The sequence below is a fragment of the Canis lupus genome, chromosome 3 (assembly GCF_003254725.2).
Source record: "Canis lupus dingo isolate Sandy chromosome 3, ASM325472v2, whole genome shotgun sequence".
In the NCBI taxonomy this organism is placed as follows: domain Eukaryota; kingdom Metazoa; phylum Chordata; class Mammalia; order Carnivora; family Canidae; genus Canis; species Canis lupus.
The window spans coordinates 62426148-62563184 of NC_064245.1; the positions used below are offsets into that span (position 1 = coordinate 62426148).

General features: G+C 56.6%; 4 protein-coding genes, 1 long non-coding RNA gene and 1 pseudogene across 20 annotated transcripts; 5 read left to right on the top strand and 1 right to left on the bottom strand.

The window, feature by feature from the left end:
• The first annotated feature begins 6712 nt into the window (after positions 1-6712).
• LOC112654226 (U2 spliceosomal RNA) lies at positions 6713-6878 on the top strand (annotated as a pseudogene).
• A 24038-nt stretch (positions 6879-30916) lies between these two features.
• TACC3 (transforming acidic coiled-coil containing protein 3) lies at positions 30917-43176 on the bottom strand. 3 transcript variants are annotated; one of them, XM_025437008.3, is made up of 16 exons: positions 43018-43176; positions 41133-41295; positions 40840-40982; positions 38382-39314; positions 37568-37634; positions 37245-37362; positions 35203-35255; positions 34809-34912; positions 34355-34454; positions 34155-34259; positions 33420-33496; positions 33299-33342; positions 32656-32816; positions 31538-31644; positions 31303-31423; positions 30917-31120 (listed from the first exon to the last, which is right to left on the bottom strand). In XM_025437008.3, the coding sequence occupies exons 2-16, from the start codon at positions 41292-41294 to the stop codon at positions 31055-31057; spliced, it is 2361 nt and encodes a 786-aa protein (XP_025292793.1). In that variant the 5' UTR covers position 41295; positions 43018-43176; the 3' UTR covers positions 30917-31054. The 3 variants fall into 3 exon arrangements, with proteins under 3 accessions (XP_025292793.1, XP_025292791.1, XP_025292792.1); XM_025437006.3 differs by having other exon boundaries at positions 37559-37634; XM_025437007.3 differs by lacking the exon at positions 43018-43176 and adding an exon at positions 42838-42993 and having other exon boundaries at positions 37559-37634.
• A 313-nt stretch (positions 43177-43489) lies between these two features.
• TMEM129 (transmembrane protein 129, E3 ubiquitin ligase) lies at positions 43490-48649 on the top strand. Of its 4 annotated transcripts, none has more exons than XM_025437009.3 (4): positions 43494-43889; positions 45869-46343; positions 46831-47104; positions 47216-48649. In XM_025437009.3, exons 1-4 carry the CDS (start codon positions 43685-43687, stop codon positions 47462-47464), a joined length of 1203 nt encoding a protein of 400 aa, XP_025292794.1. In that variant the 5' UTR covers positions 43494-43684; the 3' UTR covers positions 47465-48649. The 4 variants fall into 4 exon arrangements, with proteins under 4 accessions (XP_048964544.1, XP_025292798.1, XP_025292794.1 ...); XM_025437010.3 differs by having other exon boundaries at positions 43509-43889; positions 46945-47104; XM_049108587.1 differs by lacking the exon at positions 46831-47104 and having other exon boundaries at positions 43490-43889.
• Positions 48650-49219: 570 nt separating this feature from the next.
• LOC112653130 (stem-loop binding protein) lies at positions 49220-63367 on the top strand. Of its 2 annotated transcripts, XM_025437014.3 has the most exons (8): positions 49223-49424; positions 49524-49640; positions 53413-53517; positions 56133-56192; positions 56671-56808; positions 57434-57583; positions 58988-59069; positions 62416-63367. In XM_025437014.3, exons 1-8 carry the CDS (start codon positions 49366-49368, stop codon positions 62530-62532), a joined length of 828 nt encoding a protein of 275 aa, XP_025292799.1. In that variant the 5' UTR covers positions 49223-49365; the 3' UTR covers positions 62533-63367. The 2 variants fall into 2 exon arrangements, with proteins under 2 accessions (XP_025292800.1, XP_025292799.1); XM_025437015.3 differs by lacking the exon at positions 53413-53517 and having other exon boundaries at positions 49220-49424.
• A 771-nt stretch (positions 63368-64138) lies between these two features.
• On the top strand, positions 64139-71410 carry LOC118354187 (uncharacterized). Of its 2 annotated transcripts, XR_004814208.2 has the most exons (3): positions 64963-67948; positions 68268-68658; positions 69129-71410. It is a non-coding gene; the product is annotated as an uncharacterized LOC118354187 (long non-coding RNA). The 2 variants fall into 2 exon arrangements; XR_007409906.1 differs by lacking the exon at positions 69129-71410 and having other exon boundaries at positions 64139-67948; positions 68268-69074.
• A 4623-nt stretch (positions 71411-76033) lies between these two features.
• Positions 76034-109659, top strand: FAM53A (family with sequence similarity 53 member A). 9 transcript variants are annotated; one of them, XM_035714220.2, is made up of 6 exons: positions 77534-82056; positions 82159-82346; positions 86478-86717; positions 93491-93545; positions 95239-95912; positions 102358-103214. In XM_035714220.2, the coding sequence occupies exons 3-6, from the start codon at positions 86640-86642 to the stop codon at positions 102661-102663; spliced, it is 1113 nt and encodes a 370-aa protein (XP_035570113.1). In that variant the 5' UTR covers positions 77534-82056; positions 82159-82346; positions 86478-86639; the 3' UTR covers positions 102664-103214. The 9 variants fall into 9 exon arrangements, with proteins under 9 accessions (XP_025293499.2, XP_025293503.2, XP_025293502.2 ...); XM_025437714.3 differs by lacking the exons at positions 77534-82056; positions 82159-82346 and adding an exon at positions 76034-76165; XM_025437718.3 differs by lacking the exons at positions 77534-82056; positions 82159-82346 and adding an exon at positions 76508-76853.
• The last annotated feature ends 27378 nt before the right edge of the window (positions 109660-137037 follow it).

Here is a 137037-nt window from a genome sequence, read left to right on the forward strand (position 1 = left end):
TGTCGTGAAGCCACACAGACAGAATCCTGCCCTCTCAGGCCCATCCCTGGAGGCTCCCATTGAGCCCAGCCCCAGCCCTCAGCACATTGCATCTCACTTGTCTGGACTTCCTTGGCACCTGTGTGGGGGAGGTGGGCCCCATGCCAGGCTGGCAGGCTGTTCACCCTGGCCAAGGACGCCCCCCTTGCTCTCTCTTACCCTCTCAGCCAGCCCCCAATGCACCCAGGAGACAGGTGGATGAGCTCGTCTTCCCAAGCGGGAAGGAAGGAGGCATCCTCCTGGGGACACCTCACAGCCCGTGGGCACTGAGCCAGCCTCCCTCCAGGCTCCGCGTTCTCTCGCTGGTGGGGGCTGCCCTCCCTGGGCTCAGGTTCCCTGGCATCCTGTCTGACATCCTCCCAACCTGGCCTGACACAGGGCCGCTGACATGGCCTGAGGGGAGGAGGGGCTGTGCCCAGGCACAGAGGACAGCGAAGCCTGGGGTCCTGTCCTGGTGATCTGCCGGGGTGACTATAGACACCAATGAGAACTGTTGGGTCTAGACGCCAGCCTGTGGCTGGCTCCTCGGGCAGAGGAGAGCGCCAAGGAAGGGGTCAAGTTCTTGAGCCTTGGCTGCTTCATGGAATGGGCCTCTGCCTTTGGGGCCCACGTGGGTGCAGGACAAGGGGCTGACACCCTACCAGCTTCATCCTTCCAACAGGCCTGCCATGAAGGCAGCGTGCTCTCTCTGGAGTACTGGGGACAGGTCCTGGCCATGCTTGGTAGCATTAAAACCCTGATTCGTTGCGAGCATGTGGGGTCCTGTAGGCCAGGGATAGGCCAGAGGCTGAACCCCAAGCGGGGAGTGAGGTTCTGCCTCCTGGGGCTGATACTGTGGATGACAGGAACACACGGGAGGAGGCGGGGAGGTAAGCGCATGAGAGCAGGTGATGGGGCAGGGGCCGCGGCCGGGGGAGGGGTTAGAGGCCAGGGGTGGGCAGGGGGCAGCCGGGTCAGCAGGCCCTGCAGCTGGAGGAGGAGCGCGCCCTCAGTTCCCGGGGGCACCGGGTGGTAGCAAGGCTCTGGGCAGGAGCATGACATGATCCGATTACAATCCAGCAGTGGCGGGGAGGGGTGAGGGGTGACAGAACAGAGGCCAGTGGTCGCTTGGTCAGTGGGGAGGACCCAGGCCCCAGGGCTGCTCGAGCCCAGGAAGGCATGAGCAGGGACCCCTAGCAGCTGACGTTGGGAACACCGGGGGGTGGGGGGGGGGCGGGAGGGACAGAGGAGGGGGACCCTGAGTGGAGGGGCACTGACGGCTCAATCCTGCCCGTCACCGCTCAATGGGCCCTTGTCTCTGGCCATTGAGTGCTGCATTCCCGGCCCCCTGGCGACGGCCCGGCCATGGCCATCTCCGGGGAGGCAGGAATGTGGCGGGCGGGGCTCAGGCTGGGGGTGGGGGCTCCCGTTCTCACGCCCGAGGCCACTCAGGCCGACTCAATTGGAATTTAAATGCCAGCCATTGTTGTTTCCAGAATAGCCAGGAGTCAGCACTGCCCTAGGGGCTGGACTAGGCTGGGACAACAGCAGCAGGCCGAAGGAGCAGGCCAGCCCCCTCCTCCAGGCAGCCCTCCTGGACCCCTCCATCCCTCTCTACTGGCTGCCCAGCTCCAGTTCTGTCTGTCCTGGAGGGCCAGACAGCAGGGCAGGGACCTGACTGGAATCCACTCTCTCCCCAAATGGCTGGGCCAGGCCTCCCTGTGAATTACAGCCTTAACCCTTCCTGGATCTCCACTCCAGGGGCATCAGAAGGCCAGGACAGCACAGCCAAGGGGCTTGGGGCCATGCTTTTGGGGTTTGCTGTAGGTTTCTATGCACCCTTGAGTCTGGTGGTGGTGATGGGGAGCTGGGGCAGGGCCTGAGCAGAGGAATTGTGAGCTGTGCACAGGTCCCTCTGGATTCTGGAGCTGGGAGGGTCTCAGGACCAGGGATGCACACAGGGTTGCCCCCAGTCCCCCTTGCCTTTCAAGGAGCTCAGGTTTGCCAGAAGGCTCACTGTTCTGGATCTAAGCTGGAACCTCAGGAAGGAGCACGGTCAAGGAGGCCCCTGGCTTGCAGGAGCACGGGAGACCCATGCAGGTCTGCCAGGGCCCATCGCCCAGGCTGGGGCCTCTGATCCCATCCTCTCTGGAGGGCCTGTGACCTGTGATGGGACAAACCAAACTAAAGAGCGAGCCAGCCCCAGGCCTCTGTGGGAGCCCTTGCTGTGACACTTCTGATTCCTGGGCCTCCTTCCCGACACTCGCCAGTGCAGCTCAAGCCCCTCTGCTGCCCTCCTGGGCAGGCATGTCCCCTGGCCTCCCGCCCATGCTCCATGCCATCCTCTCTGTCCCTAGCCCATATGCCCTCCGAGGGCCAGGACAGCTGACCGGAGGATGCCAGTCTGCCGCACGCCCCCCCCCCCCCCCCAGGCCGGCCCCTTCCCACCACCTCTTCCTCTCGGAGACTTCATTCATTTATTTATTTGCTGAACCTCTGACGTCCCTGAAAGGGGCCTTTGTCTGCACAGACAATCAGTGGCACAAATGGAAATGGAGTTGTGTTTGAGGAAAGTCTAGTGTGTGTGTCTGTGGGGGTGGGGGCTGTGGCCAGGCTGCCAGAGGTGGGGGGAATGGCCAGCCAGGGGGACCCTGAGCATTGTCCCCTCAGGCCCAGCCATGAGCCCTCTGATAGCCAGACTTCCAGCCCTAGAAGGCCCTATGGGGGAATGAAGAGCAAAATCCTAGATCCCCTGGTCACTGTGTTCACCACGTTCAGTCTGGCTCCCTGATGTCATCTTCACAGAGGCAGAGCTGAGGGTGGGGAGAGGGAGCCATGGACTAAGCATCACCCCTGACCAGGAGACCTCATGACCCTGCTGTGCAGGGAGCAGCGCCTCAGGCCCAGGGAACAGCCCCTGCAGGAACCATGCTGGCAAGTCTGAGGAAGTGAGGGCACCTGGTGGGGGAAGAGGCCGGCCAGGGGGCTGCTGTAAAGCCTAACTAGGGTGACCTCTAGGGGGCTGGCCAAGGGGGTGAGGACCTGATCAAGGTTTTCCAAAGGCTGCGTGGGAGGAGGGTGAGCTCTTGGTCCTTGTGGGAGGGGACGCGGCCTGGGTCCAGGGCTGGTTGGGGAGGCTGACAGTGGTCAGTTCTGGGAGGTCTCGAAAACAGAGGTGTAGATCTGTGGGTGGCTTGTGGCAGGCTGTGGATTTGGGGGTAGGATAGCTGATTCCTCATGGGAGGAGGCCCCTCAAGGTCGGGACTCCGTCCTGCCCTGTGCTGCTTACACTTGGGGCTGATACAGGACAGACTCGGAGGCCACCAGACAGAGCTGTATCATGGAGGCAGTCTTTTTCCCAGAAGCCTTCCTGGCGGAGGTGTTTGTGGCTGGACGGAGAAATGGGCAGAGCAGCACAACTCCTAGGCTGGGGCAGGCGCATGTTCCCTCCTGAGCATGGCCTGGGCAGGGGTGGAGAAGGGGTAGGAGAGGCTCCTAGGCTCTGAGGTGAGCAACCCTGACCCAGCACCTGACACCTCATCTCAGGTGCTGCTCTAACCGCCACCTGCCTTGGACCAGACATGGCCCATTTATGGGCAGAAGAGGCTAAGAGGAGGTAGGCATCGGTGCCGGCAGGCTGGCCTGGCAGAGCGTGAGGGCTCTGACCAGCAGTCACTTGTCCATCTTGTCCACTTCGGGCTGGCTGTGCTCATCTGGTTTAGGGTGGCTGGACTCTCGGCTGCAGCCTCAGCCCTGGTGACTGCTGTCTTCAGAGCTGGGGCAGGAGGGCCGGGCAGGAAGCTGGGGGGGGAAGAACCTGTCTGCCCAGGGCTGAGCACGCAGGGTGCAGGATCCCCAGGTCCCCAATTGGACTTGCCCCTGAGGAGGGGGCCGTCCTGCTAAGGCCTGGGCACAGCTCGGGATTCAGGCCCCCTTGGGCTGGCCTGTGGGTAGCAGTTAAATCCCAAATGTCTGCTCCCTCTGGGGACATCCTGAGGCCCATGGGCCTCTCCAAGGCCCTCAGGGGATAAGCTCTGGGACTGTGGGCATCTTCCCCAGCCCCTCACTTAGCAGCGTCCCTGGGCCTGAGGGCCCGGCAGTCTATCCTCTTGGGGAATGTCTGCTTTACTCCAACACATTGACATGTGGGGCTGTTTGCTGCGGTGACAGTCAGTCCTCACCTGCCAGCTCCTGCCTGCCTGCCGCATAGCTGAGGACCCCATCTCAGACTTCAATCTATAGAGGCCATGGGGGGAAGTGGGCATCGTCCCTTGGGCCCCTGGGGTCCTGCCGCGAGCTTTACCCTTCCCAGCCCCACAGCTCCCCCACCCCGACAGCACCTGCCACAGCCTCAGCCCATCCATCCTAAAAGCAAAGCTGTGTGGTTTTGATATGCTCAGGCCAGCACCTGGGGGCAGAGTCTAAATGGGATGGGCTTCTGGGGGATGTTGGGGCTGGCCTGAGGGCCATATTTTGGGGCCCAGGTGTTGCCAGGGCCTGGAAATGACTGACAGTAGCCAAAGGGACCCATAGTCCAGAGTCAATGGCCATGGGAGCAGCCCTGAGCTCAGGGGGACGGGTCTGGGAAACCTAGCTGAGTCCAGGAATGGCCTGGCCCAGGTAAGAGGACAGAAGGGTCACAGGTGAGTGAATGGCCCAGGTCTTGCAGGCAAATCCCCAAGATGTGGGGATGAAGAGGAAGCAAGGGAGAGGCTCCCCAAAGACCCACAGTGAAAGGCCCAGCCTGCATGAAGGGTAACGGCTGAGACTCAGATCCAGAGGCTTCTGCAGATGTGCGATGCAGAAAAGTAGTCCAGGCAGCAGAAGAGTAGGGACGCAGGACAGCAGGAAGGTGCTGATGAGGTCACTAGCAAGGTGGCTGGACCTGGTGTCCTCTCTAAGGGCTGTGGATGCAGCGTGAATGAAAAGCTGTTCTAGAGGAGGAGCAGAGAGCTTCAGGCTGCCTGGCCCAGGGAGGGTTGAGCCTAGGGACAGAGAATAGGCTGAACCCCTGGTGGGGGGGGGGGGTTGAGGCTGCAGAAAGATGAGTCCCTCCATATTCACCTTGTCCCATTCCTCCGGCCACCACCCCATTGCCTACACTCAGCTGTGGGGGATCAGGACAGATGGGCACTCTAGGCAGGGATGAAAGCTTCTATGCCCCACAGAATGCCCAGAAAGAGCCACTGTCCCTGGGAGCTCCCATCACAAGCAATGAGGGCCAGGAGGGGCAGGGCCTGGGGTCAGGGGCTTCCCAGAGCAGGCACTGCTGGGCCTCGGCGAGGCTGTGGGTGGGGAAAGGCTTGGCAGGCAGCTGGAGGCTGGCCCATAGTGGTCACCCCCTGGGGACCGGGCGGGCACAGGGTGCCCCAGGGAGGGTGCTGTGAGAGCACCACTGTTCCCGGCCCCCATCCTGACCCAGATCTTGCCACCACCTGAGCAGGAAGGGAGTTGGGATCTGAGATTAAGCCTCCCCCAACTTGGGTACTGAGACACCAAGCCAGGAGAGCCCCTGCCCTTTCCCGTGTGTCCTGCCTCCATTCCCCTCCCCCCCCCCCGCCCCCATCCCGGTCTCGCTCTGGAACCTGCCTTATCTGGGGCAGATCAACCTGGGAGAGGCTGGGACAAGGGTCCTGCTAATCTCTAGTCTCAGGGGAACGCCTGCCAGGTTTGCAGCGGGTGGGGGTGGGGGTGGGGGGTGGGGTTGGATTTCCAGCTGGCCCCTTCCCAGGCGCCGACACCTGCCCTGGGTGCGACTGGCCCATTCTGCTGCTGTCACAGATAGCACCTTCGGCGCTCACCGGCTGTCCGGGGAACAAGGGCTGGCACCAAGCTCCAGCCGGGCAGGGAGGCGGGCACGAAGGGGCAGGCCCTGAGGGAGAGCTGCTTGGAAGTGAGAAGGCTGCCCCTCTTCCGTCAGCTTCTCTCAAGGGCTCAGACTGCCCCCGGGCTCAGGTGTGGATGCCATCTACCTTAGTGTCCCCGGAACACGGAAACTCGGTGCCCCAAGCCGACTGCAGGGAGGGCAGGCTTTTTGGAGGGGCGAGGGGCATGGATGAAAGGGATTTGGGGGTCCTCTCCCTCTGGAAACACGGACTGCCCCTGCACCCAGTTGGCCTCAAATCCCAGGTCAAATGAAGCAGCCAGGGAAGAAGAGGTGGAAGGAAGCCAACGGCGGCTGGCCCATCTACAGCACCACCACAGGATCGGCCCCTGCCCACAGCCCAGGCCCGCCCAGCTCCCCAGGCTGGTTCCCGCGAGCCCCTCCCTGCCTGGTCCTGTGCGCAGGGGGGCCACGGGCATCGTTAAGTGGCTGTGACCCCCTCCTACAGCCTGTTTGCCATCCTGGCTGCTGGGTTGGGCTGTCTCAGGGTCCCTTGCCTTCACTGGATCTCTGGGAACATGTGTCTGTGCCTGCACCTCTGTATAATCGGAGCTGGCTCTGGCCAAACCCTGTGCCGGGTTCTGGCTTTTCCAGGGTACCGGGTCACCAAAAGGCCTCCATATCTTTCTGCACTGACCATCGGCCTCTCCCACAACGATGCACCACATATTCACTGAGCCCTGACTGTGTGGCGGGCTAGGCCTGAGACTTACGCTTGTCCAGGGGCCACATGCTCACACCTGTGCCCCGTGTGCACACACAGGTACACAAGGGTGTGCTGCATATCTGTGTACTCAGAAGGTCAGGCTAATTGCTTCTCAGTCTTTTGGCTAAGATCAACTGTAGTATCTGTTCTTATCAGTTTATTTATTTATTTTTTAAAAGATTTTATTTATATATTCATGAGATTTTATTTATTCACGAGAGACACAGAGAGAGGCAGAGGGAGAAGCAGGCTCCCTGCGAGGAACCCAATAGGGGACTTGATCCCAGGACCCCCAGATCATTACTGGAGCCAAAGGCATTAGCTCAACCACTGAGCCACACAGGTGCCCTGTTCTTATCAGTTTCATGGAGGGTCAGGAGCCTAGAGTCCTTGGTGGGGTCTGCTGATCAAGCCCTGGGCCCCTGGGGTTCCCCTCGGGTCAGGTCAGAGGGTGAGGGGCTCATGCTCCCAGCCTAGCCCCCTGCACCCTGTCAGTTGCTCCTTTGTGGGCCTCTGCCTGCCAGGCCCCATTCCCCCCTTCAAAGTCTGGGCCCCACAGGTGTAGTCCATAACTAGAGTGGGGTATGGGAGTGGGAGTTGCACCGCAAGGTAGACCTAGACTCCAGCGACACTGTGAGGCCCCAGCACTGAGAGCCCCCATCTGGTGGCCTGCAGCCCCAGCCCCCCCAGGGACTCCAAAGAGGGAAAGGACAGCCTTTCCAAGGTGGCACAGGGTGGGCAGAGTGGGGTCACTCCTGGCAACCCCAACCCCAACACCTCCCAGCCAGCCATCACAGCCTGCCAGCACCCGGTCTCCCTCCACTGAGTCCTGTGTGCCCCATGTGGGCCATAACTCCCAAGTGACTGGAAGCCCTGGGTTGGGGGAGGTTTATAAAACCTTCAGAGCCCCTCAGAGCCCTCCTAGGGCTGCCCTATCCAGTCTGACCTACCTGGGTACCCCAGGTCAGCCTCAGAAGTTTCTGGCAAGTTCTCTTGGTCCTGACACCCGCCCCCTAGAGCTCCCCATGGCTGCAGAGCCTGGAGCGCCAGGGCCTCCCCTCTTTAGACCCTCAGGGCTCACCGCAGGGCCAGATTGCTCCTCTGAGTGAGAAGTGCTGAGAGGGAGCCCCCTGTGTCTAAACTCCAGCCAGCCGTTTTGCCAGCCCCCCCACCCCCCCCACCCCCGTCTGCTACCTGGTACCAGCCCCACCACATACCCCTGTGGCCCCTGCCTGGCTCCTGCCCGGTGTGAGGATGTCTTGACTTCTGAGCTCTGGCTGTCAGGGGGCTTTGCGCTGGGAGGGGGCCTTCCTGCACTCAGGTGCTTCTCCTTCATGGAAGGCAGGTAGGCACAGATAGGGGATGTCCCTTGGGTCTCCCCTCTGGAATGGTCCCAAGACTCCCCTCCCCCCTCCCGCCGCTCCTGCGCCCCCCTGGCGTGGAGCCCAGCAGCCCGCGGAGCTCATTAGTGCAGCGGCAGCCCTGCCGAGCTCGCTTTAATTGGGGCCGGCAGGACGTGAGAACCTGGGGACCCTGTGCCCGGGCCGTGGGGGAGGGGGCACCTTCCAGAGCCGCCCGCAGCGGGCCCAGATTATCTCGGCTCAGTGGGCCCAGCGAGTGGTAATTAAAGCTGCCCGCCTGGACTGCGGTGACAGAGGGAGGCTCCGGTGCCCACCCTGGCCAGAACTGCTGTGTGTACCCTGTGCCCATGAGTCCCAGGTGGCCACCTGGTACGCCCTAGCCTACCTCCCATCTTGCCTGCTGCAGTACCCAGGGCAGTCACTGAATGCCAGGGTCTGAATGCTAGGTGACATGGTCCTGGAGGACCGTGGTGGGAGGGTGGTATGTGAAGGAAGGCTCACGAGTAGGGGTATGGGTATGCCAGCCATTCTAGGACCTTGTGGGGACCCCACAGGCCTGCTGCTACTCGGGAGCTGCCTAAAGCCCTGGCTAGGTGGTAGGACACTGGACCCTAACAGAGGGGCAGCCCCCTTCAGCAGGCATGGGCTGAGCCCATGGGCGCATCCACTGGGTCAGGCCACTGGACACTTGAGGCCCTTTATGGCTCCTGACTTCATCTGGTTTCCCGGAGGCTTCACCTTGGGGTCTTGCAGCCGGGAGGGCTGGATCATGGGGGCCACACTGGACCACAGAAGGGTGCAGGTGACAATGCAGGGGGCATTGCCTTGCTTCCAGAAGCTGCAAAGGGCCTTGGGGCAGGGGTCATGGTGTGGCCTGGCCAAGGGGGTTAGGTGGACAGGCTGAGTGAGAGGCTGGGGCCCAACCAGGGCAAGCACACAGTGGAGGGTGGTGCAGGAGGCCTCGAGGCCTGGCTCCTGGCATCTGCTGTTGATGGGACGTGGAGGGAGAAGGGGTCCTCTGCTGCTCATAGGCCTGTGGTGGGGCCCTCAGCCGGTCACCCCCATGCCAACCCTGTCATTAGTTGATCGGGTTTCCCGATGCAAACCCCAGGCTCCATGCGGTTTCTCCAGAGTCATAGGATCTGGCCTGGCCTGTCCTTGTCCCGACCAGGCGGGTGGAGGCCCCTGGGCAGGGGAGGGTCTAGATCTGCCCCGCTTCTGCCTTTCCAGAGGCAAAGGGGTGAGGGGCAGTCATGACCTCCTGAAACCAGCAACAGCAGGACTCCTGGCCTTATGATCCCAGTGGGGCCCAGGACCCAGGGAGCCTCTGTTCTGGGGCCCTACAGCCAGGGGCTCTCCAATAAGGCCTGGAGGCCCCACGCTGTATGTGGTGGGCCTTGAGTTTGAGGTGGGGGATGGGGTGGGGGGTAGGGGGTAGGGGGAAGTGGTGTACAAGGAGACTGAGGCAGCAGAGCTGTGGACCCACAGGCAAGGCAGCCTGTCTTTCTTTCAGGCAAGATCCCAGGAGCAGATGGGTCAGCCCTGGGGGCCTACAGGCCCTGAGTCCCTCCTGGGGGCTGGGGGCAGGGTTGGCCACAAGGGTGCCTGTCCACCGGATACTATGGCCCCCCCCACAACACCCGCCCCGTGTGGGAAGCAGGCCTGTGGAGGAGGGGAGCTGTCAATGTTTTACCACCAAACTTGAGAGGCCATCGTGACTCCAGGGTGGTAGTAAGAGTGAGGCCCACAGGTCTCCTGGGTCTGGTTTGGCCACATTTTTTCTCTCAGGAGACAGGCCTGTTGCTTCCTCTGGAGAAGATATTTACTCTTCCCAGGGTGGGGGCGCTGCTGTGGTGCACATGCATGTATGTGCATGTATGTGCGTGTGTGCACATGTGGGGCCTGGTGCACTGTCTGGGTGGCAGGTGGGTTTGTGCAGGAAAGGAGGCCCAGTCCAGGACCTGCTCTCGCTGGGCAGATGTTGAGCCCCACCCCCCCAAGAAGGATGTGGCTGCTGAGAGTGAGAAAGGGGACCCTGGGTGTAGAATTTGGCAGTATGACCTTCCCCACCCAGGACTTCAGTCTCCCTGTTCCATCTGTGTAAGGTGTCTGGGACACTGTGGACCAACCACTGTGTCATCCCCAAGTCTAGCTGGGGACAGTCTTCTAACATCTGTAGTCTCCTCTCTGGCCCCCCTGGGAGTTACTGGCCCCACAGCCCCAGAATTACTTTGAGAGAAAAGGGTGAGCCTCTCGCAGGGTGCTGGGGGAGGGATGCTAAACCACTGAGGTAATCTTAGAGCCCAGGGCTCCAGGAGAAGAAGGTTTTGGAGACCTAGAAGTCTGGAGCTCAGTTTAGGAGAATTCAGGCAGGCTGCCGGGAGGAAGAGATGCTCAGTTTAGTGAGAAGGTTAGAAGCAAGGGCATGAGGGGGTTTTGGAGCAGCCGGGCCCTATAGTTCTAGGGGCGCTGCTTGGAGGTTGAGGGACCGAGCACCAGGCCACCCCGGAAGCTCTGGGGACAGGGGTCCCGGGGGCAGGGCCTGCCCGCAGGTTGGGCGTCCAGGCCCACGCTGCCCCGGCCTGGCACGCGGGCCTCCCGAGCTTCCCCTTGGCTGGGCTGCAAGCTCGGCTGACGCCCGGTCCGAGCCCGACGCCCTCGGGGGAGGGGGGTCCCCCCCACCCCACCCCACCCCGCCCGCGGTCCGGCCTGTGCGGGGCGGGACCGGCGGAAGGGGCGCCCCGGGCGCCGCTCAAAGGGCCGCTAATGTGCGCTAATCCCGGCCTTTCAGGCGGCCGGCCGGGCTGTTGGCCCAACAACCCGCGTCTGAAAGGGGAGCGCGGGGCGCGGGGGGCCACTGCCCCCGGCCGCCACGCCCCCGACCCCGGCGGCCCCCCGCCCCCGGGACCCGGAGCCCGCGCGACCCGGCGCAGGTGCGCGGGCGCAGGCCGGCCCGGCTGGGGAGACTGAGGCCCGGGGGCGGAGCCGGGGGGATGGGGTGGGGGTCCAGCTCCCCCTCCCGGGCGGAGTCGGGGCCGGCGGGGCGGGGAGGGCTGGCTGGGCCGCCCCCTCCGGCTGCGCGGCGGTTCCCAGGCCTGGGAGGGGCGCGGGGGCCCTCACGTCGCAGACGGGCTGGGCCCCTCCGGAGCGTGACCCCGGCTTTCAGCGCGCCTCTGGCCCGGCCCCAGCGCCTCGTTAGGGATTTAATTAAGGAGCCGCCAGGGATTTGCATAATCTCCGAGCGGGGCTGGGAAGCCCCGGGCCGGGCCGGAGGGTGGGCAGGGGAGGAGCTGGCGGCCGGGCTTTGGGCTGGGGTCTCCCGGGGCGGGTACAGAGGGTCCCTAAGGAGGCCAGGGGGCAGGCTGGAGGCAGGAAGGACCCCTTTGTGTCAAAACCGGCCCTGGAATTCCCCATCGGATCCGAGGGTCCCTCCCCCACCCCAGCTGACTGAGCCCGTGGACTCAGCTGGCCTGGGGCCCTAGGAACCGGGAAGGGCTCCCCAGGAGGGCCCCCCTGCCCCTGTCCCTGGGCACCACCCCCCGCAGGCAAACAGTGAACGCAAACATTCCAGCCCGGGTGGCCCCGGGGAGCAACAGGCCCCGCCTGGCCAGCAGGTCCCTGGTGGCAGCTGGGGTCAGGCCCGTAGGGGTTCCCAGCCCGGGGAGTGATGTCCAGGGCTGCCCACTCTCCCAGGGCAGCCATGTCCTTCCCAGGAGGTCCTGGCCTGAAGAACACAGGGACCCAGGTCTGCACCCCAGTTCTGGCTGGAGCTTCCCTGTGGCCCCGGGAGCTGTGATGGTGGCCCCAAGATAGAAGTTAAAAAGAGGCCTTTTTCTTGGGGACTTGGCCTCCATGAGGCCATCCATGAGGCCCATACTGCAGGCAGCCTGGCTTCACATTCTCAGTCTCTGTCCCTACTGGCAGTACAGATGGGGACACTGAGGCACTGGTGCATCCTGCCCCCACTGCCCGCTGGCATCTCTGACAGGGCAAGGACATGACCATGTGGCCTTGGGAAGGTGGCCAGGGCTCAGCCAGGAGGTCCTTTCGGCCACTGCCGCAACACCAGCAGCCCCCCTCCGGTGCCTGGCACCCGTCTGCCCTGCGGGCATTCCCACAGCCTTCAAAGGGCACTGTGGGGGCCCAAACAGGGCAGGGCCGAGGCAGGGCCTTTCATCTCCAGGGTGGCAGGCTGGGAGCGGGATGATTCCAGGGGGCACAGCCACCTCCCAGGCCCTTCCCCCTGGCACCCCCTGGCAGGACCTGGCACCATCACCCAGCCTGGGTGCTGCTCCAGGCATCAAGAAGGAGCCTCAGGGAAGGCTGCGGGGGAGACAGGAGGTTTGGGGCTGGTAGCACCCCACTCAGGCTGAGTCCAAGGGTCTAGAATCACCCTTCCCCATGATTGACCCAGCCTCTGCCCCTGCCTGTGCCCTGCCACCTGCACCCATGTGCCACTCTGCATCTGGAGAGGCAAAGCCAAAGTGCCTGCTCTACCCCTGAGGCGAGAGTCCCTGGTGCCCCTTGCCTGGTAGCCCTCGTTTCCTGCCTCCCCCGCAGGTCCATGTTCTCCAGCCACTGGGCCACCAGGTGCCCCATGCTTGAGGCCACTAAGGCCTGGCTCCTTCTTATTATTCAGGTCTCAATGCAAGAGGGCCTTCCTCCCTGTGCCGGCCCTGCCTGGGTCCTTGAACTCCCGTTGCTGGATCCCAGTATCAGGTCTTTAACATATACTGTGATCTGTCTCAGTGGGAGGCCAGCCCCACCCCATGCAGGTCATGTTCTCAGGACCTTGCACCTGAATTGGAGGGGATGGTATCAGCCATCTGTGACCCCTGTTGCAAACAGGGAGTATAGAGTGCGGGCACCTAGCCAAAGCCAGAGCATGGGGGCGTGCAGGCAGAGGGGCTCTGAAGCCCGGAGGGAATCTCCACCCTGGCCGCTGGCCCCATTTTCAGGGGAGGTGTCTGGAAAGTCCACAGGCCAAAGCCCATTGCGCCTTCAGCAGAGCAGCCAGATGACCCTGTGCCCCAAACAAGCCCTTGCTTGTCTGATTTGGTGCGTGAGGTCTTACTACTAGGTTCCTACCCTGCTAGGGATCCAGATGCAGGAGGTCACCTCAGCCCAGTCCTCTGGGCTCTGCAGTGGTATAGAGAGGAGGGAGAGAGGACCTCAGGCTGCACCTCCACTGTGGTTCAGGGGCTGGGATGCTTTGGGGAGGCCCTGGAGGAGGCCGTGTGCACAGAGGTGCTGGGCAGAGGGTGTCGGTCAGGGGGGTCCCTACTGGGGCGAGGCTCGGGGGCTGGGCTGGGGGCCACCAGGGCTTCCTTTGAGAGTCGATGTGTGGCAAGAAAGTACACTCACAGCCCCCTGAATTTCTGCCCACTGTCCTTGCCAAGGCCAGTGTGTGGTACCCTCCAGCCTTCCAGCCATGGGAGGGATACAGATAAGGCCCCTGGTTTCACATTCATTTCCACTTGATTTGTCTCAATACTGTCCTGGGCATTTCTGAAGCCTCCAGTCCCCTCCCCTCCCGCCGCACAGCCTTTGGGGTGGGGGCGCTGTGCCTGAGGGCTGGCCAGGGGCTCCGGCCTCCACTGCAGGGTGCCACTGTTCTGAGAAGCCCTGACCCCCTTCCCTTCCTCCGGCCCACCCCTCCCCCAAACCCCCAGCCCAGAACAGGCCTGGGTCTTCATACCAACCCCTCTGTTCCTCACACCCACCCCTCTGTTCCCCAGGCGGCCCGTCGCCAGGCCCAGACAGGGACGGAGGTGGTGCACCCGGGAGCCGGCTAGGGGGTGCATAGGGGCCCCAGCGTTGTGTTGGGGGGACCCGGGTGGGGCCACCCAGAAAGCCCGTGGCTCTGGCCATTGGGTCCCCAAAGCTGGAGCTGGGCCCTCCCGACGGTGAGGGCGGGGGGTCTCTTCTGAGGTCCCGGGGTGCGGCTAGAGTCCTGCGCCTGCCCGGTGCCCAGCCTTGCCATTGGCGCCTCCCAGCCGGGCGGCCGCAACCCCGATGTTGCTTTAATAAAACAAAGTTTTTCTTTCGTGCACAGCCTCCAGCGGTGAAAGGGCCGATTTACGGACGCCCGCGCCCCCTCCCGCCGCCCCGCCTGCGCTGCGGTGGCGCTGGCCTCACCGGGTAATTTATAGCTTCAACTTCGCGCACTCGCGCTGGGCCAGGCAGCAGCATGACTGGGGCCATTTATCCCGGGGCCCCCCCCCAGGCCGCGGAGGACGGCCTCTCCCCGCCACTCACAGGCGCCATTCACGCCCGGCCGCCCGTTCCCGCCCAGGCCACGTTCCTTATTAAGACTTTTGGAAACTCTGTAGAAGCCATGGGTGAAAACAAGCTGGGCTGTTTGCGCGGTGGCCACCGCCCCCAGGTCGCCGGCCCGGTCTGCAGGTGAGCAGCGGGGGAGGCCGCTGCTTGCAGCTCCCTGTCTCCCTCTCTGCTTGGCAGATGTGGTGTCCTCCGGGAAGCACAGCTCACAGGGCCCTGGAGGCAGGCGAGTCACAGTAACATCATCCCGTTTGGAGGTTCCCGGGTTGGTGGCCTGCTTGCCCGAGGCCAGGAAATGGCTTCCTTTGGGGGGTGCTCACTGGTGGCCCTCCCAGGATTCCCACCCCAAGAAGGAAGGCATCCATCACAGGGGTCGGGGGTCTCAAGCCCATCTGAAGCTCAGAGTCCCAAGGGCAAGTGTGGTATGTGGACAGAGCTCAGGGCTCCCCAGGGAGGATCTGCACTGTGACCCCTCGGGGCGGGTGGCGGGTAGAGGGGTACTGCTGTGATCATGAACACACAGTGCGTGCCTCAGCATCAGCGCCTGCCTCACACCCCACCCTGGTGATGCTCCTGGGCCCAGGCCGGGATCTGGACTGGCACACATAGGCCCATGGGCACACACTCATGGCACATGCACCGAGGGACAACCATGAACATATGAATATGCCACCTACTCAGGGTCTGCACGTGGACCCAGCCCATGGGCATCTTGACTGGGGGTCCTGAACTCAACAGGGTCGTGCCTTGCTCCTGACCCTCAGTCACTGCCCAGCTTGAGCACTGGCAGCTCTGCACCGGACTGGCTCCCAGGCCAGATCCCTGAGTCCTTCTTGAGTCTATCCACCTTCCACCCACCTGGGCACCCCACTGGATCTTGGCCTCCCCCCTGGCTGGCCTCCCCCACATTCTCTGGACCACCCCAGGAGCCCCTCCCTGGTTTCCCTGTGCCTGCCTGGCCTCACAGTATGTTCAGTGGAGCGGTCCTGGGGAGGTGTGGGTGGTGAGTTGTCTGCCAGGACTGAGGTCCAGGAGCAGGGGTGACCCTGTGGAGGATCCTGTAGAGGCACCCTATCCTGAGCTGCCTATCCCCCCGCCTGCCCAGCCCAGTGCATGCTGCTGATGCAGGATGGGCTGGCTGGATGCTGAAGGCAGTGCCTGGTGGTGGGCTCGTGCCGCGGAAGCTGGTCCTCCTCCACAGGCACCTGGCACTGGGGCGAGGTGAGCCCTGTCTGTTGCTCCCGGGATGCCTCCTCCCACTGCTGAAGCCCAGGAACAGCCCAGGCCTGCTGGCCTCCCTGGGGGCTGCTCACTCCTGCCCCTGCCCTTGGAGCTCCTTGGAGATTGTCCAGTTTGGCCTGGACAGCAATCTTCTATGTGTCGCTCTACTTCTGCACCAGGTCCCTGGACACCTGGCCCTCCAGAAGAAGGAGGCTCCGGACACCCGGGGGCTCGCCAAGGCCACAGTGGATGATGGGCCTTGCCATGCTGAGCCCAGAGGCTGTGTGGGAGGCACTTTGGGGGGTACTTTGGGTGTGAGGGCATGGCCGTGGGCAGCGGGGCAGTGGGCAATGGGCTGGGGGCATCCTTCTGCTCAGGGCCTGGACGAGGACATGAGCAGGTGGCTGTCACCTCCACCATCTCTGCCCCAGCTCTGTGGCCCACAGGGGCTCCACCTTCCTTCCTTGTGTGAGTGGGAGCTCTGCAAAGGTGACACCCCACCGGAGTGCAGCTCCTAGTCCCAGGTCAGGATGCAGGAAACTTGCGAGCCCAGAGGGGAAGTGATGATAACCCAAGCCCTGGGTTGTGTCCTGCTGCTGCGCAGGGCCTCATCCCACCCAGTGCCTCTGGCAGGGGACCGGGGCACAGGTTGCCTGGGTGGGGGCACTGGCAACCCAGGTCTCAGGCCCTGTATCTTCGGAGATGAGATTTTTGGTTTGTTCCCCATCTTAAGGGGTCAGTGATGGGGGCCTGGCTGGGGGTGGGTGGCCCCAGGGCAAGGGCCCGACAGGGTTAACGAGCTGCCTCCACTCCCACCGAGCTGCCTCCACTCCCACCGTCATAGTCGGGTCATTAAAACCCCATCTCCTGCCTGTGTCCCGGCCCTCCCGGGGCCTCCCGGGCCTTTGTCTCACTTTCTAAGGCTCTGACAGGATCGGCCGGGTGGGGGCCCAGGAAGAGAAAGGGGCCCGCAGCATACAAAGCCCCCGGCCCCCCGGCCCTGGCGCCTCCTCTGCCAGGATGCCAACCCAGAGCCACTCCCAGGATGCCCTCCTCCGGGGGCTGGCACGGGCCGGGCTGGGCAGGCGTCCCCCAAGCCCAGCCTGGGATGGATCCGCCCCAGCCGCACCCCACGGCCACCCCTGCGCTGTTCCCAGGCCCTGTGGCAAGGAGCCCCCAGCCCTCCTCACATTTGCCCACGCTCGGCTGCAGGTTGCTAGGAGCTGGCTGGGGGGTGGGGGTGTGCGGCCTGCGGCCGGCCCGGGTGGAGGATCCGGGCAGGGAGGCAAGCGCCCAGGGACAAAGCCTGCCTCTGATTAAGTCATCTGCCTGATGGCACCACACATGCCCCTCCAGCCAGCTGAGGGCCACTCCTGCCCATGCTTCATGGTCACTGCAGCCCCAGGAGCCCCTGTGCTGGGGCTAGGTTTGAGGACCCCCCTGCCACAATCAGAGGTGTCTGTTTCCACCCACCTGATCCTCTATGTAGCATCAGCTGCCCATGAGACCCTCTCAGGTCTGCCACTGACCGGCAGGTGGCCACAGCCAAGGCCCCTTGGCCTCAGTGTACTGTTTTGTTCTGCAGGCTGGCTGAGCATCTCAAGGCCCTAGTGCCAGGGCTGCACTGTCTCCATATACCTCTGTCTGCCCCCCATGCCCCATAACCTCTCCCACCCCGAGTGCCCATGGGAGCTGGAGGTGCTGCCAGGGGGCACCAGGAAATGGCCAGGGTGGGAAGATGGGCCCCTTAGTTTCGGGAAAGGAAGTAGGGAGGTCCTTGTGCCACAGCCACCTTTCCTGCTGCCCCCTCACAGGTCCTCCAGGGACCTCTGTCCTCCTTGGGGGCCTCCTCGGTGTGCCCACCTCCATGAGAAACTCTATGTTAGCTTTCCTCGAAGACCCCTCACCTGGGGACCTGCTGCCCCACTAGGCATGTAGGAGGCCCCGGCCCAGCAACAGCAGTCAGGTGGGGAGGCCCTGGGGGCAGGGCAGCTTCAGGACCCTCAGGCACCTGACCCCTAAGGTCAGCGGAGAAGGCTGGGGCCTCAGGGAGGGGCCACGGGTGCGTGCCAGGGGTGGTGGCCTCCCAGCCTGGCCTGCCCCGGATGGGCGGGATCAATGCCCAGGCTGAGCCAGGCTGCAGATGGGGTTTCAGGATGGGGCGGGGACTTCCTGGGATTTGCCGTTAATCAGGTCCTGGGGCGGGCAAGTTTATCTGTATCTCAGTCACACACTATATCTGCTGCATGGGGAAAGGGGCACTCTGACTGCCGCAGGGGGCCCCAGGGTCAAGCACGGCTGAGGCTTGGGGTGGGTGCCAAGAGCCTTGCTGTGGAACCTGGACCTGCCCTTCTTTCTCAGGCCTTGCCCTCTCCAGGGGTGAGAAGACTGATGTGCTCCAGAGCCAAGAGGGTGGTGGTCAGCTCTCTGGGGAGCCCACCTAGGGTCCCAGGGCCCTGCTCCCCAGGGAGCTGCTCTGTGAGCATGAGATGCCCAGAGAGCATGGGAGTGAGGGAGGGGCTTTCTGCCCTCTTCCCCCTGCTCATGAAGGGGTGGGCTTCGGCTGGGTGCCAGGATTTGCCAGGACCTCACTTCCTATCTTTTTTTTTTTTTTTTTTTCTCACTTCCTATCCTATGGGCTATGGCTCACTCTGCTTTCCTGGGGACCTTGGCTGAGTCTCAGTGTGGGCACAGGATGGAGCTCTGGAATCATCCTTTGGTTTATTTTTATTTTATTTTATTTTTATTTATTTAATGATTTTATTGATTTATTTATGAGAGACACAGAGAGTGAGGCAGAGACACAGAGAGAGAAGCAGGCTCCATGCAGGGAGCCTGATGCGGGGCTCGATCCCGGGACTCCATCCCGGGACTCCAGGATCATGCTCTGAGCTGAAGGCAGATGCTCAACTGCTGAGCCATGCAGGTATCCCTCATCCTTGTTTTTTTTTTTTTTTTTTCCTCCCCCCCCTCATCCTTGGTTTAAACCCCAATATTTCCAGCTCCATCTTGGCTGGGCCCGGGACCTGGGCTTACACACAGATAGCCTTGAATCCACCAAGTATCCATTGAGCAGCCATCAGTGTACCCATGGTTCAGCCCAGGGGCAGCGGAGGGAGCCCCCAGATGTCCACCCTCTACCTGACACAGCTTCGAGTGTGGCTCTCGAGGCCAAGGCCATTGACTCCTGTGGACTGAGAGCCTGGTCTTTGTGTTCCCGGGTATGAAAGAGGTTCTGACCTCGGGCCAGGTACCATGCCAGCCCAGGGGACATGGTGATGAGGCAGAGCCACTCTCCCCTGCCCTGGTGGCAGGGAGAAGGCCTGTTATGACTCCTGAGCCCTGTGGCTACCTCCCACTGCCCTCAGACCCCCAGTTAAGGGAAGGCATGTCCCTGTCCTCACAGCCTCACTGAGCTGGTTCCCCTAGCCTTGGAGACCCAGAGCAGCAGGGGCTGACACCCCAGGGGAGGGAGCTTTCTTGAGCCAGTGCCCTTGAGGTCCATGGTAGGGGCACCTTCAGCAGAGCCTTTCCTTCACTGGCAGGAGTGCAAAGCAGCTCTGGGGGTGGGTTCCACCTTGGGGCTGGTGGGGACCATCCAGTGTCTCCCCCTAGCCAGGATCCAGCCAGGAAGCTGGGGTAGGGCTGGAGAAGGGCCTGAGGCAGGGAGGTCGTGAGAACGATGCCAGTGCTGGTCCACCCTCTGCTGGGGCGGCTGGAACAGGATGGGAGGGAGGGGTGCCTCCATCGTGCCTGCTCAGGCCTGTTCAGGCTGAGCTTTCCCAGAACCCTAGGCTACAGCCCTGGAGGGATGAGGGGTGGGGGTGTCTGTGCCACCCCTCCCCCAGTCTAGCCCCACCTTTGGTGCAGCCCCTACCCCTTGTGGCAGAGGCAGACCCAGACTGCAGGGGCTCTGGATGGAGGGAGAGGCAGATCCTTTCCAAACCCCCAGACCCGGCTGTCCCAAGGTAGCTCTTGGCTTCTTCCTTGGGGTCCCAGACTCCTGGTATACAGCAGGCACTTATCAGGTCTGTTGTGGGACTGTCTCTTGCACCATTTCCCTCTCATTCCTTCTGCCCTGCTCGTGGCCTCCTGCCCCACCCCACTCAGGACCTGCCACTTGCCATCTGCCCTGCTAAAGACCCTGTACCCCTACTGACCTCCCCACACACCACACTCACTTTCACAGACTGACTGCTCCCCCACTCAGCTGATTCACTGGCAGTCTTCTTGCCGTCAGCCAGGAAGCTCCTGAGAGCACGACCTTGCCCCACAGTGCCTGGGACCGTGTGACTGGGCAGTTGATGTTTGTTGGGCAGATGGATGGCTCAGTGACTGGTCCAGTGGCAGGGTGGGACAGGCAGAGTGATGGAATGGTAGCCAGGGGCATGCACACAGTTGACTGGTGAGCCAATAGGTCTGTGGGCGGCATGTAGCATGCAGAGGCTGCACACCACAGGGTGAAGAGATGGGGAAGGCTGATGGGCATATGGGACTCTGGTATCTGGGAGACAGGTGGGTGGTGAGGGTGTGGAGGGGCTATATATGGTGGAGGGGTGTGTATCTGGAGGGTGAGGGGGTAGTGGAGGGGTGTGTGTGCAGTGGGTGGAAGGGTGGAGAGGTGAGTATATGGAGGTGGAGGGGTGATGCAGGGGTGAGTATGTGGAGGGTGGTGGGATGGTGCAGGGGTGAGTGTGTGCAGGCTGGGTATATGGGGGACAGAGGGTGGAAATGGAAGTTGGTGTCAGCCCGAATCCTGGGAGTTGGCACCCTGAGCGTGTGGAGGTTTGAGCTGCTGGGAGTTGGTGATGGTCCCAAGGGGAGGCGGCTGGGGGGCTCCATCTGGAGTGTGGAGAACATGCCTGGAGGCCTGGAGGCCTCGGGTTGGGAGCTGGCTGCTGGTATTAGCGGTGTGGGGGCCCGAGCAGCCAGGAAGCCGGACTCCCATCAGCACTGGCCAGGGGCCGGGAGGCATGCCTCTGCCTCCCCCTTCTTGAAGCAGAGCTGAGGGCTGCTCATGGGTGGGGAGGGGTGAGTCATCAGCCTCGGGAAGTCCGGGTGAGGGAGTCCCACACCTGCCTCGGTGGGCCCTGGAGCACCTCGCTGTTCCCAGTGGAGGTGAGGCCGCAGGATGACATCACGTCTGCCACAGGTGCCCCGGGGCCTGGCAGCGGACACCGGAGGTTGGGGTGCTCTGCCCAGCACTAGGCCAGGTCCTCACCTTGACCCTGCCAGCTGCAGTTCACTCAGGGTCACTCCAGGGTCACCCGGGGGGCGGGGCACTAGGAGGGAAAAGCCACCCGCCACCGTCCTCTGGCGGCCTCACCGGGTCTTGGCTGTGGCTGCCTGGCTCAGGGCCCAGCCCTTCTCTCCCCACCCTGCCCCAGGCCCCTGGTAGGGACTTTCAAGGACTCAGGCTGAGCTGGGTCACCTCTGGTGTGCTGGCTGTGACAGCAAATAGGGTCTTGGTAGAGCTTCCCCAGAGAACAGGGCCAGGAGAGGCAAGGGCAGTCCCACAGGACGAAGCCACCCTCCACACCTTCCCAGACACACTGGGAGGCATTCTGCTCCGTGGGGTGCTGAGGCCAGGTAGTGGAGTCGGGCTAGGGACAGCCAGTGGTGCCACCTCAGGGCTCCCGACCTGGTCGCTGCTCATCAGCAGAGCCAGGTGAGGAGGCCCTGAAGGGGTGTGGGCCTCACCACCGTTGACACTGCAGCTGCCATTGTGCCTCCTGGGCTCTCTCCCCTGTGCCAATGGGGTGAGCGGCCTCAGCCCAGCACATGACAGAAATGGGATCTCCGCCCCCTAGGCCCCTCACTGTACTGCCCGTCCTCTGAGCCTGGCTGGGCTGGGGTGGGGGTGCAGCAGGGCAGCAGAACAGGGTGAGGTGGGGGGGGGGCTGGGCAGACACTGGCCACCATGTCCACAGGAAGGGCCAGGGAGGCTGAGCTGGAAATCTTAGTAGCCTCCTCACTAACCACCTGTTGACCTTCCCCTTCCCACGCCGCCCCTGCTGTCTGTGGCTGGGGCTCCCTGAGCAGGTAGGACCAGGGCCTTGGCTCCCACTCTGGCCCTGGCCGAGCCCCCTGCGCTCTTGCAGCGGAAGAAGGATGTGGCTCTCCTGGTACATCCCTGCCTGGAGGGAGCTGGAGGGGCAGGTGGGAGCCCTGGGCTGTGGGCAGCAGGCAGACACAGGAGCCTGGGGACAGTGCCCTGCCACTCGGAGCCAGGATGGAGTTGCAGTCAGAAGGAGCGATGCTCAGCCCGTCACCATGGAGATGGCCTTCCCTGGGCATGCAGTCCAGGCCCTCTGCTGACCACGTCCCTGACACACCAGCTGGAAGCTGGCCTCTGCTCTGGGGCCTAGGCCTGCCACCCTCCACCCCCTCCCCGCCCCAAGGAGGCCCTTGCCTGGAAAGGTCCCCGGGACAAGGTACCAACTCTGCTCAATAGGCCTGGGCCTCAGCTTCCCCATCTGTTAAATGGAAATCATGAACCATGAGAGCTACTCCCATCTGGGCAGTGAACCCTGTGCCGTGGCAGCTGTTGTCACCCGGAGGGGGCCCAGCCTGTCCCCCCCCTTCTTCCCCCAACCCCAGGCCTAGAGCAGAGCAGCCATCACTGGGGTCCCCATCTGGAAACGATTGTGCTCGTGGCCCTCAAAGATATAATTAAAATATATTGGGTTTTTATGCTCTTTCCTTGGCTGGGGCGGAATCCAGGCTGGTTATGAAACAGGATCGCACTGACGGTAGGCGCGGGGGGCATCTGACCCCAGCCCGGGCTGACCGTCTGTACATCCTCCTCCGTCGAGGCAGTAGCAGGGGAGCCTCTGAGGCCTGTGCCTGCTGCCCCTTGGCCTCTGAGTGATCCTGTACTCGGGGGTGTCTCCTGCCTGCCCTTTGGCAGGCGGTGAGACTGCTGGGTTTGGTCCTGCTCCTCCTCCCTGGGAGCCCCTCCCTTCCCTCTCCTGGGTCGTACCTTCTAGGCCTTGCCTCCCCCAGGAAGCCTCCCTGCCTGGCAGCCACATTGTAGAATGGGGCCCCCTTCCTCACACAGCCCTGTCTGTGAGATTCGACGGTCATCCTGGCCTTGAGTGCCCAGGACGGGTTTGGGGCTTGAGGGGGCCTTGGATGGGTGCCTGCCTGGCTGAGGCCAGCCGCTCTTCCAGCCCCGGCATCTCCGCCAAACCGCCGGCTCCAGGAGCTGATGAGAACAGCCCACTGCAGCCTCCGGAACTGGCAGCCCAAGGGGCAGGGCACTGGGCGGGCCGCTGCCTCCTTCAGAAAGCCCCCAGCCTGCAGGCTGGGCCGCTCCTCTCACCCTGGGCTTGGGCTCCTCTGAGGGACCCCAGGTAGCCTCAGGCCCTGTCTCCCTCCCAGCCTCAAGCAGCGGTGCCCTCCTGGCCCCCTGCCATTCCATTTCTCCCTGGCCTGGGGCTGGCACTGGTGGCTGGGGGCAAAGCCATGGCAGGGGCGACCCTGACCGTGTCCAGAGAGTCCTGCTCAAAGCGGCTGCTGTGTCCTGTCCATGGGCTCTCCAGTGTTGTGGCCTCTCAGGGAGGGTGAGAGGACAGAGGGGGCCCGAGGGGCCCTATGTCCCACCGAGAGCTCTGTGTGTCCAGCCACACATCGCCCCACAGCCTGGCCCCAGAACCCTCAGTACAGGGCCGTCCCTGCCACAGAATGGGTGACACAGCCATCCATCCCTGCTGGCCTCTGGCAGTGGGATGGGAGGCTCTCCTCATCAGGAATGAGCCCCGGGGGCTGGCAGTGCACTGTTCACACTGTCGGGGGAGTACCTGGGCATGCGGGCCCTGCTGGGCTGGGGGCAGCCTGCCCGGCCCTGCGGGAGCCACATGCCCCACCTCCTTCGGGGGATCCTTCTCCCAGGGCCTTCCCGGGTCTCCTCCAGGTGTCCCCACTGCCTCCCCGTATCTCCCACAGGCCAGTCCCCACAGGTCACTGTCCTTGCCATCCACCCTCTGACACCCTCTGCGGCTTCTCTGGATATGGGTCCCAAGGCCAGGGTGCTGGCCTCCCCTGCCCATGCACTCCCCCAAGTCCCCGCACTATGGGACTGGCCCTAAGCCTGAAGGCTGCCAAAGGGAGCCCAGGGTAGCTTTTCTGGGGAGGGGCTCCTTTGAGAAGCCCCCAGCCTCCAGTGAGTCAGGGCCTGGCCAATGTCGCAGAACAGGGCTCCATGGTAGGGTGGGCCCCAGCCAGCCTGACCTGTGGGAGGGTGTGGTCTCCCTGCTTATTGTCCCCGCCCCCTCCTGCAGGTGTGGGTCAAGAGCTCAGGTCTTGGAGTCCGGAGCTGGCTTCAGAGCCTGGCCATAAGGAGGATGACAGCTCGGCCTGGGGCCCCAGAGCCCTGGCACCTCTTCTCTTCTTGCTTTGCTAGAGCTAAGTCCCTGTGCAGAATCCTGGCCTGCAAGCCTCTCCCTGGGCTGCTGGGCAGTCAGGCCCAGAGCACCTCCCCCAGGAAGCCAGCCTTGCCCAGCTGTCCCTGGCAGGAGGGAGGGGCACGTGTGGCTGGGCCTGTGGGGCACCTTGGGCCAGACAAGCCTGGGCTCAGGGCAAGGGCACATTCCTGCTTCCTGAGCATGTGGGGAGGGGGTTCCCAGAAGCATCAAGCAGACCTGGCCAGTGGCCCGTGGGAGAGCCCCAGCACTTCCTGCTTGGCGGAGGACTGCCTGCAGGGAGCCCAGGAACCCGGGAGCAAAAGAAGAAGTGGAACATGTCAGCAACAACAACCATACTTGCCCGCCTTCTCGGGGCCTGCCCTCTGCCAGGACCTGCATGGCCTCCCCTCCCGGGGATCCTGAGCCGACAAGGGCCGCCCCGGGCATCTAGAGCCCCTGCCCTGCTGCCGCGTGTTGCCGCCTTCTCTGGTGCTGCAGGGCCAGGACTACGGTCCCATCCAGCAGCCTGGCTGTCCTGACTCCCTCAGGGCCCCTGCTTTGGGTTGTCACCGTCCATGTGAGGACATGGGGAGGAGGGGCTCAGGAGCCCCTGGGCTATTCCAGGAAGCAGAGGAGGGCGGAACACCAGGGCAGGGTGGGGAGTGGCTGAGAGGGCTGTGGGACCTCGGGCAAGTCACGTCGCCTGTGGGGTGGGGTGCCGCCCCGGCCCGCCCTGCGGGGTGGGGGGGGAGCAAAGTGAGATCATGCTGCTGGCAGGCGAGCTGGCACCTGGCATGTAGGGTGCACTCCCAGAGGGAAGCGGCAGCAGGGTGGGCACGTCAGGGCGGGCATAGATCCGGCCCATGCCTGCCTGGCCCGGGTGGCCCTGGGGCTGGGTGGGGCCTCGCCAGGGGGACACAGCGACCCCCCAGGCAGCTGAGAGGCTGGGCGGGTCACCCAATGACCAGTCTCTTCTTGGAGAGGGGCCCTCTGCTGGCAGCACCCACTTCCCATCCTGAACCCAGCTCTAGAGCCCCTCCTCCAGGAAGCCCGCTGGTGCTGGGCTGGCCCATAGTGGAGTGCCCCATGAAAAGAAGTGGTGAGCAGGATGGCAGCGTCCCAAGGCCTGGACCTTGTCAGCAACATGGGGTGACCAGGGCCTGGGCGCCAAGCCCTGCTCTGGAGGCAGCTGCAGGGTCAGCTCCCTTCATCCCTCACAGTGACAGGAGCCCCAGAGCCTGCCCCCCGGCGGTGTGCTGTCATGTCTGTGACTGGGTGCTCAGGAGGGCCCTTCGGAGCCTGAAGTCCCAAGTCCTCCAGGTGCCAGGCTACGGGGTGGGAGGACCACTCACCTGGGAGCCTCCAGCTTTGAGGACCCACCTTCAGTCAATGAGGCCAGGTGAACGGGCAGGAGCCTCAAAGCAGAGGAAGCACACCCACCGAGCTGGGTGATGGAGAGGTTGAGACCACATGGTGTGTCCAGTGCAGATAGGTGGGTGGAGGTGGGAAGGCCTGGTGGATCCCGGCCCTTGGGTTCCCGCCCTGGCTCTGCTCTGTGGGTGAGCTGCCCGAGGGCTGGATGCAGGGACACAGGGACACAGGGCTTGCCTAGCCATGTGTTTCTGATTCTCGAGGCTCCCCAGCATGCTACTTGTGTAAGAGGCGCCCCCCCCCACCTTGGGCCTGCCCAGAGCCCTGGCTCCTCTGGCTGCTTGGTCTGGCACAGGGTGACATACCCACCAGCCCCAGCCCAACTGAGGGGGATGGTGGGGGGCCACCTTTCAGGTCCAGAGGAGGCTGAGGATCATTGGCACATGACCTCTGTGTAGTACAGAGAGGGTGAGAGCCCTGCCTGGGGTCCTGAGAGCAGGGAACAGAGCCAGGCCAGCCTAGTCTTTGGTCTCCAGGATAGATGCTGCCCCAGCCATCTGCCCTCTGGGGAGCGCGGGGCCAGTCGGGGATGCGGGTTGCCTATGCTTTGTGGGAATGTCAGGCCTTGCAGAGCACAGGGGCCAGTCCTCCCTTGGGTTGGGGCAGCCTCACCCCTGTCCCTGTCCCATGCTCCCTGCTTCTGCCACGGGAGGGGAGGGAGTATCCCAGCCACCTCTGCCCCGGGAAGCTTAGTGGGAGTGGGTGTGTCTCCATGGCATGTAGGGGGTGGGGCAGAGGAGGCTGGGAAGCAGCAGCTGGACCTTACTGGCTGCAGAGGGTGCCTGGACATCCCTGAGGTGCACTGATGCCCCTACTCCCCCCACACCCCTAGCCCACAGCACACTACCTCTCAGTGTGGTTTGTAGTCACTTGCTCACTCCTTTGCCCTCCGCCAGTAGGTTGGCTTTGCCAGGGCAGGGACTGGACCCATCTGCTCCCGGCTGTCCTCCGAGGCCTGGAAGAGGGCTTGGAACACGTGTTTGTCATGTGTGTGGACAATGCATATGTGCAGTGTCTCAGGGCCTGAGGTCCCACCTCCTCTTGGGGGCTGTCAGGGGTCTGGGTGGCCAGACCCACGGTGGCCAGCCCCTGCCCTACCTCACCCCTAGCACCAACCACTGTTTTCTAGTCAGCCCTGCCGACTGGACTCGCAGTCACCAGGGCCCCTAAGAGGGTCAGGCGTGGCCTCAGCAGCTAGTGCAGGGCAGTCCCGAGGTTGGGGTTGGGGGGTGTCAGGCTCTCCCACAGGCCACAGGGCTGGGACACTGCCTGCGGGTGGGAGGTTCACAGTTTGGCCCCAGGCCCTGTCCTTGGCAGCTCTCCAGGCCCCACCCGGTCAAGGCCCTGCCAGCCTGGCACACCAGGGAAAGACCGCCCTCTGGTGGGACCCCGTGAGCTGGCTGCAAGTCTGGCTCTCTCCCCGTCGGCATACACAGCACCATTGGACACCCAACGGACGGATAGACAGCAGGCCAGGCCAGTGGCCCACAGGCCGCCCACCTCTCTGCAGCCCAGCTCAGGCGCCCCCTCCTCAGGGAAGCTCAGTGTCACATGTCACCCCATTGAGATAAACACAAGCGTGCTCTCCCACAGCCCTGCCTGCCCCATCTCTGCCCCAGCAGAGTGAACACCTGGGTCCCTAGGATCCCAACCCAGGGTAAGCCCAATGTGGGCCCGCGGGGGCTGGGTGCACACAGGACTGGGGCATCCTCTCCCAGTTGGCCAGGACGACCAGGTCAGAGGGTACTGCCTCTGGGCACCTGGCTCCTGTGCTGGGCACAGCCTCCCCTCACTGGGTCATTCCTTCCCTCCCTCCCCCACTCACTCATTCGTACACCCTGTCAGTGCACCCGCTGTCTGCAGGAGGCATGTCCTAGAGCAAGGGGACCTGGGGGTTTCCTGCTGCCCACACGTCTGTCTACCCCTGTATTCACTCTACAGACACCTGGAGCCCAGGGCCAGGTTGGGGGCAGAGGGTTTTCTCTGAAGAGTCTGGCCCACTCCTGAAGTATTATTGTGCCCTGTTGCCTGGCTGGTGATCAGGGGGGCCAGGGTGCAGTGCCTCCCACCCCCAACATTGCTGGACAAAGACTGGGCAGAGAGGGAAGGGGCTGTCCACTCCTCCCACCCCGCCGGTCCCAGCTTGCCCAGAGCCTCAGGGGATGATGCTGGCCCCACCCCGGGAGTTCCTCACCCAGCACCCCTGCTAGACTTTGGGGCAGGCCTGGGTTGGTGCACAGGGGTCTACTGGGTAGAGGGGAGGTGTAGGGGGGAGGATTGGTGCCCCCAACAGCTAAGCAGGGCCCCAGGGTGGAGGCTTGGCAGGAGGCAGCCCAGTCCAGCCCAATGGCACCCCCTGCAGGCTTCCTGGCCCAGCGGCTGCCTCACAGCCTTGGTCAGAGAGCAGGAGGGTCAGAGGAGCCAAGCCGGGCAGTGCAGGGGTCCTGGGAACGGAGGCCTCTAGGAGCAGGGCCGGGGGGCATGTCCCCACATGTGCAGCCCCCACAGGCGTGCTGTCCACCTCATGCACACATCCCGACACATGTGCCCACCTCCTGAGTGCACCCCATCTGGGCTGCATTCTGGCCTCATGCAGCCTCATTGGAAACAGGAGCAGGCTGGGGGCTAGAGAGCAGTCACTGGGACCAAAGTGGTGTGGTGGCTTGCTGGCCTCTGCCTGCCAGGACCTCCCAAGAAGGCATGAGTGACATGAGCCCAGCACACCCAGGGTAGCAGAGGGGCCAGTGAGGGAGCTCAGAGCCCAGGTCACACATGCACACACAGCACGAATGCCCTTTGGTCTTTCCAGACCAAGAAAGGGCCTTCTGGGCACCCACTTGGCCACGCAGAAATCTTCATTCCCTTCTAAGGGGCCAAGGAGAGTGTGGGGTTCCACTGGGGCTGGGGGCAGCTGTGGGTGGAGGCAGCACTTGACTTCAGGGAGAGGCAATGGCGAGGGGGAACAGATGGTGACCTACAGCTGGGGGCCGCAAAGGTGGCCAATCCCCTGCTCTTCCCCCAGGGGGATGGAGCCCCGTGGCTGGCAACCCCTGGCCAGCAGCCCTCGCAGCGGGGTGTGGTGGCCACAGGTCCAGGGAGGTCAGGTGGGGCACTCATGCCGAGAGTCCCAGTCCCTCATGACCTACCTAACCTAATCCCCTCCCTAAGCAACCCCTGCCCCATCCTGATACCATCCTGCTAGGGGGTTAGACCTTTGTCACGGGAGTTTGGGGATGCACATTCAGTTCATAAGAGGAGGATTCTCCACAGGCTGGTGGGGGGGTCCAGCACCCTGGGGTGCTCATGTCCCGGGCAGAAGAAAGATGGCTGGCAGCCCCTGGGTGCCCGGCTACGAGGCCTCTGCACCCACCCTGCTGACCCTACTCTCCCCTGCCCCCCATTCCTTTCTGGGGACCTGGAGGCAGACCCTGTGTCCCCAGGCGCCGTGGGTATCGCATGCGGGGAACGCAGGGTGCGGAAGTTGAGCCGCAGCGCCGCATGCCTGGCTTGGCGGTGTTTACCCGGGGAAGACCGGTGCCAGGCCTGCCCGGCCTTGCAGCCCCGAGTCAGCTCAGGCTCCAGTATAAACACCCATTCAGCCGCACAAGGCCCCTTTGTCCCGGAGAGAGGCTCCTGGCCCAGGATGCTGCCCGGCGGCCCGTGTCCTCAGCACGGCCTGCTGCCCCGACTGGCCTTCTCTGGGCAGACTCCTTGGCCTGGCTCAGAGAGGCCCCGGCAGGGGACAGGGCCCCGGCGGCAGCACTCGGTGAGGGGGGGTGGCAGAGAGGCCAGGCAGGCAGGCCTGAGTGAGGAGGTTGCCCCTACAGACCTCTTCGGGGCAGCCCCAACCCTGCAGAGAGGCAAGAGCCCTGCTGCCACGTGGCCACCGTGCTGCCCATGCCAGACGTGCCTGCGGGGCCAATGAGGCTGCCGGGCTGCCCGGTCCTGTCCCCAGGCAGAAGAGGTACTGCCCACAACCTGTGCCCTGCCCGGCCTCTTCTCCCACTGTGGCCTTTGGTCCCTGTGGGCCTCAGTAGGCTCTTGAAGCTCTTCCTCGGTGGGAGTGTGGCAGGGGTTCCTGTGCAGGGGAGGAGTATGGTGGGGCAGGTTCCTGTGTAGGGCAGGTAGGTGGGTCCCAGGGACAGGGGTAGGGCTGACACGAGGGGTGGCGGGCAAGGAAGAGGTTACGACGAGGTTTGGAGTAGGGTGGGAGGGACTGTATGTCAAGAGCAGGAGCCCCAGTCATCCTGGGGAAGAGCTGGTATGATGAGGATGGCCCAGAGCACTGCTTCAGAGGGGCAGGCCTTGCAGCTGGGCCAGCCTGGGTGGTGCCACGCTTCTTGCCCACACCCCCTTGCCAGCCAGGGCCAGCTGATTGTTCACAAACCCTGCGACACCCAGTTCTGCTCTTAAGGGGATGGCTTCTAGGGTCCACGTGCCCTAACCCTAACCTCTCGCAGGGGAACGGGGGAGCAGACGGGGGCATGGCCAGTGGTACAGAGGAATCACAGAGCTCCGGGTGGAGGAGCCTGTCGGGTTATTGTGGGTGGTCAGCCCGGCCTGCCTGCTGGGAGGCGGCAAGGGGTGGCCTCTGCGTGGGAAGAACACTTAAGTGGAGGCCTCATTTGCAGGGGCCTGGGCAGGGCTAGCAAGGGAGTTCCCGGACACCGGTGCCCCCAGACACACCTGGTTTGGCTTGGTGATGTCAAGGAGGCCACTCTGAGAAGTGGCTTTTGAGCAGAGGTGATGGCTGTAGGGCAGCACCTGCCCGGGCCAGTCCTGGGGGTTCTTGAGTGAGGGAGGTTACGGATGGGAGGTGCCACAAGGGCAGAGATCCTGGGACTGCGGGCAGGAAGGTCATGAGGGCAGAGGATGGGGGACAGGGGAGGCCTGGAGTCGGGGGCCACTTAGTTCCTGCTCCCAGCCTGGCTCTGTCCCAGTACCAGGCACGTCCCCTCAAATGCTCAGAACAAACATGCTCTCCACCTGGGGAGTCCAGGATGCTCTGCTGGCTGGCCCCATAGTCACCTCCCACCCTGGACCTTGTGCCAAGGCCTGCAGCTGGCAGCGCCCCTACTGGGGGTCAGGACGTCAGTGCTGCCCACCCCCGGGTGGCATTGGAATGCTGAGGCCTCCTCACAGGCAATACCGCCCTGGGCTTGGTGTTGGGGCCCCTGCTCCCTCTTGCTGGCCGTTTGTCCTCAGGTCTGGGCACGAGCCTCTCCTTACCTACGTCCACGGGTGTGTTTTCTCCCCTGTGCCCTCTGCCTGCTTGAGGACAGCGCTAGCACCCCAGCACCACCTGGGGACAGGTATCCATCTGGCTGCATCCAGGGGCCATGCTGTGAGGGCATGGCCAGAAGGCCAGCCTGCTGTGGGAGGTATGGGCAGGACCCACACTCGTGGGGGTGGGCAGCACTGACGTCCCAGCCACCAGCATGGGGGCGCTACTGGTTCCCCGTGGGGACTGCGTGGTGGTGTGAAGTCAAGGGCAGGGCTGGCACTCACAGGCAACCGCAAGGTGCACAGGTCACAGCAGCAGGGGTTGAGTCACCCTCTGGCCAAAGCCAGAAACCAGTACTATAGTCAAAACCAAGCAACCTAAACATGCGAACCTAAGGGAAACTTTATTTACTCTTCTTAAAGTAGTCTAGTTTAAAAACCAGAGGTTAAGTGAGAGGAAAGAACACAAAACCTTCCCCAGACAGACAGACAGATATACAGAAAGGGGGGGAGGGGCTTCAGGTCAGATCTTCTCCATCTTGGAAATGAGGTCATCACAGATTCGGGTTAATTCTTCATTTTCCTTAGTCTGAAAGAAAAAAATTAATATCTTCAAGAAAACAAACTGGGATTTAAGTCACCCCTTTATCCGCCGTGGGGCTGAGCCCAAGATGAGAGCCGAGTGCCCTGAGTCCCTGCTTCTGGGTACCGGCCAACAGCCTCTGCTCCAGGTCCCTGCCACCCCCAGGTGCTGTGGGTCCATGAGCGCACCTTCTGCTCTACTGTCTTCTCCAGTGACTGGATGCGCATCTGCTCCTTCCTCAGGCTGGCCTGGAAGGCCAGGGCCTCCGCTTGGGCCTTGCTGCGCACCTGGGCGATCTCCTCACTGGCCCTGGAGACACAGAGGACAAGGCTGAGAGGTCAGCACAGGAGCTCCCTCCCCAGACTTGCTGGACATTTCTCCGCCCACTTCCAGCCCCGCTGGGGCTCTCCCAGCTGCACTCACAGCTTGAGCTTCTCTTCTGCATGGGCCTTCAGGGCCTGGTACCGCTGGCCCTCCTTCTCAATCCTCACTATGTAATCCTCGACACACTTCTTCAGAGATTCTTCATTCTTTGAAGAATGAGTGAACATGAACCGCCAGCAGGGCACCACTGTCAGAGCCCCCCCAGGCCTGGCTTTGGTCAGGTGTGGACGGGCCCAACGAGTAAGGCCACAAGGATGTTGCTGGTGCCCCCAGTGTGTGGCTCAGGATGGACCCAGCCCCTCACAGCTGCCACCGCTGTCTACAGCTCCCCCCATCCCCTCAACCTGCCAGTCACGCAGCACCCAGGCCTCAGGCGGGCATCGCTGGCCACAGGAGGGAAGATGTAGACAGGGACTGGGGCTGTCCCGAGGGCCACGTAACCACAGCCCCACAGCAGTCGGAGCTCTGGCTTCAGGCCATGACAAAGCAACAGCTGAGAGGCACAGGTGGAGGGAGGTTGTAGGCAGGGGGAAGGCTGGAGGCAGAGGCCCTAATGTCCTTCATGGCAACAGGGACCTGTCAGTTCTGCCCGTTGCTTCCCTCCATCCAACACATCAGGCAGCACCTTCTGGCTCCCCCACCACCCCACAGGCCCCTCCAGCAACTACACAGTCACTGCAAGCCACACATGTGCCTCCCTATGTCCTCTGGGTAGAGACTAGCTCCTTTAGGCGCCCTCCCCTCCCAGAGGAAGAAATGGTCAGCCGCAGGGGAGCCCTGGTCCTGCTGTGTCCCCAGAACGCATCCACCTGTGCCAGGTCACCCCATGTGTGGCCCGACTCCTGCGGGTGCATGTGGCGGGACCACTGAGGTGTGTGTGGCCCAGGCCTTCCTCCAGAAGGCACCTGCTCGGCCTGCTGTGGCTCCATCTCCAGTCCAGGCCCCACAGCTCGTGCTGCGCGCCCCTTGATGGATAGGAACCTCCCCCGACCCTGGGCACAGCCAAGTGCCAAGCTGCGTGGTCTTCCTGGAGAGAGAGCAGCTTGCAGCCCCCACCAAGGTGAGGACACAAGGCAGGCTGGCTTGGGGGCCAAGCCCTCCCCTCCTCTGGGACCCTCTGCTGGACGACGGGCACAGGCCCACCCAGCGCCACCTACCGTGTGATACCCCTCGATCACTTCCTTCTGTTTCTCAAACCGCTTGAAGAGGTCAGAGAAAGACTTTTCCATGGAGCTCAGGTCTGCAGCCAACTGGTCTTTTTCCTTTAGAATCTTCTGGATCTCAGCTTTTGCTAGTTCCTTCTGTTTCTGAGCCTCCTCTTGAAGGGAAGAGAAACACATTCTTGGGATTAGAGGAGCACCCTATGTGCTTGTGCCACAGACTATGGCAAACTGGAGGCAGGGGATGCATGGTGGTGGAGGAGAGCCGGTCCCATTAAGGGCCAGGTGACAGGGCCCCTCTCCATGGTGGCCTTCTAGAGCAGAGCCTGGGGGACAGGGGCACGAGAGCCCAGAAACAGCCATTGCCTCAATGCCAGCCCTTGGGGTGGGGGGGGATCATAGGAACTTGGGGCGGCTCTGGAGTGGGTCCCCAGGCCAGGGGCCCCCCAGAGCTTGAGGCTTCGCCCAAGGTGAGGTACTCACGCTCAGCCTGCCTGACACATCCACAGCTGGACACCATGGGTACCGACCCACTGAGGCCCCAGATGCCCACCCAGCACCACCCGCTCTCCTGACTGCCAGATGCTCCCTCACTGGCCTCGACTGCTCTGCCAGAGGCGCCCAGGCCAGCAGCACTCACCCATTGCCTGATACACGATCCCCTCAAACCCGTCCATTATCTTCCTGTGGGAAGAACAGACGTGCTGGTGACCCCGTGCAGCAGGTGGACCCAAGCCACCCAAGCCCACCACGGCCCTTACCCCATTTCCAGATTCTTCGCATGGAGTGTGTCACATCTGCTCCTCAGCAAGGAGTTCTCTTCTCTCATGGCTTCCACCTGCACAAACCACACATCACATGGACATTGGGTACCACCTTGTGCCCAGGGTCTCTGGGGCAACGTGTCAGAGTTGAGGGGCTGGCTGTGAGGAGCCTGGGGAAGGCTGAGGACCTGGTGCCTCACTGGAGGTACTGGGGCCAGCTAGTGCCCAGAGAGAGCACATCTGTGTGGGTGGATGGGGGACATCCTCAGCCATAGGCAAGGCTGGAAGAGCCACCTGCAGAGGGGAAGGGGCCTGACGCCGTGAGCTCCTGGTTAGCTCTGAGCGGGACAGTGGCCATGGGGCACCAAGAGCAGGGCAGGACTCAGCTGCTGGCAGAGGCGGCCTGGATGTGTCTGGTCAGGGGCATATCCCAGCCTGGGTCCCAGGAGGGTCCAGGCCAAACACCATCCCGGGGACAGCGGGGCAGCAAGGGGATATGGGGGTGCAAGGCCCAGCAGTCCTGCTTTACCACCCAAAGGTGGCCGGAGCAGTGCCCTTGGAGGATGCCTGTGACCCTCAGCGTGTAAACAGACAGAAGTACAGGAGTTCCAGGTCCTTGGGCTGGGGAACCTGTAAGTGGACATGTCCAGTTCTCCCTGCAGCCACCCAAGGAAAGCTGGTGCTCAGAGCTGTTGGCCTCAGCAGCCCGTGGACGCCATGCCTTGCCCTCACCGCTGCATCCATGTCCTTCTGGGTGTACTGCAGCACATCCACGATGGAGCCCAAGGGCAGCAGCGGGCCTCCAGGCCCGAAGACACAGGGAGGCGGATCCAGCACCTGTGGGGGTGACAAGCTCTCAGAGGGCTCCCAGAGCAGCACGGTGAGCTACCCCTCAGCCCCTTTCACCAGAGGCATCTCTTTGTATCACTTACGGGAGCATCTGGGGCTCCTAGGAAATCCAACTCTACTAGCTTCGCCTCGGTTGGGCTGCCTGAGGGAGGTGCGGCCATGTCCTGTGTGCTGTCCTGTGTGCTGAGACCCAAAATAGAAGGTCAGCGTACCCGGCTTCCCCAAAGGCCAAGGAAGAAAGGTCTTTGGGTCCTGGGCCCCACAGCCTCTGTCACAATGGCCTGACGCTGCCTAAGGCTCTGTTGCTGCAGCACAGGCCACCGCAGACCGTGAAGGAGAGGGGGTGCCCATGTGCTCACGGAGCCTCACTCACAAGGCAGGGGCTGCAGCTGACCACAATCACTCCCGGGTACCTAAGAGGCTCCAGGGGATGCTGCTACAGTCTACCTTCCTGAGCTGGAATTGGCATGTCCCCACTTAGTCTAGAAATACTGACCAATGGCCATCCTGAAGCCCCATGACCGGGGGTAGGAGTACCTGTTGGTCTCCGGTGCCACAGGCACTGGTCTCCGAGGGCTGTCCTTCAGGAGCGGGTCAAACTTGAGGTACAAGGACTGTTTCCTCAGGGCTGACTCCTTGAACTGAAGGGACAGGCAAGTCACTGTCACCCGAGGAGGCCTTCCTCAGCATAGGGCAGTGTGCACTCGAGTTTACCTTGGCATGGGAGCTTGAGATGGGCATTGGAAGCTGTGAGTGTGGCTTGGGAAGGGCCCTGGGTGGGAGGTTCCCAGGGAGGTGTGGACACCACAGTGGGGCAGTAGGGCCATCGTGATCTTAAGAGGTGTGATGGTGGCTCAGGGCTGTTCTAGAAAGAGCTCCCTCCTGAGAAGCATACTCAGGAAGAGATCACCACGAAGGTGCAGGTACTCACCAAGGAACTCCCGAACTGTTCCAGGTAGTCCACCTCAGCTCCCGTGCCTAGGACTGAGAGGCATAGGGTCAGGGCAGCCGTTACTGGCCCATGTGGGCGGGTCCTGCTGCTCAGGCACAGCAAACAGTAGCCCAGTGCTTCCCGCCCTGCAGCACTGAGGCTAGGACAATCCCTTTCCCTGCCTAGCCTGGACCTGCAGCCAACAATTCTGTGCTTTGTAGCGGGGTTTCTGGTCTCACGCTAATGACTCCTGGGGCCAGGGCACTTTGTGGGGTTGTCTTGTGTCTTGCAGGAGCTGAACAGCTTCGCTCCAGGCATGATGACCAAGTGTCCCCAGGACCAAACTGCCGTGGTTAAGAACTACTGTTTAACTGATTGATTGATTGATTAATTAATTAATTCATGAGAGACACACACACACAAAGAGGCAGAGACACAGGCAGAGGGAGAAGCAGGCTCCATGCAGGGAGCCTGATGCGGGACTCGATCCCAGGTCCCCAGGATCACACCCTGGGCTGAAGGCGGTGCTAAACCGCTGAGCCACCCGGGCTGCCCAAGAGCTACCATTTAGAACTACCCTAGAGAGTCCCTCGATTCCTGGTAACTTATATATATACACACACACACACACACACACATATACATGTTTAAAAAAAATCTAAGAGTGGCTCACATCATCTATGAAAATTAACTCAAAATCAAATGTAAATGTTACAATTGTAATGTTTTTAGAAAATGTAAGGGTAAATCCTTACGGTATTGAGTTCACACCAAAAACACAAAGAAAAAAACAAAAAAAGAGATAAACGGGACTTCAGGTTAACGTCTGTGCCTCAAAGGACACCATCGGGAGGGAGGAAGCCCACAGGATGGTAGACGGTTCCCTCCATGTCACACGTCTGGTAAGAAGTCCCCACCTATGATAGATCCAAAGGCCCTGACGATTCAACAATAAAAACGCAACAGTGGAACAGCAGGGGAAGGACCAGAGCAAACACTCTGCAGAAGGTCTGAAAGGCACAGGAAAGAGGCTCGTCACCAGGAAGATGCAGGTCAAAACACGCGGAGGTGCACCTGGCCCCCTGCACCCCCACCCTGGATGGCTGGAATCGGGTCACAGTGGCCCCGGGGGCGACAAGGCCTAGAGAAATTGGGACCCTCAAACACTGGTGCCCTGAGATCCTTATGTGCTGCAGCCACTTTAGAAAGCACCCTGGTGGTTCCTCAGTTTCACCCAGAGTTACTGCATGACCCAGATCACTTTCTAGGTTTATGCCCGAGACAACAGAACCCTCACAGACACATGAACACATGTATGTGAGAGCTCACAGCAGCCTTCAAATCGTCAAAAAGGACAAACAACCCCGACGCCCATCAACGGATGGACTGATGTGCCAACTATGGCCCATCTGCGCGGTGCCGCGCTACCCGCCAGGAAAGGAAATGCTGATGTTGTGGTACAAGGTGTAGGACTCTAGAAAACCTGATGCGCAGGAAGACAAACCAGACATGGGACTCACAGGACTCCGGGGTCTCCGTGGCTTCTGTGCCACAGTGGTAAGAGCCCTGGGATCATTCCTCCACAGACCAACCCTGCATTCCATTTCCACTCTTCTCTAGGTGTGCAGGTTAAATAGGGAGCCCATCATGTTGCCTTACGGCTCTTGAGGCAGTTCAATTCCAGATTCCCCCTGGAACCACCTCAGGGCCTGCTGCGTCAGAGAGGTCAGAGGTGCTTGTGCCCCATCTGGGCTCCCCTCCAAAAGCATTTCCCCCAGAACTGGCAAGGCCCCACCCATGAATATGCAGTGCAGAGCCACATCCCCACCCCCAGCCCGCTTTCCTGAGCCCAATTTCTGGCCCCAGGACACCTTCACATTAGGGCTACATCCTGAGAGCATCCGTCTCCTGAGAAACCAGTGACCTCTGGGCGCCTTGCTTCAAGTCACAGCACGGAGTCTCCAGAAAAACACCTCTAAACACCAGTGCTTGGAGCAGTGTCCCGGTGGTGGGGACAGACAAGTGACCTGGGGACAACATACCCTCAGTGGGGTCTCGGAAGCACTCCTCCTTGGGGTCTGAGGCTGGCTCCGGGTCCTGTGGAGGACCTCCCAGGCTGCCTGCTGGAGCGGATGCCCCTGCGCGCTCTGCTGCTCCCTCCTGCAGGAAGGCCGGCTCAATTTGGGCAGCTTGGGCACCAGAGGTCCCGTGTGGGACCCGTGTCTCCCCCAGTCTTGGTGGGATAGGGGTGTGTAGGAGGCTCTGGGTGCTGCTCTGCGTCCCACCCCATCTCCACCAGCCTCCCTCTGCCCAAGGACCCACACAACGGAGGCATGGGCTGTGCTCGTGGCCCTACCTCACCCACCGTGCCTGGGGTCCCTGCCGCCGTCTGCACCTCATGTGCGTCCTCTGCCGAGGCTGTAGGCACCTGCCTGAAGAGATGGGGTCAGCAGGGCCTGTGCCCTAGCCTGGAGCTGCCTCATGAAGACTCGCCTGAGTGGCAGGGCCACCCCTCCCTACCTCAACTGCCCAAGAATCCTGTGCTCATGGGACTCGGCCAGGAGCTCCCAGGCTGAGTCTGCTCTGGGAGCCACCCCCAAAGCTTCACTGGTCCTGTTTCATTAGGACATTGGCAAACATGCTTGGGGGAGGGTCACCAGTTACCAGGGCCAGAATCCTCCCTAGCCGGACTGCTAGCCCCAACATGTACCTGCAGCTTGTTGGTGGGACAAGTGGCTGGGCACTGGCTAAGCTCCTCTTGGGACCCAGCACTCAGTGGCCACTAAGCAGCCATCCCCAGAGAGCACCATGAGAGGGCCAGAGCACCCCAGAAAGCATGGAGAGCCACTCCACTGGCTCTCGGACTACAGACAGAATTCGCTAGAGAGCTTTCTAAATTTCCAGTTTTTTTTTTTTATAGACAATGCCCTTAGCAAGCATGTGGATAGCCCCACCCCTGTGGAGGGGACGGAACGGGGCTCCGCCATGGATGCTCCTCCACGATCTACAGTGGCTGTGAGCACCCTCCCCGGTCTTGGGATCCAGGACCAGCATGCCTCTGCAGCCTATGTGTGCCCCAAGACCCCTTCTCGGGGGCATGTATGTGCATCTCTGGTCTGTGGTCCTCTAGCGTGCACACTACCAAGCAGCTAGCTACTCCCCCACCACCAAGTACTCACTGGCTCAGAGGGGAGTACCCTGTGGCCTCGGGACCAGCATGCAACTTCTTGGCCATAGGTCCAGCTGGCCTGCTCTGGGGGCTTTCTGGGGGCTGGGCCTCTCTTCCACCTTCAAATGGGTTAAAGTCTGGGTCATCCAGCTTGTTCCAGTCCAGGTTGTAAGACCCCCGGAGAAGAGGAATGGGCTCCTCATCCGCCTCCTTGGGTGCATTTTCCTGTCTGGCCTCTGATACCCCGGAAGGAGGTTTAAGGCTGGGTCTCTCCCCCAGTTCCCTTTTGCTGGTGGCATTGTCAGAGAAATCAAATTCTAGCCTTATAGGTCTGTTGCTCCACGAGCTGACCCTTTGGTCATCAGCTTCTTCCTTCTGAGGACTTGGGGATGGGGCCCCTCTAGCCTTCAGAGGGCTGGCCAGGATGGTGTTCCTAGGACCAAAGGGGTCCTCAGGGCTGGCTGGGGCCTTGCCAGGCAGGTCTGCGAAGGGTCCTTCTGCACATGCTTCTGTAGGCTGAGTGCCAGGTGGCCAAGTAGCCCCGGATGAGGATGCAGGGACCTGGTTTGAATTTTCTCTGGCAGCTCTGTGAGGGTCTTCTGTTCTGTCTTGGGGAGCCATCTGGGAAGAGTCTTCTAGGATTTCAGAGGTGGATATAATACTTTTCTCTAAGAAATAAGAACGAACACTTTCCTCCAAGGCTTGCTCAGGGCTCACAGACGTTTGTCCTAGAGAAGCCACTTGATTTTCAAGACTTTCTGGCATCTGGGGAGAGCTTGAGGGATCCAGGCTGGCCAGGTGAGTGGAGGTGGGCCCACTGGAATGCCGCCTATCTTCAGAGACTGCTCTCACATCCCCAGGAGGGGGGTTGGCATTGGTCATCATTGGTTTCTGGAGAATTCCATTGGTCATTTTGAGGTCAACCTCCTTTGTAAGCTGTTGACTTTTTAGAAACAAATTTAGTTAATATTAAGGAACCTATTAGCTTTTTAATTATAATTCAGTCCACGAGAACACGTTAGTTACAAACAGGAAAGAGGAATGTTCAATCAACACTCTTTTTAGGATTAACTTTAGCAAGTATGTGCTCATAAATCAAAGCTGGTGGGCCAACTAGATCACACAAGTTTTGTTTGTTCGTTTTAAAGTTTACTTATCAGGTAGAGAAAGACAAGGAGAACAAGTGATCACAAGCAGGGGGAGGTGCAGAAGGTAAGGGAGAAGCTGACTCTGCTGAGCTAGGAGCCCAATGCAAGGCTCGATCCCAGCACCCTGGGATCATGGCCTGAGTTGAAGGCAGAGGATTCACCAGTTGAGACCCCAAACACCCCTAAATCACACAGATTCCTAAGAGATATAGTACAGATGTGACAAATAATTAATCAGTTAAGGTTTTCTGTGCTAGCTGATTTCCCCCTTTCAGGTAAGGGCCACTAGCTACACAGTCAGGAACAGGGCACAAGAAGGTCAAGATTTTCACCAAAGAGAAAGGCAAGATCGAGAGCTCTGCCTTCTGACAGAGCAGGGTTTGACACTGAGAACACCCAAGGCTGGCTTGCAAGTAGAAAGGAGTCCCTATTGGGTGTGAATAAAGAACCATAACCACAGAGCATCCTTCCTTGGAGTTGTGATCAGACATTTCATGAAATTAGAGAAACAAAACCCAGGCCAATCTGCTGGCAAAGGCACAGTAAAGGAGTGGAACATAAACTTATTTGGGGCACTTGGTGGCTCAGTCTGATTTGAGTTCATCTCAAAAGTTGAGTGTTTAACTCTTGAATTCAGCTCAGGCCGTGATCTTAGGGTATGAGGTGATCTCAGGGTGTGAGGTTGAGGTTCTCTCTCCTTCTCACTCTTCCCCTCCCCACTCCTGCTCTCTTTTAAAATATATAAAGACCTTAAAAAAAAAATACCCAACAAAAAACCCCTTAAACTTTGTTCTGTATTTTTCGTCATTTGCTTTTCTACTAACAAATGACCTCTAATGCAAGCGAGCCAGGCAACACACTGCACGAGCTCAGAGCAGAAACTAGGAGGAACTCAACCAGATGTGACTGAGGACAAAACAATTTTCCTGCCACATCCCCTGGAGGGGTTACAAATTGCAGCACATCAGGGAAACCTGGGTGGCTCAGTGGTTGAGCATCTGCCTTGGGCTCAGGTCATGATCCCTCTGCCTACATCTCTACGTCTCATAAATAAATAAGATCTTTATTTTATTTTTCAAAGATTTTATTTATTTATGCTTGAGAGACACACAGAGAGAGGCAGAAACACAGGCAGAGAGAGAAGCAGGCTCCATGCAGGAAGCCCGATGTGGGACTTCGATCCTGGGACTCAGGGATCATGCTCTGAGCCAAAGGCAGATGCTCAACCGCTGAGCCACCCAGGTGTCCCTAAATAAGATCTTTAAAACAACCAACCAAACCAAACAAATTGCAATACATCAAGCAGCATCAACAACTTACTTCTCTTTCTGGATCCGGTTTTGAGGAGAGTTTTCTAACCCAAAAGCATCCTCCAGAGCAAAAGGAGCCTCGAGCTTGCTGCTCATGCCAGGACTTAATATCCGATGTGTCTGTGGGTCCCGAAGAGGAGTCTGAAAAGTCACCTGTTGGGAGAAGAGACCTGTTCAATAATTCAAGTCTTGAGCAACTCTGCCGGCAGTGCCCTGCCCACTTCCCTAAGTCCCCAGGAAAGCAAGTCCCAGGGTGATCGAAGGCGTGACACACAGTAGTTAACAGGGGCAAAACATGCTTACTTTCATAGCTTTGACTACGCTCTTGGGTGGCACATTTTCTTTTTGTGACAGACGAAGAACAGATAGTCTTCCAGTAAGTTCCGGTGATGAAAACAGGAACTCATGGTTTTCTGTACTTTTGTCACCAGTGACGTTTTCATCGTTGCAGATCTGCAGACTCATTCTGGAAAAGCAGACACTTTGCGTCAGTGGGAGGGCTGTGCAGTTTGGATGAATGGCCAGTGCAAGAAGCTGGCCTCACATGGGAGATGTCCCCTTCCTGCACAGGTGGGTCCCATCTCAGGCAGCATGTCCTGGGCCAGACAGTCCTTGTCCTATTTTAGGGCAGCTGTCACTTCTCAAGAAAAGAGGTTTAAGGGCCCTCAGGCCGTAAAGGGAGGAAGAAGAATCAGGTCCTGAAAACCACTGGGGTTTAGTGGTGAAGGTCAGGAGACAGGGGTGCTGGGCTGTTGGAAAGCCTGGGTCTCCCCTCAGGCCTTTGCTTAAGGAACAGGCCACAGCACAGCTCCAGCAGGCTGCTAAGTCAGCTGAGCGCAAGAAACAGAAGAGTGCTGTGGCTTGCTCTCCCATCACAGGCTGGGAAACAGAGAGCACCCTGGGGGCTCATGAGGGCCCAGCCCCAGAGAAAGAGCTGGACAAGGCACCAACCAGCAAAATGCAGCATGACTTGATGGGGACTACACTGAGACCTGGAGTCTAGAAACATGCACCAGTGACCTACACAGAGGCCCAGAATGTTCTAGAACAGCCCCCACTCCTCCTTCCCCAAGGTCCTCATGATGGTCACGTCATCAGTGTGACACTCCCAAGCCAGGAGTCACCAGAGGACCCATCTGTGGGAGTATCACAGGTGTTTCTGGTGTTGGGGATGCTGGAGACTGCAGCTTGAGGAGCCAGGCCAGGGCAGCTGGGGCAGAGGAAGGAGGCTGGCCTGGAAAGAGGTGAGTCAGGGTAACAAGATGCCCTGGCAGGAATGTGGAGGCCAGGGAAAGGGAGGAGGGAAGTAGGGGGTCCTAGGCTTCTGCAGCCAGCCAGGGGTGCAGTTGTCGGCCCTGGCTGGCCAGCAGGCCTCTAAGGATGTGGAAGCTGGAGTGAAACACAACTCAAGGGGAATTCTTTTTTGGTGTGACCTGGGTAAAGCAGAAAGGAGCTGGATGGCTGTGGGGTACGTGAGGAAGGGGGTAAACAGCCCCCGCGGTGCCTGGGTTCGGCCTCCACCCACAGCGGGGAGACGGCTCCGGAGCAGAGGCGGCCAGGCCAGGCAGCCCCGGAGCACAGGAGGTGGGTGCAGGAGCCGCCCCAGCAGGTGGGGAGGATCGGTAGCACCGGGAGGGCTGGGCAGCTGCAGTCAGGGAGGCTCGCAGGTGCAGCGTGGAGGGAATAGTAGGAAGCTGCCCCCAAAGGCTGCGGATTGGGGTCCAGTGGTGGGACCCCTGGACACTGCGCAGCCGGCCTGAGGGTGGGCGCTGCACGTGTGCAAGGCTCGGAAGCGAGTGGTGCTGGAGGCTGGACAGGTTCAGGAGGTGACGAGGAGGGGGCGGCCAGCGGACTGGCCGGAGAAACCCTGACACACGGGCCCCCTGGACCGCCACAACGCAGCCCACCGGGCGGCTGGGCGGCTCCGCAACCGGGCTACTCGGGACCTCGGGGAGGAGGAATCCCCGGACGGGCGGCCGCTGGGGCTGGTGCGGCGCGGCCAGCGCACCTCAGGGCCACGGGAGGAGCGCGGAGAGCGGGGAGGAATGTCGGTCAAGGGTAGACGCCGCCCTGATGCCGCGGGGGCCGGGGGCTGGGGGAGGAAAGTGGATGGAGCCCCGAGCCCGGGACCCCGGGACCCCGGGACCCCGGGACTCCGGGACTCCGGGACCCCGCCGCCGCCGCCTACCTGCCGGCGGCCACGCGAAGCCCAGGGAGCGGGAGGCGCCGAGTCCGGGAGACCGTCCGCCCGCCGCGGATTCAAATACCGACGGTTGGCGCCCGCGGCCAATCAGCGCGCGACCGGGGGCGGGACGCACGGAAGCCGCGGCCACGCCCACGTCCCGCTTCCGGGGTAGGGGCCCGCGGGGCGTGACGCGCGCCGGAAGCCATCGGTAGGGAGGGACGGCCGGCGGGCGGGCGGAGGCTGCTGGGCTGTCGGACTCGGCTGCACGCCCAGAGGTCAGGGCCTGACAGCCTTTGCCCCGGTCTTAGTTTCCCCAGGTGTAAAATGGGACCAGCTGTAGAACCGCCCCCAACGCGGGTCGTGAGATGGAGCCAAACCCTCGCGAGGACCGTCGCGGTCTCACCACGTCGGGCTGTGTGCTGGGCGTGGCGACTCCATTTCCCAGGGTGCCCCGCGCCAACGTGACGTCTCCTAGCGCGCCCCACACAAGCCTGTGGGCGGGACCCCGTCTCCCAAAATGCCCCGCGGCCGGGGACACCATCTCCCAGAGCACCCCGCGCCGGCCCGGCGCCCGCCTGCCGACGCCCACCGGGTGGGCGTTCTGGTGTCTGTTTCCCGTCCAGGACCGCAGGGCTCTCCCTGACAGCCTCCTGGCGGCCGCGGCAGCGGGATGGACAGCCCGGAGGTCACCTTCACGCTTGCCTACTTGGTGTTCGCCGTGTGCTTCGTGTTCACGCCTACCGAGTTCCACTCGGCCGGACTCACGGTGCAGAACCTGCTGTCGGGCTGGCTGGGCAGCGAGGACGCCGCCTTCGTGCCCTACCACCTGCGCCGCACGTCCGCCACGCTGCTGTGCCACTCGCTGCTGCCGCTCGGTGAGCAGGCCGGACCCTCCCCATGGAGGGCCCTCCTGGGTGGGCGGAAGCGGCCCCTTGGGCTCGCGGCCGAGTTCCGGGGCCCCGGGGGCGGCTGGGCCCCTGGAGCTAGCCAAACCTGTGGAGCGGAGTCGGGGGAGCGCGGACCCGCGGCCACTCTGAGCCGTGGCTGTGGGCCCTCCGCCTGTGCCTCTCGCGTCCGCTGCTCCCGGGAGCGGAGAGGAAGGTGCTGGCGGCAGCTGTCCGCTTGTAGGTGGAAGAAACGTGGGCTTAGGATGTTGGGGGGCGGGCATGGGGGGGATGCTTCACCCAGCTGGGGTAGGTCGTGAGTTACTACGTGGGGGCAGTTCCCAGGAGAAGGGTAGGAGTTAACTGATTGCAACAGGAAGGTGGAGGGGCCTGGGAGAGCAGGTGGCCTTGTCCCAGCTTCCTTCTGGAAAGGAGGGAAGGTGGGAAAGAAGGCAGAGATGGGTGACTCCATGGGGTTGTCACAGGTGCAGAGGTTGGGAGGGTATGGGGTGTGTGGCGGGCCAGGAGGCTCACACGCTGCCCAGGGATTGGCCTGGGTGGAGACCTCTGAAAGACTGGCTTGTCAGCTGGTTGGACAGGGGACTGGCTGGAAAGTGGGGTACTAGGTGTGTGTGTGAGGGACTGGTTCTTTGGAGGATACAGGGCAGAAGCAGGTCTGGAAGGGCAGGTGGCTGGTAGGGGGCCTGCTCTAGGGCTCAGTGGACTCGAGAATTTCCTGCTGCAGCAGGGCTCAGCAGCCTGGGCCAAGTGGAGAGCAGCCTAGAGGGGGCTGGGCTGAGGCCAGGCATGTGCTTGAGAACTGCCTGCCTCTTTGGGAAGAGGAGCAGATGGGCTCATGCTGAGACGGACACAGGGCCTTCTTGGCGATTGGTGGTCTCTCTGCCTGCTATTGGGATAACTATATGGGTTTCTCAGCTGCCCTGTGAGGCAGGGGTGTTAATTAGCCCATTCCTCAGATGTGGAATGTGTGGCTCAGAACTTGGGCTCCCGGGAGGCTCATGGGTAGGGTTTCTGACCTGGGAACTAAGGGTCCCCACAGCTTTCTGGAGTCCTTTTAGCAACCTTTTCTATAAGCCTGTGAGTGGCTACGCTGTCACCACGCTACACATGGACGGAGAAACCAGAACTTAGGGAGGACTTCAGTGACACATGGAGGTGGAGCCTGGTCTGGTGACTGATCCTGGGGTCTTTTTCTTTTGACCTCATTTTGAGCAGCTTTGAGAGTTTGTATGTGTTATCTATTGCTGCATGAACTACTTTAAACGTAGCAATTTAATCAACAGTAAATGTTTACTATTATTTTGCAGCCTTAAACGTGCTTGCACAGGTATCCATTATCTGCTTTATTATTTCAGTTGTTTGGACATGCAGATTGGCCCTGATCTGGCTAGCAAGGGCCCTGGATCTGGCTAGCAGGGGCCCTGGAGCTGTCTCACACAGGCTGTGCCCCATTATTCTTTGCTTACTGTTTGGCACACGAATCTGAGCTCTGGGATTGGGCCACATTGATTTGCTTCCTCAGAGGGGGTGGGGCTGAGACGCCAAGATCCCACCCATTGGAGGGCCAGTGTGTACCTCTGCATTGGGTGACACCAAATCCTTGCATTTGTTTTTGCATTTTTTAGGTTTTCCTATTTTCTTAATCAGATATTGTGTAAAACTAAACTAGCAAATTAAAAACACTTTTTCTTCATTTATTGTATTACTATCGTGGGCAAAGGTTGAGCTGGGCCAGCCATGAGGGCAGGTAAGGTCAACCTGCCCTAGGCTACCGTGGTCTGGCCCTGGGAGCCCACCAGGGCAGAGGGCCAGGCCAGGGTTGGGGATGAGGGTAAGTGGCCCCTTCCGGAGATACAGGGACAGGACTGTGGTCCCTGTGGTCACTATGGGGGGGAGAACGATGGCTTGGCAGTCCTGATCTCTGCTGAGGCCCTCCCCATTCTTTGTAGGCTACTACGTGGGCATGTGTTTTGCCGCTTCAGATAAGCAGCTGTATTCTCTTGGCCAGGCCCCGGAGGCCTGGCAGCTCTTCCTCCTGCTGGCAGTGACCCTGCCCACCATCGCCAGCACCGTGATCTACTACTGGTCCTGTGATCAATGGGCCCGCCACCCACTGGCCCGCACCCTGGCCCTCTATGCCCTCCCGCAGTCAGACTGGTGGGCTGTGGCCTCCTCAGTCAACACCGAGTTCCGGCGGATTGATAAGTTTGCCACGGGGGCACCTGGTGCTCGTGTGATCGTGACAGACACGTGGGTGATGAAGGTGACCACATACCGTGTGCATGTGGCTCAGCAACAGGATGTGCACCTGACCGTGACGGAGTCACAGCAGCACGAGCTCTCCCCAGATTCCAACCTGCCTGTGCAGCTCCTTACCATCCACGTGGCTGGCACCAGCCCTGGCGTGCAGGCCTTCGACATCCGGTAGGTGCACTTATGGCCAGGGTGAGCATGAGTCTGGGGTCACTCTAGGAGGCGATAATACGTGGAGCAGACTCTTCTAGCCACCCTTCCAGCAGGACTCTCAAGGCTCTTTATCCCTTGCACCCCCGTAGGTACCTTTTGTGGCTCTTTTCTGGGGGGAGCACATTAGGGATCTTTGGGGGTGGTAGAGGACCGAGGTTTGGTGATTGCCTTGGCTCTGGGGCCCAAACGGAGATCTTCTCCTCCCATTCAGACTGTGGACTGTCTGTTGTCCCCCTCCTGTGATCTGCTTTGTTCCTGAACTTGTTGAAAGCTAGGCATTCTGTCTCTGCTGCAATCCCCCAACTCTCTCTGCCCCTCCCTGCATCCCTTGGGGGCAGGTCGGCGGTGCTGGTTCTGTGGGTGCTAGCCTCAAGGCTATCTTTGCTGGCTGGTCTTCACCTGGCAACTGGGCTGCACCTGAGCCCCCATCCCCGTGTTCTGTGAGGTTTGTGAGTGCCCTGTCTCCTGGAGGCATGTCAGCATCCCCAGCAAGAATGATGGCCCTCCCTGCCCTGCAGAGGGGCCTTGGCCCCAGCCTAGCAGCCCCCACCTTGTGCAGGCTGAACTCCACGGAGTATGGTGAGCTGTGTGAGAAACTCCGCGCACCCATCCGCAGTGCAGCCAACGTGGTCATCCATCAGAGCCTGGGCGACCTGTTCCTGGAGACATTTGCTTCTCTGGTGGAGGTCAACCCAACTTACTCAGTCCCCAGCAGCCAGGTGAGGGCTGGGTGGGGGCAGATGGGTTCCCATAGGCCAGGCCCCCTGGGGTGGGGGGGGGCCCACAGCCACTTGGCCAGGATCCCCATGACCCTCTTCGCCCACCCACAGGAGCTGGAGGCATGCATTGGTTGCATGCAGACACGTGCCAGTGTGAAGCTGGTGAAGACCTGCCAAGAGGCAGCTGAGGGCGAGTGCCAGCAGTGCTACTGTCGTCCCATGTGGTGTCTCACTTGCATGGGCAAGTGGTTTGCCAGCCGCCAAGACCCGCAGCGCCCTGATACCTGGCTTGCCAGCAGAGTGCCTTGCCCCACCTGCCGTGCACGCTTCTGCATCCTGGATGTGTGTGCTGTGCGCTGAGCCTTCTGGCTGCAGCAAAGGAGTGGCCTTGGGGGTCCCTGAAAGCCCTACCAGGGACCCCACAGCCACCATGAGGAGTAGCCAGGGCTCCAGGCCCTTGTTTGTGTTGTCAGCCAGGGACTCTTTTCCCAGCCTCATGGAGCTTGAGGGTTTTTGTTTAAAAAGGAAGTTTTTTTTTTGCAGCAGTGGCAGTGGGATGGGACTTCAGTGCCTCTGCTTCCTTTGCTGCTTGTTTCTCCAGGTAGAGGCAGGTGCTGGACACGAACACGGTATGGCGTGGGGCCCATTTCCAGAGCATTCTGAGGCTGCCTGAGCTATCTTCTGGGAGACCAGGGGTCTGCCTCCATGGCCCTACCCTGAACCACTTGCCTTAACTTTATGCAGCACACCTGCCTCTCAGTTACACACCAGAACCAGGTTCATCTAAGCTGGTTGCAGTCTGTCCTCCAGGCTTCTGAGTCCAGGCTGGCTGCTGGCCCTGTGGTAGTGTCCCCTCTGCACCCCACCAGGCTGCTGTGAGGATGCAGAGAGAGGGGTGCAAGTTCAGGGTGAGAGCACTATGTGGGCTTCCTGGGTGGGGTGGCCCCTACTTAGTTATCTACGCCCCCTCCCCAGAGGTTCTGGACTTCCTGTCGGGCTGGCTTCCATCAACTCCTGTAATTCAGCTGCATGCTTGGCGGGGGGCGGGGGTTGCCTTTCTCCTGGAGGGCATGCACCTCCATGCCTCCTGCTGCCCCAGGAGCCCCGAAAAAGGCCAGGCCTGACTCCTGGCCGGAGATGGGTATTGAGACATCCTACATCCGGACAAGTGCTTTGGGACATAGCACAGGGCCCACCACAGCTCTGCACCTGGAGCGGAATGACGTGCCTCTTCCCCATTCCTGGTGGCCCATGGGGAGGGCAGGAATAGCCCGGCCCACGTGGCTGTGGGTGTATGTGTGCGGGGGCTCACGCGTGGGGTCCTAAGCCGCGCTCCCCCCCCCCCCAGCTGTTGTGTCCGCTGAGGTGAGGGACCCAGCTGGCGGCCATCGGGGCGGGGCCGGCAAGCCCAGCCCCAGCCCCGGCTCACGGGCTGCCAGAGGAGGCCGGGTCGGGTTATTTTTACTACTAGGGAAAGTTTTATAAAGGGGAATTTATTGTAGCTGAGTGCGACGGTTCTTAATAAATGTTCGTCTGAAGTCCGTACTGGAATGTCCTGTCTTTCCTGATCCTCGTCCTGGGCCCGGGAGAAGCCAACTGGGAAGTGAAGCGCCGTGGCTATGGCTGCTGCAGGCGAGGCGGGCGGCTTCGGCAGGGAAACCAGGGCAGCTGCCGCCGCAGGGCCTAGGCACCGGGACGCCCCTTCCGGGTCCTCCCCTTCCGGGTACCCGTTTCCCGCTTGCACGGAAGGCTCGGCCAATCAGGCGCGCGCTCTCTCCTCGGCCCCGCTCAGCGCCTGCGACGCGCGCGTGTCCGAATCTCCCGCCAAGGCCCCTTCCCCTCCCCACGCCCTGCTCGCGGAGGCTGCGGCCCGGGCCGTCCCAAGGCTTGGGGGTGGGGGGCACCGTTCCTCGGGCCTCTTCTGGCTCGGCCGTCTCCCGGAAGGCCGTGGCAGCGCTGCGGTCCCTGTCCCCGCGCGGAGCGCGCGCCGCCGCCTGGGCCCCCCCCGCCGGCCTGGGCCCGATGGTCTCGCCCACCGCTGCGCGCGGGAGCTCCGAGGGGCGGGGCCGCCGGCACATAAAGGCGGTTGGGGGCGGGGCGCGCGCGCAGAGCCTGTCAGCGCCGGCGCGGGAGAGGACGCTGCCCCCGCTGCTGCCCCCGCCGCTGCCCCCGCCGCTGCCCCCGCCGCTGCTGCCGCCGGCCCTGGGACCGCCGCCTGAGGACCCCGCCGCCGTCCGAGGACCCCGCCGCCGCCGCGCTCGATGGCCTGCCGACCGCGAAGCCCTTCCGGGTGCGGGAGCCGCCGCGACGGCGACGCCAGGTGAGGCGGACCGCGCGCCCCGGGGCGTTCCGGGCGGGCCGAGGGGTGGGGGGTGTCCTCGCGGCCGGCCTTACCCCTGACGCGGCCTCTCGTCTGCAGCCCGCCGACCCCCGCCAGATGGAGCCTTGGACGGAAGCGCAGAGCCGACGGGAAGCGCAGGAAGCCCGAGGACGCCGAGGGCCCAGTGAAGCCCGAGGGCGACGGCAGGCCCGACAGGTGGGCCCGGGGCGCTGCGCAAGCTGGGGGTCTGGGGCGCTAGTGATGGCACTGGGAGGGAGGGAGGCCCTCATCCTGGCTTCTTGAGGCGCCTGGGGGCCTGCAGCGGGCTAGCGATGGCGCCGGGGGTGGGGGTCCTCATCATGGCTGCTCGAGGTGTCGCGGGGTGGGGGTTCTCCTCCTGGCTGCTCGAGGCGACTCGGGGTTAGGGGTCTCTGTGTGGCTGATTAAGTAGATGGGGTCTGCACTCGGCTGGTTGAGGCGCCGAGGGTCCCTACTTGGTTGCTTAAGGAGATTGTGGCTCACCACCTGACTGGTAGAGGCCCCCAAAGATTCTCATCCGATTGGTAAAGGTGCCCGGATTCCCCACTTATCTTGTTAAAGAGGCTGTGGGTTACTACCCAACTGGTTAAGGCCCCTGGAGAGTCCACACCCAGCTGGTTAAAGTGATTGTAGGTCCCCACCCAACTGGTTAAGGAGGCTGCGGGCCCGCACCCCACTGATTAAGGTGCCCAAGGATCCCCCACCCAGCTGAAGAGGCTCTGGGTCCCCACTTGGCTGGTTAAGGTGTCTGGGGGCCCCCACCCGACTGGGTAAAGACGCCTGGGAGCCCCAGCTGACTGGTTAAGGCGCCTGTGGGCCCCTACCCGATTGGTTATGGAAGCTGTGGGTGGCCTCCCTGACCACTTGTGGTGTCTGTGGCTCAACATCAGTTGATTGATCAAGGTGCTTGTGCGTCACAGCACCTCACTAGTTATAGGGCCGCTGCCTCACAACACTTGGTTAGTCGTGGTGCCTGCTGGTCTCTGTATCTGACTAGTTAAGGCCCCTGTGCTTCAAATGCTTGGCTAATTAACAAGCCTGTGTCTTCTGACATTTGACTATTAAGGTACTGACATGTCATGTGATGTGGTTGAAGATGTCATGAAGGTCTCTAGTGACAGGTGTCAACGGGAGCTGGTCTCAGTGAGTGAGCCTTCTTGGGTTTTTGGGACAGCGTGGGAGGCTGCCCTGAATTTCCTAGAATGTTTCAGTGCAGCTCGTCAGGTTGGTCTCCTGAAGAATCAGTTTAAAGATAGTCATCCCACAGTCAGAAAAGGCGTCTGTATGCAGAATGCAAACTGGGTTTAAGTTCCGCTTTCCTTTTCCCTGTGGCGCTCCCTGGCACTTTCTCTCCGAGGAGCCTTTGCTGCAGCATTCCTGTGAGCTCTTTATTCGGTGATGTGCTGGGGAGGCTAGGACACTGTGCGAACCCCACCCCCGTTTTCTTGTCTCTGTACTCTGATGTGGGTGGCTCCGCTACTCATGGGACAAGGAACCGTTGAAGAAAACCAGGGGCAATGGTGAAGTCCACAGGCAGGGAATGCCTCTGTTGGCAACCGTTGTGTGGTGACCAGGTGACGATCAGAGTCTGTGTGCCAAGCCCCTCAACAGGGGACATGATTGGCCTGTCTGAAGCCTGACTTAAGGACAAGGGGAAAGGGAGGTGGGGAAGAATGTGTGGTGCACACTAGACTTTTTAGGACAGTTCTTACACTTGCTCATGGGGCAGGGCCGGGGTTCAGAGAGGGGTCTAGGATAACTGTGTTTCACTCTAAACACCTTTGTTCCTTGTGGGACCATTTGCTAAGATGAAGAGGGTGGGGGTAGAGCAGACATGGCATGGGGAAGGCGTTGGTAGTTAATGAGGCTTGAGTTTGGATGCAGAAGTGCTCACGTTCTGCATGAGTGGGACCTCTCAGCGCATAGTTCAGCCTTTTGGAGATTTGGGGCCAGAAGATATATGTGGGAAGAGATGCAGAGTGTGGGAGACGGTCTGGACGGTGCTGGAGCTGGATGTTAAGAGAAGCCATTAAACACCATTGAGATAAAGATCTGAGTCTTCAGGGGTCTCCCGTTTAGCTGAGGAGAAAATGTTAAATCCTTACATTGCTTTAGAAGTTTCTTGTATCCCTGTAGGTACCCCTCTAGCTCAGTAGTTAGCCACACAGGTCTCCTTACTCATCTACAGTGGCAGCAATGCCTTTGGCTCTTGCTTTTGGCTCTGTGGGTAGTGCTTGTCTGCCCCGTCTGCTGTGGTGGTGCCCGGGAGATGCATAGAGATACCTGCAGGAGAGCCCGGTGCATTTCTATTGCAGAATGTGGGTACTTTCCCTGAAAGGACTCCTCTGCTAAGGCGTAGGATAAGTTCGTGAATACAATGTGCTTACTCTAAAAAACACGGGCTTTAGTTCTACAAGAGGTATTTTCTATCGTTGTATGAGAAAGTTTGTGATGTAGTGGAAGGTCATTTGTAAGCTCCTTTTAAGAGTTCAGGATCCTTTCGTGGCCCAGACCTGAGCCTCGTGGTCCGCTAGTGAGGTCCAGCTTTGGACAACCCTCCATTTGGTTCCTCTGTAGCTGGGATACAGTTACTGAGTCACATTAATTTTTGGCTCATTAAGTTGATTTCAGGGCCTGCCAATCATTTTTAGATTCTGGAAATTTAGTTTTAGAAATCTAATTTTAGTTTTTCTGGGTGAGGTACCTATAGGACAAGGAATGCTAATGGTGCACAGTGATCGATCATCTGTTACTGCAGTTGTGTTTTGTTTTTTTTTAAACTTGTTTTATTTATTCATGAGAGACAGAGAGAGAGAGGCACAGAGACATAGGCAGAGGGAGAAGCAGGCTCCTTGCAGGGAGCCCAATGTGGAACTTGATCCTGGATCCTGGGATCATACCCTGAGCCGAAGGCAGACGCTCCACCGCTGAGCCACCCAGGCGTCCCTGCAGTTGTGTTTTCAAAGTACCTTGTGGTTTGCAGCTAGGGTGTATCCGGTTGCTTAGAGTGGCAATTGAAGCTGTGTCTAGCTTCATGCATCAATGGTGGCCAGCAGGAAATTGAGGAAAAGTAAAAACGTCTTAGTTTGCATCTAATCTACAGATAATAGGCATACCAGCAATTCTGACTGCCAGACTTCTTGGCATTAAGGGTTTTTCAGATTGCTTGCTCTTGACAAAAGAGCTCTTGATCTCTAGATAGATAGACCTGAGCTCCCTGTTTACTCTTAACCCAACTCTAGGGGGTACTGTTACCAGTATAGTAAGTCTTAATATAGCAAGGACTCACTGTATGTTCCCATTCCCCATTTTCATTATGTGACACATTGTGCATTTAAAGGTAAACAGCAACACTTATTAAGGACTTTTTTTCCTTTTTTAAACAATGGGTTTTTTTTTTTTTTTTTTAAGATTTTATTTATTCATGAGAGACAGAGAGGCAGAGGGAGAAGCAGGCTCCATGCAGGAAGCCTGATGTGGGACTCTATCCTGGGACTCTGGGATCAGGCCCTGAGCCAAAAGCAGATGCTTAAACACTGAGCCACCCAGACATCCCATTAATGATGTTTTATGTGCTAGTTGCTTCGCTTAGTATGAAATAGCATTTTTTTAATACACTGAAAATAACTTCTTATTTTGTAAATTAGAGAACAAACTATTAGGCCCCATTCTCTGCCTCCTCCCACCCCCCGCCAGTGGGCTGTTTCCTAGTGATTCAGCTAACACTGGCACATGGTGGGTGCCTAGAAGTTCGACAGATGAACCCCAGAGAGGCTTGAAGTGAATTGTCCAAACTCAGTGAGCTTGTAAGTGATGGAGCAAGAGATGATCCAGGAGCCCATTCCCTTGGCCCTCTCTAGACAACATCTGGACATCTCCTGATGTGCTGTTTGAAAGAGAACTGAAAGTAGGTGCTGTGGTTCAAGTGCACGTTTTCATTGTATTGCAGTTTTACGACTCCTGAAGGCCCGAAGCCCCGTTCTAGATGTACAGATTGGGCCAGTGCAGTTGAAGAGGATGAAATGAGGACCAGAGTTAACAAAGAAATTGCAAGGTATATATTCTGGAACATTGTGAAGTGTTCTCTGTGGTGTTTTTAATTCTATGTGAGCTTTGAGGTATGTGTTGGAAGGATGATTCTTTAAGAGTCCGTCCCCATCCCAGCAGCATTAGCAGGGCCTGAGAACTTACTATAAAAGTGCTCATCCTCGGGCCTCACTGCAGAATGGGTGATGAATGGGAAACTTGGGGTGGGTCCAGCCGTGTCTTAAAGAAGCAGTCCAGATGAGTCTGCTCTCTGCAGTCTTAGGTGCCGTCCTTCTACCGTGACAGCAGGGGGAGATGGTGCTCGTGGGCGGCAGAGGATTACCATGTGGTTCTCACCTACCACATAGGGTTCTACCACTCCAGCAGAGTGTGTGGCTCTCTTTGGAAAGGGGGCGCACTCTTGTCTGCCATCTGGCTTGGGTAACAGCTCAGGAGTGCGGGAGCACAGAGGGGTCCCTGAAGTGGGGCCTGTGAACCCGTTGCAGTTGTACCCAAAATTCTTGTGTATATCCAGATTCTCACAAACTCCAAGCTACTGCCTCGACTCATTATGGTTCAGGTGATGCACCCTTAAACACTGCTTATCTCTCTTGATTACATTCTCTGGTATTTTTCAGTTTTTCCTCCCATTTGATATATGCCATCCAACCTGGATGATTGAGCTTTGAGTTAAATGCTGTAGCTCATAATCATTTGGAGTATGTTGAACTGAGTCTGGTGGTTCTTAGTTCTTTTTTTTTTTTTTTTTAATTTTTATTTATTTTATGATAGTCACAGAGAGAGAGAGAGAGAGAGAGGCAGAGACACAGGCAGAGGGAGAAGCAGGCTCCATGCACTGGGAGCCCGATGTGGGACTCGATCCCGGGTCTCCAGGATCGCGCCCTGGGCCAAAGGCAGGCGCCAAACCGCTGCACCACCCAGGAATCCCTGGTTCTTAGTTCTTATGAGAAAATGTGTCCTCAGCAGGGAAGCAGGGCCAGATTGTCTGTTCCACCTCTGAGTGGTTGATGATATTTATAGCTGCCTCCTTAGGAAAGCCACAGGCACACGTTGGGGTTAGGATCACTCAGAGGGCTGCTTTAGTTTCTTTTAGCATCAAGATGTATGTGTGTGGGTGGGCAGCATGCCTGGGTAGAAAAATGAACTGGAAATTGACAGACACGGACCCCTTCAGTGTTTTGAATTAGCTTTATTTACAAAGATCTCAATTTTCCCGGCTGTGGAGCTAGGATGTTTGATTTGGTCTGTGCAGTTTGTGTGCTCTACTCTCAGGGCTCACACAGCCTCATAAATACCCATGTGTGCTGACCCTTGCTGATCTTACGCTCTGTAGGGAGACTCATCTGTCTGGACCTTCTGATGGGCTCTGCCTTGTTCCTCAGTTGTCTCACAGGTCTGTCTCCAAAAATTGTTCTCCTTTGCAAAACAGGCGTGCTCTGTTGTGGGCCACCGCTGCTTTAGGAAGGCTCGGGTACTCTGCCTTCTCAACGGAGTTTAGTTTACTCAGGGAGCCTTATACACACCCCAGCTGTCTGAAAATTGGAAAATGCATTTTTTTTAAAAAGATTTTATATATTTACTCATGAGAGAAACACAGAGAGAGAGAGAGAGAGAGAGAGAGAGAGAGGCAGAAACACAGGCAGAGGGAGAAGCAGGCTCCATGCAGGGAGCCTGTGGGACTTGATCCCAGGTCTCCAGGATCACGCCCTGGGCCAAAGGAGGCACTAAACTCCTGAGCCACCCAGGCTGCCCGGAAAATGCATCTTAATCATAATTCAAGCCAGTTTTTTTCACCTGGAGTCTGGAGAGCATGAAGCCCCTACAGAAAGTGGTACTGAGGGCCTGCTTTGTCAGTTCTCACAGCCTGGTACAGAATTGGTGCTTTCCTAGGTACACAGAGGGAAACTCATTCCTGCTATCCAAACTGTACAAATCTTGGGAGCTGACAATTCTGGAAGGAGACACAGTAATATATGACTTGTTTTAGACATGTGAATTTCTAGCTTGCGGTAGTTCATGGTTTTGGTGTTAGATTGTGCTGCACTTCTTTGGCTGACGTACCTTGGCAAAGGTGGGTTTTGGTAGTTGCTGTGATAGAAATTAGATGCCTCCTGAAATCCACGAGGAACAAGCCTGGGGGGTGGTGTTTGGTCTCCTTCCAAAATTAGAGGAGAGTAGAACCCAGTGGGCACACACGTAAGTAGTTGTGGTATTAGAAATAAAGATTGTGTATTTCAGCTTTACATTTATTTTTTTCAAAAAACAAATCTCACTACTTAGCCTGAAAAACTGTTAGGGGCATTTTTTTTTTTTTTTTAAACTTAGAACCTCTCTGTTACATATGGTGGTGCCTGGGGAATTGAGGTAATCATTTGCCCCCAGAGCCTGGTTGCCCTAAGCAGTTTGTACAAGTGTGACCTCTAACTGATCTTATGAGAGCAGATGCCCGAGGGAGATTGGAAATAAATGGAACCACCGTGCGCTGTTGCCCTGACTCGCTTACCAGACCACATTGCTCAGGGGCAAGGCCTGAATGCTGGGGGCTGTCTTTTAGTATTAAAAGCATCGTGTTCAGTTAATTTGTATACTTTTCTAAACCAGGAATATTTATTTTGCTCTCAGATATAAAAGAAAACTCCTCATAAATGATTTTGGGAGAGAGAGAAAATCCTCATCGGGAAGGTAAGTGCCACATAAATGTTTCTTCTCTAACCTAATAGACCTGCCAATGGCTAGGGGGCAGAACCGCGCATGGGATGCTGGGTCCTTTGCTCCCTCCTTTGGAGTCTGTATCTGATGTGTGGACCGTTCTCGGATTAATATGGTTTGCAATCCAGAGAACAAATGTTCTTTCACCACTGTGTTTCAGCATTTTCTTGTAGTGGTTTTATTTTTTATTTTTTATTTTTTTTAAAGATTTTATTTATTTATTCATGAGACACACACACACACACACACACACACACACACACACACACACAGAGGCAGAGACATAGGCAGAGGGAGAAGCAGGCTCCATGCAAGGAGCCCGACGTGGGACTTGATCCTGGGTCTCCAGGATCACACCCCGGGCTGCAGGCGGCACTAAACCACTGTGCCAACGGGGCCGCCGTTGTAGTGGTTTTAATCTTGTGGTTCGTTCTGTCCATCTCGTCTCTAGCTCTGACTCCAAGGAGGTGGGGCCCACGGTGCCAGCTGACTTAGAGACGGATGAGAGCGTCCTGATGAGAAGGCAGAAGCAGATCAACTATGGGAAGAACACCATCGCCTATGACCGCTATATTAAGGAAGTCCCGAGGTAGTCTTGTCTCATTGGCACGTCCTGATGGTGTCATGGGGCACCGCAGTCTAGAGTCTAGTTGCTTCCGTGCTGAATCTGACTCTGAGTGTCCTTCATAACTGCTGAGGACCATTGAACAACTTTGAGGCACTTACATGAATGAGGAGGAAGGGATACGAAGATAAGAAACCAATGCTTATAGTTCAGGGTATTAGAGAACATTTCAGGTCCCAGAACTCCAATAGCCTCAGAAATGTAAGGCTATTAACGTGTGATGGGGGAAGAGTAAAGTTCAGGTAGCAGGTTGTAAAGATGTTCTTGGAGAAAAACATGAGCTTTGCCCCTTTGTCCCAGCAGCATGCTCTCCCTGGTCTGCTCTCGCACAGGGTTGCAAAGAAAGCTAAGAGAGGGCATCCATTTCTCGGTAGGACTGGAGTTTAGGTGTGCTTTTTTTTGGAGCACAGATAGCAAAGGAATAGCAGAGTCAAAAGGGTAGTGCTTTTTTTATATATTACTTTTGTTCATTTTATAGTCTCGGTTGATTAGTTTTTTGGTAACTCTGATCTCCCAAGTTTGGTTAATCTTCAAGCTAACGTACAGGTGTGGGTGGTGTGTACTAGGACAATCTCCCTTTTCCCTGTAGACACCTTCGGCAACCCGGCATCCACCCCAAGACTCCCAACAAATTCAAGAAGTATAGTCGGCGATCATGGGACCAGCAGATCAAACTCTGGAAGGTGGCTCTGCATTTTTGGGATCCTCCAGCTGAGGAAGGATGTGATTTGCAAGAAATGTATGTCTTTGCTGCATTTTTATCCTCTGTTTCTGTGATTTGTGCCATGACTGAAAGTGCTGGATTGCTTGGGTGGCAGGTTATCATGGTGTTAACTCCCCCTGCGAGTTCTGAGAGAGCAGAGTAGCCAGCTGTCACAGCATCCTACCTTGTCCTGTTGGATGGGTGGTGGAGGTAGGAACATGCTTACTGGATTTAATTCATTTTTTGTAGCTAGAGAAAATGGAGCTCAGTAAACCTAGTAATACGTGGGCTGTTGTTCATTTTTTCTTAAATTTTAAAATAGACTTTTAAAAAAAGATTTTATTTATTTATTCATGAGAGAGACAGAGAGGCAGAGACACAGGCAGAGGGAGAAGCAGGCTCCCGATGCGGGACTCCATCTCAGGACTCTGGAAACATGCCCTGAGCCAAAGGCAGGCACTAAACTGCTGAGCCACCTAGGGATCCCCTAAAAGGCATTTGAGTAATTTATGTTGAGTTATGAAAATAAAAGGTTGGGCTTTTTTTCTTCTTCTAAGATTTTATTTGTTTATTTGAGAGGAGAGCAAGAGTGGGAGAGAGGGGCAGAGACAGAGAAGCAGCCTCCCTAACGAGCAGGGAGCCTGTGGGGCTCCATCCCAGGACCCTGAGATCATGACCTCAGCTGAAGACAGATGCTTTACCAATGGAGCCACCCTGGCGCCCCTCACTATTGGTTTTTAAACTCAAGCCTAGTTGGAAAGACCTCAGGCCCAAGTTCTTGCCCTAGCGTTAGGATGCTTGTTGAACAGGGACGTGGACTGGCTGGTCTTGCACTCACCCCGTCTTTGGGCACATCTTCTCAGACCCCTCCTGACCTGAGCCTTTCCCTTCCTCGGAGATAGATTCAGTAGATACTTGAGCTTCTGATTTGCACTGGGGAAATTGATTAGAAACTATTATGTTTGAAATGATTTCTAACATGGCTTTACAGATTTGGCCTCACAGATGTCATAACGTCATACTGATTTTTTTTTTCCCACCGTGACACTGTTGTCCCATTTTCTATGAGTAGAAAATTGGAAAATTAGCAATTTCGGTGTTCATCCCTTGCCCTACCCTCTCCTGGGCTTATATTGATGCTTCTCCTTAGAAGGATGCTTGTGGGTGTATGAACAGTCACTCTGCAGTTGAGAACGGGTAGGTGTGTGCTCTGAGCTAGGTGAATGTTTCCCCTGGCCCTAACTGCCTCCAGCTCTACCTGGTGGACAGGGCAGAGGTGGGGATGGGAGTCTCACTGGAAATTGTCTTGATCCCTCCACTCGACAGTCAGTGTTCTTGTGAGGCAGCACAGGACTGCTGGTGCTTGTATTCCGTCAACGGACTCAGAGACCTCCTCGCTTTCAGTGGCAGCTGATGCATCTGTTTGCTTTCATTCCGTAGACACCCTGTGGACCTCGGGGAGATGGAGACCGGGTCTGCAGAAAGCAGCTCTGAGTCCCAGACCAGCTCGCAGGATACCTTCGTAAGTACCTTTTCTTGGTTTTCTCTCTCCCCATGGTTGTTTGTGGGCAGTTGCTGACCGCGTGTGCCACCTAATGAGCTGACATTTAAGCTGAAATCTGGTTCTGGTGCTTGTGAGTAAGGGGCTCTTTTCTCCCTTGTATGGCATTGTTGAGACGTCCAACTGGATGGCATTCCTAGGCAGTGGCCCTAATTGAAGTTTTTTTGGGTCAGTCTACCTAATCAGTCCTACCACTTTCATTTTAAAAGAGAAAGGCCTTTTTTCCTGTGCTCCCAGTGTGTCTGTAGGCCTCGGCCGTAGCCTTATAGGCTGTGTACTGTTCGTGGTGGTGATTTGCTGGCACAAGAATCATTTGCTGATTATTGCTAGATAAAGGTATTCTTTGGGCCTATGGGTTCCCCCACATTTGCTGACTTTAGAATTACATGTTTTTGAGGAAGAAAACCTACAAAGATGAAAAACAACATATAAAATTACCTCATCTAATCCTGCAGTTGTAGGTGGGGTGCTTGTTCTTTCAGACTTTTCTGCACCTATACAAGCAAACATATGTGAGCAGTGTTTTTTTGTTTTTTTGTTTTTGTTTTTTTTAAGATTTTATTTATTCATGAGAGAGAGAGAGAGGCAAAGACACAGGCAGAGGGAGAAGCAGGCTCCAAGTAGGGAGCCCGACGTGGGACTTGATCCCAGGTCTCCAGGATCATGCCCTGGGCTGAAGGCGGCGCTAAACCGCTGAGCCAACCGGGGCTGCCCAGTATTTTTTTTTAAAGATTATTTATTTATTTATTCATGAGAGACAGAGAGAGAGAGACAGAGACACAGGCAGAGGGAGAAGGAGACTCCATGCAGGGAGCCTGACGTGGGACTTGATACCGGGTCTCCAGGATCACACCCTGGGCTGAAGGCGGTGCTAAACTCCTGAGCCACCCGGACTGCCCCATGTGAGCAGTTTATAATAAAAGGAGCCCTTTATTACTTTTATAAAAGAGACCACCCTGACATTTGCATATTGAAATACCCAGCATAATAAGTGAAAAAACTGATAGAAACTAGGAAATGCAAATATTTGTTGTGAAGTACTTAGACTTTATTTGGATCATCTTGTACTGAATTTGGATGGTTGAGAAGCCAATACAATAAAGGGATATAGTGACCTTTTTCTTCTCTTTCTTTTTGCCTTCTGTCTGTCCCCCCACCCCCTCGTAAGCCTGGTAGGTGTCCTTCCAGTCTCGTGGCCCAGCTGCCCCCTTCACACTTGGGCCTGATAGCATGTGACTGCCAGGTTAGGAATAATACAAATGTCCAACACTAGAGGAGTAGCAAAGTTATATCATAAGGAACAGAGCTATTCTAGGTTGTTTTTGAAGACTAATGATATGGGAAAATTGTGGAGATAAAAGCAGGATATTTAATGATAGAATGATCTCAGTTTTTGTGGATATTTACATGTGTGTAGGACTGAAAAGGAGCCCATGAAAATCTAACTGGTGGCATCTTGAGTTTGGGTCAAGAGTAATCCTTGTCCCAGCTCAAGAAACAGGTTCTGAACATACCACTTGTGGAATCAAGAGTTAGAGGCAGATGCTTAGGCCCAGGAGCCAGGGGAGGGAGCCAGATGGAGATGTGAGGCAGGAGTCATGGTGGGGATTGTGCAGGGTCCCTGAGGAGGTGGTTCAGAAATGGCCACATGTGCTGAAGGGAAGAGAGGCCCGGGCCTAAGCACTTTATTTAGTACATCCCTCAGCCACCCCACTAGATGCTGGATGCAGCCATGACGGCGACACCGCACTCAAAAGTGTCAATGCTGACAGGACAGAGACACTCCTGTGTGATCAGCAGTCGGTGGTGGTCAGGCTTCCCAGCTGCCATGAACACGTTCTTTTTACAAGTTTTTTCATTCATTCATTCATTCATTCTTCTATTTATTATTATATTTTATTTATTTTTTATTTTGTTTTATTATTTTATTTTTAAAATTTTATTTATTTATGATAGGCACACAGTGAGAGAGAGAGAGGCAGAGACACAGAGGGAGAAGCAGGCTCCATGTACTGGGAGCCCGACGTGGGATTCGATCCCGGATCTCCAGGATCGCGGCCCTGGGCCAAAGGCAGGCGCTAAACCACTGCGCCACCCAGGGATCCCAGTTTTTTCTTTTTTGATCCACAGTTTGATCAAGAATTACTTGTCTAAATTGCCATTTCTTATGTTTTTATTAACTTAGAATAGTTTCCCTGCCTTTTTCCTCCCAGACATTGACTTTTTGGGAAGACTTGAGGCTAGTTTTGTAATGCACAGTTCCTCATTTGGGAGTTCTGTTTCTTTAAGAACTAGGTTTTTAAAAAAAAAAAAAAAAAAAAAGAACTAGGTTTTTTTTTCTTTTATAGATTTTATTTAGTTATTCATGAAAGATACAGAGAGAGAGGCAGAGACACGGGCAGAGGGAGAAGCAGGTTTCATGCAGGGAACCCTATGTGGGACTTGATCCTGGGACTCCAGGATCATGCCCTGAGCCAAAGGCAGGCACTCAACTGCTGAGCCACCCAGGTGTCCCCAGTAACTTTTTTTTAAACATTCTTTTAAAACTTTGATTTCAGTTGGTATAAACATTGAGCTTTAGTATGACCTTGTAATTAAGCTTTTATAGCGAAAAAGGAAAACCAGTTTAGCAATGCAGAAATATACTAAATTAAACACTGCTGTCTCCTGCCCTAAGAGCCACTACTCAGTTTTGTCTAGTGTTTGAGCAGTTTTTTTGTGCTTCTAGAAGATGTACACGGGTGTACACACCTGAGCTTTCTGTTTCACACAGTACCTTGCATCCGTCATATATGATCCCTTTGGTAGCATAGTTACTGGGAATCATAAGTGAGTGCAGTTATGGGGTGGGGAGAGGTCTGTGCTCTTCCCCCCAGTGCCAGAGCAGCTAAGCTAGATCCCCCTTGGCTGCTGAGCATGTGCTCAGTGGTTTGTTGTGGGGAGCGGGTGCTGGTGCACCCAGGCCACATTGTAATCCCCTAGAGTCAAAGGGCTGGGGCTTAGACACCATAAAGGGTCAGTTAGTTTCTACCAGGTTGGTTAGTGGATAGGGATTTGATTTTTTCTACCTAGAAGAAAGATTGATGTTCCTTGTAAATTTTAATTAGATAATGGTTTTGAATTCTCTCCCAAGCATGTCAGCTGCATAGACCTTCACTTGGTAACACTGCATCTTAGTCCTGTGGTGCTGTGGGCACAGGAGGATGCAGTTGCCTCCTGGTCGGGGTGCACAGCCTTGTGCTTAGTGCCACCAGCAGTAAGTCCCATGTGTCTTGGGAGCTGGCATGACTGTATTCCTGTTTTCTAGGATGTGTACTCTGGTACACCCACTAAAGTCAGGCACGTGGACTGCCGTGTGGAGGACGAGTTTGATTTGGAAGCTTGTTTAACTGAGCCCTTGAAAGATTTCTCAGCCATGAGCTAACTGATGCCACCTGGAGGCCACTGGGAATGAGCATTGGCTCCACCTGGCAGGTTGGGGGCCGGCCAAGCATGTCCTGCGTTGGTAACTGGATGGTTTCTGTTCACAGTTCGTCTTCGCATTATCTCACGGTGAATTTACTCTTGCCTTATTTCCTTAAGCGTTAATTTTATGTATAGTAAGTGTATTTTGCATGTTTTAAATTGTAAATGGAAAGAAATCCAAGGAAAATTGAACTTGGAGCAGTCTTGAAAACTTAATTGCTTTAATCCTTACCATTCTCCAAGTTAACCTGACAAGCATATTTTAATATTTAATAACTGGTTTTACACCGGTACATTAGACATTAAGTTGCCACTTGTCAGGTGGCTAGTTTGGGGTTAGCCGCATATCCGTGGGGCCAGTTGTGTGTCAGCTTTCTTTACTGGTATCTGAGTATTCTCATCATTGGATAGCTTTAATATCTTTACGGAAACTTAATTTTGGGCCTTTTGTCAATACGTCAAGGTGTGTTTCTTCCTCAGAGCACTGAATAGTCAAAGATAGTAAATTCAGCTGTTAATGGATTTTATGTAAGTTACACATTCTTAATTTGGTCTTTGTAAATAGCACTAGGTAGGCCTTCTACCTGTAATACTCCAAGAGTTAAAGGCAGCAGAGGGGTTCAGAAAGAACATTTTTTTACAGTCAGTTAATTTACCATGTAAAATTGCTGTAAATGATAATGTGTACAGATTTTTTGTTCAAATATTCAATTGTAAACTTCTTGTTAAGACTGTTATGTTTCTATTGCTTTTGTATGGAATGATATTGCAAAAATAAAAAGAAAAGAACCTTTTTTAGTTGATTTGTTATGTTGCCAAATAGATTCACTGCTGAGATAATTAATTCCTGTGTTTGGAGGACCCGAGTATCTGTTCTTAATGCATGGCACTGGGGGGACCTCATGCATGGTGAAGGAAGCGTGGCCCAGGCTCATTAAACTCCACCCAGCAAGGAGGACCTCATGTCATAGGTTTGGAGCTCTGATGGGGGATCTTGGTCAGGCCAGAGCCACATCTAGATCTCCCATCACTGCAGAGCCTGGTCGCGTTCTGCGTGGACCCAGGACTCATGGAGGAAGTAGGTGGACCTCAGTTTGATGCTTATTTGGCAACTGGGGTGGCAGGGCCTTTCCCTGTTTGCTGAGATGGACCAGGGCTGTGCAGTCTGCCCTGGAGCAGGGTGAGCATCAGACCTGGGTCTCGAGGGGCAGCCCTGACCACTGCTTGTTTTCTCTAGCCATGCTCTTGAACCCTGGAAATTCTGCTGACAGACTTGGCCATGTGCCCGAGGATGGTCCTTCAGAAGTGATGCTGAAGTTGCCTCAAGCAAAGGATGAGTTTTGGCAGCTTTGTCCTTCAAAAGGGCAGGAACCCTTCCTTGTTCACTTTGTTGAGCCCATGCTTTGTGTCAGGCACAGGTCTAGTAGACATCAGAGACTTGCAGGAGACTGGGTGCTCTGAAGTCTGTGCCTGTGCTCTAATGGGGACAAGACTAAATACAGTGTCAGGTTAAGGGGTAGGAGCGGGGATGGGCAGGGGGGTTTGGGGTGATTGGGAGGTGGGAAGTTGCCATTTTTTATAGGCTAGTTGATAGATGCTTGATGAGGTGGCGTCTGGACAGACATGCTCTCAGAGGAACATCCGCCTCAGAAGACAGCAAGTGCAAAGGCCCTGAGAGTAGGAGTTTGGTGTATAGACTACTGGCAAAATCCTCACATGTGGGAGAGACTGTAGCTGGGCTGGAGCTGGTGGGGCTGTGAGGAGGAAAGTGCTGGTGGGTGCCTCTGGGGCTTTGAGGAGACCTGGGAAGGTGTGTGATTATTAGGAACTAGAGCAGAGTGGGTCCTGGCCATGTGGCGACAGAGTTCACCATGTGGGGTGGATGTGCAGGATGACAGCCTGGATGGTCTGGGCAGGAATCCTAGGTGGCACTGCAGGCCCCTCTGCGTCCCCCCAAAGCTCAGGCTGAAGGGTAAGGGGAACGAGGGGAACCCCAGGGAGGGCTGGGTGTGAGGGGGTTGCACTCAGGGGGCTCCACTGCCTTCAGCTTTCTGGGGCCTCACAAGGCTCCTGTTTAGATGTGTGCTCGCCAAGGCTGGCCCTATGGGACGTCCGGGGAGGTGTCCTCTGTGATGAAACTGTGGCTCGGGGGACGGGCTTAGCTCAGGGAGGCCCGTGCTGTCAGCTTTTGTTGAAGGAACCGAGCCCGAGGAGGCCTCGTGGGCAGCTCAGAAAACTTTGGAAAGAATTATGTTGTCAGCTGCTGGTGTGTGCTGATGGGGACAGGTAGGGAGTGAACTGGGGCCTCGACCCTCCTGTTCCACCAGGAGGACGAGGCACACATGGCCTGCTTTTCTCTCTTCCCTTGGGAGGGTGGGGAGGGGCAGGGGGAGAATCTCCAGTGGGCTCCATGCTCAGTGCCTAGCTGGCCTGTGGCTCCAGCGGGTCGAGATTGCAAGTCCGGCTGCCTAACCGGCTGAGCCATGCAGGCTGCCTTTTGTGAAAAAAGTGACTCAGAGGGTGGACCCAGGAGCCCAGAGGCAGAGCCTGAAGCATGGAGCCCCCTGATGGGGCAGGACCAGGCCCAGTCTAGGGGCTGCATTGCCAGAGGCCCCCATGTGCCTCTACCCACTCTGAACAGCGGGGTCCAGGCCTGGCCCATTGCTGTGACCTGTCTGTGTGTGTGCGTGCATGGTATGTGCGTGTGTGCCTCTGTGCACGTACATGCATGTGTGCATGTGTATGCATGTCTGTATGTGCATGAGTGCACGTGTGTGCGTCTCTGTTGTATGAGTGCATGTGTACCTTCTGCATGTATGTGCATGTGTGTGCATGTATGTAGGGGGTGCTGGGAACAGCAGATAAGGAAGGTATCTCTCACGCAGAGGTCTTCAGACTGAGGAACTCCAGGCCAGGAGAGCCCCTCTTGAAAAGGAGGTTCTGGCCTTCCAGCTGGTGTTGAGAAGAGAGACTTGGGGATCTTGGGGCACTTGTCCCTAATTCATGGTCAGAGGGTGGACTGGGTTGGTCTTTGACAAGGGTGAGGCAGCTAGAGTCTGGGGGAGTGGGGCGTTGCCCATGTAGACTTGGGCTTTATTGAGTGAGGCGGGCAGGGCAGCAGGGGACATGACATCTGATTTAGGTTCTAGAAGAATCATTCTGGCTACCAGTTTTGCTTCACATTTAAATTCTTGGAATGCTCTTAAGCAACAAGGAAATCAATCTTCAGGCTTTAGTTCTTGCCTTTTAATGCTGTTAACATAATCTAGTATTTTCTATATGAGTTACAAATAACCAATAGGCTAGGATTGAGTAGTCTTTATTCTTGACTCTTGTACATCGAACCAAGAAGTGTCAGAACTAAATTAAGTTTGTCGGGCATGATTAATTCTTCACAATTGCAGGCTGATTGCTATCTCGTTTCCATTGGTGATTCATTTTCCTATCTCCCCGTGCATAGACGTGGTCAGCTTATCAGGGTTGTCATCCTATGTGCCCCAGCTTACCTTTTTTTGTGCACTGGAAAACCATTCTTGTTTCTGGCTGGTCTCTCAGGATCCTTTCCCTTGAGTGGGAAGAGGTCGATGGAGTCTCTAAGGTCTCTGCCTGAACCAAAAGGCTGCACTTTTTGGCTTTCTGGACCCATATGGGTGGCTCTTCGGATCAACAGAGGACTTTTTATTCCATGCAGGTCAATTTGGAAAGCCTGCTAGGAACGTCCTATCACAGTACTTAGCAACTAAAAATGCCTTGCACGTTAACAGCTGGGCTGTTGTCTTTGAAGCTGGGCTGGTGGATTTGATCAGCAGGTCTGCATGTTTTATTTAAAGATGATTTTAGGGCAGCCCCGGTGGCGCAGCGGTTTAGCGCCGCCTGCAGCCCAGGGCGTGATCCTGGAGACCCTGGATCGAGTCCCATGTCAGGCTCTCTGCATGGAGCCTGCTTCTCCCTCTGCCTGTGTCTCTGCCTCTCTCTCTCTCACTGTGTGCCTATCATAAATAAAAAAAAAAAAAATAAAAAAACAAAAAACAAAAAAAACTGAACATATAGCCACCGTGAAAGCCCAGTACTTGTGACCCTGGGTATTAATCGCAGAGGTAAAACCACACGTTCACACAAAAACATGTATGTGAATGTTCACTGTGCTTGTAATTGTAGCACCCCCAAAAAAGACGGCCCAGGTGCCCTTGAGCAGGTGAACAGTGAAACTACGAGTGCTTGGGGCAGCACGCAGCATCCCAGCATGGACTGCCTACATCAGTGCCTGTGTTCCCAGGTCAGAGCGTACTCTGAACTTGCCAGATATGACCCTAGGGGCAAATAACCATCCACAAAGACTTTTCCAAGGTACAAAAGATTCAAAACCATACACTGAAAGCATACCACATTCCTGAAAATATCGGCCCAGAATGACCAACACCAAGACAGAGTCTAGCAAAATTACTGGACTTTAAACAAACAAACAAAAAATCCTTTGGACATTTTGGAGAAAAAAGCACGTTATTTATAAGGGAAAGCATTGTTAGGTTGTTAGACTTCTTGACAAAAAGACCTTATGCTAGGACATGATAGAGTAGTAGCGTGTTTAAGAGATTTGAAGAAAGAAAATGTGCACCAAGGATTTTATATCCAGAAAACTCAACTTATTTTTTTTAAAGATTTTATTTATTTGATAGCGCACAAGTAGGGGGAGGGGCAGAGGGAGAGAGTGCCCGATGTGGACTCAGTCCCAGGACCCTGGGATCATGACCTGAGCTGAAGAGCCAAAGGCAGACGTTTGACTGGCTGAGCCATCCAGGTGCCCCCAGAAAAATCAACTTTACAATATAAATGGTACAGGGCCTTGTTATCCACATGGGAGAACCCCAAATGCTGAGAACCTGCTCCCGGGAGCCCTTCCTGAGGAATCTACTGGAAAATGAGCTCTGACGGCTAGCGTGATCACGACACAATTTTCCTAGCAATCATTGTGCAACATGTGCTGTTGGCTGTAGCGCCAAGACACAGTGAGGCTCCGGTGGAGATGGCATGGCACTTGGGTGTTTGCTCCGGCGGCTGTTGGAAAGGGCAAGGGAGGGTAGCAGATGTGAGGATCATGTTTGTAGTGATAACGCTCTGACACTGTTGGGGAAACCCAGGGAGTAGTTACAGGATCTCCCATGTCCTCCATGTAGGGGAAAGGACACACATGCACCCAGCGGACAGGTGCTTCCAGAAGAGCACTGTGATCTTGGATCCTCGTGGAAAGTACCAGGAGGCACCATGGATGTTTAATAGCCAAACCGGGAATGACAATGCAGATGTCCTTCAGCAAGTGAGCGCTTGGCCTGGGGTGGTGTCAGCCGACCTTGGATCCTGCTCAGCCACAGAAAGGGGTGAGCTGTCCATGCATGCAGCCCCAGGGAGTCCCTAGAGGGTCCTGCTGAGCAAAGAAGCCAGTCCAAAGTGATTCCTTTGATATAATGGTAAAAAGGCAAAATTAGAGAAATGGAGAAGAGATGAATGACTACCAGGGATTGTGTGTGTGATGTGTATCTGTGTCTCATTTACATGTAACTGTATCTAGTCTATGTCTGGATCGTATCTACATCTGATCTGAATCTTACCTATAATCTATAACTAGCTTATAGTTATCCATATCCATATCTAATCTGTGTCATCTTTATCTCCCCTCCCACTCTTTGTGCTGAGAAGCTCTAGAAACAGTGACTAGTCCAGTGTGGTGACCATCCTTTGCCCCATCTTGTGGTCTTGAAATACGGTTAATCACTACAAGGGACTCTTGGAAACACGGCTGACCCCAGGCGTGGGGTGTCTGTGATGAATCTGGGCATTGCATCATGGCAATCACCCCTGTGTTGAAAGTCCAGTAGGTCGCACCCCAAGACTCAGCAGTGACCTGAAGAGACCCACCCTCACACTGGCCCAAACTGGGACAGTTTGATCTTCGATGGGGACAAGGATTGCAACGGATTAAAACCCATCAAAATGTTTCAAATTCCTAAATTTCTAACGATATTTTGGAAAAAGCAAGGAATGGACCACTTTTGGAAGATGAGGAGAGCCAGTTCTCTGTTGAAAGCCGGTGAGTGGAGGGCACGGTCAGTCTCTGGTCTGACCTGGATGAACCGTGCCACGGGGTCTGCAGGGTTGCTGACAACACTGGCTCCATCTCTGGCCCTTTGTCCTGTTCACTGGTTGAGTGCTCTTGGAGTGAGTGACGTATCTGGGCCCCTTGGAGATGGATAGACATCCTGAGAAATGCCCGCCAAGGCCAGAATGCAAGGAGGCTGGCTGTGCCCCCAGGAATCTGTTAGAGATGACAACCTTCCCCTCCTGGGGTACAGGTCATGCCCAAAGTCTCCTTACAGTTAGCTGTCAGGCGCGTGCAGTTACCCCGATTGCACCGCAGTACCCTTCTGTGTGTCCCCGTGCTCTCTGAGGTCCAGGACTAAGGTGTGGATTTTCTTTTCTTTTTTTATTAAAGATATTTATTTATTTATTTATTTATTATTTATTTATTTATTTATTTATTTATTTATTTATTCATGAGAGATACAGCAAGAGAGAGAGGCAGAGACATAGGCTGAGGGAGAAGCAGGCACCCTGCAAGGAGCCTGATGTGGGACTTGATCCTGGATCCCAGGATCACATCCTGGGCCAAAGGCAGATGCTCAACCGCTGAGCCACCCAGGCATTCCAGGTGTGGATTTTCAGAGAAAAACTGCAGCTGCCATGGATCATCCTCTGCCCGATGTCCTGTCAGCCAGTTCCCCTGAATAAAACTGGAGACGGTCTGGAGTGGCCTGCGTCATCTGGTCTTAAAGCACCTTCTCAGTGTGGGGGATGCTTTACTTCTCACGGGGGCACCACGTGGGATGGTGTTTATACCAGGATTCTAGCTGATAAGCGCAGAAGTAGGAATTGGACTGTCTGCGCAGCATGTGCAGCCTGACAGGCACCAGGTGCCAGTGGCTGCTCAGATCTCGTGGCACCAGTGGCACTGCCTGGCATCTGAGCCGCCTCGGCCTGGCCCGCCAGCACCGTAGTGTGACCTGTAGAGTCAGAGTGGAGTCCAACCCAGGCCCTGGGAATGACTGCCGGTGGGCAGGAAATGAGACGAAGGAGACTGTGCCAGACTTGGCCCAGAGAACACAGCCATGTCCAGGCCGTGGGCCTCTGCAGGGACAGGCCCCTCGGCCCTTCTCCTTCAGCAGTATAGACCAGACAGAGGGCACCTCTGTGGTCCGAGATGCCAAAGGGACATAACGTACAGACACAGGCAGTGTCTGGGTGGTTGCCTCAGGCCATGGAAGCAAGGATTTAAAGTCAGGCTAAGGGCGACTTCACAAGCTGGGGGCTCTGCCCACACGCTGTGCAGTTTGCTTGTTTAAAGGGCACCGTTCATGGGCAGCCCTGGTGGCTCAGTGGTTTAGCACCGCCTTCAGCCCAGGGCATGATCCCAGAGACCTGGGAATCACGTCCCGCGTCAGGCTTCCTGCATGGAGCCTGCTTCTCCCTCTGCCTGTGTCTCTTCCTCTCTCTCTCTGTGTCTCTCATGAATAAATAAATAAAGTCTTAAAAAAAAAAATAGAGGGCACTGTTCAGTGGCTTGAGAACCCTCGCCTGCACAGTCTGGCCCCTGCTTGGGCCTGTGTGGCTGGGGTCTCCCGTCCCTGCTGCCCAGGATGCCGCAGGCCGCTGGCGGACCTCTCTGGCTGGCCTGCATAGCTCGTTCACCAGGCACAGGGCAACCGGCCAAAATGTCGGCTGCAAAGGAGAGTAGAGATGATGGTGGCGGCTGCCCCACATGAAGGGGCCATGTGCGGGGGGGGAGGGGGTGCACAGGGACAGGGCTAGCCCACCCACCCCCGGGGAGCATGGCTGGCCCTAGGTAGCCTTAGATATGTTACAGATTTAAATGTAAACAAGATATCAGAAGAGGATTTTGGAAAAGGTTTGTCACCTTTGGGACAGGGAGAGGAGAGTGGCCAAAGCCTAACCAGCACCAGGGAAGGCAGGCAGAGGGAGTGGGTTGATTTGAGGACCCTGGAACCCTGAGCCCTGAGGCTGACTAGGGGGAGCTGGTGTATCCAGACCCCAGCTGATGCTCCACAACGCTGGGTGTAACCCAGGCCTTCTGCCCAGGGGCCTGATACACCTCTGTCCCTGAGGCTGATGCCCTAGTACCTTTTGTTTATGATTCGGTAATCATAAAGTGAACAAATAGAGCCAGAAAAAAGAAGCCACATCATTTCTTTATCACATAAATATAAAAAATGAGTGAGTCCAGCTGTGAGGCCTTCTGGAAGAGGCGGACCTCCAGGGACAGTGACTGGGTTAGCAGTGGTCGGGGTTGGTAGGAGGGGGTGAACAGGTGGAAGATGGTGGCTTTGGGGGCCGTGACGCCACGCTGTGGGATACTGTGGGAGTGGGCACTTGTCATGATGCGTTCACCCAAACCCACAGAGCGTGCACCCCCAGGGGGTGACCCTGACGCTGTCTGTGGCCTCAGGGTGATGACACGTCTCCATCACAGATGCCCCACTCTGGTTTGGGTGTAGGTTGGGGGGGATGGCGGCACATGGGAGACCTCTGCACCTCCCTCTCAGTGTTACTCTAATCCTAAAACTGCTCTAAAAATAGTCTAAGGCACCTGGATGGCTCAATGGTTGAGCAACTGCCTTTGGCTCAGGTTGCGGTCCTGGGGTCCTGGGGTCAAGTCCTGCGTTGGGCTCCCTGCCCAGTGAGGAACCTGCTTCTCCCTGTCTCTCCCTTCCCCCACTTGCACCTGCTCTGTCTCTCTCAAATGAATAAATAAAATCTTTACACATAGATGTTTTTGCTACTAACTTCCTGTTTACGTCTGTTGCGGTCAGAGGATGGGCTCTACGGGATTTCTTTCTTTTCTTTTTTTTTTTTTCCTCTGTGGGATTTCTATCCTTCAAGGTGTGTTAAAGAGGTGGTGACCCAGGTTCCCAGTGGGAGGGCAAAGCACTCTGATGAAACTGCTGGCTGGCGGTGGTGGCGAGCAGGGCATCCTTCCTGTTTTATGTCCACTGCTCTATAATTGCTGCCCACAGTCCAGGAGGATGTTGAAATCCCCCTCGTGGGACAGGGTCTGCCTCTTCCTTGCTTCACTTCTGCGTGTTTCTGAGCCCCTTGGTTAGGGTCCTTCCATCCCTCTGAAGACCCTCCTCCCCTTAGAGTCTTGCTGCCTGGCAGCTCCCCAGCTCTGCAGCCTCTCAGTCCTGATGGCCCCAGTCCAGCTCCCGCAGGTAAGCAGTTTATTTTCCTACCTCTGTTGCTCCCAGGGGGAGAGGATGAAAAGTCATTAGGGAGAAGCACAGGCGGCCTCGTGTCAGCGATGGAGAACGGCCAGGAAGTTCGTCAAAGTAAGGAGGGGGAACCACACACATGTGTTAAGGGAAAACGTGTTAAGTGAAAACCATACACATGTGTTAAGGGAAACACTCCTGAGCAAGCCTGTGGGAAAGTGACAGGAATGGCTGCCATCCTTTTGATGGCAGGAGCAACATGGCCCAGGTTGGGTCACAAGAACCCTGCCACGTGGACACATGGAGCTGCTCCTGTTCATGGTGAGGTCCGCCTCCCCCCCTCCCCTGCCATGAACCACACCAGGGTTGTGCATGAGGCCGGCTGCTGCCCAGGGTGCCCCAGCTCCTGCTTGCCCCCAGGTGCGGGCGAGCACTGGAGCTGATAGCTGCTCTAGTGTGTGTGGCGGCTTCCCGCAGCCTTTTAGTCAGTGATCAGGGACAGTTTCTGCTAGTGGCCTTGCCAATGGCACCTCCTCCACAGTTGTGTGCACTGGGGACACTCCGTGAGGCATTGGGCTCTTCCGTCTTTGCAGTTGTCAGTGTGACCTGGAGATTCTGGGCTGCAGGGGGGGCGAGGGCCAACCCTTGGGGCAGAGACATGGCTGGGGTAAAGCCGCACATCTGCCCGCTGCCAGCCTGTGTGGGTGTCTCTGGATGGCTGTTCAGCTTTGAGGGCTCTGCCCCTGCCACCTGGGCCCCCAGCATCACCTGCTTCAGGGCCTTTGCCTGGCCCTTGTCCAAGGGCTCCCTGTGAGCCTGCAGACAAATCAAGACTACTGCCATTCCCTGGGTGCTCCTGCTCTGGAGGGTGTCCTTACCCCAGAGGGTCACCCCACAGCCCAGCCCCTAAGCTCCTATGTCCACTCCCCGCCAGGACCACAGCTCTAGGGCTGGCAGGTGCGGGAGGGAGGCCCCAGGGTCTGCATGTGGCACAGGTGTGTGCTCGGTGCCCTGGACTTGTGGCCAAGCCCTCTCGTAGCCCAGACAACAGCGCACTTCCCTCCCCACTCTGGTGGCCATCCAGCCGGGTGCTGGTTTCTGCATCCTCCTCTGGCACAAGTGTTACAACCTCTCTGGGCCTCAGTTTTCTCATCTGTAAAGTGGGAAATGAGCACACACAGGATTGACTGGATGCAAGGACGCTCTGCAAAGAGGTAGCGTCAGTGGCGTCAATGCTGACAGGCACCCAGCCTCGCATCAGCATCGCAGGTTGCTCCATGAATGCTGGGGACAGCAAAGGAGCGAGGGCAGGCCGGGGCATCCCAGGTTCCTCTCTCTCCTGGAGCTTAGCTCCCGAGTCAGGTGAGTTGTTTCTGCTCTCTCTCCTCTATCCCTGTGGCATTTCTAAAACGATTCCCTCAAAGTCAGCATGAGAGATGCTCTGGGATCAGAAATTCACTTAATTCTGGCAAAGCTGCATTCCACATCTCCTTACAGCAGTCCACTGACTGCAGATTGAAGGCTCTGATAAGTCCCGCAACAAGGGAGCCAGTATAACATGGAGTTGCCAAGTGTCCCCCACACTAATGGATGGTAAGACTTCTTTTGTGAACACCTATGGCAGCACAGTGAATGAATGGCTGAAAATACTATATTGTGGCTCCTTTTGGGATAAGATGGGGCAAGTCACTTGAAAGGCACTCTGCCTTCATGTCCCCATTTGCAGCTCCCTCTCTCTGGGTCCCTCCCATACTTGCCAGTTGGAAGCAAGGTGCTCAAAACCAAGTGACCTGACTCTTGCTTGTTTGGTGCTTGGCAGTTTTGGCAGGTGGTGGTCAGGTGATGGCCACCGGCAAGCTGGGACATCTCTCCCTTTGCCTGGCAAGTCCTCAGTGGGCCCACTATGTCCCCCAGTGAGGGGTAAGGGCTGGTGAGTGGTGGGGGGAGCTGGCAGCCGAATGCCTGGGAACACTGAGGCCTGAGCAGAGGAAGCAGCAGCAGCAGCAGCAGGGGGTGTGGGGTTTGGGGGCAGCTACAAGGCCCCTGGCCCCTCGCCCCCACACTGGGGGTTATGACCCTGACCTGCAGGGCCCTGGCCTCCTCTTTGCAAATGCGGTTTTCATTCCTGTGTCAAAGGTCACATGAGAGGATTGACATGGAGAGAGCTAGGAAACCATGTCCCCAGAGAGAGTGGACAGCCTCTCCTTGGAGGGAGGGGTCTATCAAGGACAACTTGGCTTTTCCCTGCCAGGGGCAGAGGCAGGTGCCAAGGAGCCAGGGTGCCTTCCCAGGGGGCCTCAGCCTCAGAGCGCCTATGGTCCAGGTTCAGTCCACTCTGCCAAGCTGTCAAGGCTGTTTTGTTTGTCCCTGGCTGTCCTGGGGAATCCAGGCCCCAAGGTCCAGCCCCATAGGGGTGAGAAGCGGTGCAGCACCTCTGCATTTACCCCTTCAGGGACACATTATTCAAGGTCCCTTCCTCCAAAAACACAACAAAAAATAAAAATTGCATTTTAGCTGGCATTGGTCTAAAGGCAAATAGATTAAATTATGTATTAACACATTTCCTTTGACCTAAGGTCTCATTTTTTTTTTTCTGGCTTCCCTCTGCTCTAAGCTCAGCTGGCTCTCTTGTAATGGGGGGGGGGGGGGAGGGCTGGACCCTTCCCATGGCTCTCACATAGCAGGGGCCTGACACCCAGCCAGGGGTGGGTCCCCTCAACAAAACCATGGCAGGTGGAACTCGCATCCATCCATTGGCAAAGCAAGAAACCTGGCCCTGAACCTGAGGCTCCCACTGTGACCTCTGCTCTACTGCTCTGTCCCCACAACATGGGCCCTGGCTGCAGGAGGGCTCTGAAACGCTTCTCAGGTTTATGAGATCAAGCCCGATGAGAGAAGTTACTCAAAAGTGGCACAGGCTGTCTGTCTCTCTTCTTCCACAGTGATCCCAGTAAAGGCTGAGGGGCAGGTGGATTGAACCTGATTCATCTCAGGCTTTGGTGACTTGAGGTGTCACTGGTCCAGCTCCCCTGTGAGTCCTGCTCTGGCCGGGGTCACAGACCCATGCATCCTTGGCTAACCTGGCCAGTACCCATCCACTCTTGGAAGCCCTAGGACAGCAGTGAAGACCTCTGTGGCTTTGCAGGCCTGCCTATGGGAATGGCTGGAGCACCTGCGTCCCAGCAGTTGCCCCCAGGCCTTGAGGTGCTGCTGGCTCTGCCCCTGCGCCAGCCCCGCGGGGCCTCCTGATCTTCCAGAGGACACCAGGCCATATCTTTCCCGTCAGGTCGGGGAGCTGCATCCCTGACACTCTCTAACCCAACCCCAGGATGCTGGGTGCTTCATGCTCGCTCCTCCTCTGGGTCCCTTCCCGAGTGCCACTCCCTTTTCTCCCTAAACATGGCCCTCTGCCTCCAGGTGTCCCGGCCGAGGGGAGCGCAGAGCGGACAGGCAGGGAGCTCTGACTCCTATCTGGCCCCTCTCTACACCCCCATGCAGAGCCTGGGGCCTCCCCGGAGGAGCCCCGGACCGACCGCACCGTCCCAAAAGGCCGCTCCCGGCCCAGGAAGGTCTGCAGCCCGCCAGGAACGCGCGAGCGCCGCCCCGGGGCGGCCCCAGGGAGCGGGAGCCGGCGGGGAGGGAGACGACCACGGGAGGGGCCCTGGACCACGGCCGGCTCCCACTGCTCTGCCGGTCACTCCAGGCGGATCTGGGGGGAGACCCGAGAGGGCGAGCGCCTTGCCCCAGGTCACACAGCGGGTCGCAGGCAGCTCACCGGCTGCGCGCCGAGCCGCCCCAGCGTACGGCCAGGAGTGGGGAACCCTAAGCGACCCTTCGCGCCGGCTGTGGCCGCGCCCCCTCCCCGCCGCAGGCCACCGCCGCCAGCCTCCGCCGCCCGGTACCCCGACGTCACTTCCCCGGCAGGCAGAGCGCACGGCGGGCGGGGCTTCGGCCCGGGGTGGGGCCTGGCGGCGCACGCGCAGTCCTGCCGCCCGACGCGGATGCGCGATCCCGAGCGGGCCGACGGCGGGCGGAGCTGCGGGCGGGGCGTCGAGAGGCCGCTCCCCCGCCCCCACGCAGGCCCCGCCCCCGCGCGCGGCGCTGAGGGCACGGCGGGGCGCAGGCCGGCTGACGGGCGCGCGGCGGCTGCGGCGGGGGCCGAGGAGCGGGGCCGCTGGGGGCGGGGCGCCGGCCCGGTGGCGTTCCGCGCAGCGGAGGCGCTTGGCTTCTCGCCCGGGGAACGCGGCCTTTGGGGCTGGCGCCTCCCGCGCTGCCCCCGTCCGGCCGTGGCAGCCGCCGCTCGGCCGCCCTCAGGTACGCGGCCCGGCCTCGGCCCCGACCGGCGCGCCCCGAGCCTGCGTGCGCGCCCCCGAGCCCGTGCGCCCGCGCGAGGCCGCGCGTGAGTTTGGGCCGCCGGTTCCCGCGGCTGTCCGGCGCTGGAGCGCTTTCGGCTCGTTACCCGGCGTTGGGGCTGCTGGCCGCGCTGGGGCTCCGGTGCCGGGACGCGCGTACGGGCGGGCTGCTGGGCCGGACAGCCGGCGGCGCCCGGGGACGCGGCCTTCGGTGCCCGCCGGGAGTGTGCGCCTTTCCTCGGCGGCGTACCCCAGGACCGGGCGGGGCGAGGGCTCGGGGGCGCCCCCTCGCCGTCCCGGAGCCCCCGCCGCCTGAAGGGACGTGTCCCTCTCCCACCCGGAAGCCCGGGTTTGGAGCGGCGTCCGGCTTCCCGAGGCCGTGGTGGAGACGGTCTGGACTCTGCTGCTTCCAGCAGCCGCCCGGCACCGTCCCTGGTGGGGCAGGTGCAGAGGGAAGTGGCCTCCCCGGAGACCGCCGGCAGCCGGAATGCACTAGACGCCGTGGCTGTTCCTCAAGCCGCGCTAGTTTGCAGGAAGTCTGAACAGGGTGCTTTGACACAGTCCTCCCACCTGCGGTCTTCTGTAACCGTCCCTCCGGGGACCCCCTCCTAAGGCTCCCTGAGCTGTGGGCAGTGGCCGTGGCTTCACAGGTGCTTCCCGCGCCCCGCCACGGCCCCAGAGCGCCTTGGTTCTGCGGCGCTGCCCGCCCGAGGGTCACCCTGCTAGGGCGGCAGGGGGCGCTGGTGAAAGGGGGCCTTCAGGACGGCTCTGCCCACTGCGCGGGCTGTATGCTTTCTTGACCTAGGTTGGATTGGAAGCCATAGAAAAGAGAGTTCTTACTGCTCCTGGAAATACAGATGAGAGGAAACACCAGAGTTATTGTCACTGTCCCTAGTTACACGCACTGCTTGGGCACACTCACTGCTGGAGCCAAGCGGACACTTCGATGTTTTCACAGGTGCCTTGCAAACATTCCAGACCAACTTTTTTTTTTAAAAAAGCAAATGGAGTTTTATAGAAAGCCCTTTGGCTTTTTCTGCAGTAATATTTCTTTTTTTTAATGTTATTTATTCATGAGAGACTACAGAGAAAGGCAGAGACAGGCAGAGAGAAAAGCAGGCTCCCTCTGGGGAGCCCATTGCAAGACTCAATCCCAGGACCCTGGGATCACAGCCTGAGCCAAAGGCAGATGCTCAACCACTGAGTCACCCAGGTGTCCCTGCAGTAATATTTCTTTCTTTCTTTCTTTTTTTTTTTTTTATAAAGGTTTTATTTACTTAGTCATGAGAGACACACAGAGAGAGAGAGGCAGAGACACAGGCAGAGGGAGAAGCAGGCTCCATGCAGGGAGCCTGATGTGGGACTCCATCCTGGGGCCAGGATCACGCCCTGAGCCAAAGGCAGATGCCCAACCTCTGAGCCACCCAGGTGTCCCAGCAGTAATATTTCTTGAAGGAAAGTTGACTTTCACAGTCTTCTGAGCGTTTGTGATGCATAGGCATAATTATAAACATGTCCAGGAGCCTGGGCATTGTCACATGTGTTCAGTCATTTGACTCCTTGTGGCCTCATGAAGTGTGTGGTTCTTTACTGTCTCAGTGGGGAAAGGCAGGCCCAGGGGTGCAGCCCCCATCCGGGAGAGCCCAGCCTGTCGGAACCCTGTTCTCCTAGCCTGCTGGGCCTTCCTTACATCATTCCTCTCAGAAGAAAATTACTTGTTGCAGTGTTTTTTCAATTCAGTATGGTCTCCACAGAGCAGTGGAGAGAGAGCAGCGATCATCTCATTTGGGATGCAAGCTTCTCCTCCTTCGTTGACTTGCAAACGAGGTTTCCGTGCCCCTTTAACTTCCATGTGTGGCTGTCCAGAGCCTCCAGTTGTGGGTGTTAACGTTAGCACGATGCTGGTTCATCAGAACAGGTGACCTTTGTTTTGAAGTTTTTTCAGAACGATGTCTAGTTTGTCAGCATTACCAGCTTCATGGTGCTAGCATGGGACTTGGCTATAGGCTTTTCCAGGAACCGCTAAACACAGCACCCAAGTGAGCTCTATTAAGAGAAGGTGCTGAGCCCCTTAGGCAGAGCTGTACCCCTGGCTCCAGCACCTGAGAATAGCTGAGTGATCTTAGTGGTCCACATTAGCTTCCTCTGTGGCTTATACCCTGCCATGAGTGTGAGGACACGGCCCCTTTTGCTTTACCCCCCGCCTCCATGTTAAGAGGTGGCGATACTTAGGCCTGGCTCCAGCAGTGCCAGAGGGACGTTTGGCTCCATTTGCTTTGTTAAAGTGTCACTGCTTTAGTTGTTTTGGCAGCATTACCAAAGCCTCCAAAATTGGTGGCTTCAGACAGCAACAATCACTTATTGCTTATGGTCTTGGGGGCCCAGGATTCCCAAGCAGCGGACTGGGAGGTCTTGGCTTGGGGTTCTTGTGCTGGTTGGTCAGATGGCGGCTGGGGCTGGAGTGTCTCCTTGTGGGCATTCTCACTTGGCGTCTGGTACCTGGGCTGAGAAGGCTTGAGCAGCAGGGGCCCCTGGGCCCTCAGTCTTTCCCAGTGCAGTGGCTTTGAGGTGTGTCCTCCGAGAGAGCCACGTGGTTGTAGGGTTTCCCCACTTCAGTCTTGGAAGTCACTGAGCATCTGTCCATATTCAGGGGCAGCTGAAGTCTGCCTTTACGGGAGCAGTGCCAGAGGATCTGCAGTCGTGTGCTCAGACCAGCACATTACTGATGGCTGGCTAATGTCCATGGGGTGCCTGGGGATTCGTTGGTGAAGCGTCTGCCTTGGGCTCAGGTCATGATCCCAGGGTCCCAGGATCGAGCCCCACATTGGGCTCCCTGCTCAGTGGGGAGCCTGCTTCTCTCTCCGCTGCTCCCCCTGCTTGTGCTCTCCTGCTCTCTGTCAAATACACAAATAAAGTCCTTATTATTTTATTTTTAAAAATATTTTATTTATTTATTCATGAGAGAGAAAGAGGCAGAGACACAGGCAGAGAGAGAAGCAGGCTTCCTGCAGGGAGCCCAGTGCGGGACTCAATTCCAGGACACCGGGATTACAACTGGAGCCGAAGGCAGACGCTCAACCACTGAGCCATCCAGGCATACCATAAATAAAATCTTAAAAAAAAAAGTTAACGTCCAAGCAGACCATGTTGTTGCGTGAGTGCTCTTTGAGAGACGGCTCTGAAACCTGGACTTGGTTCTAATGTGTTAGCAGTGTGTTATGAGTCTGCATGGTACTCATGCAGAATGAATTTGGAAGGTACTTGGTCAGGCAGTGTTGGTGGGCTTCTTGTTGTTTTCTGTGAAAACCCACCCTTGGCACCTGATGGTTCTGGGCTGTGAAATGGGCCTGGCTCTGGGGAGGCTTTCTTTCATTACAGGGACACCTGTTGACTGTGTGCGCTGGGGCAGGCTCTGGGCACAACAGACTGAACGGGTACTTAAAGCTGTTCTCCAGTTTCGTGCTCCGGAAACCAGCATGGAGGAGCTGGGGTAGCTTGTCCAGAGCCCAGATTTTGGCTCAGGTATCTGGCCAGTAGCCAGCGGAGGGGGTCCAAGAGGAGTGTAGCCAGGCCTCTGCCTGGGACTCAGGAGGCAGAAAGGCTGTGTATAGAGATGACTTGGTCCATACACCAGGCTCCTGTTATTGTGGCACCTGGCTGTCCATGCACGTTCCTTGATTTATTTATTTTATATATATTTGAAGGTTTCATTTATTTATTTATTTGAGAGAGAGGGAGAGAGTATGAACATGAGTGGCAGAGGTGCAGAGAGAGAGGGAGAATCCCAGGCAGACTCCCTCCTGAGCACAGAGCCTGACACGGGGCTTGATCCCACAACCCTGAGGTCCTGCTTTGACCAGAAACCGAGAATTGGATGCTCAACCCATAGGGCTGCCCAGGTGCTCCACCAAGTTCCTTTATTCTACGAGTGTTTATATCAGCCAGTCTGCTGTAGGTGGCTCCCAAAGGGGACACGGCCCCTTGGTCCCTCTGCCAGAAGGTTCCCTCTCAGCTCATGTCAGGGGCCAGGGTGACGGCACAGAGGAAGCCTCCGGCTTGGAAGTGGAGACCACATCAGGCAGAAAGGCCGAGGGAGCAGAGATGCCCTGGGGTGATGTAGCCGTAGGCCCGCATGGGCAGCACACAGACTCAGCAGGTCCTGGGCAGGGCGGAGGGGCTTTGGGATAAAGCGTCTCCCGGAAGGCATGGAATGTGATGTTGAGGGTCACTCCTGGAGGTTGATCAGCAGTAGCAGAGCAGCAGGTGGAGGTGAGGGAGGCCAGCCCAGGCGGCATGGCAGACCAGGGCCCTGGGTGGGAAGAACTCAGTGATGCCAGCAGATCTGGGTGGGCACACCCTGCTGCATGTGCCCTTGCCATTTTCTGACACCTGACATGGGAGAAGGAGGACCCCGAGAGCACTGCAGGTGTCCAGGGAGGAGTGACATCTGAGTGGAGGCTGGGGGTCCCCAGTTTGTTTGTCAAGTTCTACCATTCTTGTGGGGAGGAGTTGGTAGGGGGCAGGGACTGCATGTGAGGAAAGGCGGATTGTGAACTTTGGGGAACAGACTCCTCTGTGTGGCTCAGCTGGGAATGCTATTTATGGGGACATGATACCATCTGAGGTGGCCATACAGCTATTTTGGAGGTTTGGAGGTGGCAAGTGGGGAGGCTCTGACCCTCACTGCATGGCCCTGGTGGGGTCACAGGGCACTGCTTTGCAGGCAGTAGCTACAAGAGGTGTCACGAGCGCCTGTGAGCCCAGATACACATCCTCTGTGGTCCCTGTGGTGCTCGTGTGGGGTGGAGCCTCTGTCCCTGGGGCTGGCCAGTTCTCTCACCAGGCACCAGGCTTCTGGCCTCCATGCCCAGAGTCCTGGCTTTGCTCCCCGTTTCCTGGCACCTCCCACTCAGGCTGAGTCTTGCCTTCCTTCTCTGAGTACCCCCTAAACAGGGCGCCGTGCTTATTGCTTCCTTGTATCTGCCGCCCGCTGGCATTGTGTTTGTGTCTTGCCTTTCCCAGGGGCAGCGCACATTCCCTCTAGGCCAGGATGCTGTCCTGAGCTGCTCCAGGCCTGGCTCTCCTGCTGACTGTGACTGTGTATTATACTTTGTGACCGTGATGGTCCATCTTGATGTTCGATTTCTTGTAAAGGGAGCTGGCTGGGCATTGTGGATTGAATTGTGTCCCCTAAAAGAACAGATTTAACAGGACCTGTGAATGTGACCTTGTTTAGAAGTAGGTCTCCGCAGATGTAATTAAGATGTAAATTAAGGGATCCCTGGGTGGCGCAGTGGTTTGGCACCTGCCTTTGGCCCAGGGCGCGATCCTGGAGACCCGGGATCGAATCCCACGTCGGGCTCCCGGTGCATGGAGCCTGCTTATCCTTCTGCCTGTGTCTCTGCCTTTCTCTCTCTGTGTAACTATCATAAAAAAAAAAAAAAAGATGTAAATTAAGATGAGGCCATACTGTATTCGGGTGGACCCCCATCCGATTACCAAGAAGACATACAGAGATTCAGGACGTGCAGGTAGACGGCCATGGGAACACGTGACTCAGCTGCAAGCCGGGGGGCACAGTGATCACTAGCCGCCACCACGTGCCTGGATAGAGGCAGGGAACCCCTGTCCTGAGGCACCCCCAGAGGAGCCGACCCTGCCCACACCTCGACTTCTGACCTCTGGCCTCCAGGTCACGGTGCTTAGAGATGGCAGCACCAGGAAGCTACTGCACTTAGATTTGAATGCATAGCCAGTGATCCCTGAACTTTGGCTTTGCCTTCGTGGTTTCAATCACTCATGGTCAATGTGGTCCAGAAGCTGATGATCCTGCTCCTGACGTGTAGTCAGAAGGTCAGCTGTAGCCTGGTGCTAGGTCACAGCCCCACATCACTCCCCTCCCACGTCTCACATGGGTGAATTTCTTATCTCTTATTTATTTATTTTTATTTTTAGAGAGTGGGGGAGGGGGAGAGAGAAGCAGACTCCCGCTGAGCAGGGGCTCTAACATGGAGCTCGATCCCATGAACCTGAGATCACAACCTGAGCTGAAACCAAGTGTCGGCTGCTCAACTGACTGAGCCACCTCGGTGCCCCCATGGTAAAATGTGGGCACTTCATCATCTCACATCATAAGAAGAAGGGTGAGGGCAAGACAATTTGAGAGACCACATTCACTTAACTTTTATCACAGTATCCTGTTACACTCGTTCTAGCTTATTGTTATTCTTGTTAATCTCTTGCTGTGCCTCACTTGCAAATTAAATTTTATCACATGTTCGTATGCATGAGAGAAAGCATAGTACAGTTGGTCCCTGAACAGCTAGGGGTCATGGGTGCTGGCCCTACCAGAGTAAAAAAAATCCATGTAGAACTTAGGATTCCCCAGAACTTACCTGCTAATGGCCTCCTGTTGGCAAGAAGCCTTACTGATGTCCTAAACAGTTCATTAATAGCTGTTTTGTGTGCTGTATGTATTATTTGCTGTTTTCTTATGATCAAAGAAGGGAGGGAAAAGAAAATGTATTATTCATATCATAAGGAAGAGAAAAGACATTTCTGGTGCTGTCCTGTACTTATGGAAAGAGAGCCCCATGTGAGTGGGCTTGCGTAGTTCAAACAATGTTGTGCAGGGGTTGATAGTATATTTAGGGTTCAGCACTGTCTGCGATTTCAGGTGTTTTGGGGGCTTGGTGTCCCTGCAGTGTGGGGCATTGCTGCATTAACACCTGATGACATGTGTATGTCCTTGAAGGAGATTAAATTGTTGCATGGCTGGGTCTGGGTTCTCTCCTGCCAGGCACTCCTTACCCACCTTGGCTTCTGAAGGGGCCGCACTAGCCGCCCCGTGCAGTCCTTCCACCCACTGGTTTTTCTGCTGCTTTTGTGCAGCAGGTGCACACTGCACTGTGCCATGGCCCTCCATTCACCGGGGTCACGCTGGCCAGCCCTCACAGACATAGCATGCCATGTTTTCTTTGTTCTTCTGACCTTCTGTGAGTTGTGATGGAGTATGCCATGTTTGATGTAACTGTGTCTGAGTAGGCTGCGGCCCATGCTCCTGCCTGACAGAAGCATGGCCCAAGCAGGAAAGTCTGGGGATCTTGTGCTGTGTGGCATTGCTGTCTGGCCCTTGGGGCTGCTGTCAGCAATTGGGGCTGCTTTCAGACCCACAGGGCTGCTATCTGGCCCATGGGGCTGCTGTCCGGCCCTCGGGGGTGCTGTCCTGCCCTTGGGGGTGTTGTCTGGCCCATGGGGCTGCTGTCTGGCCCACAGGGCTGCTGTCCGGCCCTCGGAAGTGCTGTCTGGCCTGCGGGGCTGCTCTTTGTCCCTCGAGGCCGCTGTCCGGTTCTTGGGAGTGCTGTCCTGCCCGTGGGGCTGCTGTCCTGCCCTCAGGGGTGCTGTCCTGCTCTTGGGGCTGCTGTCCAGCCCTCAAGGGTACTGTCCTGCTGGTGGGGCTGCTGTCCTGCCCATGGTGGGGCTGTGCAGCCCTCAGGACTGCTATCTGGCCCTAGGGGCTGCTGTGTGGCCTGTGGGACTTCTGTCTGCTCTCTAGCCTATGGCGCTTCTTTGGATCGCGGTATGCGTGCTCTGGAGCCTGTTCTCTGACCAGCTCAGCAGTTGGGTGAGGTCGTCCCATCTCCTCTGTCCCCTCCCGGCTGGTGCACACCCAATCTCAGGTGGCGTCAGGGAGGATACTTGCCTGAAACCTCACAGGGTGTTTGTCACATGCTGACTTAAGGAAAGAATCTTGTCATTCGTCAGCACTCCTTGGTCTGCACTCTGCCTGGGAGGAGGAACTTCCCCTCCTACTTACTGATCTTTTCCAGCTGTTTCCATCAATACAGACTCACGGGTTTGTATTTTATTCTGTGAAGTGGAACATATGCCTCTTGGGAGCTAGGCCCCATTCTCTGCACACGTCCTGGCTTTCTGGTGCCTTTGAGACACTCCCACTGCATCTTGCCCGAGCCCTGGTCCTGGAAATCAACGATGTCCCCAGGGAATGTGTGGCCTGTTTCTCAAGCGAAATGCTAGTCATAGCGTAGTTTGTTCAGGTTTTGTTGTGGCTGCTGTAATCTTTCTAGTGTGGTGTGTGCTATGTGCCACTAGGAGGACTGACAGGGTGGTGGACACAGGAGGCCCATGGCAGGGCCTTTGCCATTGTGGGAGGGTGCAGTTGCAGCAAAAGTGGAGGGGTGGAGGGGTCCTTGTAAAGCCTCTGTACTTGGAGAAACGTTGTCAGTTGGGGCTTAGGGTGAATTTATGGGGAGAGGTAGTGAGAGCCCGGCCAGGTTGCAGGTGGTAGGACCTGCCTAGGTGACTGGGGGTGAGTGGTATAGGCATGGAGGTGTGGCTGGCTCTATTTGGTTCCCTGGTTCTTTTTTTTTTATTTTTTTAATTTTATTTTTATTTTATTTTATTTATTTATGATAGTCACAGAGAGAGAGAGAGAGAGAGAGAGGCAGAGACATAGGCAGAGGGAGAAGCAGGCTCCATGCCCTGGGAGCCTGACATGGGATTCGATCCCAGGTCTCCAGGATCGCGCCCTGGGCCAAAGGCAGGTGCCAAACCGCTGCGCCACCCAGGGATCCCTGGTTCCCTGGTTCTATACACATTTATGTAGAGCCACTCCCAGGGTAGAGAGATACTTCCCTGAGGAACCAACTGGCCCTGGCCTGGGCTTTGGGGTCCCTGGCTGTGCTGGAGCAGGTGGCTGTCCCTGCCTAGGATGGTGGGAGCCCAGGAGAGTGTTGACAGTGAGTGCCTCGCCTAGCCTGGAGGAAGCCTGAGTGTGCACGATACCTTTGGTTGGGATGAGCTCACGAATTCCAGGGCCCTGGGTGAGCCCGTTGCATGCTCTGCCAAAGGGAGAGCCCCATGCCGTTTCTCAGCTGCCTCAACATGTGCCCAGGTACCCAGTGATGGTGGGCTGTCCTCCCCATGCTTGCTGGATGCCTCTCTGGCCCCACTTTGTGAGGCTGGCTTTAGGTGTGGTGTCGAGGCAGTGTCTGTTAATGCCTGTTGAGTGTGCGCATGTTCAGGGGTGCCCGCGAGTGTGAGTCTCTCTGGCCTCTGGCAGCATCTGTGCAAAGGTCCCTTGGTTTTCTCCTTGGTCTGCGGATGAGCTCTGCTGGCACTTTCCATGAAACCATGTGCTTCTTGCACTCCCTGCCAGGATGGGTGCTTCTAATATTGTGTGTTCTAATATTGTTGCTTCCACACACTGGGCTCTCGGGCAGATGTCCTAAGTGACGCTGCCCTAGAGGGTCACCTAGTGGGTGTGACATGGGGCCTGGTTGTCCACCCTGTGGCCCTCTGCCTTGTGCATGGTCTGCTGGACCCAAGGAGGCCTCTGGGAAGGGGGGAGGGCTCAGGGTCTGGTGGTGGTTAGGACATTCTGGAGGTTTTGTCGCTGCTCTCATTTTTTAATTTCTGAGAGCTCTTTTCTCTTTCTTTAAATACTTCTTTTTAAGGGTATTCTGATCTTATTTTGTGGGCTGGGCACCTTCTTCTGAGGGCAGGATTGTTTCCTGTGGGTGGCTGGGGCCCTCCTGCCTGACTGGCACCGTCCATGGCTTCCCAGGCAGGTGGCCTTGCTCCTGCTCAGCAGCGGGCTGCTAGGAAGAGTGGGAGCCATGAATGGCGGGCGGGAGACAGGCTGCACAGGGGCTCAGGGCCCTGTCCCTGCTGGTGTCTTTGGGCAACCAGGTCCTGGGTGCAGCCTGCAATGCCCCCACTGGGCTTCCCCTGCTACCCCTGACCTGAGAGCCTAGGGCCAGGCTCTGGGCCCCCTGTACCCTCCCCTGGGGGCCAGCTGGCTGGACTGAGGTAGGGGTGTGTAGCTGCTGAGGGCAGGGGACAGTGGTGAGTGAGAGTCCAGTGGTTCACAGCCAGCTGTTTCTTGTATGTAGAATTTGGCTTCTTGTCGCTGTCTTCCATCTGCTTTACACTTCGAGGGGTGGGTGGTGAGGTGGCCTCACTGCTACTTCGGTTGGGGCTTCAGGACTACTAGATCTCAGGTAGGCACTTAACCTGCCATCCTTCAACCAGAATGCCACTTTTATTTATTTTTATTTTTTTATTTTTATTTTTTCAGAATGCCACTTTTAGTACCATTTCCAGGAGAGAGCTCACACAGTGGTCTTTAAAGCAGGGGGGTTTTCGTCAGGCGGAGGTGACAGAAATATTCAGCACACAGTACTCAGCATATAACAGATACCCGCCCAGTGGTTCTGCATGTAGTCACTTCTTTCTCTTTACCAAAAACACAGACACAGAGTTCTGAAGAGTCCTTGGAAATGGATTGTTCACCTGTAAAGTGGAAATCAACTTTGAGGGTCAGCTCTGACCCAGCAGTGGCCCAGGCCTTCTGAAGCCTGCTGTGCTGAACCCCACTGTCTGTTGGTACAGACGGAGGACACAGGGCCCTGACCATGGTCACACTCATCACTGAGAAGCTGCAGAACCAAAGCCTGGATGACCTTGTCTGCAAGAGCTACGATGCCGGCCAGGTAAGCTGGCTGCAGCGGCAATGGGCAGGACCCTGGCCTCCTCCAAGGGTCAGGGGAGATGGCCCAAGCTGGATGGAGGATGTGTGGCCAAGGCCTGGGGGGATCTGGCAGCAGGAGGGCTGAGGGGGCTGTGTCCCAGGGCTGTGCTGTGCACACGCAGCCCCCACATCTCCTTAGCATTCTGATGGGTTTCCAGCATTGTTGAAACAACCCAACTTTTAGTGAGCATCTAGCCTACTCCTAGAAGTATGCAAATCCTAAGTGCATAGCATGTACATTTTCATACCTGTTAAATGTCTCTCTGGGCAAGCAGCACTCAAACCCATCCTGATGCCCCTCATGTAGGCGCCACCCCCCCTGAGAGAGCCTCTGCCTTGAGTTGTCACCACAGGTTAGTCACCTGGGTTTGAACTTCGTGTAGGTGGAACCGTTTTTCTAGGGTCATGTTAATGTGAATCTCAGGACACCAGCCCAGTGCTGGTTCAGTCGTAGGTCCAGACAGAGGAGGCTGAGCGTATGGCCCTTGCATGATGGTTGGAGGTCTCCTGAGTGGTCCCAGTGACATAAGGTACCCAGAATGGTCTGGCTGTAGTCCCTTGGTGTGCCAAGGCAAGCAAGGTGGTGGGGAGCTGTGGATCCCAAGCCTCTGTTTTGGGCTTGTGGCCTGAAGTCACAGCAGGTGGTTTTGAGGCTCTGAGGCTCAGCGTTAGACACAGGAGCACCAGGGACAGGAGCTGGGCCTGTGTCTACAGCCCAGGGTGGTTGGGGGAGCTCAGAGGCCTTTGCAGTGTGCTGCTTGCTGGCCTTGGGCTCAGGAGCCCTGATGGGATCCTAGCAGCACACCATGCACCTGCTCCTGTCTTCACTTGTGCTTGTATGCAGCAACTGTTTTGTGGAGACTCTAACCAAGACTGAGAATGTGGTGCAGCACACGTGTCATCAGATGGCCATGCTCCTTTAGGATGTTTGGCAAAGTGTAGGCAGCCAGGTGCTATGTGGCTTTCCTGGGGAGATGGGCTAAGGATCGTGCCTGCAGGGCCCCCCTGGTGGTGCAGACATGGCTCCACGTGCTCTGCTTCCTCGAGGCTGGTCCTAACACAACAGAGAAGGGCCCTTGTGAGACCCTGCTTGGGAGGTGCAGCTACACGGTCAGCCTGCTCCCCCTCCTGCCTTTGCTGCCCAGGGACATTCCGAGCTCCGTTCTGTTGCTGTTGGTGGTGATCTGTTTGTTTTGGCTAGACACGTGCTTTTTAAAAGATGGCCTGTTAACGTGGTAGGTTTCTCTTCCTGAAATGGGAGTGCTGACCTTTCCTCTTCCCAAATCCGCGTCTTCTGAATTTTAAGAGCCATTTTGCTTTTGGAAGCAGAGTTCTGGTGCATGGCAGAGTGACCTACAGCCCAGGGCAGGCCACCACCAGGGTTGGCATGGTGGGGTGTGGATGAAGTCCAGTTGGTCTTTTTTCTTTTGTTGTCCATGCTTTTGGTGTCATATCTAAGAGTCCTTGGCTGAACAAGGTCATGAAGGTTTACTTTTATGTTTTCTTTGAGAGTTTTATATTAGCTTTCACATTTAGGTCTTTGATCCCTATTGAGCTACTTTTGTGTGTGGTGTGAGGTAGGGGTCCAGCTTCATTCTTTTTTATGTGGATTCAAGTTGTCTCAGTGCCATCTGATGAGAAGACTCTTTTTTTCCCCTTGAATGGTCTTTGGCACCCTTGTCAAAAGTTTACATTTTCAAAAACAAAGTCTTTGAAACCTGGTGTATGTTTTACACTTAACAGCAGATCTCCATTTGGATACCAGTCTTCCTTCCTTCCAGATTTTATTTATTTATTTGAGAGAGAGAGAGAGAGAGAGAGAGAGAGAGAGAATATGCAAGTAGAGGGGCAGAGGGAGGGACAGATGCCCCGCTGAGCAGCGAATTCTTGGGATCATGACCAGTGCCAAAGGCAGAGGCTCAAGCTACGAAGCCACCCAGGTGCTCCTGGACACCAGTTTTTCATTATAGAAATATTTGATCTGTATTTAGATTTCATGAAATTTATACTTGAAAAAGTAGATTTCACATCCTGCCATTGTTCTAATAAGCATACTGAAAAGTTTTTAAAAAATTGGATTATTAGTTTTTTTTTCTTTTTTTAATTTTTATTTATTTATGATAGTCATACAGAGAGAGAGAGAGGCAGAGACATAGGCAGAGGGAGAAGCAGACTCCATGCACTGGGAGCCCGACGTGGGATTCGATCCCGGGTCTCCAGGATCGTGCCCTGGGCCAAAGGCAGGCGCCAAACCGCTGCGCCACCCAGGGATCCCTGGATTATTAGTTTTAAAGCTAAAATTTAAGATAGTTAAATGTAAATAAAGTTGGAAATCACTAAACATTTTCTGCCTTTGTCTCTCTAGCCATGTGCCAACCTGGTCACTCACATGTCCTTCCCTGGGCACTGCCACATGCCAAGTGTCAAGTGAGGAGGTTGTTGGTCAGGAGGAAGTGCTGGGAGTGGGAGGCCCAGGGGGGCTTTTCATCCAGTTCTGAGGTCTCTGCCCTGTTAGTGTCCACTGTGTGGCCATGCTGCACTCAGCGCCTTCTCGTGGATGTTCTGGGCCACCCCATGTCCTCTCTGTCCTCACCCATTCAGTGTGGCTGGCTCTTTATTCTCTGTTCCTTTCTCTGGCCTCAAGTGAATTCCCAGCTTCCTGTCAAGGCTCCTGGTATCTTACAAAGTCTTCTGATTACCAGGGTGAGGTCAGCTCTTCCCATTTTGCCTCTGTGATGCTTGGGGGACATAGGCTAGTCTAACTGACCACAAAGGCCTAGAAGCACATGGGTTTGTGTCTCCTACCCAAACAGGACAGTGAGTGCCTTGAGAACCAGGGCAGAGCTTCTGGTGTTTTCCATAGCTAGTGCACTGGGTCATGTCAGCAAATGCTGGTTGTCAGCGAGTGTGGATGGGGGACCTGGGGCAGCTCTGTTCAGGAGCATACTCCGTGCTGATAGGAAGGCTCCTTTGTTGCTGTCCAAGCATATAGCTACTTAAAGCATGTGGTTACTAAGCCCTGAGATTGGTTGGGGTGATGGGAGCTGAATTTGTATTTTATATAGTTGAAGTTTAAATTTCAGCAGCAGCCTGTGGCTCTGGCTGTCCCATGGGGCAGCGCAGATGGAGAGCATCATGGGTGTTCAGTGGCCGTAAGCTGTGCCCTCATGTAGCCCCTCTGTAGCCACACCTGGTTTCCTCCAAACAAGCTCTTTCATCTCTATGATTTGTCATTTCCAAAATGATCTGTGCGGAGTATGTGACGGTTTTTTCACTCAGCACGATGCCCTAGAGATGCATCCAGGTGGTTTTGTGGTTCAGTGGTTCACTCCTTTGGGTTGCTGAGGAACACACGTGTAAGGGTGTACCAGTTACCCATTGAAGGATTGTTGTAATTCCGATAAAAATCCCACTACAATATTTGTGGAACTTGGCAGGCTGACTCTAGAGTTCTCAAATGAGCTGTAGGTTCCCTGATTCATTCGTTTACGACTTGAGGCCATGGCGCCACCATGCATGAGTGGACATGCATGCTGTCCCTGAGGGGCTTGTGCTCTCGTGAGAGGATAGACACAGTGGCCCTGGGACCATGGCCAGGGTCTGGTGGAGCTGCAGGGGAGGCAGAGAGGTTGGGAGGTGTGGTGCAGACTGTGCACTGCAGAGGCGGGAGGGGTCCTGTCTGTTGGTGGGCAGGTGGACGCTTGGGGCCTCGGGAAGAGGACGAGCAGCCATCAGGTGGGCAGCCCCAGATGTCAGGTGGGAGCGTGCTGTCTCAGTAAGCAGAGAGCCAAGGGGCCCCCTAGTCTGTGCTGGTGGACAGTAGAATAAGAAGGTGGTGTGAGGGTGTTGAGAGTTGTCCTAGGGCGGCTGGGGCCAGACCCGACCCTCAGTGGGTGGAGAGCCGCGTGCACCTGGGGGTGGGAGTGGGTGTGGGGGACTGAGGGGTGGGTTGTGGGATGGAAGTGTGGTGGTGGGGGGTGGATGGTCAGGAGGTTCAGTACCATCCGCTGTGTGTCCAGCTGTACAGGTGCAGGCTTGGATGGTGGGGAGTTTGGCTTTTAAAAAACTTTGTCAAAAATGTGCTCTTTTAGTGAGGTATTGTTTCATACAGTGAACGTGCAGCTTGGGTGATGTTCAGCTGGATGAGTTCTGCAGGTGGTGTGCACTGCTAGCCTTGTCACCATCACCTGGACAGGTTCTGACCCTTTGGTTGCCCCACATGGTGCAGCGTGTCCCAGAACATCACAGAGGCGTGGCTGCGCGGCCTGTGCTCTGGCTTCTTTCCCTGACGAGAACTCTTCAGAGACTCACGATGTAAGTGGTGTGGCTTACTCTGCCGTGCAATCTGTGTCCCTGCTGAGGGACATTTGGGCCATTCCCAGGTTTTGGTGGGGGCTGCCCGCAGGCATCTGCCTGCAGCACCCAGGCCTGCAGCTTGGCCTGGCCACTGGTCACACCAGGTGCCATGTCGTCTGGGCTCTGACCTCATTCCCTGGATAACCAGGGAGATCTACACCTTATGTTCTGCTCACTGGCCAGTTGGGAGTAACTTCAGATCTCTGCCATTGGGTCATGTGCCTTTTTCCTTATTGATCTGTAGGAAGTCATTGCTGGGTCCTGTCACGAGTCTCTTCTTGGATACATGTTTGTTTTTTTTTAAGATTTTATTTATTTATTCATGAGAGACACAGAGAGAGGGGCAGAGACACAGGGCAGAAGGAGAAGCAGGCTCCATACAGGGAGCCCGACGTGGGACCCGATCCTGGGTCTCCAGGATCACGCCCTGCTGAGCCACCGGGGCTGCCCTTGGATACATGTTTTGCAAATATTTTCTGCTGTCCTGTGGTTTGCCTCATTGTGGGTGACTTTCAATGAACAGAAATTCTCATTTCAATGTGGATGGAAGCATCCATGTAAGTTGGTGTGTTTTGTATCTCACTTAAGAAACCTTTGCTACCTTGCGTCTTGAAGATGCTCTTCTGTGTCTTTTTCTAGAAGCATCTGTGTTACTTTAGTTCAAAGACTATACTCTGGAGTGGAGTCTTGTGTGTGGGATGAGACTAGGCCAACAGTGGGTTTTCTTTTTTCTTGCACGGATGTGTGGTGAACCCCATGCCCTTTCTGGAAATGGCTGTGCTTGCTGCACCATTCGTCAATGGGTTCCATCACTGTCACAGAGCTTTGGAGCCATCCCACGTGTGCGTCCCACTCTCACTCCAGCCCCAGGTGGGGAGACCAAGGCTTACACAGAGGAACCAGGCTGCCCCCATCAGGGCTGCTCAGGGCAGTGGATTGCAGGCCGCAGGCTGCACTGGCTGTGCCTGGGCTCCATGCTGGACGGTGTCAGGGTGCATGTGGTGTGGCCAGGCCTGCCTGGGGGCCGGCCTGTGGTCTCCACACCCCCTGGTGGCCTCTTCTGGTCAGGACTCCTCAGCGTGAGGCAGACTATACAGCCCATCCCGGGCATGGAGGCCCTCGACGCCACAGCTGTCCTCCCATAGAGAGGCCCGGGCCAGCCCTGCTCTGCGCCCCAGCACGGGTGCTGTCCATAAAACCCATGTCCTCTGGCTGTTCCCCATGGCCGCTTGTGCACCTTTGCACTGAGCTGGAACCTGGGCCTCCTATGTGGGAGCCATTGGAACCTTTCCCTGATGGATAGTGGCTCTGTTCAGGTGTCCTGCTGTGTGTGGGGATCACAGCTCTGGGAGGGTGCTTGTGCCTGCTACTCACCTGGGGGACAGTGGCTGGCCAACCTGGTCTGGGGGTAGGTGGTGGGGTGGGGTGCTGGGAGGTCTGTGAGGGGTTGTGGGGGGACATGGGAGGTGATGTGGCGGTGCTGTAGGTGCTGGGAAGGCTGTGGGAAACACCATGGGGATACTATGGGCACTGGGAGGGATATGGGGGTGCTGTGGGGCTGCTAGGGGCACTGGGAGGGATGTGGGGAGTGCTGGGGGCACTGGGAGGGCTGTGGTGGCGTTGGAGGTGCTGGGAGCACTGGGATGGCCATGGGGGGCATTGTGGGGGCATTGGGGGTGCCAGGAGGGCTGTGGGGGTCTTTGGGGGTGCTGGGGGTGCTGGAAGGGCTGTGGTGGGGGCTGGGCCATAGTTCTTCAGGGGTATTTATAGCAACAAAGAGGGAGGTAGGATTCCCTGATGATGTAGATGACCAGCTTGTGTGTCAACAATTTCCTGGGAGTTTTGGAGCTGCTTCTTCATTTTGTCACCTGACCGGGTCCTGGGCCTGGGGAACTGCTGGTCACCTGGTCCTCCTGAGCATGGCCAGGTCTCTCTAGCTCTGTGCAGCTGCTGGGTGATGCAGCCCCAGGGCAGCCATCTGTTGGCTCCAGCCCTCCTAAGCCCCACTGCCCTGGGGAGCCTGGCCTTGGGGCTGGCGCATGTGGGGGAGGGCCTGGTGGCGTAGCTGAGTGGGGAGGTTTGTGAGGAGGCCTGGCTGCGGCAAGGGCTGCTCGGGCTGTGGGAGCACAGATGCACATGCACAACACTTGGGTTCCCTTCACTCACTGGAGTATTGTTAGGCTTTTAAGAATCTTGATTAAGAAAAAAACATATTCTGAGGTCAGTCCTTTTCTTTTTAATCTCCAAAAAAGGCAGTGTTGGGGAAGAGTGGAATTGGTTGCAGGGATGAGAATACAGCGTTATCCTTACCTCTGTGCTGTTTGTGAGCTCAGCATCTGTGTCCACTGTGTTCATGCTGGTTTTTCTTAACATTTTCAGCATTCTGGCAGGACACTGAGCAGCAGTGGCCATGTGTTCCCTTTTGAGAGCAATGGTAAGTGTTGAAAAGTCCCTGCTGGTCTTCCTGGGCTTCTGTGGCCATGGGCCAGGGATGGAACGGAAGGTGAGGGAAGTGGAACTGGCACATGATGCTGACTTCTGCAAGAAAGTCCACCCGCACAGTGAAGGTTGCCCACAGCAGTCTTCTCCATGCTGGGCTATGGGTCAGGGCATGGCTGGGCCTCTGCCTTAGGACACGGCAGGTGCCGGGCCACCGGGCCCCTCTGGAAAGGCGCCTGGCAGTGTGGAGGTGGAGGCTCGCCCTGGGGGGCCTGTGGGCATTGAGGGCAGAACACGGTGGGGTTGGGCTCAGCACGCGGTGGGTGTATAGCTCCGGTGTGGCACACTCTGGGCCATTGGTGTGGTTGGGGCTCAGGCCCTGGAGCACGGAGGACACCTCTTGCCAGTGCATGTGTCCTACACGTGTGCCTATGACTGGAAAGGCCACCCCACACGAGTGTGTAACTGAGCCTGGGTGTGCAGAGCTTGTTGCCCTACACTCTTGGTGACCTTGGCTCCATGTCATGGGTTGTGGTGAACATGTTAGTTGTGATCTTTAGGGACAGACAGGCCTGACTTGAGTGCCAGTCCTCCCCCGCCGGCCCTGGTCACCGTGGCTGTAGGAAAGCACTCACTGTGTTAGATGGCTCTCCAGACTACCAAAGTGAAGGTTTTTAATAAATTCTTTTGTGAACTTGTGGAGGTAGAAACTGTGAGGCCAGCACCGGTCCTTGGTACTGTGTCCTCAGTGGTGGTCCATCTGTACACGGGGCCAGTCCTCAGCAGGATCATCCTTTGCTTGTGCCTTTTACCACAGGGGTCCTGGCCCCATCCCTTGGGTCCCACTGCCTCCATACCCACTGGAGGCTGGGAGATGCTGAAAAGACTTATGGCCAGGCTGGTGGGAGTCAAGGCTTTGCCGTCCACCCTGCCTCCACATGAGTAGTCAGAGGAGACCCATTCATACTGCTCTGCCCTCGATGGCAGTTGGGATACAGCAGAGCTTGTGATGGCGGCCCTGATGGGCACATTCAGGGTCTGGGCACCCAAGGGCTTTGTGAAGGGTCTGAGGAAGGTGACCTTCCTCAGGTGGTCGGGTGGGCTACTCTGTGGTGTTGGAGGCAGGTGGGCAGAGGGAGCCCCTTGTGCTGTGCTTGTACAGTGTGTTCTCACGTGTGGATGCCAAGTGCTGACCCCTGGACACTCAGTGTCTCCTGTGACCCTCCTGGTGGCTGTGTGGAGTGGGGGAGTGGAAGCTGGAAAGGGGTCCCTGTTTGATGTGTGCTGGGGGCCGTGCCTCACGTTTCAGGAGGACAGGAGGTGAGGGACACCATAGCTGCTGCTCTGCCCAAGTGCTTACGTGGCACTGGCTTCCTGGAAGAAGCGGCTTGGTGGGGGGCTTGCTTGCATACCTATAAGATTACTTGGCCGCAGAGAAGTAGGGGATGTGGGGCCAGTCTTTTCATGAAACTGAATGGGGAACAGCATGCTCTGGTCATTTTCAGGGAATGGCTAGCTGTCTGACCAGGGAATGCCGGTGGGGCCTGTGCTGACCACATCCCCCAGCTCTTGCAAGGCATGAGGCTTTGCGTCAGGCAGTGTCCCCAGCTGGGCAGGTGTCTCAGGGCACAGCAAAGACCGTGCCTTGTCTCCTGTTCACTTGTCTCTTCTCTTTTGTGTCTCCTCAGAAGACAGGTGCCCCTGGAAGGTCTTAAGTGGCGGATGGCCCATTGGAAATCAGACAGCCACAGGGACGTGGGGCCCCAACACAGTCCTGGGTGCGGTGAGCACCATAGACCTGAAGGAGAGCTCAGGGCCCCCCTCGGCACCACCTACCAAGCGACACTGCCGCTCCCTGTCGGAGCTGGCGCACTGCCACTCCCTGTGGCGCCCCAGCTGCTCCAGGGTCTGGACGCCGGTGTCCAAGAGGTGGTGCCACAGCGGTGGGAATGCCACGCTGCAGGAAAGCCTGGGTGCCAGCCTGCCCAGGGGTGCTGCACCGCTCGACCGCACCCTCCTGGTGGCTGGGCCCACCTCGCCCCCAGCACCCCAGCCATCTTCAGCCAGTGGCGGCTGCATGGACAGCTGTGAGGGCAGCTCGGGCCTGCCTAGGCGACCCCGCGTCCCATCCTGGAGGCACCGCCTGTCGCTGTCCCAGGAGCACCTGGCAGAAGTGGGCACGGCACTGCCCTCTACCAGCAGCAGCCCCTCGTCTACCCCCGAGCTGGACCGGCGACTGGGCCTGCTCCGGTGCTGCTCACAACCGTGTGTGCTCGTCGGGAGGAAGTGGCAGCGCAAGCGCAGGCGTGAGGAGGGCACTCGCTGGCCGCGCCCATCCTTGGACTTTCTCAAAATGACACAGGTGAGGCTGGTCTTGTGTCCGGTGTCCTTGGCTTGCTGGCGCTGCGCACACCCTGGGGTGGTTCTGTGGTGAGACTGGCCTGCCAGCGGTCTCGGTGCCTCTGCACCCTGTAGGGGATGAACTGCTTGGGCTGCGCTCTGGGCCTGGGTGGGCTTGAGGTTGCAGCGTCCCCAGCGCCAGCTCCCATGGCCCGTAACCTGCCTGCCTTGGTGAGGTGTGAGCTGTCCTCAGCCCTGCTTGTGCGTGTGGGTGTGTGTGTGCATGTGGGTGCGCATGTGCAGGTGGACATGTCAGGATCCCAGCCCCCAGGTTCCCATGGTCCTCATGTCCCCTGTGCTCCCTGGGGTGTGGGATGGCTATGACCACCTGTCTGTATGGGAGGCTGTGGAGCAAAATCAGTGAGCCAGGGTACAGGACAGGGCAAATCTGAATGGGCTTCAGTGGTCAGGTGGGCTGGCCCAGTAGAAGCAGAAGGACAGGGTGCAGAGTCAGCAGGGTGCTGATATTGGCAGCCCAAAAGAAACAAAGCCCAGTAGATGAGAAGCCTGCATATCTGTCTGTCTTTTTTTTTTTTTTTTAAAGAGTGTGAGTGGTATGAGGTGGGCTGGGGAGGGCCAGAGGCAGGGGAGAGAGGGAATCCCAAGCCAACTCCCTGCTGAGCCAGAGTCCCATGTGGGGCTCCATCTCATGACCCTGAGATCATGACTTGAGCCAAAAGCAACATCGGATGCTCAACTAGCTGAGCCACCTGGGCGGCGCCACCCCCTCCCGCTTATCTTTCTAGAACATTTTCCCTCATTGTTGGTATGTTGCTGTGACCCCCTCCCTGGCCCCCGGATCCTTGAGCTCCCCATGCCCTGCCCCAGGCTTCTGACTGCCTGACTCCTTGGCCTCAGTGGCCTGTTGCCTTGGTTAGCCTGGCACTCACCAGGATTGCTGCATAACAAACAGCCCACATTTACCAGCTGTAAGTGATGCCCATTTGTTACGACATGGCTTCCACAGGTCAGGTGTCCGGGAGCAGCTCAGCTGGGTGGCTCTGCTCAGGGTGCCCTGCACGCTCGTGCTCTGCAGGGCTGTGTCACCTGCAGGCTCAACAGGCCGGACGAGCCACTTACTTCCAAGCTATCACATGTGAGATTTGCTGTGGGCTTACCGGGAAGCCATCTGGGCCTGGGGTGTGGTGTGGAGGTGAACAAACCTGCATGCTCAGTGTCTCTGGGGGAATCTGCTAAGGCTTTCCAAAGTTACACATTTATGGGAAGTGGCATTGCATTTAAGGTGTCAGTTTGGGGCACAAAGTTGCTTACTGTATCTCTTAGAACTTTGAAAGTCTCTGAGCTGGTGTGTCCCTCACTGTCTCTTATTCCTGATGTTGTGAATGATGAACTGTATGCAGATAGAGGCATGGTGAGCAGTCATGATAGCTGGCTGACACTTCTGATCGTGACCTGGGGGATGGAGGCCAGCTTCCAGCCCCGTCCTTCACCAGCTCCTGGCTGCCTCTGGAGACAGAAGGCATCTCATGTGCAGCTATGGTCAGTGGTCACCATTAGGGCTTGTTTCTACTCATACCCCTCCTTGTGCACTGTGTATGGCTCTCATACCCCAAGATCCCGGGCTCTCTACAGACACTGGCAGGTGTCTGACAGTTTGGCACCATTCTGACATGAGCTGCAGAGAATGCAGACCTGTGGGCTAAGAGTTCAGCTTCATAAGACCACCCCTGTTTCAGATGCCTCAGTACCCCACTGGCCAGCTACAAACTGGGGTTCTCACGACTCCCTCCTCAGTTTCTGTGCTTGGCTAGAACAGCTTACAGAATTCTAGAAAGCTCCTTACTAATTACCCATTTATCATGAAGGACACAACTCAGGATCATCCAGAGGGAAGAGACGCACAGGGCAAGGTATGGGGCAGGGGGTGCAGAGCCCCCACACCTCTCTGGGAGCATCTGTGCCCAGTGCCCAGCACCCAGATGTGCTCACCCACCTCCAGATCCCCCAACCCTCTGTGCAGAGATTTTTTTTTAATTCTTTTTTTTTTTTATTGGAGTTCAACTTGCCAACATATAGCATAATACCCAGTGCTCATCCCACCAAGTGTGCAGAGATTTTTATGGAAGTTCTAGTGCACGGGTGCGACTGATGAGATCACTGGCTATGGAGATGGACCGAGTCTCCTTCCGTTCTCCATCCTCTGGGCGGGGGACTTAAAGTCCAGCTCACTAAGCCTGGTGTGATCCTTCTGTCCACTGCCCTACCCCAATACTGGCTGGGGACCTACAGGGGTCATATTCACCTAAACTGAGGTGTGGTTGAATGGGGCTCTTTATGAATCACAGAAGATGGTCCTCACCCCATCACTCAGGAAGTTCCAAGGTTTGTAGGGATCAGAACCAGGAATGAACAAAGGCCAGCTACGCACCTCTTACTGTATCACCACAGATCTAGGAAACTTGGTTGTCTTAAACATACAAGGAGGTAGAAGCGGTAGTCTAGCTGTTAATGATTAAGTGGCCAGGTTTGGTGACTCTTGATGTTTTGGGCGAGACCCATGAGGTTTCTCTGTGGTGCCGCGTGTTCAACTCACTGTCACCTACAAGTAGAATGGGCACTCATGGGTACTTGTGGTTAGCATGCAAATGGAAGGGAGCAGAAGACTTAAAAATACTTTGGAAGCATGGATGTGACCGTTGAACCCTAGAGGACCAGCCATGTGTAGGCGGCTGTTGTGTGAGTGGGAGGTAGGTGCAGGCCTTTAGCTCTGCAGGCAGCAAGGGGTGCAGAGGCCCTGAGCATTGCCAGGTGCCACGTGTGTGCCTAGACATCCTGTGCACCCTGCCCAGGGGCGTGGTGTCCCCTCTGGGAAATGGAGACCCCAACTGTTTCCTCTCAAGGTGATTTCACTTCTACATGAGACTTCTCAGAGCAGGCACGGGCAAAGCCCTGGGACCTGCCTTCAGGTGTGTCAGGTGTCCATGTGACAGTGTGGCAGTGAGCAATGCCAGGAGATTCTCTGTGGCTCCCGCTTTCTGTGCAAGAACAGTTGGGACCACATCCATCCTGCGTGTGCACACTCCAGCCTGGTGGTCCTGACATCAGCATACTGGTTTTGTGTCTTAACTTGAAGTGGTGCGGTGGGGAGCACAGGGTCCTTGACCTCGGGCCTGGATGTGGTGTGCTGGGTGCTGAGCAGCCCACTGCCCTGCCCCCTACAGTGGGCATGTGATGCAGAGTGCCTAGTAGCCCCTGAATCTGCTCTGTCTTGAGCCAAGCAGGGCCTGAGGGGTGGCTTTGGTCATCAGGGAGGGGACACTACTGCCACCTGAATCTTCATTCTGAGTGATTATTTATACGGGAAAACATACAGAATTTTCTATTTTTATTGGCAAAGCTAGGTCTCAAAATTGAAATTAAAATATCATTACTGAAAATGTGCTGATCAGTTATGGTTCCAGTAGGGTATGGGAACAGGTACCAGTTTTCATGAAATTGTATGTTTTCAGAAGCTTTTATGATGTAGAGGAGATCCTCAGCTGCCTATGGTGTAATTGAAGAGTGCTCCAGCCTGTGGTTGGGACATGTAGCTCCCTGCCAGCCCGAGATGCAGCCCTATCCCCTGGCCTGGTGTCCCAAGGAGGGTGGTTGTAGCCGGGGGTAGAGGAAGGGGTGTGCACGTGTGCTTCCAGATGCCTGGAGCCACCTGCCTGTCCCGTGTGGCCTGGCAGGCCTGGGGAGGCCTGAGCATTGTTGGTCAGCTGTAGGTTTCTATCACTCTGTCACGTGAGCGTGCTGGTTTTTGTTGGTTTTCCTCCAGCTGAGCCCCCCCCCCCATCCCTGCTGTGTGAACGACTTCCACTCTCTTGCAGGATTGCGAGGGCACTCACCCCAAAGTGAGGGAGGAGGTCTAGGGATCAGTTGCTTGTCAGCTGGCTTCCTTATTACAGCTCCCTCGCCCAACACATGCAGACACACTCAGCGCTCCTGTGCATACACACACCCCCACCTCTGGCTGTCTCTGCCCCCACCTGTGGTGTGGACGTTGCAAGCCCCGCAAGCCACTGTGGCTTGGGCCAGGCCTCCCTCTCCCTCTGCTGGCTGAGGAAGGCGCCTGGGTTTGCCACATCTGCCTTGTGGGGCTTCTGGTTTCTCTGGGGCATAGCTGAAGCCCTGGTTGGACACGACAACCAGATGGGTGCTGGGGTCCAGGCGCTTGCAGGCAGTTGGAGACCCCCCAGGGCTCCTGCTCAGCCCTCGCCTTTGGGATGAATGTGACCTCATGGGCAGGGTCTGCTCTGGTTGAGCAGAGATGCTGTGAGCTGTCTAGGAACTGCAGAACCATGTGGTCTGGTTTGGAGATGGCCTGTTGCCTCTGCCAGTGCACATGTGGCTGGCTAGGTGCTGGATGTTCCTTGAAAGGAATTTGGGATGGCTCACAGGCACAATTCTGTTTTTCCTGCAGAATCTCATCAGCTTACCTGTAGCTGATGACCTTGGCTTGGGGTGAAGGAGGCACTGGGCATGTGCTCTCACTGCCCTAGGAAGTCGGGGCCTGTCTCTGGGGCTGCTGCAGAGGTACACAAGTTGGTGGACCCTCTAAAATCTAGAGCCCCTGATTTATAATTCAAAGTCTTGACCTTTGATTTTTGAAAAAAATATCTTACGTTCATCTGCTTAGATTCAGGGAACCTGAAACCAGAATGACAGTAGCAGAAGCAGGACTGTCCAGTGCTGAGGGTCACACATATCAGCATGGCCCCAGGCTGCTCCCAGTGGGCCTCAGACCCTGCTTTCCTGTCATCCCCAGCTTTGTGTGATGGCGCACCTCTATGCGAGGTGGCAGGTGGCACCCCTTTTGGGGCCAGGTGGTTGCTGCCTAGAGCAGGTTCATATAGCTCTGCACGAGCAGTTTTGTTGAATGGCCACCACATCTCTTTAACAAGTGGCTGGAGTGGACTGGTTTTACATCTGTGACCTGTAGATGGGCTCATGTCCCAGTGACAGAAGACCTCTCCACAGCAGCTCTCCTGCCACCTGTCCAGTCACTGCCCCATGACATTCCTGCTAGCTCGTGGGTGTGCTGTGGGGTGAGCGCTGTCCACATGTGGACCAGGGCAGGGGCGGAACGAGAGTAGGTGGCGGGGGAGCCTGGTGAGGGGCTGCGTGCTCTGCCTATGTCACTACCAGCCTGCGGAGACATGCTGGGCCAAGTGTTTGCATAAAGAAGTGACCTTACCTGTCAAATCCACCTTGATTTGAATAAAGAGGAAGTTATTTCATGAATCCTCATTTTGTGACCAAATTATGTGATCAATTGTACCTTTAAAGATTGAATCATTAGGGCAGCCCAGGTGGCTCAGTGGTTTAGCGCCACCTTCAGCCTGGGGCGTGATCCTGGGGTCCTGGGATGGAGTCCCACATCAGGCTCCCTGCATGCAGGCTGCTTCTCCCTCGGCCTGTGTCTCTGCCTCTCTCTCTCTCTCTCTCTCTCTGTGTGTGTGACTCCCATGAATAAATAAATAAATAATCTTTAAAAAAAAGATTGAATCATTAGAATTTTACTTCTGAGTCAGTAATTCTGCACAAGAGAAGTCAGTGTATTTTATAGAGCCAAATAATTTCCTTAAACGTGCTGATTTCAAAGAGGAGCTCTGCTCCCCTAAGGGAAGTGTTTATTTACTATAATTCACTGTGGGACTGTTTCCAGCACATTTTCTAACCATGGAGACAGATTGTATGAGGCATGTCCTGGCTCCAGCAGGTTTGGATTTGGGTTGTGTGGCATCAGTCAGCTTGTGTTCTGAGCCCACATTTGTAGGTGCCAGTGTACTGGAGCTGGGTGAGAGTGATGCCCTTTAAAGGCCCTGAACCGTGTGGTGGCACCTGTCTGAGGGCACTGTGGGTGTGGCCCAGGAGGGGAGCCCGATCCTCGGGTTGCTGAGATCACACCTAGGCCAGGTTGAGAGGCTGCTCCAGCAGAGGTGTGGTTGCGCAGTGGGCAACACACAGGTGCTACCCAAAAGTGCAGGACCAGGGGATGGTGGGGATGTACCAGGGGCCCTGTCTATGCCAGGGGGGCTGCTGTCATGTGTGGTCTGGAGGTAGGCTGTGGCCAGGAGGTGGAGGGGAGGAGGCCAGTACACACTGCTGGTGTGTAGCCCTGGAGCAGAAGCCTTAACGGGTGGAGTGGCCTGCTGGGTCGTGGGCCCTGGTGGACTAGCCAAGGAGAGGTGCCACCTGAGTGGACAGGGCTCTGCAGCGATTGCCCTGGGAGCCCCCATCTTTAGCAGCATGGGGAAGAACTGGCTGCAGGAGGCAGGAAGTGGCAGTGCTGGCCCAGCTGGGGAGTTGGGTCTCAGCGGGGCAGTACCCTGGGTCAGTAGGATGCTGCCTCCTGCATAACCTCCTGGAAATGCTTTAAGCTGATATCTTTTCTGTTGCAGACTTTAAAAAATTCAAAAAGCCTTTGCTCCCTTGATTATGAAGATGAAGAGGAGGATGACGCCCAAGTGAAGCTGACCCCGTATGACCCACACGGCCTCACGGGCATTGTCACACCTGGCTCCAACCCACTGAGGGTGTGCCCCAGGCCCTGCTGCCCCAGCCCGTGGGCCTCTGGGGAGCCCATGGCCGCTGAGGGAGAGGGTGGGAGCAGCGGAGACCCCAGTGACTGGGATAGTGCTGGGGAGGAAGGCGTCTTCCCTCCCAGCCGCGGTGAGCTGGACCTGGGGCAGATTGAGAACAATTGACCCCAGGCAGGTGGGTTGGGTATCCGGTCTCTTCCCAGCACATGGACAGAAGCAGGGGCTGTGCATAACTTTAAACATTAGGTCTCATTTTGATCTAGTCTTCCCTAAAGATGTGTTTTGGATTTTTATGGCTTTTATGCTTTTAGAGAGAGCTGCTCCATTTTGAATGAATTCTTAGAAGGGCATTCTATGGAATGGAGGCCCATGGGCTGATCCCAATGTGGGTTTGTGGGTTTGTGTTCCTTTTGTAAAATGCCTGCCGGGCAGAGTCCAGGAGATCTGGGTGGGAGGTCTGGGCGGCGGGGTCTGGACAGGGGATTCAGGTGGGTGGTCTAGGAGGTCCAGGTAGAGGGTCCAGGCAAGGGGGTCCAGATGGCAGTCTGGGTGAGGTGTCTGGCCCCTCCAGTAGTCTCTGTCCTCCATGTGTGCCTGCCTCCTTCTGTCTGCCCTTTGGGGGCGGTAGACAGTGGTCTCTGCACCAGGAGCTGTGGGATGGGCCTTGAGGATGGTGGTCCTGGCGGCACCAGATATGACTTCAATAAAAAACAGTTTACTTTGCTGTGTTGATTCCTGGTGTAAAGCAGCTGGGCCCCAGGTGTGGGTGCAGCACAGGACAGAGCATGTTGTCTCTGGTGTTTCACTCCTGATTCTAATGACATGGGGATTTCTACTAGAGACTCCAACCCCAGGAGCTTTGGGTAAGAGGACGCAGGTTGTGGTAGCAAAAGAATACAGTAAGAACCTTTGGGGAGATCTTGATGTTTTTTTTCTCCCTGAGAACATTTCCTCACGTCATAGCTGTTAATGGTGTCCAACTCCCTGGGTAGACTGTCGGTGGGCGGAGGACGAGGCAGGAGGTACCAGGCTTTCTCAGGCCTGCTTGCTGGCCCCTTCCCTGCAGGCTGGGGGGTCCTACAGCCTGCCCTGCCCTGCTCTGAACTCCCATCACGTGGGATAAAGCCAGTGGCACCGGGGCTGACATGGGGCTGGCTCCCGCGAATCCCACTGATTCGTGGGAGCCAGGAGTGGCCACGATGGCTTCTTGATGACTGTCGGAGAACGTTTTTCCTCTTAAGCTCTAGGCTGTAGTCCGAGGGTCCCTGAGACTTGTGGAGGTGCCCAGTTCCACTTTGTTAGCTCGCTGGCGAGCCTCCTGAGGGAGCAGGCGCCTGGCATCTGTGTGGAGGGGCAAAAGGTTCAGCAGGTGTGCTGTGGCCAGAGTTAGGTGCAGAAAGCCACCTGTGCTTTGTTCTAGAATAGTCCCCCTGTCTAGTTAGTGGCTCTCAACTGTGGGGGAGTTTACAAAAATACTGGCATCTGGGCCCCTCTGGGGTGTTGCCTGGCAGGGGAGGGGTGTTGTTTGCAGCCGTCTGGGTTTAGCCTGAAGAGGATAGAGAAGTGGTATGGGTGGCTCAGCGTATCCCAGGGCTGGCAGACCTTTGGCTGAGTATGGGTCTGGAGTGGGACCAGAGCCAGAGGGCCACTTGCAATGCAGAGGTGCCTTTGGCGGTTTCTGAGAGGGGACTTTGGGGTCATGCTGGTGCCTTAGAGTGTCACCAGCATCCCCAGAGCCACCACCTGGCTACACATGAGGTGGAGGGGCCCAGAGAGCCCCTGGGACCTGCAGACTGGCTCTTGGTGGGCACAGGACTTGGGCCCTGGGACCCGTGCATTGAATTTCCGCACAAATGCCAGATTCTCCACTAGGAGGTTGTGTTTTGGGTTGAATTTCTGGAGATAGGCTCTGTATACTTACCTGCATAAAACCAGTGGTCCCAACTCAGAACTTTGCTTTGGGGTTGACCTGTGGATCCGATGGGGTGGGGGGTGGGTGATGCTACCAGATTGTTGGGTGTGGGCAAGGTCACTGATGCCCTCCGGGATGGGGCAGCCTGGACAGCCACAGGAGCCTTGGGGGGCATCATGGAGGTGGCGTCAGGCTGCAGGAGAACCTGCCTGGGATGTCTCCTTGGCCGCAGCTGGGTGGGGGTCCTGGCCTGGCTGTGTCTGCTGAGGTCCCAGGCTGGGAAAGAACAGGAGAGGATCAGACACAGAGGGGCTGTACTGTAGGTATGAGGAAGCCCAGCTGCCCCCCTGACCTGGGCACTCTGGGCAGGTGGCAGGTGGGTGGGGGGAGAGCCAGGGCAGGCTGAGTCAGGTCTGGCTGTGTGGTGGCAGGAGTATGGACACTGTAGGGCCATGGCAGTCAAGGGGCCCAGAGGTCAGTCCCCTTTGAGGGCCCCTCATCCCCTGCATCATGGAGGAACCCTGCTGTCCCTGTTGGTGACCCTCCAGGGGTCTGCCCAGTGTCCCCTCCTGCTGGATGGTGAGCAGGCTTGGGGAGGCACCCCCAGCTCAGTGCCCCTGGAGCACTGGGGTTAGAGTACTTCCCACCTGTTGTTGTGAATGGAACCCTCCCTCAGCCAGGAGCAGACAGAGGGTTTGGTGGGCTTGTTCTGTGTCCCCACCCAGGACAGGACCTGCTGGCCGTATGCAGCTGGCTCTGAGCCCAGCCCTGGGCAGGAGGTAGTGAGGGACAGGGTGCTGAATGTGAATTGGCCCCGCCTGGCCCCTGGGTCCTGCCTCAGCACCTGTCCAGGGGACTCCTGCTGGGGGGGTGGGGGACTGTGATGCCCCCCACAAGGAGCACTTGAGCTTGTGCCTGACTGCCTCCCCCATTCTGCACATCCTCCTTGTGCATCTCCTCACTTCTCGCTCAGTTTCCCCCCATGCCCTGCTCAGGGGGCCAGGATAAAGAGCCCCTCCTATCTTAGCCTGGGTCTCACTTCCATTAACTGTGGCCCTGCAGCCATATGGGATCCAGGTGGCCTCCCTGGGCCCTTACACTGGCCGTGGGACCAGTGGCTGAGGTTCTGCAGTCCTCTCACTGAAGCCACATGAAAAGCCAAGTGGGGGCCTCCATGGGTCTACCTCAGCAGTCATTCCTCAGCAGGCCTTCCAGGTTGAGGCAGACCCTGCCTGGGTGGAAGTGACTGGAGGGCTAGACACCATGGCCCTGGGAAGTGGGCAGGGGTCATCCCGGGCCCTTGGGGACAGTCATGTTCTTGGGCTGGGAGTCTCGAAAGGCCCCTCTTCACCTGGTGGCTTGGGCTGCAGAGAGTGCCCCCCCCCCCCGCCCCAGGACTCTTGCTCTTCCTGGAGGCCCTGTCCCCTCCCCCACTCTAGGCCTCACAGAGCACAGGGGGCAGAGGGAGATGGAGATGGGGCCTCTTGCTGAGGAGCTGGACAGCAGCCCCCTTCACTAGCCCTCACTGTCCAGGCTCTCTGTATCCCTGTCTAGGCCTTCATACATCACCCTCAGCCCCCCTGGAGGATTGGCCTCACTCCTGGGCTGATCCTGCAGTACCTGTCCCCTCCCTGCTTTGGCCCACTGTGACTCCCTCAGTGTCCTTGGGAAACCAGGCTCAGGGAAGGCAGCCCCCTGGGGATGGGCCAGCCCTGAGACCCCTGCCCACAGCACCAGCCACCTCTTTGCTGGTCTGTGCACTGAACCCTCCACGGCTGTGGTCCTGGCCAAATCTGTGCCTCTGTAGGTATAGGTTCCTCCACTAGGTGGCTTGGGGTGGCTCTGAGGGACAGGGGCACAGCCTGGGGCCAGCGGGGACAGTCCACCTCATGTGTGGACCCTGCCCTCCCACCTCTCGTCCCTCGTCCTGGATTTTCTCTGGCCACCTCTGCCTGAGTGCCAGTGCCCAGATCCTCCACACTGGAGCCAGGCAACACCTTGGAGCAGAGTGTCTGCAGGCATCCCACCCAGCGGGTGACCCCCTGCCTGTCTGGACTCCCTGGAGGACCCTGAACCCTTGCCGGTCCCAGTGGTTGGCTGACACCTGGCCAGAGACGCAGATGCAGACCCCTCTGTAGGAACATCAGAGAGCAGGTCTCAGGAACTCCTGTACTTGCTCTTTGGGTGGATGTTGCTGAATGATGGCTGGGCACTGCAGCGGCTTGAGCAGGTGAACCAGGGCAGGTATCGGGAATCCTGTTCCATATGCGAACAAGAGCCAGTGAGGTGGGAGGCATCTGGGGGCTTGAGTGGAGAGGGGGTGGGTGGGGGGAATAGTCAGCTCAGACACACTGGTTTGCACACTCTATGAAAAGGAACCAGAGGGACGCCTGGGTGGCTCAGCGGTTGAGCATCTGCCTTTGGCTTGGAGTGTGATCCTGGAGTCCTGGGATCGTGTCCTATGTCGGGCTCCCTGAATAGAAGCTGCTTCTCCCTCTGCCTGTGTCTCTCCCTCTCTCTCTCTCTCTCTCTCTGTCTGTCACGAATAAATAAATTCTTAAAAAAAAAAAAAGAAAGAAAGAAAAGGGACCAGAGTTTCCAGGGAGCATAAGGGAAACCTGCAACTATAACTATTTCCAGAAGCTATATGTCCATAGCAAGACCTAACAATTACCAGTAGGAACTCACAAATCTGACATTCTCGTTGGAGAGTTTTATTAATCCCCTCGTAGTAGTTACATAGACCCAAGAGTAAACAATACAGACTTACCAGATTTGGTCCCCCTGCGGGGGTGAACTCCAGCTGCCCATGCACCTGTGGAGCGCACCTGCAAAAACGGGGAACAGCATGGGCTGAAGCTGCCAAAATTGACCGTGAACAGGCCAGAAAGAAGTCCTTGTGATTCAAGGAATTGGTATCACCCAGATCATGTTTTCTTGCCATGCCTCGATAACAAAAAGATTGCAAACAAAACGTCATGTGTTTAGGAAATTTAGAAATGCACTTTACGTAACTCATAGACCAAAGAAGAAACCAGGATACAAGTTAGATGGTATTAGAACTGAATGATTGTGAAAATGGTCCGTATCAAATCTTACCAAATATACCAAGTTGTAAAAAAGACATTTAGGGCGCTTGGAGGGCTCCCACTGGTGAAGCATCTGTCTTCAGCTCAGGTTATGATCTCAGGGTCCTGGGATCGAGTTCTGCATCGGGCTCCCTGCTCAGTGGGGAGTCTGCTTCTCCTGCTGCCCCTACCCCCCACTCTTGTGTGCACACATGCATGCACTGTCTCACGCTCTCATGCACGCCCTTTCAAATAAAAATCTTTAAAAGATAAAAATAGAGGACATCTATAACTCTACATGACTAGTTAGAAGAAATAAAAGTCAGAAATCAAGCGAACATCCAACTTAAGAATGAGGCCAAGGTGGGCAGCCCCAGTGGCCCAGTGGTTTAGTGCCACCTTCAGCCCTGGGTGTGATCCTGGAGACCCAGGATTGAGTCCCACGTTGGGCTCCCTGCATGAAGCCTGCTTTTCCATTTGCCTGTGTGCCTCTCATGAATAAAGATTTTTTATTTATCCTGGGTCTCCAGGATCATACCCTGGGCTGAAGGCGGCACTAAACCCCTTGGGCCACCGGGGCTACCCAATAAATCTTAAAAAAAAAAAAAAAAGAATGAGGCCGAGGTTAGCAAACTTCCTTGAATGGGCCAGACAGTTGATATTCTGGGTTTTGAGGATGGCAGGTCTATTCTTTCCCCTCCTCCCCCCTCTGATTTCATCCCCACAGCGTCATGTGCTGATCCCCGAATTTGGGGAATGAAAGAGTTAAGGCCAAAGGGAAAAGAAGGAGAAGGTTCGTTAAGAGCAGCAGCGAGTGAAGCAGACGAGAAACCAGGGGGAGGGGACCCCGTGCCTGGAACAGACGCGTGGGGAACCACTGCAGCGGGGGCTGCACTGACCAGGGCCAGGGGCCAAGTAGGTTCTCAGGAACGAGGACTGGCCATGAGCACAATGAGGTGTTAGGAGCGACTTGGAGAGATGGACATGTTTCTGGGAAAGTATTGTCAACAACTGAGCAGAGCAGAGATGCCAGGGCTGGTCCTGGGAACCATCCTTTGAGGAAGCTGTGGTTTCATGCCTTCCCAGGAGGAAAGCACAACGCCAGCCGACTTTGGAGGCAAGTCCTGCAAAATCCACAAGGGTGATCCCAACTAAATCCGAGCATGGGCCAAGGGGGCAGGGGCGGGGCCTGCTGTGGTGGCTGAGGTGGAGGGGGAAGCCCCTTGGGCCTGGCCCCTGAGTGCCCTCTCTCCCAGCTCCCCAGACTTCTGGATGGCATGGATGGGACTGGGGGTCGTCGGGAGCCTCAGCAGGGCCTGACCAAGTAGTAGGCCCTGAGGCCACCCTTCCCACCTGCTCCACTGCCACCTGTGTGGGGGGCCAGGTGTGTGAAGCAGCTCTGGACGCTCCCATGGCACCCCAGGGTCAAGGTCATGGGCAAGCAGGGTCTGGCTCCTGCTGCCTTGGCCCTGCAGTCCTGACAGCTGGGGAGGAGCCCTGGTTCCCCCGCAGGGGTGCCAGTCCCTAGAGCTGAGCCCCTTACACCCTCTCCCTGCCCGCCATCTGTGCCCCCGGGGCCCCCCCGAAGCCTCCCGACCCCGACCCAGGTGTCCACCTTGGTCAGGAAGCCCGTCCCTGTCACCCCATGGCAAGTCCCATGCTTTCTCTGCTTCTGCAGTTGTGGATGTAGCTTCTTTAAGCTTCGTTAAGTTACTTCTGTTAATTTCTGTTGTCCTAGGAAATCGTGCATTTCATCAAGAACGTCAGCCATCAGTGCCTGTCACCATGCCTCTGTGGCTCCTGCTCCCTGTCACGGCCCTGACGGCGCCAGTTCTCTCCCTCTCTGGCCAGCGTTGCTTTATTTTGTTTATTTTGAGGACCGGCTCTTGGATTTACTGATGAGTTCTTCCATTTTTCTTGTTTCCAATTCATTAATTCGCTGTTATCTGTACCCCTCCTGCTCCCGTGGATTTACTTTATTGTTCTGTTTTCCCTCCTTCGTCGAATGTTTAGTGCATTTATTATCAGTCCCTCTTGCTCGGTAATAAAAGCATTTAAGGGTGTGAATTCCCCGCCAGCTCCTCCTGAAGCGGGCTCCGCGGACGTGCAGTCTCCCTTTCTGGATGGTTGTAAATCGCCTGTCCTGGCAACTTTTATTTACTCTCTGACCTAGACGAGCACTTTTGAATTTCCAAATCATCTGGCTTCTCTTTTAGATCCTTTTATTAATGTTTAGGTTCTTGTATTGGTTTAAATAATGAGGCCTATAAATGTTCTACTGTTCAGAAGGTAGTGAGGTACACATACATGTGTGTGCACCTGTGTCTGTGAGCAAGCACACACATGTGCACACTCTGTGTGTGTGCCAGATGCATGCACGCCCATGCATGCGTCCCCATGCATGTGTGTACAGCTCTGCCCATATGCTTGCACACGTATACATGTATGGGCATGTAGCATGTTCTGTGGTTTCTGACCAGGCGAGTGCCACCCTGTCAAGGACTTCCAGGAGAGGACTCCAGTTTTGTTCCCTGATCCTGTGTCTCTGGGGGAAGGCTGACAGGCCTGCCTCCTCATGGTGGAGCTGGCACCCCCCTGTGCTTACAACAGGTATACCTGATTCCATGCACCTGCTTCGGGCTGGATGGCCCAGTCTGCTTGTTGACAGGGCCCCAAGGTGTCTGCAGGGCCTGTCACTGAGTGACTCAGGGGAGGTGGTGTCAGGCATAGGCTGCAGCAGAGGGCAGGCTTGTCAGGTGGCTCAGATGGTCCCTCTGACCTGGAGCAGCCTGAGCATGTGAGTGCAGTGCTGGAGAGGACCTGGGCGATTTTCAAACAAAGTTTCATTTAATTCCTAGTTTGCTAATTATACAAGATGATGAGTTAATTTTATTTGTTTTGATGTTAATTTTATTGTCTTTATTGATCTATTGAGATGACCATATGATATTTCCTCTTTAATCTGTATATGAATTTCCTAGGGCTGCTGTAATAGTGACCATGGCCCAGGGAGCTCCAACAGCAGACATTTATTCTCTCAGAGCCCTGGAGGCTGGGAGGCTGAGATCCAGGTGTGGGTGGGTGGCTTCCTTCTGAGGCCTCTCTCCATGCTGTGTAGACAGCCATCCTCTCTCCATGTCTTTATGCGATCATCCCTCTGTGTGTGTCCGTGTCCTAATCTTTTCTTATAAGGACACAGGTCAGATTGGATTAATGCCCACCCCAGTGACCTCATTTTACCCTAACAACTGCTTTAAAGACCCTATCTCCATTTTTTTTTATTGTGGTAAAATATATATAACATAACATTTTCCACTGTAACCATCTTTAAACAGGCAGTTCTGTGGCATCAGGCACACTCATGGTGTTGTGGACAGCCCCCCCCTCCACCCCCAGACCTCTCTCATCTTCCCAAACTACCCCCAAGAAACACAAGCTCCCCACCCCTCCCCCCGTCCTCACCCCCAACACCCACCACTCACTGTCCCTCTCTGTGGTCTGACCCCTCCGTGGGCCTCAGAGAAGTGGGATCACACGGTGTCATCCCTGGGTGGCTGGCTCACTTCACTGAGCATAGTGTCCATGGGGTTCATCCAGGTGGTGGCAGGTGGCAGAGTCTCCTCCTGTTTAATGCTGAGTAACACTCCATCGTGTGTATTGTGTGTCCCTTTTGTTTATCCATCCATCCGTCCGTCCGTCCATCCATCCATCCATCCTACTGTCTGTCCATCCATTTGTCCATCCATCCATCCATCCATCCATCCATCCATCCATCCATCCATCCTACTGTCTGTCCATCCATCCATCCATCCATCCATCCATCCATCCATCCATCCATCCTTTCATATCTCCATCTATCTGTCTGTCCACCTGTCTATCTGTCCATCTGTCTGTCCGTCTGTCCATCTGTCCCTCCATCTGTCCATCCATCCATGGACACTTGGGTGCTTCCATGTCTCAGCTGCTGTGCATAATGGTGCCGTGACCGTGGGGACCCTGCCTTCAGTTCTGGGAACCTACCCAGATGTGGAATGCCTGGGCCATGTTGTCATCCTGTGCTTCATTTTTGAGGACTGTCCATGCTGTCTTCCATACTGGCTGCACCTTGTTACCCGCCCCCACAGTGCTTGGGTCCAGTTTCCCCACGTCCTCGCCAAGGCTTGCTGGTGTCTGTGCCTTGGAGAGCAGCTGTCCCACGGGGTGTGAGGTGGGTCTGTGAGGTTTTTTTGTTGTGGATAGCTAACTTAGCTGCGTTATAGTAGGGAATTTATTGAAACTGTATGGCCTAACATGGCCAATTTTTATAGATACTCCACCTGTGTTTGAAGAGATATTCTAAAAATATCTTTTGAAGAGATATTCTAAAAATATCTACAGCATTCCATATGTCTGTAAGGTCCAGGTTGATTGTACAGATCTTCTACATCCTTACTGGGTTTTTTGTCTAGCTGATCATGGTTAGACTCTGGTGGCTGATTGGTGTATTTTTCCTGGTGGCTTGTGCTTACCTTCACATTTAGGATTATTATGTATTTCTTTTTTTTAAGATTTTATTTATTATTTATTCATGAGAGACACAGAGAGAGAGAGAGAGAGAGAGGCAGAGACACAGGCAGAGGGAGAAGCAGGCTCCATGCAGGGAGCCTAACATGGGACTCGATCCCGGGTCTCCAGGATCAGGCCCTGGGCTGAAGGCGGCGCTAAACTGCTGAGCCCCCCGGGCTGCCCTTATTATGTATTTCTGTTGCATTGAACCTTTTCTAATTATATGCTGACCCTGTCTGTCTCTAGTGATACTTTTGCTTATGTTCTATTTTGGCCTCATGTTGATGTAAATGCGCTTTCTTTCTTTTGGTTGCCATGTTTGCCAGCCCTTCATTCCTTCCAGTGGATCTGAGTTTCCTTCAGGTATCATTTGTCTTCAGCTTGAAATTTTTTTTTTTTTGTTTTTTTCTTTCAGATTTTGTTTTTAAGTAATCTCTGCACCAGGTGTGGGGCTCAAACTCACAACCCTGAAATCAAGAGTCACACCAGCTGAGTCAGCTGGGTGCCCTTGAAATTTTTTCCTTTATCTTTTTTAAGATTTATTTACTTATTTATTTTGAGAGAGCGAGCAAGCAGAGGGAGGGGCAGACGGAGAGGGTGAGAGAGAATCTCAAGCAGGCTCTGTACTCAGCACACAGCCTGACATGTGGCGAGCTGAAACCAAGAGTTGGATGCTTAACCGATGGCGCCACACAGGTGCCCCTGAAAATTTTTCTTTCTTTTTTTTTTTTTTTTTTGAAAATTTTTCTTTAACGTTAGTTTTGATCAGGTATACTGTCTCAGCCTTCATTTATCAGAAAATACATTCCTTTTGCCTTAATTTTTGAAGGATAGCTTTGCCAGATACAGAATTCTGACTGGTTCTTCCTTCCTGTGTTTTAAAGAAACAGTTCCATTGCTTTCTGGCTTGGGTAGCTTTCCATGAGAAGTCAGAGTGGGTGGTTTCCTAGTTTTCCCTGTATATAATGTTTGTTTTGTTTTGCTGTTCCTGGAAGCTTTTAAGATTTTCTACTTTTTTTTTGGTTTCCAGCAAGTTGGCCATGACATATTTGGGAATGATCTTGCATTAGCTCAGGGTAGCTTTCTTTCTACAGCACCCCTCTCCTCTTCCCCCTGGGCTCCAGCTTCACATATGTGGCTCAAGCCTGGCTGACTCCCCTGGTCTCTGCAGGTGCAGGGCCAGCTGGGTGCCTGCCCTGGTGTGGAGGCTGCTCATGAGACCCCGTCCACTCGCCGGGAAATGCTGCCCTCTCGCTGGAGCCCAGCCCCTCCCCTGCCCTGTGACAAGGCAGGGCTTGACTTGGCAGCGTCTCTCTTGCAGCTACCACAAGACCAAGGGCTCCACCGCCTTTCTAAGCAGGAGTGGAACTCAGCAGGTGTACACTTTACATGCTCCTCTGCTGAGTCTTCTGGAGCCTTACACAGTAGGTCTTTGGTGGACTAGAGTGGTTTTCTTAACCTGGCCTTCAACTTCTACTGGCAGGGTTTGCATGTATTACTTCTGTCACCTGAGCTGGTGCCTTTTGTTCTTTATTTGTGATGCTATAAATTCTATTTCTGATCTGTAAGTGGGGACGCCAGAAATAGTAACAAGCACCCTCACGTCATAAAGTGTTAAGGTCATCACCTAGGTCTTGACCTTCCTCCTGGACAGAACCAGAACCTGGGTTCACTTGAATTCTGGCCGCTTCCCTCTTGCTTTTACTCTCCCCTTGTGTTTTGGGGAGTTTTGTTCTCAACCCCACAAGATGTTGCCACTCCTGTGCCATCTGGTGTCCCTGTGCGCTCTCTGCTGTGGTCACATCCCCTGCGCTTCCCGTGTGCATGTTTCCTCTGAGGCTGCCCTGGGTCCCTGCCACGTCTCCCCAGGAAGAGTAGGCTAGCCAGCAGGGATGGTGCCCCCACGATGGAGGCCATGGTCTATGCAGCCTAATCTCGGGAGTGACGCCTAGGCCCTACCACACAGTTTGCTTGGACACAAGCCACTGGATGAGGCCCACGCTCAGTGGGAGCCCCAGGAAGTGGGGTCCTTGGGTGTCTCAGAGGCCACCCAATGTGCCCTAGGTACAGAGCCTTCCTGTCTCTGGTGAACGCTCTCTTAACTCAGAGGACCTCACTGCCCACCATGTGCTGCATGCTGGGCCCTTCCCGAGGAGCTCCTTGTCTATCTGGTAAGGCACTCAGGGAACAGAAAGCCATGATGCCAAGTGAGAGGTGAGACCCCATGAGTCCGGCCCTGCAGAGGGCGAGAGCACGTCACAGGTGCCTGGGAGTCAAGTCTGCACCTATGCAGCGGGAACGACGGGGACACTTATTGACTGCAGGGTGCAGCTGTGTGGGGAGGCTCCCACTGCTGGCCCCCCAGGGAGCCCAAGTGATAGGCTGGAGGGCGCTGGAGGGTGCTGGGCCAGGCAAACGCAGCAGCCCCAGGGCAGAAGCCATCCTCTGTCCGTTACATTATTGTGATTTTAAAGTGTTAACAATCATTTATTGAAAACATCCTTTTTATAGTTAGCGTGCCAGGGATTTATTGATTTCAGTAATAATTTTACACATTACGATACATCCAAATTAATTGCCTTTTTTAAAAACTTATTTTTGAGGTGAAATTCATGGCATAAAATCAGCTCTGACCATGTTAAGGTGGCATCTCGTGTGCTTACCAGGTTGTGCAGCCACCACCACCATCTGGTTTTGAGGCATGGTCCCCCTGCCCTTGCGTGTTCCAGACACTTTACAGGAGTGGACGCTGGAGCAGGGCCTGTGTGTCTGGAGAGTGGGTGGTGGTGGGGAGCTCAGGTGTGGTGGCCTTGTGCTGGGGGGCGGTTCTGGGCTGAGCATCCAAACCTGTTCCTGTGGTATGTCCTCACACCATCCAGGCTGGCTGGGTCATGGCCCTGAGGCCAATCCCAGCCCACTGGGGTGTTAGCAAGGAGGGCTTTATGGGAATGTGCCCATCAGTCTGCATATGGTCTGTGCCTCTCGGCAGATGCCATGCAGCCCGTGAAATGAAAACATGGACTTTGGCTCTTGACGCCTAAGTTTGCCAACCCTTGGGTCAACGCTGTGCCCTTTCAGGCACTCAGCCTCTGCTGCCAGGAGGCCCAGGTGCCTTCCCAGACATATGACTGCCTTGCTGGCTTAGCTCCTGCCAGATATGGGACACAGGATCCTGGACCCGGGTCAGCCAGCCCTGACCCTATGGGAGGTGGCCTGGCCGTGCGGGGTGACCCTGGGCAAGCCCCAGTTCCTGCCTGCTGGGGATGGCTCTAACCTCTGGGAGTGAGGCCAGGCTGCACTGTCCCATCATGGGGGCCTTGGGGAACAAGAACTTGCTGTGGTCCCTCATGCAGGCCCTAAGGCCTTACCTTGCTCCTGTTGCAACACCTCCCCTGCCAGAATAGCTCCAGGCTAGCTGCCTCACCCTGGCCCAGGGCCATGCCAGGAGGCTGCGGTTAAGCCAGAGCTGAGTCCTGACTGGTGTCTGAGCACAGGGGGGCCACTCAAATGTGCAGACTGTGGCCATAGGGGTGGCTCAGCCCCAGCATGGGGCTGCAGGCTGTGAATATTGGGCTTTGTCCTTTTGCGGGTTGGGTGGGGGGATGTTGGGCCTCATCTTGCCTGCTGGGCATCAGCTGCCACCTTGTGCTTCTTCCCTATCCCCCAGCCTACCAAAGCCCCCCTGAGCTGGGCTGGGGGAGATTTGTCAGCATCTCAGGCTGTGGCCACAAGAGGCTCCCTCACAGCTGGGTTCTGTAGTGAATAAGGTCTATCCCCCCACCCCCAAATGCTCCCCTAGGAGCGCATGGATATCCTGGCCCCTCAGGCTGGGAGGCAGGTAAGGCCAGGGTGGCTGGGGTCATGATGGGAGTGCTCCCTCACCATCCTCAGAATGGGGGTGCAGCGGGGTGATGTCCCTGAGGTGTGTATTCAGGACTAAGGGCCAGGAGTCACCCACAGGCTGGGGCATGGGGGCCCCTGTCTCCAAGAACCTGCTGCTCTATCGGGGGCTGTGTGTGTCACAGTATGGATATGCCTGTCACGTGTGAGTGTGTGTGATGCCAAGTGCTGTGGAGTCTGGTGCTCCAGGGGCAGCAAACACTGCAGGAACGGGAGAGTGCACGCCTTGGGCAGCAGGGGGCTTGCCTTCTCTTCCCAGAGGAAGGGGGAGGGGCGGGGCCCCCCCCCCCCCCCCCACAGCGCAGCCAAAGCTGAGGAAGGGCGGTGTCCTGTTCTGCCCAGAGCTGGTCTGACCTGCCCCAACCTTGGCCCCAGGTGTCCTCTGACATGGCCTCTAGGGTGCATGGTCCAGGCCAGGGGAGGCCCTGGGAGGCCCCTACCGTCTCCCACCCTGGGGCTGGGTGGTCCTGGGTGGCTGGTGGCCGCAGCCGTGCTGCCCTTGGCAGCCGCTGGGTGGCAGCAAAGATCGCCCCTGGCAGAACCTTCCCCCTCAGCCTGCCTGGGGTTGGCAGGGCCTGTGGTGTGGCCTGGAGCCCAGGAGCTGGGGGCACAGACCCTCTGGGGACTCCCATCAGTCCCGCCAGTCCCAGGACCCCAGCTCTCTGGTGGCTCTTTCTACTCCCTAGGCAAGGCTGATCTGAGGAGGCGAATGTGGCGCTGTCCCCAGAGGGGTGTTTGGCATCCTGGGCACATGGATGGGGAAGAGACAGCCCCCTCAGGGAAGCCCAGCCGTCCAGGGGATTGTTGAGTGCACCAGCGGTGGGTGGGGTGGGGCAGGGTGGGCTGTGGCTATGGTCCCAGGTGGCTGTGGAAGTGGTCCCAGGTGGGCTGTGGCTGTGGTCCCAGTTGGCTGTGGAGGTGGTCCCAGGTGGGTATAATTTATGGAGGGGACCCTGAACCCAGAGAGTTGAGATGACTTGCCTGAAGCCACGTAGCTCACAGCAGAGCTGGAATCTTCTAGGGATCATTCCATGGTTGTGGGAGCCATATGGGTTCTGGGAAAATTGAGTTTCAAGCCCTAAGCTCCCATTGACCTGCAGCATGACCTCAGGAGGAACCACCCCACTGAGGGGAGACCCTGGGAGGGTCTGCTGCTGGGACCACAGGGAAGGCCTGAGGGGCTTGGGACCTCTGGATGGGGTGCTGCAGAGGGCGGATGCCAGTTGGGGACCTAGGCTCCCTCCTTACTCCAAGCTAGCTTTGGCTGCAGCTTCTGGCCATTGGGCATGGTGTGCACACTGGCTCTTGTCATGGGCAGGAGAGTACAAGTAGGATCAGACCCAGGCCGTATGGAGGTGGGGCTCAGGGCAGCAGGCTAGGCACCCCACAGTCTCCCTCAGTCTGGGACCCCTGATGCCACTGATCCTGAGGCTATTGGAGAAGAGGCCATGACATGTCAGGGTCCAGGGAAGTGTGCCATCCATAGGTGGTCCATGGCTGATCCCAATTGTCACTTGAGGAGTTAGTCAGCGACCAGCTGATCAGCGCTTGTGGCTTGGGCAGGATCAGGTCTGGCCAGACCAGACACAGCACTTTGGGGTGGAGTCCCTTCCACCTGCTGGACCAGGTGCAGGGACACTGTGTGGGGGACTCAGGGCCAGGCCAGGCAGGGCTGGGTGGGCACTGGGCAAGGGAGCCACAGCCTCTGCAGGCCTGTCAGGGGCCTAATAGTTCATGGGCAGATGTGGCCTCCAGCGCCCTACTGACCCAGCACCAGACACCAAGGCCTCCGTGTGTCCTTCAGTGACCCTCTCTGGAACCTGGTCTCCCTGAGGCACTGGGTCCGGCAGAAGCATGGGCCTTTCCCTTGGAAGATTCCTGTGTGTGTGTGGTGGTGGGGCTACCTGGGGCCCACCTGGGACCCCGGCCTAACCACAGCAGCGGCCCCAGTGCTGATTCCAAACCCCAGCCCACCCCCAGCCCACCCCAACCTATCTTACCCTCTGCTAAACTCACTAGGACTCACTACTCCCGGATCCCGGACCCCCTCTGCTCTCCCCACAGCCTCCCAAGCGAGGGCTGCCCACATCCTGACTGTGGCTGCAGCCTGTGGAGATGGAGTGAGACAGACTGGGGGCACTGGGGGCCTGGGGGCCTGGGGGGAGTCCCAACCCCGGATCCGGTGACCTGCTCTCAGCCGGGGGCCTTGCTCTGCTTCTGTGGGCCAAGCCTTGGGTGCCTGTCCTGTCCCAGCGCCTGGCTTTGGGGCAGCCTGCCCATGTGGCAGCCTGGGGGACACACACAGAGACCCCATCCCTGCCTTGGGCACTCTGTTAGCCTTTGTTGGATGAATGGCAGTGTCGAGTGAGAACCCATAGGGAGGAGTGTTCCTCCTGTCACCAAGCCTCAAGGGCAGTACTAGGCAATGCTGGGGCGGCATTCTAGGCTAACTTTCTGGGGAAGATGCAGCAGCCTGGCCCGTGCCCTGCAGGGGTGCTGTTGTCTCTCCCCTTTGGTTCATGTGTAGGATGGTGCTGTTGCTTCTGAGGGCTGAAAACCTCCTGGAGGGTCCGGGGTGGGAATCTGCTGGTGGGCTTGGCTGGGATCCAGTTCCTCCCGAACCCCATCTCTGGCAGCTGGTGGTTTGCCTGCCACCCCTGGGTCGTCGCTGCTTCAAGCTCCGTGTCCTCCTTGGGCAGTGGAGTACCTGGACTTGCCTGGCGCCCTGCCCTCCTGTCACCCAGGGCTCCCATGGGGCTTTTCCCCACTTGGCTAAGAGGGACGCTGGGTACGCGTGGGCTCCAGCGGCTGCTGCCGTACTGAGGCTGTGTTCTGCGGATCTGCCCCCTCTCTTTGCATGTTGAAAGCAATTTACTGACCCTCCCAAGGAGCCCCAGGGGTGTCCGACCTCAGAAGTCACTGCGAGAGCCCTGCCGTGCCCTTCGGCCCTGCACCCTGCAGTGCCCTGGCAGTGGGCGCCCCTATCCCTTTTGTACATGCGGAGGTAAGGCCTGGCAGGGTGGCCAGCTCCCAGGGGGGCTTGACGTGGGGTTGGCTCACCCAGCGTTACTCTGCCCTGGTACTGTGGGCTATGTGGCTTCCCTACTCCTCAGCCCTGGGAGGGGATGTGGCAGGAGGCAGCTGGCTGTCCCTGTGCTGCTGAAGCTGGACAGTCCGACAGGCTGCCTGGAGCCAACCAGGAGCTGCTGGGATGGGAAGGCCCGTCTCAGACCCCTTCCCAGGGTGTGCCGACCCTGGGCCCTCGCACCGCCCGGGGAGGGGGGACACCCTGTCTCCCGGGCCGGGGGCTGTGCCCAGCCGGCACCGAGCTTCTCACTGCCCGCTGGAGACGGAGCCCGTCAGCGCTGCCCCCTCGACTTTTTTCTCCTCCCCAATTAATTAATTTAAATTGACCATTAAGTCAGCCGAGTTTTTGATTGATATTTTCATTAGCAGCCCTGTCCGACGCCCCAGGAATGTATGGTAATGTCCAATCTGCGGGCGGGCCGCGCTCCTCCTGCCGCGCTGAGTTATGGCTGGCACCGTCGCGCGTCTCCCAGGGTAATTTGAATTCAGATGAGCTGCCGCAGTGTTCCGGAGCCTGGCGGCCGGCCGCTGACGGATGGCACTCGGGTTATCACAAGGTCACTGGCGCAGCCGCCACCCGCCGCGGGAGGGGCTGGCCCGGCCTCCGATGCGCGGGAAGGTGGGCGGCCGAGTGGACTCCCGAAAATTGCCCGGCCGGCGGCCAACGGAACAGAGCTGTGCCCAGTAAAAGCCAGGTGAGCAGGCCGCAGGGCCGTGTTGCCCAAGGCTACGGCTGCGCCTCGCGAGGGATTAGAAGCCCATCTGGGTTTATACCCACGGCCACCCTCAAGAAGGGGCAGGGGTGCCAGCCTCATCCCTAGAGAAGCACTGACCAGCATGGAGCAGCTGCCTTGTGTCCTGAGAGTCTTGACTGGTTCCCAGTGACCCAGCCGTGATGGGCACAGGCTCTGACAGCCCTTCCGCAGGGGCTCTTGTCCCCTTGGACTCCCAGCCAGGCCCTGGAGGGGTGGCACCCCACTGCCTCATCCCCTGGGCCTCCTCCCCAAGCAGATCTCACCCACAGCCATTGTGCCTCATTCTGGCCCAGCTTGGGCGCCAGGCCTCAGGGTTCTGTGGCAGACACCACACTTCTAACCCCCCTGAGGATCTCCAGGAGCCCCCTTCAGGCCTGAGGGGCCAGGGTGCTGGATCTTTTTTTTTTTTTTAATTTTTATTTATTATTTATGATAGTCACACACAGAGAGAGAGAGAGAGGCAGAGACACAGGCAGAGGGAGGAGCAGGCTCCATGCACCGGGAGCCCGACGTGGGATTCGATCCCGGGTCTCCAGGATCGCGCCTTGGGCCAAAGGCAGGCGCCAAACTGCTGCGCCATCCAGGGATCCCGAGGGTGCTGGATCTTCCCCAGAAAGCTGGCCTAGAATGCCACCCCAGCATTGGCCAGTGCTGCCCTTGGGGCCTAGTGACAGCAGGTATGCTCCTTCCCACATGTTCTCACCAGGTACCATCCTGAAGGAGTCACTCAAGGACATGACCCACAGCGTGAGGTGCAGCGCAGGTGGCCAGTTCTCAGCGTGGGGCCAGACCTGGCTGACGACCACCATGGGGATGGTCCAGCTGAGAGACCACGTGGGTTACTTTAGCACTCTGTGCCTTGGTTTCCTGTAAAGTGGAAGAGCATCGTGCCTCCCCTTGGTGGTAAGGTGGGCGCGAAGCCCAAGGTTCTTTCTGGACACTCCGAACCCCTGCATGGGGCCTCTCCTCTTGGCTCGTGTTGTCCAGGTCCCTCCTGCTGCCTGCTGATCTGCAGGGGAGGTGGCAGCTTCTGTCCTACTCCTGCCTTGGGACCCATGGGGGGCCTGTGCACTGCCTGCTGACCTCAAGGGGGGTCCTGGAGATCCTCAGGGGGGTTGGAAGTGTGGTGCCTGCTGTGGAACCCCAAAGGCTGGAGCCCGAGCTGGGCCAGAATGAGGCACAATGGCTGTGGGCAGGATCTGCGTGGGGTTGAGGCCCAGGGGATGAGGCAGTGGGGTGCCACCCCTCCAGGGCCTGACTGGGAACCCGAGGGGCCAAGAGCCCCCTGCAGAAGGGCTGTCAGTCCAGGCATCCAGTCCAGAGCTTTCACCATCACACTGGCTGAGTGGCGTGACCCGAGGGTGGGCCTGTATCCTGAGCTGACCGCAGGGGTCACACTGGAGTTGGTGGGATGTCAGCCCTGTGTGCCTCGATAGGGACTGTGCAAGCCCTGACATCTGCCCCAGTCTGTGGGCCCTGTTGGGGCCTGAGTGCTGGAGAGGATGGGGCTGTGAGTCGGGGAGGAAGAGGACATGGGGGTCCCCACCCTTCCTGCAGGAAGGGGCTGGTGTTGGCTCTGTGTCCTTGGCTGGGACCCCGTGGGGGCTCATCCCAACCCTGTGTTTGCTCTCTGCAGCTGGTGGGCAGGCTCATCACAGTCAAGCCAGATACCCTCCCAGGACCGCATTCCTGATTCTTCCTTGCAGCTGGGTGGGGCTGTGTGACTCTTCTGGCACATGGGAGTGTTGGACAGAACTTTAGGGAAAGCTACTTATAAGTGTCTGACCCACCTGGGAAAAGCACCCCTACTCTCTGCATTTCTTCTTTCCTGTTTCCCAAACAGAGATTTGATGGCTGGGGCTCTGGCAGCCATTTGCCCCAGGAGGCAACCTTGAGGCAGGAAGCCATGTATGAGGAGAGGGAGTAGAAAGACTGAGGCACCTGGCTCTCTGATGACTGTGGGACCCAGGCCAGCTCTTGCCTCCATGAGAAATGAACTCATTACTTACTGAAGCCACTTGCTTGGTGTGTTTCTGGTGTTGATGTTTTTGGTGGGGGATCAAGCTAGCACAGTTCCCGACTGAGGCAGGAAAGCAAAGACACTCCACCCTATGTTGAACACAGCTCCCTGGACAGGCTTCCCTTGTCGGCACAGGGTGAGAGGAACACGCACGGGCTGGGTCCTGTGGGAGATTCAGCAGAAGGAGGGATCCTTTCATTCAGTGGCAGTGGCCAAGCACAGGACCAGTCTACTGTGAGAAACAAACCACGTGGTAGGAGGCTTCACTGGGTTTTTAACACAATGTCAGGAAACGTGGAGACAAAACGTGGAGATGAGGTGTCTACGTGAGACATCAGAGGGGAGCCAGCTCGGGTCACAGGGATGCCATGGGCTGCAGGACCTGTGGGGACACTGAAGCCATAGCCCCCCACCCCCACCCCAGCTGGCCTGTCTGCACTCTCCTGGCTCAGGGCCCTCTGCTCCCTCCTGGTCCCCTCTGGACAGGTAGCTTCCCTGGCCTGTGGGAGGTCCCCGGCCCCTCCTGTCTGGGCCATGTTGGTCAGAGACAGAGGTGCAGGTAGGGGGGTGGCTGCTGCAGCAGCAGAAGGAGGTGGCAGGAGGTCTGGAGGAGAACCCGGATGGCTGCCCGGTGGGGGAGTGAAGGTGTGGGGGAGATGGGAAGGGCTGAGGGCCCAGGTGATGGGAGGAGCAGAAGTGGCCAGCGGTGGCTGGGAGGGGATCTTGTCCCAGAGGAGAAGCACCTGCATCCCCAGGCCAGAGGTGGCATGAAGGCTGGGAACACTTGGGAAGGGTCAGACAGCCTTGGTGTGGCCCCTGACCTGGACTCAGCCTGGGACCCCAGGATCCAGCCGGTACCTCCCCCTCCTTACCTCCTTACCTCGCCCCATGGTTTCAGGGCCTTGGCTCTGGGGGGTTGGGTGCAGGCAGAAGCAGCTACACAGCTGCTCTGGGCAATCCCCCACCTCATCCTGTGAGCTCAGGGTGGGGGTGAGGACTGGGTTGTCGCCTGGGGAAGGGACCTGCTGGACGGCACCCAGCACGCACTGCTCCTCATCCGTCAGGCAGGGGGGAGAACACCCCCTCCCCAGTTTGCTGGAACCAGTGAGCTGTTCAGTGTAGAAGGTGCTGGAGTCCAGAGGGTGGCTGAGCGCCTCTGGGGCCTCACAAGAGGATGAAGGGCATGGCCTGGTGCAGCTGCCAGGGTGGCCCTGGGGTCCCCGACGCCTGCCCCCTCCCTCAGCACCACCCACTGTCTTCCTTGCAGCCTCCCCGGGCCCCCACTCAGGCCTGGGTGTCCTGTGTTTGAAGCAGGAAACTGCTTATTTGTTGTATCAGTTCAAGGTATGCGTCACAGATGCTGCATATCATCCCTGAGCCCTTGGGGTCCCAACAACCTGAGGAGGGTCTCTCCTCTCAGTGTGGCCCAGCAAGGGCCCTGCTGCTCAGGCACATTGCCAACAGGAGACCCCCAAGGTCATGCCAGGGTCCTCCCAGGGGTACACCGGAAGGTGTGCACGGCCAGTTCTGGGACCGGGTCAGTGGTTCTGGCACGTTCTCCTGTTCACACCAGACTGTAGGGGTCGCTCCATGATGGGGACAAGGGAGGGATTTGGTGACCACTTCGCAGCCGGCCAGTCTACCTAAGCTACCAAGCAGCCTTTCCTGTCTCCCCACACTCCAAGACCCTCTCCCAGCCGGCATAGCCATGGTCTGGGGTTCACCTGTCGGGGTCCACCTGCTGTGCGCATAGAGGGGTGGGCCGTGTTCCTGTGGACATCTGGGGTGCTGAGTTGGGGCTCAAACTGTCAGCAGGTTTGCACCCTGGAGCCCAGCCTCAGCTCAGGTGCCTCCTTGCCACCAGCTTAGTGTCTAGCTGTGCCTGAGTCAGGCGGGAGGCACAGGGGGTGTGGCAGCTGTAAGCCTGTAGGGCTTGCCCCCCCCCACCCCACTGGCCCTTGATCCTGACCCCGAGGCCTGCATTCCCTCCCATGGCTGCAGCCCAACCACAGCACAGGTGTGATTCTCTATGAACACTCTGGCCCAGTGTAGACACGCACAAACTGACGAGCCACCTCTAAATAACAACCTAAAGAGCTCTATAAAGGGTTACACCTAAAATCATTCTAGATCACCCATACGTGATCCCCAAAGTCATGGAGATAATCTCCTGTGGCTTTAGGTTTGGATCTTCAGCCTGTCTTGATGTAATCAGGGGTGTGTTAATGAGGGAGGTGACACACTTGTGTGTTGTCCCAACACCATTTTTGGAAAAGACTTTCTTTGCACTGTTGACGAGCACTGGTGTCTTGTCTGGAGTACATGGGCCGTGTGTGTACCTGCGCCCGTGTTCGTGGCCATGCCTGCCCTGTCGCCCTGCCTGGACTCCTGTGGTAGAATTGATAGTGGAGTCCTTCAGTCTTTTCCTTTCTTTCAAACAGTGTAGGCTATTCTAGTCTTTCTGGATTTCCCTGTGACTCAGCAAGTTTTACCATTTAAAAAGTCTGTGCATATTTTGATTGGGATTATGCTAAATCTACATACTAGTTTAGGGGAGAACTTCTGTCCTAATGTGATTGAGTTTTCCAACACATGGACACGGTTTGTATCTCTGCTTATTTTTGTCTTCTGTGATTTCAGTCATCCATGTGAGGTCTCACACATGTTTTGTTGGATTGATTCCCATGCATTTTATTTTTGATGCTGACTTAAGGAGGTTTTTTTTTTTTTAAGATTTATTTATTTTAGAGAGTGAGCACAGATAGGGGAGGGGCAAAGGGAGAGGGAATCTCAAGCAGACTCCCCATGAGTGCAGAGCCCAACATGGGGCTTGATCTCATGACCCTGAGGTCATGACCTCAGCTGAAATCAAGAGTCACAGGCTTAGGAAAAAAAAAAAAAAAAAAAAAGAGTCACAGGCTTAGGATGCTTGGGTGGCTCAGTGGTTGAGCATCTTCCTTTGGCTCAGGGCATGATCACTCGATCCTGGAATCGAGTCCTCCCTGCAGGGAGCCCTCTTCTTCCTCTGTCTATGTCTCTGCTCCTCTCTGTGTGTCTCTCATGAATAAATAAATAAAAAAAATCTTAAAAAGTCACAGGCTTAACTGACTGAGCCACCCAGGTGCCCCTCAATAGATTTTAAAAAATTCATTTTTCTAATTGTTAACACCGCTTATGTAAATAAAACTAAGTGGCTTAGTTGGTGAAGCCTCTGCCTTTGGCTCAGTCATGACCTCAGGGTCATGAGATCAAGCCCTATGTTGGGCTCCACACTCATGGGGAGTCTGCCTGAGATTCTCTCTCCCTTTGCCTATTCCCCCACTTGTGTGCACTCTCTCTCTTTTTCTCAAATGAATACATGAAATCTTTATTTTTAATTTTTATTTTTATAAAGATTTTATTTATTTATTCATGATAGAGAGAGAGAGAGAGAGAGAGAGAGGCAGAGCGAGAAGTAGGCTCCATGCAGGGAGCCCAATGTGGGACTCAATCACGGGTCTCCAGGATCACACCCCAGGCGGAAGGTGGCGCTAAACCGCTGGGCCACCGGGGCTGCCCTCTTAATTTTTTTTAAATGAAATCTTAAAAAAAAAATTTTTTATGTATTGACCTTGTATTTTGTGATCTCACTAGAGGCATTTGTCAGTTCTATTCATTGTTTTGTGGATTCCCCATTATATTAGTTATTTATAGTTGTTTGGCAAATCATTCCCAGAAGTTATTTGCTTAAAACAATAGCTATTTGTGATATCAATTTCTAAGGGTCAATAGCAGGTATGGCCTGACTGGGGGCCTTTGGTTCAAGGTCTCACAAAACAAGCTGTGGGCTGGGCCATGGTCTCATCTGATGGCTTCCCCTGGGGTGGATGGGGATCCACTTCCAAACCCCGCCTGAGGACCCCCTGGAGCCCTCCTTTGAACATGGCTGCTACTCCCCAGCTGAGTGGCCAAAGGGGGGGTTCTCAGGAAGGAAGCCACAGTCTTTTGTGGCTGAATCCCAGAAGTGACGCCTGTCACCTGCATGATTCTGTCTGTTAGATGCTGGTCACTAGATCCAGTGCACACTGAGGGAGAGCATGTCAGGTGTGAGCACTGCAGTGTCTTATCGTCTTCTTCACAGGCCGTGGTATTCCACGGGAGCGGGAATGTCCTCAGTGAATAAATGATAAGATCTTGAAACAAGATTATGATCTAATCATTTCCATGTTGTGTACAGGTGTTGAAATATGCTCTTAGATATGAAAGGGCTCTGAGAATATCCCTCTGTGTACCCTTCCCTTAAAAATCACTTAAAGATGTTCTCCTGAATGATGAATCCAAATCAGGATAACTTATTTTTTTTTTTTCTCAAATCAGGATAACTTATAAACAGAGAAATGGAGTTCAAGGTCATGTTCTTTTTTTTTTTTCTTTTTTAAGGTCACGTTCTTAATGCAAGTGTAACCACACATAAATTCTAAAACACAGGATGCATGTTTACTTTTAATTCTTTTCTTTTTAAATTTGTTCTCATTAGTGAATGAGAAAAAAGCAAGAACATCATAACTCTTAGGCCAATGGCAGAAGTGGAGAGAATGGGAAGTGCGAAGGACCAGGTGTGCAAGAATCCTGTGGGATAGGACAAGTGTGGGTGAGTTAAGTGTGCCTGTGACATAACGGCTGTGTCTGTGCCCAGGTGGTGAGCATCTGCCGCTGTGCAGGGTGCAGTGTGCTGGCGTTGGCTCAAGCAATTGTGCAGATGCCCCTCTAGCACATGCTCCCGACTGGGATCCCCACCTCTGCACCCCAGACAGAGTTATATCCCACCAAGTGTGGAGGAAGCAAGGGAGGGACAAATGTCACCAAACTGAAGTAGTTATCCTTTGCTGTGCCATAAATTAACCCTAAAACTCAGCTGCTCAAATAGTAAGCTTTGATTCCCTCACAGTTTCTGCAGGTCAGGAATTGGGGAGACATAGAGCTGTGGGGTTCTGGTTGAGGGTCTCTCGCTGGGTGATGGGTAAGCTGTCAGTTGTGTTATCAGAAGGCTTAGCTGGGACTGGGGTCTGCTCCCAAGATGCCTTGCTCACCTTGTCATCCCTTGGCTTGAGGCCTCCTGGAGGGGATGCCCACATGATCTCTGAAGTCACATGTGATCACTTGTCCTTTGCTCTGTGAGAAGCGGGTCACTGTGCCCAGTCCACACTTGGGGGACAGGAATTAGATGCCTTGTCCTGAAAGCAAGAGTTCTGAAGCATCTGTAGGTGTTTAAGAATGTCCACAGACCAAGTGTAATTAAAGGTAGGAAGCAGTAAAATGGAGAAAAAGTCAGTTTATATTGATAAGAAGTAAAATCCACAATGAAGAAATTAGAGGTATAAATTTTGATGTGATGGGCAATATAGCATCAGAGTATTCTATTTTAATATTTTATTTTTAAAAAGATTTTATTTATTCATGAGAGACACAGAGAAAGGCAGAGACACAGGCAGAGGGAGAAGCAGGCTCCCTGTGGGGAGCCCCATGCTGGACTCAATTCCAGGACCCTGGGATCATGACCTGAGCCGAAGGCAAACGCTCAACCACTGAGCCACCCAGGTGCCCCAGCATCAAAGTATTTTAAAGAACAGCTCTTATAACAGCAGAGGAAACTCTAGTGAGGACAGTGTAGTGAGAGGCTCTGGCCAGATGAGGTGCATGAAGATGCGTCAAACCTTGTACTGTACACTTGGAATACCTTTACTTTAAGCGTTTAAGGAACATTATTAATTGAAAAGATGTATCTAGGGGCATCTGGGTGGCTCAGTTGGTTAAGCCTCTGATTCTTGGTTTTGGCTCAGGTCTTGATCTCATGGTCTGCTCTCAATGGGAGCCTGCTGGGGGTTCCTTCTCCCTCTCCTCCTGCCCTCCCCTCCCTTCACACCTGCACTTTCTCTCTCTCTCAAATAAATAAAATCTTTTAAATAACAAAAAAATAAAAAGAGGTATCTAATGGTCCACAAAGAAAATCTCAGCAAATTCCTCAAACAGAAGTAACACCATTTATATTCTTTGGCCACAATATAATAATGCTAAGAATCAATAACGAAAGCTGAACCAACTAAACATCCTCACAGCCAGCTAAAAATTTAATCTCTTTCTTTATTCCTTAAATAACCATTGATTCAAAGAGGAAACAAAAGCCCAGCCATTAAAGGCAATTTAGACACTAGTGATATTGAGAACATTACACATCAAAACTCACGCGCTCTGGGGTTAAATCTGGATATTAAATGAAACAAACATGGAAAATAATGAATGGCCTTCGAACCACTCCCTGGGGCAGTTCCCTCATTGCCCCAGGACCCTGGCACATGCACCTGCTGGGTCGCCTGCCACACCTGGCGATGTTTCTGGGCGCAGAGGTGAGAGCAGAGCAAATCACACTTGTGGTTCTTCCCCCACCAGTCCGCGAGGGGCCCGTCTCCCACTTCTTGTTTCGTGTTATATTTCATTTGACTGTGGTTCACGGTCCTCTGGGAATCCGCCCTCTCCTTGCTTTTCAAAACAGAGCCCCTGAAGTTGGCCTGTGGTCCGTCTCATGGCCACTTGACCGAGTTTGGGGAGTGTGTGGCTGAGGTTCTCCTCGCCACCTCCCTGCGCTCTGCATGCTGCTCTTTGAAATAGTACGTGCTGTTTCTGTGGCTGATACTCAATATTCATGGGTCCTGGAATCGCGAACTTGCCCACTCACGAACACTTGTCTGTAAGTCCACAGTCCACACTCCCCGCACTTCCATGGTCATTTGAGGACATGCACCTGGCAGCGAGAAATGAGAGTGACCTGGTGTCTCCGGCAGAAGCAGAACGAGACGAAGCCGAGCTCACGCTGGAAACGAGTGTCCTTTTTGTGGTCTATCTAGTGCCACTTCTCCTGCATTTTCATGCTTTTGGTTGGTGATTCCATGGTTTTACCTGCCCCCTGCGTGGTGCTGAAGATCCACCAAGGCCCCAAGCACGGGAGGCTGTGATGGACCTGCGGAGAAAACCATGAGCTAGGTGGGTTTCGTTCAGGCCTGAGGTCGGTGATGCTGGTGCAAGGGTTCCTTATGCATCTTCAGTGTCTTTGATGAGGCGATTTTAAATGGAAGCCACATGAAACAGGGCTCTGTGTTGACCCGTTGGTAAGAGCATTGTGACCAGAGGCTCCCAGGAGGCTGACCCTGCATTTCCCCAGGAGCCCTGGTTCCGTGTTTGCCTTATTCCCAGTTCTGGGCTGTGACCACGTGTGTGGTGAGAATGGACAGGACTCCTGTGTTCCCAGTTCCGGAGTGTGACCGTTGTGGGGTGTGAGTATGGACTGCACCATCTGAACTCATGTGTGGTGTGGGGCCACCCTTTGCTACCTTCCACGTGACCTTCGAGTGAAGATCCCTGGTGTGGATGCATCTTATGCACTCTCTCTTTCCTCCGGTGATGGCGGATACCAGGCAGCCAGTGACCCCACACATGATGGGCCTGGATGGGGAGTGTACCCAGCGTGAGGAGTGCACACACCCCATTGGCCAGGCCTCAAGGCTCTGCCAGTGTTACCATTTGGGCACTGGTGTGGCTGATGTTGCATGAATCTGACTCCCGTCAGGGTCAACCTCTTCACAAAGGGGTCTGCCTCCCCCTGTGAGTTACCTGCTCATTTATTCTGCTCAGTTTTCCAGCTTTTTCATATCAGTTTCCAAAGCTTGCTGATGTGGCCTTAGTCCTACATCTTCGCCTAAGGTCTGAGCTTGAAGTCAGCTCTGTTGTTCTCCATATAATGATCCAATCACCCTTCATTCCTAGTGTTTGAAAGGTTAAAAAAAAAAACAGAAAGAGATGTCTACCAAGTACACTTTTTGTATTTTTTGAGATGATCATGTGGTTTTTCTGCCTTAGGCTCCTGGCGGAGCTGAGTCACACCGACGACATATTTCCTTAGGCACCTCCTACGTGGTCATGAGGTGCCCCTTGGGACACCTGCTGGTCAGAAGGTAGAAGTTAGAAGCATTTCACTTAAAACGTGTACATCTGTAATTGTGAAACACATGTGTGTACCTGTATGCACACATATCTGTACATGTGCATGCATATCCACACACACACACACACACACACGTGTGCACACAGGTATCTGTGTACTTCGGATTTTCTGTTCTGTGCTGTCTGCAGGTGCTTTATTTTGGCAGCGGGGTCATCCCTACCTTGTGAACTCAGGTGGGAATTTCCCTTTTCTGTTTTCTGGAGCCACTTGTAGTGGGCAGGGAGATCTGAGCCACTGGAGAAGCCTGGGAGCAGGCCGGCTTGGGGCCTTGCAAAGAGGAGGGTGGACTTTTCAAAACACCCACTTTGATGCATTTTCTGGATGGCCTTTTAAGTACTTGCTCTGGGGGCCATGCACTGGAAGGCCACCTGGGTGAGGGGCCATGGTGAGCGGTGAGAAGTGTGAGTATAGCTCTGGGTGTGAGGACACCAGGACTGGGCTCTGCCAAGTAGGCTTGGGGCAGAGAATCAGCCTGGCCGGGTGCAGTGGTTGGGGTGCTGGCTGGACACAGTGGGGGTTCTGGGGCCACTGGGGGCATGCACCTGAGGTCTTTAGCACTGGTGGTGAGGGCCCAGGAGTAGAAGGCCCGGGCACTGCGGGGATACTAATTCTGCAGTGGTGTCTGGCTAGAGAAGCTCAGGAGAGAGGAAAGACATGCCTGCTGGACTGGAGCCCTTCTCTGCCCCTGAACCAAGGGAGGGAGACCACTCATCCCTGGGCTCCATGCTGGCATTACCTCCCCCGGGAAGCTCTCCTGGGTGCCCAGCTGGCATCTCTCATGACTTGGAGGTTTTGGTGTCCGGCCTTGCTCTTCTCAGAGGACATGTTGGTGTGTGGGAGGGTGAGGCTTATGGGGGCTGGAGGCCCTTGTGTGTAGGTCCTGCCAGGCATGGGCCATGGGTTAGCTCAGTACTGATGGAGTGGGGGGTTCCTGTCAGCCCCCAGAAGCCCAGGCCAGGTGGGTGTAGAGCCCACCACACCGAGGAGGGGCTGAGCTCGAGATGAGGCAGGGTCAGTGTGGAGAGTGCCTGCGTGGCCCTGCTTTGCCACTGCACGGCTCCTGGGGCAAGTGCATGCGTGCACGTGTGTGCATTCCCGTGTTAGTGAATCTGTGAGGTTGTGCACATATGTGTACCTGGCCAGCTGCCTTGTGTGTGTGTGCCAGCAAGTGTACATATGAGAGTATAAGCACATGTCTGTGGGCATGCCTGAGTGACCTGCATGCACATGCACGTTTGTCCAGGAGAATGGGGCAGCATGTACCTGTGTGTGTTTGTGAATCTACTCTGTGTGTACATGTGCCCAAGTACACGTGCTAGTGTGTGCATTCTTGTTCACACAAGGACTTGCTTACACTGTTGACCTATACAGACATATGTGCATGCCTGCAGGTGAGTCAAGCACACTTCAAACGTGGGTACACATGTGCTTGTGTACACTTTCATGTGTACGTGCACAAGGCCTGTGTGTGCGCATGTGTGTGTACATGTGGCCTGTGCGTGGCACATATGAGCATGTGTGTATGTGCCTGTTCACAAGTGACGGGGGGGCCCCGGAGGGCCCTTGGGGCGAGACCCCACAGCCATGGCCACCATCACCTTCACTTGGGCGGCGCCAACAGAGGCCCCCATGGGACCTGGTGTAAATACAGCAATCCCAACTTCAGATAAATACAAGATGCATCAAAAGATTTAAGGCACCTGTTGTGTATTAAAAGAATTATATCTTGTTTATGGTTCGGTATAAAATGCACAGCTGATTTATATAACGGCTGGCCCATCACAGAGGAAATCTCATTTCAATCATAAATGGCAGGGTTTGATTTAAGAATTCATTCTTTAATGGGTCTGCAATGTTCAAATTTAAACCCATTCAATTCATCAGCCAAATATTCAATATGGGGCACAGAGAACTCATTTAGGCAAACAGAGACTTTTAATATAAATTTTCCGGGAGATTTCTCCATCGATTCCGCAGTTTAGTGCAAAATGATTTGTGCGATACATTCTCGGGGATCAATGCTGCCGGTCAATGGCTCCTATAAAACCGCCTCCCCCGCCCGGCGCGGGTCAAGGAACTTTGGCTCTCGGGGAGCCGCCGGCCAATGGGTGCGGTGCTCGGCTGGGGTCACTGGCCTCTGCATGTGCTGAGGCCCACCCGGCACAGGGGACCTGGTGCCCCAGCCCACCGAGAGTCTCAGGCTGACCCAGGGGCCAGTGGGGGAGCCCTTCCCCACTCGTGCTGGCCTGGTGTCTGCTGAGTGGACGAGACCCCACGGCTCGGGGAGTGGGGGGCTTTCCTGGAAGCCCTGCCCTGCAGCTGACACAGTGCAGCCTGGGCCTACCCAGGGGACACTCAGGACTGTTTAGCTGGGAACTTGTCTGTCTTCTCTTGGGCTGAGGATCCTCTGCAGAGACCCTATCCACTGTGCTGGTCGGGCCCATGGGTCACCACCCTGGGAGCTGGTAAAGCAGCATTTGGGCCAGAGCCGCCCTCCTGGATCTGAGGGCTGGGCTCTGAGAGGTGGGGAGGTTGACTGCGGACGTGAGGTATCAGCCTGGGTGTTTGTCAGCCGGAGAGTCCAGGGCTGGGCCCCACAGCCCCCTGTACCCCAACCGAGCTGAGCCAGTGATCTAGAGGAAAGAAATGTTTGTCCCTGCTACGTGCTTCCTGCCCCTGGCCTGGGCTAAGTGTGAAACCCATGAGCAGGGTAGCCCCGGGCCTCTGTGTAGTGCCCCCATTTCCCAGGGAAGGTGGCCCGGGCCTCGGGGACCTGCTGGAGGCCCACTGGTCAGGGGCAAAGTCATGAGGTATAGTCTAATGCAGTGCAGCTGGCATGCACAGGGGAGGCCGGGCCATTTGGGCAGCATCGTGAGGGACCGTGGTGGCCATCACAGTGCCTGGAAGCCCGACAGCCTCCATGTATCGCCCTGGACAGGGGCTTGCTGGACACTCACTGCTGTAGGAGGGATGGCCCCTCCTGCTAGCCCAGTCAGCTGTGGAAGACATGATGAGGAGGGACTTCAGGGTGACCAGGAGGGGCGTCCGGTGCAGTGGCCTTGGACTGTGGACTCAAGGGCCCCACCTCTGGACCAGGTGCAATGGCTCCAGTGTACCAACCCTGGGGCGGGGGCGGGGTGGCCCTCAGGCTGTTTTCCCCTCCCCCATCCCAGGACCTGCCCACCTCCTCTGGCCCCCCCCTCCCCACCCCTGTGATCCTCTGGACCCTTCCCTCAACCTCTTGGATGTATTTTGCTCATTAGTTCATTCATTCATTCACTCATTCATTCATTCATTCATTCATTCATTCCCTCACCCCTCATCTGTTTGCTTCCTCTGTGCCTGGGGTGCACCTGCAGGTCTTCCCTCAAGCAGCTCTGGCTCTGGAGGACTAACCCTGACCCTGTCCGACAAGGACCATGAGTCAGGAGCTGGCAGGTGGGTTGAGGTGTGGGGGCTCCAGGGAGCGGCGTAGGTATGGCTGTGTGCCTGCGTTCTGTACGTGCCTGCGGAGTGAGCGCAGCAGGTGGGGTGTAGGAGGGTCCTGGGGTGGTGAGCAGCCCATGAGTGCCGCAGTGAGGAAGGGTAGGGGGCTTCAGCAGGGACCCCCAGGGTCACAGATGACCACAGGCCTAGGGAAGCCCCAGTGAATGCGGTTGAGATACCCATGTTGATGTCCTCTGTGGAAGCCCGGGCTTCGAGAGACCCCTGTGGGGGTGCAGTCAGGGGGATCCCGGTGAGCTGAGGGCATGGGCCCTGCTGGGACATGGGTCAGGGGACAGAGTCCCTGCCAGGTCTCCAAGTAGAGGCTCCCTGCCACCGACTTGTCCACGGAGTCTGGACAGCTGCCTTCCCCAAGGCCAGGCGCCAGAGGTGAGTCTGGTCAGCAGATCCTGTCAGGGCCAGCTGCCCCAGCCCCGCCTGGTGGCCCTTGCCTGAGCAAGGCGGCAGCGTCCCTGTGTGCGGGGATACTCCAGGAATGAAAAGCAGAGCCCATATTGATTTCATTTCCAAATTATTAATCAACTTCACAGCTCAACAGAAATATTGTATTGTTCAGCTTGGGCAGGTCCAAATGGCTCTCCCTCAGGCGAGGAGCAGGAGGCCGGTGAAGGACGGCGGGTGATAAACGTCCCAGCCTCCGTAGAGGCCTACAGATGCCCACGGGAACTCAGAGCACCAGGCCCTGCCCACCCTCAGCCCTCCTACCTGGCTAGGTGAGTGCTGGGTGGGGGGTGAGGGGGTGGGATCCAGGTGCCTTGTGGGCAGGGGCACCGCTGATCTGACAGGGACCCGGGGTATGGGAACCAGCAGGGGACTTCTGCTGGCCCTTGGGAAGCTGGGAGGGCCTTGGGGGCAGAGTGCCCAACCATGCAGTGCTTCTGGGTGGCAGGCCTGCCTCCAGCACCCTCATGGCCTCCTCTCCCAGCCCCCTGCCCCTTATACCAGATGCAGGGGCCTCTCTGTTTACTTGTCCACCCGTCCGGGGCTGGCCCAGGTCCTCTGGCAGACTGGCTGCATCCAAGCCTACTGGTGCTTGGAGGTTTGGAACCTTTCAAGGCAATGTGGGGGCCTTTATTGAGCACCTACTGTGTGCTGCTGTGGCTAGGGTCCCTGCTGGAGTTTTGGTGGGTTCTGACCTCACATGGCCCAGGGGGCCCGGGACCCTGCCCCCAGGATCTCCCTGGGGAGGGGGCGGGGAACACGGACACAGCTGCAGCACCACGTGGTTCAGGGTAAGATGAATGGGGGCAGCAGGGATCCTGGGATCTGGTTCTCAGTTGCAGGGAAGGTGTTAGGTGGCATCTGGTATGGAGGCGGGAGGGCATCAGGAGGCACTGGTCACCACCCCAACTGGGGAGTTAGTGGGGCTCGTTTTTAGTGGATGGTGTTGTGGTTCGTTTCGGTCAAAGTCTCCTTAGCTTTTAGAAATACACCTTGAAGCACATGTGGATGAAAGGGTGTGTGGAGAAGTCCCTTCCAGGCAGCCCGGGGTGGAGGTGGGCCAGGGACAGACCGGGTCCCAGCAGGCACCATGTCCAGGGCACACTACCTCTCTACTCCATGGATGGTTAGTGTTTCTGTAACAGTGCAGGTCAGAACCTCACCCCCTGTGGGACAGCTGCTCCCCAAGGAGCAGACACCAGCAAGCCTTGGCGAGGACGTGGGGAAATGGACCCTGAGCACCGTTGGGGGGGGGCGGGGGCAGCGGGTAACGGGATGCAGCCACCATGGAAGACAGCATGGAAGCATGGACAGTCCTCAAAAATGAAGCACAGGATGACCACAGGGCCCAGCCATTCCACATCTGGGTATGTTCCCAGAACGGATGGCAGGGTCCCCATGGTTACGGCAGCATTAGGCACAGCAGCTGAGACATGGAAGCACCCATGTGTCCATGGACGGATGGACGGACAGATGGATGGAGGGACGGATGGGTGGATGGCTGGAGGGACTGATGGACAGATGGACAGATCGATAGATGGACGGATGGATAGATGGATAGATGGATAGAGGGACGGTTGGACAAGTAGATGAACGGATAGATGCTTGGACAGATGGATGGATTGGTAGATGGATGGACAGATAAATAAACAAAATGGACACACAATACACACGATGGAGTGTTACTCAGCATTAAGCAGGAAGGAGACTGCCACCTGCCACCACCTGGATGAACCCCATGGACACTGCTCTGTGAGGTGAGCCAGCCACCCAGGGATGACACCGTGTGATGCCACTTCTCTGAGGCCCACGGAGGGGTCAGACCACAGAGAGGGCCAGTGGGTGGTGGGTGTCAGGGGTGGGATGGGGGAGGGTGGGGAGCTTGTGTTTCTTGGGGGCAGTTTGGGAAGATGAGAGTTCTGGGGGTGAAGGGTGGGGCTGTCCACCATGAGTGTGCCTGATGCCATGGAACTTCCCGCTTAAAGACGGTTATAGTGGTAAAAAATATATATCCATTATATTTATTTATTGATATTTATTTTATTTTTATTATAAAATATTATATATATTGCCACAATTAAAAAACTAATGTAATATATCCAAAGCCAATGGGTTATGTACTCTAAATGGGTGAAGTACATGGTATGTGAATTCTGTCCGGGTGATGCAATGCTCTGGAGCATGAGTGTATGTGTCCACGTTAACCTGTGGACCAGCTTCTGTGCCGGTGGCTCAGGTGAGGTGGGGCACCCCCCTGGGAACCACTGTGCAGACCGAAGAGGCAGCAGGGAACAGAGCATCGGGGCTTCTGGCTGAAGAGGCCACTGAGGGAGGAGGCCGGGAGCAGGAGCCCAAGTGGCTGCCGGACTCTTCAGGAAAGTGGCTCAAAGAGGAGGAAGCACTTCCTGTTGGGAAAGAAAGGGGCAGAGATGACACAAAATGAAGACTGTGTATGGCCCCTGAACCTGGGCCGAAGCAAGATGAGAAACCCCTTAGTAACTAATGTGGGCTGCATTTTAAAAAACAGGGGGGCCCTCAAGAGGGCTGAGCAAGAGCCCGCGAGCTGTGGAGCCGGGGAGGAAGGCATGGGTCCCCTGCAGGCCGAGTGCCTGCTGTTTGCCTGCCACCCTTGTAAGGCAGGACTCTGGGGATGTCCCCTGGGGCCACCCTGAGGAGTGCCACCCATACCTGGACACACAGAGGTGAGGTACTGTGGGCTGGAGCCGTCATGACCTCTGGGGGTCTGGGGTGAGGGGCATCCCCTGTGCACCCTGGGGGAGCCGTGACCACAGGGCGAACTTGTCACTCCCATTTGTAGATGGCTGCAAGGGTGCTTTCTGCCCCACAGGCTGTCTTCCTGTGGCCTGACCCCTGACCCTAGAGGTGGGGCTTTGGCAGCTGGGTGACCACTCCTCCTGGCTCTCTCAGGATGGGGTTCCTGGGACCCAGGCCGTGCGGTGGGCGGGGGGGGAGCCTGGCACCCTGTGGCAGCATTGGGAGCTGTGGCCGGCCCCACCCGAGGTCCCAGCCGCAGATGCTGGGGCAATACTGCAGGGGTTTGGCCCTGGCCTCGTGTCAGGTCCAGACGCTGAGCTTCTCCAGTCAAGGCTCAGACACTGGGGACAGAGAGCCAGGTGGTTCTTTTGGGTCTTGTCTGGGCTCTTGACCATGTCTGCGAGCTTTCTAAGTTGGCGGCATGTGCTACTTGGTGTGGGAGTGGCTTGTTTGCTGCAGTAGGATGATGGGACACCAGTGGGCTAGTGTAGACAGAG

Bases quoted from the DNA above. Each gene is read 5' to 3' on its own strand.
- LOC112653130 (XM_025437014.3), top strand. From the start codon at position 49,366: ATGGCCTGCCGACCGCGAAGCCCTTCCGGGTGCGGGAGCCGCCGCGAC. The intron at 49,425-49,523 runs GTGAGGCGGACC...TCTCGTCTGCAG, and splicing joins CGCCGCGACGGCGACGCCAG to CCCGCCGACCCCCGCCAGAT. The intron at 53,518-56,132 runs GTATATATTCTG...TTTTGCTCTCAG, and splicing joins GTTAACAAAGAAATTGCAAG to ATATAAAAGAAAACTCCTCA.
- TACC3 (XM_025437006.3), bottom strand. From the start codon at position 41,294: ATGAGTCTGCAGATCTGCAACGATGAAAACGTCACTGGTGACAAAAGT. The intron at 34,455-34,808 runs GTACTCCTACCC...TTTGGGTCTCAG, and splicing joins GTGGCACCGGAGACCAACAG to CACACAGGACAGCACACAGG. The intron at 32,817-33,298 runs GTGAGTGCTGCT...CTTCCCTTCAAG, and splicing joins GATCGTGTATCAGGCAATGG to AGGAGGCTCAGAAACAGAAG.
- TMEM129 (XM_025437009.3), top strand. From the start codon at position 43,685: ATGGACAGCCCGGAGGTCACCTTCACGCTTGCCTACTTGGTGTTCGCC. The intron at 43,890-45,868 runs GTGAGCAGGCCG...CATTCTTTGTAG, and splicing joins CCACTCGCTGCTGCCGCTCG to GCTACTACGTGGGCATGTGT. The intron at 46,344-46,830 runs GTAGGTGCACTT...GTGTTCTGTGAG, and splicing joins GTGCAGGCCTTCGACATCCG to GTTTGTGAGTGCCCTGTCTC.
- FAM53A (XM_025437714.3), top strand. From the start codon at position 86,640: ATGGTCACACTCATCACTGAGAAGCTGCAGAACCAAAGCCTGGATGAC. The intron at 86,718-93,490 runs GTAAGCTGGCTG...TAACATTTTCAG, and splicing joins AGAGCTACGATGCCGGCCAG to CATTCTGGCAGGACACTGAG. The intron at 93,546-95,238 runs GTAAGTGTTGAA...GTGTCTCCTCAG, and splicing joins GTTCCCTTTTGAGAGCAATG to AAGACAGGTGCCCCTGGAAG.